Below are 144,179 nucleotides of genomic sequence, written 5' to 3'. Positions count from 1 at the left end.
AGATGGAGTGACTGGGGTTTATTAATTTCTGGATTCCCAACAGTTTGCTTTGCTAGCTTCTTTGGAAACCTTGCTGCTAATTGTTGTCTGAGAGATAGTAAAGCTCATGGTGACTTTTATCCACTTGGAACCTCGTTGTAGCCAGGTCAGTCTCCCATAAGTCCTATGTCTAGTACAGGAAGCTCAGTCAGGACCTGATTCCGCTTACTCTTCCTCAGACACAAATGATCATAGAAAAGACCTAACCCAAGGTTTAATACCATTCCTGTTTACAAAATATTTATTCTCACCACATTTTATCATATTTTTTAAAGCCTTAGCTGTAACATGGCATTGATAATTATTTTTTTTTCTGTTGGGAAAAAAAATCAAAGCATTAAAAAAACAAATGAGTGACAGCAAGTCAGTAGCTAAATAAGAAAAGAGAATATCATTCCAAATGGATTCTCTTCAACTGTAAATGTGGGCTTTTCTTATAATTTATGAAATAGCAGCTTCCTAAATTGGTAGATGGTAAAAATAAACATGAAGTAGTTCTTTAGTGTTATTATTGCTTTTTTTTTTTTAAGTCTTTTAATGTTTTTGTTACACCTGCGCTAAGTGCCAGATTCTCAGACTGTCAACAATTTTATAAGAACTGGGAAACTATCTTTCGAAAAGAAAAAAATATTATGCCAAAGACAATTGGTATGTTTACTTGGGAGAGCAAAAGCATGTCTGTAATCCAAAAAGGATGCTCTCAGCTAATTAGTTTTATTAAAAATGCTTCTGTAGTGTTTCTTTCAACATTGTACTCATTTTCATTATATCTTTACGTTTTATCTATGCATAGCAACATTTATTGCTAATTATAACCACCTTCATTATGTATGATTCTGTACTTTCCCCTAGAGCTGCATCTTGGCACGCTGAGAACCTCTGTTGTTTGAAATTATTATAAAAAATATATGTGTTTCTTATAGCCATGTTACATCTTATTAATTATTCCAGTTCAGGGATGATCCCTGATCATCTTTAAATCTGCAGACTCTAGCACAGAGCACAGACCTAGGTGGACAGTCTTCATGTATCTATCAAGTTCAGTTGAATCATTTAATATCTAATTGCCATTCATTTCAGAATCACTACTCCCCATAGTTACTGTCTTCATACCCCATACTTTCATCTGCCCAGAAAAGATTTGTAAAGAATATCTTCATTTAAAATTTCAAACTGGTGGGACTTCCCTGGTGGTGCAGTGGTTAAGAAGCAGCCTGCCAATGCAGGGGACATGGGTTCAAGCCTTGGTCCGGGAAGATCCCATATGCCGTAGAGCAACTAAGCCCCGGCACCGCAACTACTGAGCCTGTGCTCTAGAGCCCGTGAGCCACAACTACTGAAGCCTGCGCTCTAGAGCCCGTGCTCCACAACAAGAGAAGCCACCACAATGAGAAGCCTGCGCACCGCAACGAAGAGTAGCCCCCGCTCGCCTCAACTAGAGAAAGCCTGCGTGCAGCAATGAAGACCCAACGGAGGCAAAAATAAATAATTAATTTAAAAAATTTTCCAACTGATTAAACATTTGAGAATTTTCCGTTTCAGTATCTTGGTTAGAGTGATTCTGGTTTGCCCAAGACCGCCCTGGTTTTAAAACTAAAAGTCCCACACTCACGAACCCATTCAGTCCTGGGCAAATTGGTAGACTGATCATCCTAATCTTGGAAATCCTAATATTTTAAAAAAATGTTGAAAATCCATGTTGCATGTATTTATTTCATATGTACTTGTGGAAACTGTAAGATTTGGGGAAAACTAGACTGAATATTTTTATCCACCATACTTGACTATTCTCACTTATCATAAAACAATTCAGTAAAATCTCATAAAATGTTAAATAGTTCAGAAAACTGGCTTCCTATTGATGATGCCTTGGTTTTCCCCTAAATCAAGATATTTTGAACTGTCTTAGCCTTGGTTAACTCTAACACATATGTGATGAGTAGCACTCCCAGTATCATTGAAATAATGAAATATTCTCTGCTTGTTTTTGTGAGTCAGGAAGAAATATGGCATAATTATAGTGATCTAATTTACATCTAGTTTCGTATTCTTGCTAACCTTCATTTTTCTCTAGGTAGACTAATGTTCATATTAGTGCCTTTGTGGTAAAAATGGCCTGTCTGTACTCTTGTAAACAAGGCAGATATTAGGATTGTTGAACTAGAGCAGTCTGTTTTTTTTTTTTTTTAACATCTTTATTGGAGTATAATTGCTTTACAATGGTGTGTTAGTTTCTGCTTTATAACAAAGTGAATCAGTTATACATATACATATGTCCCCATATCTCTTCCCTCTTGCATCTCCCTCCCTCCCACCCTCCCTATCCCACCCCTCTAGGTGGTCACAAAGCACTGAGCTGATCTCCCTGTGCTATGCGGCTGCTTCCCACTAGCTATCTATTTTACGTTTGGTAGTGTATATATGTCCATGCCACTGTCTCACTTTGTCCCAGCTTACCCTTCCCCCTCCCCGTATCCTCAAGTCCATTCTCTAGTAGGTCAAGCAGTCTGGTTTTTAAATAAGAGTTCTGAGAGTAAGGAGATCAATGTGTACCAGTTAATCCAAGAAGACTACAATAATAAGATTTTTTATTTGGATCCTGAAGTAGAAGGTAGGAAAAAAAAAACGGGGAAATGGAAATTAGCATCTACTAAGGTAGAGTGTTAAGTTGCTTTCTTTGTACACATTATTCCATTTAGTCCTTGCAGTTACTCTGTGTTTGCTATTAGATATAAATTTTTTATATGAACTATATAAATGTTTTTTTTTTTTTTTTACTAATGGTCAAAATGGGCAATTTTGTATGGTCTAAACAAATATTGTTATCCTTATTAAACAGAGAATTTTAGTCTCAGAAAAGTTAAAGAGTTTTTACAGGGTCGTATAATGATGTCTGACTCCGAAGTCCTTACTGATTAATATCTGTTTTTCCTGTTTTGTCACCCACCAGCCAGGTCTTGTAAATTCTACTCTTAATATAGCCAGAATCTGCTGACTTCTCTCAATCTCCACTGCTATCATCTTAGTCCACGTCATAATAATTTCTCCCAAGTAATATAATAGCCACCCTGCCTCTCTGTGGCTTCCTGAGAATCCATTTTCTATACAGTGTCCAGAGTGACCCTTTAAAGATTCAAAGCAGAAGCAGGTTGTGTCAGTCTTTATTTTAAAATACAATTAAATAAAATTTTAAAAACAAAAAATAACCCCCCCCCCAAACTGCTGATGGCTTCCCACCATGCTTTGAAAAAAGTTCAATTATTTTTACCATTTTTTAAACATGGCTCCTGCCTATAACTTAAATAGTGCTTGAGACATAGGTGTTCAGATTGTTTGTTGAATGAATAAAAAGTGGGATATCTGTTAAAGAGAGTTTGGACGATGAAGTAGGAGTGATAAGGTGGGAACCAACTGTAAAGCTTTTTGAATAGCAAGCATTTTAACTTTATTCTCTTGGTCACTGGAACCCACTGCAAGTCTATAACAATGGAGGTTTAGGAAAAAAAAAAGTAGTGTCATAGATTAGTTTGAAAGCAGAGAATAAAAAGGGAGAGAAAGAAGTGAGAAAGGGCAAGAAAACCAGTTGAAAAGTTGTCTCAGTTGACTCCACTGGTTAAAGATGGCTTGGGCAAAAGGGTATGCTGCTTGGAAAGAACAAGGAAAATATGAATTTGAGTTTCTGGGCAACTAATAAAGGAGAAAGAACAAAGGACACTGTGGACTCAGATTGTAGTTTTTTTATGAAATAATGACATTTGCAGCAACATGGACACAACTAGAGATTATTATACTAAGTGAAGTAAGTCAGGAGAAAGACAAATGCCATATGATATCACTTATATGTGGAATCTAAAATATGGCACAAAAGAACCTATCTACAAAACAGAAACAGACTCACAGACATAGAGAACAGACTTGTGATTGCCAAGGGGGAGGTGGGTAGGGAGAGGGATGGATTGGGAGTTTGGGGTTAGATGATTGCAAATGATTACATATAGAATGGATAAACAGCAAGGTCCTACTGTATGGCACAGGGAATTATATTCAGTCTCCTGGGATAAACCATAATGGAAAAGAATATATGTGTATAACTGAGTCACTTTGCTGTAAAGCAGAAATTACATGGCATTGTAAATCAAGTATACTTCAATTAAAAAAAAAGATTATAGTTCTTTTTTTCCTCTGAGTGACCAGATGACGCTCCTATGAGTGATGACTCCAGTCACAAATGGAAAATATTTTTCTAGAAAAAATATTTTATTTTTAGATGCTTTGAATATGTGTTAAAATGTGAAAGTGAAAAAATACATTGGGGACATGGGACCCAATCCTTTGTTTTTTAAAAATGCCTTGAATATACCCCATCTTCCCCTCCATCTCCCTGCTGGTGTCCTTCTCCACACTTTCATTCCTCTCATTCTCTTGCCTGGGCTAAGAAATCATCTCCTTTGTTGTCTCTGGGTCTTTACATCCTCCAGAGTACTTCCTTAAATGCAAATGTGTTTCTGCACCTCCTGACTTAAAACTGGCAGAGGTCTCTCTTGTGACTCCCACCCCTTTGTCCTCATTTCCCAAAGCATCATGTCCAAAATCCTTAGCATGACACACAGGGAACTTTTCTCTCTGTCTCTACCTTAATTCTCTAGCCTTCTCCATCTTTTACTTCCCCATGCCCCACCCCTCCCATGCCCAAGAAAGTTATCAGTAATTGGTGTCAATAGGTTCTTCGCGTTTCACCCTCCATTCCTGACTCTAAGAGACAGTGGACAATACCTTCCCCAACAAAGCAAAAGAAGTCATGGCCACTCTTTCCATGTCAACCACATAGTCAGAAACTTTAAATTATCCAAATAAAAAGAAAGATTCTGACAGAGCCTCCAGAAAAGAGCACAAATACAAGAGTCAAGAAGTGGTGCTTCAAGGAAGTGAGAGTATTCTGTAACACAACTGCTTCATCTCTACTACATGTTCAACTTTTATCCAGAAAGCTGCACTATGTCAGTGGTCTTCTTGTCCAACAGGAGTAGGTGAGAGTGAGGAGAAGACTTGAGCTGCCCTAGAGCACTGGCTATCATTTTTCTTTTTTTTTAACCTTGATTTAGAGTAGATTGCTAACTGACCTAAGCCAATATGGTTATGTATGCTATTTTGGGGAAGGTTGAGCTGGGTAAAGAGTTTAGGTCTCTTCTGTCACATTCTCCCTACTAAATTATAAGAAAGTAAACCTCAAACCAAGTTCTTTCACAACTCAAGGACTCATTAGAAAATAACACAGAATAATCTTGCAACCTGTTCTGTAATCTCTGTGTCTCTTAGGAAACTCATCACTACTGTGCATGGATGGGCTTTTCAGGAAATCACTGTTTTAGAGACAGGATTCAGTTAGATTACAGTCTTCATCAGGCAACCAGAATCTTCTTAATGCAAGATATTTCTGAATCAAGCTCTATTCCAAGGAGGAATAGCAAAAATCTCAAGCAATATTATACTCTGTTCACTCAAGGCCAGGAAGCATTTGTACAAATTTAAGCTTGAACGCTAGTAATTTCTCCAATGATTATGCACTTCTAAAAATCAAGAAAATGACTTTCTTATGGCTCCAGATCTAACAACTTTTCTCTGTCAAAATTAGCCCTTCATTAAAAAAAAAAAAAAAAAAGATATCTGAGTGCGGAGAGGGGTCTCATCCAAAGATTGATAGAAAAAGTCTTTCTATAAGCATAGACATATTGTGACAATAGATTTAGAATTAGAATGTAAAAGCAATTGTTAATGATAATGGCTTCTCCATTTTCCTGACAGTCACCTACACACTTTAACACATTGATTTTTCAATGTAATTTTATAGGCCATCAATATTGAAGGCATTAAACCAAACCTAAGTGTATTCTCTTCTGATAGAGTTAATGCCAAACATATAATTGATAATGTAAAATGTATAAATCATCACTTTTGGCATCTCATCGCTTTTTCCTTTAGCGTGTTTCCAGAAGGAATGTCTGGAGAGAACAAATCCATGGTTCACTTAGAAAATGACTCTTTAAATCAATACTACCTGTGGATGCACTTAGCTGTATTTATTTATTTACTTTATTTATTGATGTGTAACTTAGAATGTTATGTCAGTTTCATGTGTACAATACAGTTATTCAATATTTGTACACATTATAAAATCACCACTGTAAATCTAGTTACCATCTATCATATACAAAGTTATTACAGTATTATTGACTATATTATATGTGCTGTACATTATATCACTGTAACTTATTTATTTTATTAATGGAAGTTTGTACCTCTTAATTTTCCTTACCTAGTTAACTCATCTTCCCACTCCTCTCCTCTCTGGAAATCACCAATTGTTCTCTGTATCTATGACTCTGTTTCTATTTTGATGTGTTTGTTCATTTGTTTTGTTTTTTAGATTGTACGTATAAGTGAAATCATACAATATGTACATACATATCATACAATATGTATCTCTCTATGACTTATTTCATTTAGCATAATATCCTCTAGATCCATCCATGTTGTTGCAAATGTCAAGATTTCATTATGTTTTATATCTGAGTAATATTTTAATGTGTATATGTATATATATGTACATACATATGTATATGCATGTGTATATATATATATATATATATATATATATATATATATCTCACATATTCTTTATCCATTCATCTATCAGCGTTCTTCCACATCTTTGCTATTGTAAATACTGCATTGAACATAGGGTACATATATCTTTTTGAGTTAGTGTTTTTTTTCCTTTGGAAAAATACCCAGACATGAAATTGCTGGATTGTATGGTAGTTCTATTTTTAATTTTTTGAAAAACTTTTATACTCTTCTACATAGCAGCTGTACAATTTACATCCCCATTGACAGTGCATAAGGGCCCCTTTTCTCCATATCCTCATCAACACTTGTTGTTTCTTTTCTTTTTGATAATATCCCTTCTGACAGGTGTGAAGTGATCTCATGGTTTTGATTTGAATTTCCCTGATGATTAGTGTTGAGCATCTTTTCATATGCCTGTTGACCCCCTGTATGTCTTTTTTTGAAAAATATCTATGTAGTTCCTCTGCCATTTATTTATTTATTGATTGATTCATGTTGAGTTGTATGGGTTCTCTGAATATTTTGGATATTAAACCCTTATTGGATATACCATTTGCAAATATCTTCTCTCATTCAGTGCGCTGCCTTTCCATTTTGTTGAAAGTTTCCTTTGCTGTGCAAAAGCTTTTTAGTTTGTTGTAGTCCCATTTGTTTATTTTTGCTTTTGTTTCCCTTACCTAAATTTCTTTTCCTCTCCTTGCTTATACTTAAATTGTTTTTTTAAACATCTAGTTTCCTGAGGTGGAAGCTAGATTGATTTTAAATATTTCTTCTTTTTGAATATATGCATTTAGTGCTCTACACTTTCCCTAATTATAGCTTTTATTGCATCCCACAAAGTTTGATAACATGTATTTCCATTTCATTTAATTCAAAACATTTTAAAATTTATTTTGTGACTTCCTTTTTGGTCTATGTGTTATGTAGAAGTATGTTGTTTACTTTACAAACAACTGGGGATTTTCTAGCTATTTTTCTGTTATTGATTTTATTTTAAATCCATTACTATCTGCAAACATAATTTGTATAATATATATTGTTTTACATTTGTTAAAGTGTATTTTGTGATCCAACATGTGTTCTATCTTGGTAAATGTTCTATGTGAGCTTGAAAAGAATGTCTATTCTGTAGTTATTGAGTGGAGTATTCAAAAACTAACAGCCAGTTTGTCTGACTGTTTAGATAAGTTGATTGATAGTGCTGTTCAGGTCAATTATAACCTTACTGATTTTCTGCCTGCTTGATCTATTAATTACTAATGGGAATAGGGTGTTAAAGTCTCCATCTATAACAGTGTATTTATCTATTTCTTTCTGTTTTTAAGTCATGTATTTTGGTGCTCTATTGTTAGATACATACAACTTCAGGATTCTTGGAGAATTGTTTTATTGAAAAATCGACCCCTTTACCATTATGTAATGTCCTTTTTATCAGTGATAATTTTCCTTGCTCTAAACTCTACTTTGTCTAAAATTAATGTAACTACTTCAGTTTTCTTTTGATTAATGTTAGCAAGATATATCTTTTCCACTTCTTTACTTTTAACCTATCAGAATTTTTATACTTAAGGTGGATTTCCTGTAGGCAAAGTAGTCAGACTTTGTTTTTTTCTTTTTAATCCATTCTGATAATCTCTATTTTGATTGATGTGTTTAACTTTGACCATATTTAAAGTGATTATTGAAATAGTTAGATTAACCATCATGTTTGCAGTATTTTTTATTCATTGTGTTTGTTCTGTTTATTTTTTTCCTTTTTTTGGCTTCTCCAATTTTAATTGAGCCTTTAATATAGTTTCATTTTATCTACTCTCTTTTAAAAAATAGTTGTCCTAGAGCTTGCAATATTCTTAAGCTAACTGAAGTCCACCTTCAAATAACACTATAACACTTTATCTGAAATGCATGTATTTTATAACAGAGTCGAGTCATCTCTTAGTATCCATGCAGGCTTGGTTGCAGGATGCCCCGCAGATATGAAAATCCATGGATTCTCAAGGTTCTTATATAAAATTACATAGTGTTTGAATATAACCTATGCATATCCTCCCATATACTTCAAATCATCTCCAGATTACTTATAATACCTAATACAATGTAAATGCTATGTAAATAATTGTAAATTCAATGTAAATTATATGTAAGTAGTTACTAGCATGTGGCAAATTCAAGTTTTGATTTTTGAACTTCCTGGAACTTTTTTTCAAAAATTTTTAATCTGTGGTTCATTGAATCCATACATATGGAACTCACAGATATGGACCACGAGCTGTATTCCTAATTCCTCTCTTTCATATTTTTTGGTATTGCTCTTATCCATTTAATTTATCCATGTGCTATCATCACCCAATACTTTTGCTATCATTGATTTAAATAGAATTATATTTAAGATTAGTTAAGAATAAAAAAATTATAAGTTTTAATTTACTTTCACCTATTCTTTCTCTGATGTTCTTCATTTCTTTATGTATATCAAAGTTTCTGACCTATATCCTTTTTCTTCTCACTGAAGCCTTTGTAGGGCAGTTCATCTGGCTGTAAATTCTGTCCATTTTTATTTGACTGAGAAAGTATATTTGTCCTTTGCCTTTTAAGAATAATGCCACTGAGGGACTTCCCTGGCGGTTCTGTGGTTGACTCCACACTTCCAACGCACGGGGCACGGGTGCCATCCCTAGTCGGGGAACTAAGATCCATATGCTGCATGGTGTGGCCAAAAAAAAAGACTGCTAAGAACAAATAAATGAAAGGATAAATGAGGATTATGGCTTAAAAAAAAAAAAAAAAAGAATAATGCCACTGAAGTAGAATTCTAAGTTGGTGTTTTTTTTCTTTTACCACTTTAAATATATTATTATTAACGATATGACTATAGTTATGTGTGTGTATATATGTATATATAATATATGCTGTACATTAGGTCTCCAGAACTGATTTATCTAATGACTGAAAGTTTGTACTCAGGACCAATAGCTCCACATTTCCCCCCACCAGCTCTAGGTAATCATCATTCTAGTCTCTGTTTCTACAACTTTGACTTTTTCAGATTCCACATATAACTGAGATTATGCAGTATTTATCTTTCTGTGTCTAGCTTATTTGACATAACATGCTCTCCTGATGTTGTTGCAAGTGGCAGAATTTTCTTTTTTCCTTAAGGCTGAATAATATCCATATATATGTATATATATCTTGTTGTTGTTTCCATATCTTGACTATAGTGAATAATGCTGCATTGAACATGGAAGTGCAAATATCTCTTTGAGATCCAGATTTTCACTCCTTTGGATATATACACGGAAATGGAATTGCGGGATCATATGGTAGTTCTATACGTAATTTTTCGAGAAACCTCTATATTGTTTTCTGTAATGGATGTACCAATTTTCATTCCCATCAATAATGCACAAGGGTTCTCCTTTCTCGACATCCTCTCCAACACTTTAACTTTTTGTTGATAGCCATCCTAACTGGTGTAAGGCGACATCTCACTATGGTTTGCTTTTTTCTTTTTTTTTTAATAGATCTTTATTGGAGTATAATTGTTTCACAATACCATGTTAGTTTCTGTTGCACAACACATCAGCCATATGCATACACACGTCCTCATATACCCTCCCTCTTGAGCCTCCCTCCCATCCTCCTTATCCCGCCCCTCTAAGGTCATCGCAAAGCACCAAGCCGATCTCCCTGTGCTACGCTGCTGCTTCCCACCAGCCAACTATTTTACATTCGGTAGTGTATATATGTCAATGCTACTTTCACTTCGCCCCAGCTTCACCCTCCCACCCCATGTCATCAAGTCAATTCTCTATGTCTGCCTCTTTATTCCTGCCCTGCAACTAGGTTCATCAGTAACTTTTTTTTTTTTTTTTTAGATTCCATATATATGCGTTAGCATACGGTATTTGTTTTTCTCTTTCTGACTTATTTCACTCTGTATGACAGACTCTAGGTCCATACACATCACTACAAAAAACTCAATTTCATTTCTTTTTATGGTGAGTAATATTCCAATGTATATATATGCCACATCTTCTTTATCCATTCATCTGTCGATGGGCACTTAGGTTGCTTCCATGTCCTGGCTATTGTAAATAGTGCTGCAATGAACATTGTGGTGCATGTGTCTTTCTGAATTATGGTTTTCTCAGGGTATATGCCCGGTAGTGGGACTGCTGGGTCATATGGTAGTTCTATTTTTAGTTTTTTAAGGAACCTCCATACTGTTTTCCATAGTGGTTGTATCAATTTATATTCCCACCAACAGTGTAGGAGGGTTCCCTTTTCACCACACCCTTTCCAGCATTTACTGTTTCTAGCTTTTTTGATAATGGCCATTCTGACTGGCATGAGGTGATACCACATTGTAGTTTTGATTTGCATTTCTCTAATAATTAGTGATGTTGAGCATCTTTTCATGTGCCTCTTGGCCATCTCTATGTCTTCCTTGGTGAAATGTCTATTTAGATCTTCTGCCCATTTTTTAACTGGATTGTTTGTTTTTTTGATATTGAGCTCCGTGAAATTAAAAAATACATAGAAACAAATGATAATGAAAACACAATGACCCAAAATCTATGGGATGCAGCAAAATCAGTTCTAAGAGGGAAGTTTACAGCAATTCAATCTCACCTCAAGAAACAAAAATCTCAAATAAACAATCTAACCCTACACTTAAAACAACTAGAGAAAGAAGAACAAAGAAAACTCAAAGTCAGTAGAAGGAAAGAAATCATAAAGAAGATCAGAGCAGGAATAAATGAAATAGAAATGAAGAAAACAATAGCAAAGATCGATAAAACTAAAAGCTGGTTCTTTGAGAAGATAAACAAAATTGATAAACTCTTAACCAGACTCATCCAGAAAGAAAGGGAGAGGATGCAAATCAATAAAATTAGAAATGAAAAAGGAGAAATCACAACTGACACCACAGAAATACAAAGGATTATAAGAGACTACTACAAACAACTATATGCCAATAAAATGGACAACCACAAAGAAATGGACAAATTCTTGGAAAGGTACAATTTTCCAAAACTGAACCAGGAAGAATTAGAAAATATAAACAGGCCTACCACGATTTATGAAATTGAAACAATAATTAAAAATCTTCCAACAAACAAAAGTCTAGGACCAGATGGCTTCGCAGGTGAATTCTATCAAACATTTAGAGAAGAGCTAACACTGATCCTTCTCAAACTCTTCCAAAAAATTGCAGAGGGAGAAACACTCCCAAATTCATCCTACAAAGCCACCGTCACCCTGATACCAAAACCAGAAAAAGATATCACAATAAAAGAAAATTATAGACCAATATCACTGATGAACATAGATGCAAAAATCCTCAACAAAATACTAAGAAACAGAATCCAACAACACATTAAAAGGATCATACACCATGAACAAGTGAGATTTATCCCAGGGATGCAAGGATTCTTCAGTATATGCAAAGGAATCAAAGATGACATAAACAGATGGAGAAATATACCATGTTCTTGGATTGGAAGAATCAATATTGTGAAAATGACTATACTACCCAAAGCAATCTACAGATTCAATGCAATCCCTATCAAACTACCAATGGCATTCTTCACAGAATTAGAACAAAAAATCTTACAATTCGTATGGAAACACAAAAGACCCCGAATAGCCAAAGCAATCTTGAGAAAGAAAAACAGAGCTGGAGGAATCAGGCTCCCCAACTTCAAACTATACCACAAAGCTACAGTAATCAAGACAGAATGCCACTGGCACAAAAACAGAAATATAGATCAATGGTACAGGATAGAAAGCCCAGAGACAAACCCACACACGTATGGACACCTAATTTACGACAAAGTAGCAAGAACATACAATGGAGAAAAGACAGCCTCTTCAATAAGTGATGCTGGGAAAACTGGACAGCTACATGTAAAAGAATGAAATTAGAACACTACCTAACACCATACACAAAAATAAACTCTAAATGGATTAAAGACTTAAATGTAAGACCAGACATTATAAAACTTTTAGAGGAAAACATAGCAAAAACACTCTTTGACATAAACCACAGCAAGATCTTTTTTGACCCACCTCCTAGAGTAACAGAAATAAAAACAAATAAAATAAATGGGACTTAATTAAACTTAAAGGCTTTTGCACAGTAAAGGAAACCATAAACAAGACAAAAAGACAACCCTCAGAATGGGAGAAAATATTTGCAAATGAAACAACAGACAAAGGATTAATCTCATTATGGTTTTGAGATGTCATCTTTGCATTTCCCTGATGATTAGTGATGTTGAACATCTTTTCATGTTCCTGTTGGCCATTTGTATGTCTTCTTTTGAAAAATATCAATTCAGACCCTTTGCCCATTTTTTAAATCAGTTTTTTGTTTTGTTTTGTTTTGTTTTTGCTTTGTTTTGCTTTTGAGTTGTATAAGTTCCTTATGTATTTTGGATATTAACCCCTTATCATATATATGGTTTGCAAATATTTTCTCCCATTCTGTAGGTTGCCTTTACACTTTTTTTTAACTCCTTCCTTTGCTGTGAAGAAACTTTTTAGTTTGACATAATTCCACTTATTTATTTTTGCTTTTGTTGCCTTTGCTTTTGGTGTCACATCCAAAAAGTTACCACCAAGGCCAATGTCAATGAGATTTTCCCCTATGTTTTCTTCTAGGTGTTTTATGGCTTCATATCTTACATGTAAGTCTTTAATCAATTTTGAGTTAATTTTTGTTCATGGTGTAAAATAAGCATCCAATATAATTCTTCTTCATGTAGATGTGCAATTTTCCCAAAAACATTTATTGAAGAGGCTATCTTTTACCCATTGTGTATTCTTGGCAACTTTGTTGAAGATTCATTGATCATACATATATGGGTTAATTTTTGCATTCTGTATTTTGTTCCATTGGTCTGTTTTTATTATTACATCAGTACCATACTCTTTTCATTACTATAACTTTGTAATATAGTCTGAAAAAAGAAAGTGTGTTGCCTCCAGCTTTGTTCTTGCTCAAGACTGGCTTAGCTATTTGGGGTCTTTTTGGTTCTATATAAATTTTATAATTTTTTTTTTCTGTTTTTGTGCAATATGCTATTGGAATTTTCATAGAAATTGCATTGAACCATTTGAGTATTATGGACATTTAAAGGATATTAATTCTTCTAATCCATTAACATGGGATATCTTTCCATTTATGTCTTTTTGTTATCTATTTTCTGTCTGAATGGTCTATCCATTATTGAAAGTAGGATATTGAAGTCTCTTACTATTATTATATTGATGTCTATTTCTCCCTTGAGATCTGTTAATGCTGCTTTCTATATTTAGGTGCTCTGACATTAGGGGCATGTATATTTATAGTTGTTATAGCCTTTTATGAATTGACTCCTTTGCCTAAAATTACCTTCTTTGTCTCTCATTACAGTGTCTGACTTAAAGTCTATTTTGTCTGATATAAATGTAGCTATTCTCATTCTCTTCTTATTTCCATTTACGTGGAATATCTTTTTCCCTCCCTTCACTTTCAGCCTATGTACACTCTCAAATCTGCAGTAAGTCCCTTATAGGTAACATGTAGTTGAGTGCTTTTTTTTTTTTAATCCTTTTTTTCCTTTTTTAATCATTTCAGTCACTCTATGTCTTAATTAGAGAGTTTAATCCATTTACAATTAATTATTGATAGGTAAAAATTACTATTGACATTTTTTGGCTGTTTTGTAGTTCTTTGAGTCTGGGTACATGACGGGTTATATTGACATGTTTGTTCACAGTTTGTGCAACATAAAGGAGAACCTGGCTTAGGAGCCAGGCATTAAAGAGATTGAATATTGGTTCTAATACTTAATAACTGAGCCATTTGGCAAATTTCTTTGCAAACAATTTTGTAAGTTACCTCTCTGGACCATATTTTCCTTCCTAGAAGATGCATGTAGCAGTTATCTTTGTCATAATGATGTCACATAGCTAACCATCACAAACCACATTGGCTTAAAATATGTTTATTATTGTTCGTGAATATAGGTGAAGTTGGCTGTTAGTCTAGGCTCAGTGAGGCTCTCCCATATGTCTGTGGTCAGCTATAGTTCAGCTAGTCTAATGCACATCTTAGCTGGGCTTTCTCACAGTTCTGAGAGATTGAAACTACCATGAGGGCACACTCTCTCTGAGCCTGCCCACATGTCTTTGCTGGGCAACTGACTCAGCTCTGTTTCATGGGGCCCCTCGCCCTCTAGAAGGTAGGCTTAATCTTGTTCTGTTGGGGAAGGCAGAGGACCAAGAGAAAAAGTGGAAGTGTACAAGGTCTCTTGGGGTCTAATTTTGGAACTGGCTCAGCCAAAAGAATGTATGTATGTAATGTAGGGACATAAAAGTAAAGGTTATTTGATGTTGTGAAAAGAATTCCAGATCTTCAGACTGTGCTTATCTGCAGATACAACCTTTGTGTCACTTTCAGTCATGTGAGACTATATGGGAAGTATCTATGGGATTTTGTAAGTTGGTAAGTCTCCCTCCCCTAGGATTCCTTATTTCCACACTCCTATTGATTCTATCTCAGATCTGTGATAACTCTCCATCCTCATTATCATCATCATATTGGTGGGATGTGTAAAATAATTAGTAAACAGAAACCTGAATTAAATAGAGGTGAGAGGCCAGAGGGGGAGCTCTCAGGTCCTATGATGGTAGCAGAGCCCAGAAGGAAGCAGAAAGACTACTTCTTTTCTAGCAACAACTCAGCCAATGAAAAGCCATGGACTCTGTTTATGATAGCCCTCCCAACTTCCCTTTCCCCTCTATAAAAGAGTTCTCCTTCCTTTGCTTTGCAGGGACTTGCATGTGGCTTGCCATTGTTGCACACCCTGAATTGCAATTCTCTCCTGATCCTGAATAAATTTGTTTTTGCTGGAGAAATAACTGACAGTCTATATGTTTTAGGTCAACAGATGGTTGTGATAGCCTCCTAACTGGCCTCCCTGCTTTCATTACAATTCATTTATTTATAAGCATCCAGAGTCATTATATAAAAATTATAAATAAGATTGTCACTTCTCTGTGTGAAACAATAGTTAATTAGAAATCTGAAGGCATTCAAATCCCAAATATTCTTCATGTGATTTTCTTTCACTTGGAAACTTTTGAAATTTTCTTCATGTATTGTTTTGTAACTCAGTTGTTCTTTTAAATCTGGAGACATTTCTTCAGCTCTGGAAATTTTATTGTATTATTGCTTTAATAAGATTCTCCCTTTTTTCTTTGTTCTTAAATTCTTCTAGATTTATCCTCTGGTTTTCTTATATTTTAATCTTAATTTCCATTTTGCAATATCTTCACTGGGAGATAGAAATGATTTACCAGAATGTTGTTCCCCAAACTTGCTTGTGAAGATTATGGTTTTAATGAGCTTGACCCCAAGCTATATCTATTTTGATATACTTAACCTTTCAGTTAAGTGACAAACTAGGATAAGTTTTAATTTTTTTCCTCTTGCTCTTCAGTAGTTTTACACATCTCATCTTGAACTGATGGGCTTGCTAAGAGTTTAAGTTAAAAATTCACCGAAATGGAAAAAGTCACAGTTCTTCTCCTGTGTAAGGAAAAACCCAGTTCTTCACTATTATATGTTTCTCTTCCTTGTGTGTCTCCATTACTTTCTCAGGAACACTTCAATTCTGGTCCCCAAATATATGAAGGTTTCTCCGCCCCCACTCCCACCAAGAAATTCTCTGGCTGTCCTAAATTTAATTCAATTCTGACATTCTTTACCCAGAGATAGCATCAGATTCCACATGTTGAGGGCTCAGTCCTACAAGACTGCACCCTCCCCCTCAACTTCAGATGTCAATCACAAGCCCAGGTTGTTACCTGTACTTCTGACCAAAAGGCTTTAAATAAGAGGTTGCCACAACTCCCTCCTCCAGTTCGCTTAATTGGCTAGAGTGGCTCACAGAATTCAGAGAAACATTTTATTTATCGGTCACTGGTTTATTATAAAAGAATATAACTCAGGAACAGCCAGATGGAGGAGAAGCATAGAGCAAGCATGGCAAAAGGCTGGAGCTTCCATCCCCTCTGGGAGTGCACCATTATCACCACATCTCCAGGTGTTCACCAACCCAGAAGCTCTCTGAACCTTGTCTGTTTGGGTTTCTATAGAGGCTTCGTTACAGAAGCATGATTAATGATATTATTGGCCATTAGCAGTTGACCCAGTCCCTAGCCCCTTGCCCTGCCCCAGAGGTCAGGGGGTGGGACTGAAATTTCCAATCACCTGGTTGACTCCATTGGCAACCAGCCGCCATCCATAGGTGCTTTACAAAAGTCACCTCATTAGCATAATAGAAGACACTTTTATCGCTTTCAAGACTGAAGAAATTCTAAGGGTTTTGGGAACTCTGAGACAGGAGCTGTGGACAAATACCAAATGTATATGAGAGATATATTTCATCCGAATGGACAAATATATATTTCTTATAAACCACAATATCACATTCACCAAGAAGTGTGCGCACATCAATTTTTTTCTTCAAAGCAGTGAGATAAATTGGGTTGCTCAAAGTGAGGGTAAAGTGCGATGTAATATAAATTTAGAAAGTAGGTCAAGTCCTACATCTGTGTCAGAAATAAAAAATGAATCTAAGATTCTGAAAGGGAATATTCAGTAATTGACACAAAGAGAGAGCTACCTAATGTCAAAGTTATTTGTCATTTGGTTATGGGATTCAGGAACTCTAATCAAAAGCATAAACTCCAGGGAAGGAAACGCCAGTCTGTTCACTATAGAATTTACAAGGTATAATAAGATTTTAGAAGAACAGGCTGTAAGAGAAAAAAAGAGAGAGGAAGACAGGGAGACTAGTGGTCAGGCAGCATGGAGTAATGGGAAAATCACTGGATTTGAAAACGAGTTTAACTCAGGTTCAGCGCTTGTGACCAAGGGTCAGGCAGACATAATGTCTGCTTGTGGCTCATAATGTCATAAAATGTGAGGATGAAATAAAATATGTGACATCTTTGAGAAGTATACTTTTTATAAAAATTTAACAATTCTTATGACTGATAAACTATTTTAATTTACAGTAGGATCAGTGATACATTTAATTGCATTTTATTATAATAAAAATTACATTATTTTCTCTATCATCTTTTTTAGATTAGAAAATTGTCACTAAGTGAAAGTAAAGGATCTTGAAGTTGATATAATAAAAAATTGTAAATTTTGGTCCATTAAACGTAACAAAAGTTAGCTGAGTTTTTGATGACCTGCTCCACGTGGAAGGAAATTGATGTCCTCAAAGGCTGTGGTGACATTTTCAATAATAGTTGGTAAAATAGATGGTGAGTTTAACAGATTGAAATATTTGTTATTGTTTGTGCTCTCACTTGTCTATCATCATTTAATCTTACCCAAGGCAGAAACAGGTAGTATATGAGCTCTGAAGATTATTTATTGAAATAATTCTGAAATAAAAGAAGTGTTATTAGCAAATGGAAAATATTATTAGAAAGAGTATAAAGGTTTTGTTTTTTTTTTTTTTTTATGGACTAATGCCCACTTGGCTGGTATCATTAAGATGCTATGTGGCTACTAACAAGTAGAAAGTAGACTGGCTGGGCAGACTCTGGGGAACAATTCTAGCTCTAAGAATCTTTAATAGAGTATAAGTTAATCACTGCCTCTGAACCATTCCCCAGGTGGAATATTGTACTTAGAACATTAGAGCATGTGTCTTTCCATTTACTTTTGCCTCTGGAAAATGTTCTTCCTTTATTCTTAGCCCAACCCTTGCACCTTGAAAACTCAGCACGTGTCATTCCTCAGATAAACCTTTACTAATCTTGAAGCAGGAGATAGATGGGCCCCAGGCTGAACAGCTGGAGTTTGTCCCCTGTGGACAAATACTCCAAGATGAAGAGGAGGAGGAGCTAAGCCCTGCCCAGATAAGAGACCACATATTTCTCATTTTCAAGGTCAAGGAGACCTTCCTGACTGCACATGCACAGAAAGGCTCCTTGAAGGTCAGAAAGGGAGGGGTCGCCATCCCATAGTAGGTGATGTCAACCTACCCATTGGCCTCTTTGCTAGAATCCGCCTTGGCTAAGAGATGCACATGCACACATGGGAGGACCCTGAGATAAACCAAATGCAGACTCAGAACCAGGCAAAGCAAGAGACTGGCGAAAGGAAACACGGAAAAAATGCCCCATATAAGTGATTGAAACTACCATGAGGGCACACTCTCTCTGAGCCTGCCCACATGTCTATCCACACGTACCTTTTTTCCTCCTAATAAACACTTTACTTGTTTCACTACTTTCCATCTCTCTGTGGAAATTCAGTTCTACACAGCTGACAGGTCAAGGCCTTGTCACTGGACACTGGTTTAGTGGCTAGGATTCAGCGCTCTCACTGCTGTAGTCCGACTTCTATCTCTGGCCAGGAACCAAAACCTTGCTTCAAGCCGCTGCAGGCCGAGGCCACCTGAGATCAATCCATTGTTTTTAATTTAAATATTAAGTCTCTATGTTCCCATATCATCATCTGCATAGTATGATATTTATTACACTGTCTGAAAATTGTGTGTCATTAGCCTGTGTCTTCTCATGGTCTACGTAGACATAAGGGCAGGACCTAATATGATTACATTTTCCCAGTTTCTAGCACAATACTTGCTATGCTAGTTATCCTCACTAAAGCAATGAAGTAAAAGGAAACAGCATGGAATTTATAAAAAGACCTGAATTTGAGCCCCAGTTCAATTTACTTCTAGCCACTTTACTTTGGGGAAATCAATAAATCTCTCCAATGGAGATAATAATAACTTGGTTATATGATTTTTGACATGTAAATGTGAGATTATGTAAAGCTACTTTGTAAGCAAAAAAACTCTACACTAATATTACCATTGTTATTGTTCTACCAAAGGAAAGAGGTGTCAGAACTTCTCAATCTCATTATACCAGACAAATGCTGATATCAAATGCCTTTATATTTAGAAAGTCTCAAATCCCTCTACAGACATGTTTGTCAACTAAAATTATATTATGAAACTCAGAAGTATCAAATCTCCTGGTGAACAACACTGAGGGAGAAGGTCATGTTTGGATGCTTGAAGTCGAGGTGTGGGGCAAGAGTGGAGTTAATCTGCAAACAGTGACACTGAAGGGGGGACAGGGGACAAAAAAGACATGAGTGAAGAGCTTGATTTTTCCAATCCTTAAATGAATAATTAGAAAACACTCTGCTATAAAATTTATTAGTAAAGAAATTCTTATTCAGAAATCATAAGTCTAGATGTTATCTAAAAGCTAACATTTACAGAAAAACTGGTTTTGATGGTTTCTCTTATCAGTGATTGTAGATTAAAAAACACCCAGCAACTTTTGGAAAAGATGAAATAAATTATGATTATGGATTTTCCTTTCCTTTGAAATAAAATTATTTTGTCAGTTTTCATTTATATGCTGAGAAGCCCCAAGTAAAGCTATTGGGTATACATTCAGAAGATCTGAACGTAACTTCCATGTAGAAGTAAAAAAATGAGGAATGACACCTATTTAATTTATATAAAAAGCCAAGTCAGGACTTCTGCTTTGGGGTAGGATAGAGAATTTCATAGCAGACCAATACTCCTGCTGAAACCAACCGGACAAGTCAGATAAAATAACAATTTTTAAAGATTTAATGTGTCAGAGAACCACAGAACTATGAGGACGACAGAGAAAGCCTGGACTCAGCCTGGTTGTGGACTACTTCTGGGGTATAAAATAAGCACTAGAGATTGGTGCAGTCAGGAAATGTTTGAGTGACGGGTTTAGAGATATGAAAGTCCTCAAACAGATGGCCAATTTCCTCTTTAATACCTGTACTGAACGACAAATCTACATAGAATAGGAGACTAAAGAACTAAGCCCAAGTCTCGGAAAAGCTGAGTGGAATTTTCCACAGCCTCCTGCTACTTAGAAAACAAATACTTACAAGGGACAGGAAACCTGAAAGCAAGGGATGAGAACTGAAAACCCCCTTAGGAGTGGTGAGCTGACACAGATGCAAAGCTCTAACTTCTTTTTTCCTGGAGGCACTTGCAGATCTGGTACAGCTATAATCTAAGGATCTAGGCTTGACCTCTGAAAGAGGACCATTCCTGTAGACAGAGAAACCAGCGGAGCTTTTGTCATTTATTCAGAATTGGAGTGATAAAATTGGAAATTTGAGGGACTTTAAACACAGCTGGTCTCCTCCTCAAGACAGTTGTCAAACTGTGATGTTGTGTGGGATGGAAGGCTGAAGAGCTAAACTGAAACCCCCCAGAAATTAGAGCAGAAATTCCTGCAGTTTTTTATTGCTGAGGAGACAAAGATTTACAAAGATCTCAATTGAAAGCCCTGAGGGGCCATGCCCTAGGAACAGGTACAAAAAAGAAGTTGACCAAACCTTAACACAACTGCACCTCAGTGTTGGCCCAGAGCAGTTTGTAATTAGATTAACACAATCGTCTCCTAACTATTTAGCAAAGGAAAGGGGAAACCTCTCTTATGGTAGATAAAATAATTTGAAGCATCTACAGATTTTTTACCCAAATATGTGGCATTCAATAAAAAATTACTAAACATGTGAAGAGATAGGATATAGGGCCAAACCCTAAGACACAAAATAGACACTAGAGGGTAAACCAGCAAGTAGTCCAGATACTGGAGTTGGCGGACAAGCTCTTTAAAATAAATTTGATTAGAATGTTCCAGAAAATAGAGGAAAAGAGGGAAAGTAGTAATAATGTACAATTTTAACATGTAATTGGAACATATATAGAAAATCAAATGGACATTATTGAGTAGAAAAATAACAGTCTCTGAATTGGTGATTTTAACTGCAAATTGAACATAACAGAAGACAGAGCAGTGACTACGGAGACCAGTTAGTAGAAAATACCCAAAATGAAGCACAGAGAGAAAAATGAGTTAAAAAATTCACTGAAATTATCATATGCTAGACTGTGAAGGAAGCTTTAATGAACTGAAAGGATTAATAATGTTCAGAGTATGATGTCCAATCCTCAGTGGAATTAAGCTAGAAATAAATAATAACAACATACCTTGAGCATCTCCAACCTTTTAGAAATTAGACAATGCTCTCCTAAGTAATTTGTGGGTCAAAGAAGAAATTACAACTGAAATTAGAGAATATTTTGAATGGAATTACTGCAAAGATACAACCCTTAGCAACTTGTGAGATTCAGCTAAAGTAGGGCTCAGAGGCAAATTTTTAATTTTACATACATATATTAAAAGAGAAAGAAGCCAGTAAAAAAAAAACAAAAACCCAGGAAAACTAAATTAAATAAAAGAGAAGGAAAATAATAAAGTCAACAGTAGATATTAATAAAATACAAAAGAGTACAAAGACAAAAGTTGATTCTTTTTAAAAACTTAACATTGATAAAAACCTAGAAGGAGTAATCAATGACAAAAGGAAGAAAGGAAGAAGAAGGATGGAAGGAAGAAAAGAAGAAAGGAAGCAAGGGAGAGGAAACACAAATAACCAACAGAAAGAATGAACATCAGTACATATCCCCTACATGCATTAAAGTGATGAGGATGTTAGAAACAACTTTTTGCCAATAAGTTTGACAATTGGGATGAAATAAATAAATTACTTAATAAAAAACTACTCAAACTGAAAGTAATGGGAACAAAAATCTCTAGCCTAATATTTAGCAAAGAAATTGAACCCATTGTTAAATACCTTCCACACACAAAAAACAAAAACTTGTTTTTGTTGTTACAAAACCTAAAAAACATCCTCATATAACTTCACCAATGAATATTTCCAAATATTTAAGGAAAAAAAAATAACACCAATCTTAAAAAATTATTTCAAGGAATAGAAACAAAGGGAACACTTCCCTATTGTTTTTGAGGCCAATATAACCTGGAATTCAAAACTTGATAGTGACATTGCACAGCAATCTTTCTCATGGACGTAGATGCAAATATTCTTACCAAAATTTTGGCACAGTGAATCCATCAATATGTATATCATATTCATATCTATATATCATATATATATATGATATATATTTGATATATATATATGATAATACATCTTGGCTAAACTGATCTTTCTCCACCAATATAAGAGTAAGCTAATATTTGAAAATCAACTAATGAAGCAATTCTCCATATTAGCAGGAAGATGATGTGTGTGGGGAAATCACATTATCTCTCCTCTTGATGCAGAAAAATATTTGAGAAAATTCAACACCGTTCAGAGTTAAAAAAAAAAAAAAAGAAACAAAAGGAAACCTTTCAGTAAACTAAAAGTACCAAAAGCATTTCCTTATTCTGGGAAATATGGATGAATTTCTCATTATACCAAGGTAAAAAAGCTAAACATGAAGAATGCATACAGTGTAATTCTAGATATATAAAATTCAAAACCAAGGAAGAATAATTTATGCTGCTAGAAGTCAGAACAGTGGTTACAATTTGTCTCAGCCTGCTTGGGCTGCCATAACAAAATACTGTAAATTGGGTGGCTTAAACAGCAGTAATTTATTCTGTTGTGGAGGCTGGGGAGTCGAAGATCCAGGTGTCAGAAAGACAGGTTTCATCTTGAGGCCTCTCCTCTTGGCTTGTAGGTGGCTACCATCTTGCTATCTGCCCACATGACTTCTGTTTTGTGCATCTATGGGGGGAGATCAAGGTCTCTGGTATATCTTCTTGTAAGGGAACTAATCCCATCATGGGGGCCCCACCCTGATGGTCTCATCTAACCCTAAATATCTCCCTAAACCCCATCTCCAAATACCATCACATTAAAGGTTAGGGCTTCAACCAATGAATTTTGAAAGGATACAAACATTGTCCGTAACTTCATCGTTCAAGAGGAAGCGGTGATTGAAGTGATGACCAGGTTCTGATTCTTGAATTGGTCACTGTTTCCATGGATGGGATCACTGTAAAAATACAACAGCTTATACACTTAAAGTCTGTGCACATTTTGGTGTATATGTTATATCTAAAAAAAAAACAACAACAAATTGCTCAGAAAACTTTACATGATGTCCTTCTTGTATATATTATCATTTCATGGCTTCTCACCTCTTTTAAGATTTAGGGATTGTGCCAAGATAATCTATATCAACTTTGATCACTTTTTCCATTCTGAGGTTTAATTTTCATTTCTCAAAAAGTTATCCAGCCTTCTAAATATGAAGGCTTTTTTGAACATGATTTATGAAAATTCAACACAAACAACAAACTATTTACAGATTACACTTTTTAAGATGTAAAATATAGGACTTAGCAGGAACTTAACCTCCCATTGGCCTTTCTGAAAAATTCTGAATCATGCTATTTCATGCCCTGAATCCCCAGGGTGCTCATATTATTATGGGGAAAGGTCCCCTGAAACCAGGTAAACTGGACTCGAGTTCTGGTAGTTCTCTTGTCTGGCTTTTTCTGGAAAATCATAAGTAGCTACTGCTTTTACTTTTCTTCTAGGGGGAAAACCATGACTAGTGCAAATTTGACCTTGACCAGTTTTCATGAAGATATGAGAGAGAAATTAAGGGAATCTGTTTCTGGGGCTGCTAACCAAGTGATTTTTTTTTTTTTTTTTTTTTAATTGCAGTTCCCTTAGAGACCTGTAACTTTATTTTTCCTCTCAAGGGCATGAGTTAAGAGGTGGTGTTAGGGAATGAGCCTTCACTCCTTATAAACAGACTACTGGTCTGGGGCTGAGGAAATTTGTCCTGTTTTGTAGAGGCTGACTCATGCAGTGTCAGGATGATACCGTGTTTATGTTGTCTCACTTTTTAAAACTGTTGTTTATAAGCTCTGTGACAAAGGCTGCTAAATAAGTCTTCCTGCCTGGAATTAAAATATAATGCAACAAGAGAGGCAATTTTCTTTTCCTTAATGACCATGGCCCATGAGTTTAAAACAACTCTATTAATCACTAATCAGATTTTCCAAATTGCCAAGTAAATATTTACCATGGTGAGAATCCTGTATAATTGTGCAGATTCCCATCATCCTTTGGGAAATATAAAATAATAAAATGTCGTTAATATCTGCTTGAGAACATTGCTTTAACTCTTGAATTGCTGATGATGGTCCACTATAGTTTGTTTACATCTTTCAAAGCTATTCCCTTCTCACCAGCTGCCCAGTTTCTGCCTCATCATTTACCTCCAGATATTGGCTAAGGCTTTCTAATTGGTCCTGATTTGCTTTCCTCTGCCCCCTGGCTCCCCCTTTCCTCCTCCATCCCCACCTCCAAGTCTATCTTTACAAAATACAGGTCTGAGCATGCCACTCTTTTAGTTGAAATCCTTCCACGTCTCCCCATTGCTTTCAGAGGTAAACTCCAAGTCTGGCTTGGAATATAAGAACTTTTATCACCTGGCCTTTGCCTAGCTACAGAGCTGAATGACCTTGACCAGTACATCACAATCTCTGCATTTCAGTTCACTCCTTTGCAAAACTGGGATAATGATGTTCCTACCTCACAGGGCCCTGGTGAGGATTGAATGAGATAAGGCATTTAACAGACTTAGCTCAGTGCCCTACATGGAGTAAGTGAGCAAGACGTTGGCCATATAATTATAATTGTATAACAATAATTAGTTATGCTTATCTCCAGCCACTCCCACCACCCACTCTCCTTCCAGTCTTACCAAACATTACTGGTTGCCACATCCAAAGTGCCTCTTTCATTCTCCCATGCCCACCTCCCAATAGCCTGTATACTTGGTACAATTCAGACACTAATTCCAATGTGTGTGTTTCGTTCTTTTTACACATCAATTTTCTGGGGACATTAGCCAGGTGTCCCATAAATTTAACTCGATTCTGACACTGTCTACCTGGAGATAGCATCAGATTTCACAGGTTAAGCAGGGCTCAGTCCCACAAGTCCGCCTCCACTTCCAATGCCAATCTTAGGTCCAAGTTGATACTTGTTCCTCTGACTATCTATACATTAGCGGTTCCCATGACCCCCCCCTCCTTGGTCAATTAATCTGCAAGAAAGGCTCACAGAACTCAGGAAATCAGTTTACTCACTAGATTACAGATTTATTACAAAGGATACTAAAGGTAACAGCCAAATGAAGACGTACATGGGGTGAGGTCTGGGAGGGTCCTGAGCCTGGGAGCTTCTGTCCCTATGGAGTTGGGGTGCGTCACCTTCCAGGTACTTGGATGTGTTCACCAACCTGGAGGCTCTCCGAACCCTGTCCTTTTGGGGTTTTAATGGAGGCTTCATTGCACAGGCACCATTGATTAAATCATTGGCCGTTGGTGATTGTAGCCACCCTCCACTCCCTGGAGGTCAAGAGGGTGGGACTGAAAGTTCCAACCCTCTAATCACATGTTTGGCTCCCCTGGCATCAGTCCCCATCCTTAGGTGTTTTCCAAAAGTCACCTCATTAACATAAAGAAAGATCTTTATCATGTTCATTATAGGAAATATCAAGGGCTTTACAGGCTGTGTGCCAGGAACAACAGTGACCTGAGATCAAATATATATTTCTTATTATAAATCACAATATTATACCTGGCTATCTCCTTTGAGTTTTATCTGAAGAATGATCTGATCCAGCAACGTTGTGCAAAGAGTGTTTCTACTGCATGTGCCTTTCACTTGGCTTCCTTTGTTTTTCTGCACCGTTCCTGATATGCCTGCAGATTCTTCAATGAGACAGTCAAAGCATGTTATTGAAGGCTGGGGATTAGAAACTTAGTTTAAATGTCTGTGGATTTCTGAAGTGGAATTCTGGCACTAATTGCATTCTTTTTTGTGCTTAAGAAGCTTATTTATTTATTTTTTTTGTTTGAAGTCTCTACATTTTGCATCCTTTAAGGTGCATACAATATTCCAAAATGGTTCTTTTCTCTATAGCTTGACAGAGCCCTGTTCCCCTGTTACTGTCCTGGGGAGCCCTGACAAGCACACCCTAGGATAGAGTCATCATTCTGTTGGGATACAAAGAAAGAGATGAGAGCGTTATTAGTCTTTGGTTCTAATGGATGGAAAGGCTGTGAGCTGCACCTCAGTATGATAGCTGAGGACCTTGTTCCTAGAGTTTGCAGGTGAAAATCTGAAATGGCCACAGCAAGAGTTGAGATGCATCTGAAGTTGTCCCTGGGTAACTCAACAGTGACAACGACAAACTTCTTCAATGAGGCCCAGAGCGCCTGGCATTTTTAAGTCATTGCTGCAAGGAAAGGCAAGTTTAATTACTGCAGATGAAATAAATCAGAAGGATCTCATTGGAAATGCAGACACGCCAGACATCTTTAACTGCAGTAGTCTCAGCCATCTGCCAATAAGGGTAATTTGTTTTAGTTTCTGAAGGAACATACTGCACATTCTAAAGGGAAAGCTTAAAGACAGAGAGTCCAAATGCCTCTACAATCTCTGCCTTTAGGAAAGCAACTGAGGAAACACTGGTGACATTGTGGGGAAAAGGATTCAGTTCCAGTACCTGGGTGCCCTCTCTGACCCTCCTTATCTCCACCCACACAGCCTAGTTTCCAGCTTCTGGAAACTTTAATTTTCACTGTCTCTTAAATATACTCATCACACCTTTGCACAAACTATGACTGACTCTACCCTCTACCTGAAATGCCCTTCCCCAACTCACTTGCCTCTGCTGCATTGTATCTTTATGCATGTTGGTCTCCTTACTGAACCATAAGCATCTAGAGGCACATCTGTTTTCATTCTTATGTACATACGTTTAACCATATCTTAATATTTGTTAAATCCTCGAATCCCTACGCTTGTGCCTGACACAAAGCACATGGTACCTACTCAGAACAGATATTAAAAAAAAAAACATATGTTTGTAGTATCTACTCCTGGGGCTAACTCTGACCATCTTCCATGCATTTTCTCATTTAATCCTCCAAAAATGCAAATGACCTTGATGTTTTCATCACTGGAATTCTGTAGAGGTAGATAGTGTCTAGGAACTTAAGTGACAAGCACCATGTCACAGAGCTTACAAGTGACAGGGGTGGTCACCTCCATCAAATCAAATGATTCAAGGACCCTAGAGTTTCACCTTGCATATTCTGCTTAGCTGGCACTGAATCGTGGAATGTAATTTGTTATAAAACAGTATGATTATAAATAACAAAATCATAAAATCATTAATATCTTTTACAGCAGGAATCTCACCCTGGCAATATGGCTGATGAGAATAATTCCTTAGGAGAAGGAAGCCAGAATATGAGTATACAAAGGACAAATCCTGAATGTGAATATTCAGAAGAAAGACAAACAGGTATGGCTTGTGGGATAAAGACTTATACCTCTATATTAATATTGTTGATGCTTGCTTCTTAAAATTTTCTATGATTTTGTATATTTCTTTTTTTTTTTAATTAATTAATTAATTTATTTATTTATTTATTTTTGGCTGTGTTGGGTCTTCGTTTCTGTGCGAGGGCTTTCTCTAGTTGCAGCGAGCAGGGGCCACTCTTCATCGCGGTGCGCGGGCCTCTCACTATCACGGCCTCTTTTGTTGCGGAGCACAGGCTCCAGACGCACAGGCTCAGTAGCTGTGGCTCACGGGCCTAGTTGCTCCGTGGCATGTGGGATCTTCCCAGACCAGGGCTCGAACCTGTGTCCCCTGCATTGGCAGGCAGATTCTCAACCACTGCGCCACCAGGGAAGCCCTGTATATTTCTTTAGAAATATATAATGTGAGAGTTGGAAGCACAGAAAGGTTAACTAACTTACACTTTTCATCAGAGTTAGGAGGTAGTAAGTGTAAACCCAAATACCTGGCTCAAAACTGTATCCTTACTTCTAGCCTTGAGCATGAGACTGGACCCCTCTGACCTCTCTGAATTTCCCTGGTTTACTCCACAGCTGGGCCAGGTCTGTTCCTTGGGTATAATGCTTTCGGCATGAAGCTTCACTCTAAGTATAGAGTGATACACATGAAATCCAGAATTCAAGCTCCAGCTCCAGCTGTAGCTCAGATTTCCTTGGTAGCCATTTCCAAACTGAAGTTTCAGTAACTCTTGTGACACTTAGCAAGCACTTACTGAAGATTTTTAGTTTTCTCAGCAACTGTGTCAAGGATTCCAAGACCACCTTCAGGTTCAGTGATTTACTAGAAGGACTCACAGAGCTCAGTAAAGCTGTCATCCTCACGGTTAAAATTCATTACAAATTGAAATCATATGGATTAAAATAAACAAAGGAAAAGGGTCCATAGTGCAGTGTCCAGGAGAAACCAGGCCTCAGTTTCCAACTGTGCTCTCCCAGTGGAGTCATATGGACAGCACCTAACTCTCACAGCAATGATATGGGACAATACATCTGAAGTGTTGCCAATGGGGAAGTTCAGCTGTGCTTTGGAGTCTAGTGTTTTTATTTTAGGTCGGTCCCATAGGCATAGAGTGCCTGCAAGACTGACCTTAACTACTCAGCCTTAACCTTCCTCTTGCTCCCCAGAGGTCAAACTGATAAAGTGTGGCCCAAGACCCCAAGCAAATAAAAATATGTTTTCATCATAAATCACATTGTTGGAGTAAATCTGGTTTGTCTCAAGTACCCAGGTATACAAAGATACTCTTATCAAGTAGAGTATTACAGGGACTTAGAGGTTATCTCTCAGAAGCTGGCAAGGACCAGTCCTTTCTTTGAAATGTGCAGGGTTTGGGTATCCCAAGCCCACTAAATTAACCCTTTACTACATAGCAATAAAATTGCATCTACCTCAAACAATAGAAAAATCTCATGGTCTATCTTCTTCTAAATGTGTTCCACAAAAGCACATGTTGGGGTGCTAAAGCATAATGCTTTAGCATTCATATATATTTTATTTGTCAGTTTACAGAAAGCTTTAAAAGATGAATTATCTGATTTTTGCCACTTTTAGCTGAATATCATGTAAAAATTTATTGTTTACTTATGACTCATTATTAATGGCATGAGAATCAATTTTTATAACATTTTGGAGTGAGTAAATTATTTGTCACTCTATTAAATGACCTTCAACCATTGTGTTATTTATTCCTCCTGCCTGTATTTTGCTCTGCATCTCCCTTTTCCATTATTGTCAAGATTTAACATAATTTCTCACTGCTCTTTATAAGCCTTCTTTTAGATTTAATGCCTTTCATACTTTCTAATCTTAGTGAATCAGGAATGCTACAATCAAGGTCACTTGACTAGACTCTAGACTGACAATGTGTAGATTCTGTGTAAGAGGCTGAGATTTAATGCCTGCTGTTTGTCCTGTGGAATGTAGATGCTTACAGGCCTCTTTTCCTCCAGCAGGTTCTTGGCTGCATTCTAGAGATCTGAGATTATTAGATAGATGCCATTAAATACTCTAAAATATTGGGGAAGATGTAACTTTTTCTGTACTCTTTTTTTTTTTTAAATTTATTTATTTATTTATTTTTGGCTGTGTTGGGTCTTCATTTCTGTGCGAGGGCTTTCTCTAGTTGCGGCAAGTGGGGGCCACTCTTCATCGCGGTGCGCGGGCCTCTCATTAGCGGCCTCTGTTGTTGCGGAGCACAGGCTCCAGACGCGCAGGCTCAGTAGTTGTGGCTCACGGGCCTAGTTGCTCCGCGGCATGTGGGATCTTCCCAGACAAGGGCTCGAACCCGTGTCCCCTGCATTGGCAGGCGGATTCTCAACCACTGCGCCACCAGGGAAGCCCTTGCTGTACTCTTAACTATGTTTTTTTTAAATCTCTGAAAGATGTATAAACGCACTATAAAATTCATTTTATAAAACATTATGATTGCAGATATCTCTTGTACAAGTACCTTTTGGGATGGCTTTCCAAATCAGTAAGCAAAGGATTGCTTAATCAATGTGGGTAAAAGGCTAGGAATTTCAACAAAATAAAGTTGGTTCCTTCCTTCTCAACTATCATAATAAAGTTAAAAATAAAACTGACAATATCATAAACTGGAGAAATCATTTTCAAATTATATGATAGGGAAAGATTCAATATTCTTAATATATGAAATCTCTTACACATTAAAAAAAATGAGTATTTTAATGGTAGAGTAAATGTATTACTGTGTTTTAAGCACCAAGAACAGTGTCTGGCACATACTAGGTGCTACATTTTATTTTTTAAATGAATAAATAGTGCAGAGAAGTTTTGAGTATATAAGTTAAGAAATTCAAATAGAAAATTACTATATGAAAATATGTTCAGTCATCTAATTAAGAAAAACATAAATTAGAGTGAACATTGGTTTTTGTCTCTCAGAGTTCCAGTGATTAAAAGAATTAATAACAGTCAATAGAGCAACTGTACCACTGTTGTCAGGATTCTGAATTCATACAGTCTTTTAGAAGGAACTTTGTTAATATTTATCAAATCATGTCTGGGTAATTGAACAAAGATGTTCACGGTGGCATTGTGCATAAAGTACAAAATTGGAAATAAAAAAAAAACTAAATATCTAAAACTTTCACAATTAAAAGCAAAAACATTAAGATGGCTAAAAGGCAAAAGTTTTCATCCAAAGACTGAAGATGCAATTTATAGATATTAGCATTCAAAACAAAGAATTTTTAAAAACTCTAGCAGTAATAATAGATAAATAGATAGATACCATAGAAACACTCTTGAATTGAACAAAATGGATGTTTGCAGAAAAAATATCCATTGAATACAAAGGTTGAAAATAAACTCTTATCTTCTTAAAGCACACCTTGAGTACATGTTGAAAATACTAATGCCCATGCCCACTCCTGAAGAGTATGAGTCAGTGGGTTTGGATGGAACCAAACAAGCTGGGTTTGCAGACGAAGTCCGATGTGATTTCTATCATCACGTAAGTTTGGAAAACACTAATCTGGTGACAAAGAGAAATCCAAGCAAACAGTAGGTCTAAAATCCAAGAAAATAGCACCAAAAGCATAGAATATAGAAAATAATTTATTCCCCTTTCACATGAAAGACAGTTAATGTTTTCCCATTCCTGACTCTAATTATTACAGAAATAAATTTCTTGGATAGTTTTAAAAGTTTGAGTTAACCAGACATAAAATGCAAAAATAGGTATAAGTTTCCCAAATTATTGGAGAAAGCCAAACCAAATAAGAAAGCTTAGCTAAAGAAATAGAAAATATGAACAGACCAATCACAAGCACTGAAATTGAAACTGTGATTAAAAATCTTCCAACAAACAAAAGCCCAGGACCAGATGGCTTCACAGGCGAATTCTATCAAACATTTAGAGAAGAGATAACACCTATCCTGCTCAAACTCTTCCAAAATATAGCAGAGGGAGGAACACTCCCAAACTCATGCTACGAGGCCACCATCACCCTGATACCAAAACCAGACAAAGATGTCACAAAGAAAGAAAACCACAGGCCAATATCACTGATGAACATAGATGCAAAAATCCTCAACAAAATACTAGCAAACAGAATCCAAGAGCACATTAAAAGGATCATACACCGTGATCAAGTGAGGTTTATTGCAGGAATGCAAGGATTCTTCAATATACGCAAATCAATCAATGTGATACACCATATTAACAAATTGAAGGAGAAAAACCATATGCTCATAGATGCAGAGAAAGCTTTCGACAAAATTCAACACCCATTTATGATAAAAACCCGCCAGAAAGTAGGCATAGAGGGAACTTTCCTCACCATAATAAAGGCCATATATGACAAACCCACAGCCAACATCGTCCTCAATGGTGAAAAACTGAAACCATTTCCACTAAGATCAGGAACAAGACAAGGTTGCCCACTCTCACCACTATTATTCAACATAGTTTTGGAAGTCCTAGCCACAGAAATCAGAGAAGAAAAATAAACAAAAGGAATCCAAATTGGAAAAGAAAAGTAAAGCTGTCACTGTTTGCAGATGACATGATACTATACATAGAGAATCCTAAAGATGATACCAGAAACCTACTAGAGCTAATCAATGAATTTGGTAAAGTAGCAGGATACAAAATTAATGCACAGAAATCTATTGCATTCCTATACACTAATGATGAAAAATCTGAAGGTGAAGTTAAGAAAACACTCCTATTTACCATTGCAACAAAAAGAATAAAATATCTAGGAATAAACCTACCTAAGGAGACAAAAGACCTGTATGCAGAAAACTATAAGACACTGATGAAAGAAATTAAAGATGATACAAATAGATGGAGAGATATACCATGTTCTTGGATTGGAAGAATCAACATTGTGAAAATGACTCTACTACCCAAAGCAATCTACAGATTCAATGCAATCCCTATCAAACTACCACTGGCATTTTTCACAGAACTAGAACAAAAAATTTCACAATTTTTATGGAAATACAAAAGACTCCGAATAGCCAAAGCAATCTTGAGAAAGAAAAACAGAGCTGGAGGAGTCATGCTCCCTGACTTCAGACTATACTACAAAGCTACAGTAAGCAAGACAGTATGGTACTGGCAGAAAAACAGAAATATAGATCAATGGAACAGGATAGAAAGCCCAGAGATAAACCCACGCACATATGGTCACCTTATCTTTGATAAAGGAGGCAAGAATATACAGTGGAGAAAAGACAGCCTCTTCAATAAGTGGTGCTGGGAAAACTGGACTGCTACATGTAAAAGAATGAAATTAGAACACTCCCTAATACCATACACAAAAATAAACTCAAAATGGATTAAAGACCTAAATGTAAGGCCAGACACTATCAAACTCTTAGAGGAAAACATAGGCAGAACACTCTATGACATAAATCACAGCAAGATCCTTTTTGACCCACCTCCTAGAGAAATGGAAATAAAAATCAAAATAAGCAAATGGGACCTAATTAAACTTAAGAGCTTTTGCACAGCAAAGGAAACCATAAACAAGACAAAAAGACAACCCTCAGAATGGGAGAAAATGTTTGCAAATGAAGCAACTGACAAAGGATTAATCTCCAAAATTTGCAAGCAGCTCATGCAGCTCAATATCAAAAAAACAAACAACCCAATCCAAAAATGGGCAGAAGACCTAAATAGACATTTCTCCAAAGAAGATATACAGATTGCCAACAAACACATGAAAGAATGCTCAACATCATTAATCATTAGAGAAATGCAAATCAAAACTACAATGAGATATCATCTCACACCGGTCAGAATGGCCATCATCAGAAAATCTACAAACAATAAATGCTGAAGAGGGTGTGGAGAAAAGGGAACCGTCTTGCACTGTTGGTGGAAATGTAAATTGATACAGCCACTATGGAGAACAGTGTGGAGGTTCCTTAAAAAACTAAAAATAGAACTACCATATGACCCCGCAATCCCACTACTGGGCATCTACCCTGAGAAAACCATAATTCAGAAAGAGTCATGTACCAAAATGTTCATTGCAGCTCTATTTACAATAGTCAGGACATGGAAACAACCTACGTGTCCATCGACAGATGAGTGGATAAAGAAGATGTGGCACATATATACAATGGAATATTACTCAGCCATAAAAGGAAACGAAATGGAGTTATTTGTAGTGAGGTGGATGGACCTAGAGTCTGTCATACAGAGTGAAGTAAGGCAGAAAGAGAAAAACAAATACCGTATGCTAACACATATATATGGAATAAAAAAAAAATAAAAAGGTCATGAAGAGCCTAGGGGCAAGACGGGAATAAAGACACAGACCTACTAGAGAATGGACTTGAGGATACAGGGAGGGGTAGGGGTAGGCTGGGACAAAGTGAGAGAGTGGCATGGACACATATACACTACCAAACGTGGAATGGATAGCTGGTGGGAGGCAGCCGCGTAGCACAGGGAGATCAGCTCAGTGCTTTGTGACCACCTGGAGGGGTGGGATGGTGAGGGTGAGAGGGAGTGAGACGCAAGATGGAAGAGATATGGGGACATATGTATATGTATAGCTGATTCACTTTGTTATAAAGCAGAAACTAACACACCATTGTAAAGCAATTATACTCCAATAAAGATGTTAAAAAAAAAAAGCTTAGCTAAAAGAGCAAAAGAGACAAAAGACAAAATGGAAAAAGAAAGACCAAACATGAGTTTTGGTAAAATATTCAATCAAGATACTCTGATTATCCCTATAGAGTGGATAACAAAAACAAAGAACAGCCCTGTTATCCAATACATACTCTTGTAAAATAAGGTTAGATGGTATTATCATCAGTAAAATGAAGAGAATATTTTAGACCAAGAATAATTTATAAAATACTAAAGCAAAGTACACACAGTATCAGTTTACAGATAAATAATTCCACAACAAAAGCCTTAAATGGGAAAAAGAAGACCATTTATAGATTAAAGAATTGATAACGCCCCAAGAAATGAAGTACTGGTCTTTACTAATTAACTGGAGTATAAAAATTTTTGTAATCCATTTTAAGAAGAGGTATAGAAAAAACTTCACAAAGTTAAGAGTATAAAAAGAGTATATAACTAATGAAACAAAAGGAGTTTTTAATAAATAATCAAATATATAAAACTCTGACACATCTGTCTTGAAAGAGAAATGTACAGTTGTCTCATAAAATTTTATGACTTCCATGGGCTTAAAAAATAGAAAAAATGAGTTGACCATGGATATGACAAAAGGGGATTTTTTTTTTTTTTTTTGGTTAGAAAAATTACATCTCAAAAATACTATAGTCCCAACAGATAATTCCAGGTCCACTTTTACTTTGAACTTCCAAGAAGATTTAATGTCCATGACAAATAAATCATGTGAGAGAAGAAGAAAAAAAATGAAAAATTTTTCCAATTCATTTAACAAAGAAATACATATTCCTAAAAACTATACCTGATAATGATAGAAAGAGAGAGGATATAATACGACCATTACTAAAATATAGAAAAAGAAATAGAAGGAAAGAAGAGAGGAAGAAAAGGAGGAGGAAGGAAAGAGGGAGGGAGAGAAGAAATAATCATAAAGGATGTTTGGCTTCCCTAGCAATCAAAGAATGCAGATTAAAGTTTCTTGCTATCATGACCATGACCATAATCATCATTATTATTAACGGTGGTGAATATGTGGGGAAAGAAGAAATGTTCATTTATGAGTAAAAATTCTGATAAATTTTCCAAAATTTTGGGAAGTTTCTCCTGGCTAATTCTAATCAAGAACTTTATTCATAGGAAATCATCAAAGAGGTCCACAAAGACTTACATACAAGAATATTTATATTCTTATTTATGATAGCAAAAATTGGAAAGTACTTAATATCTAACAATTAAAGGTTGTTTAAATATATGATAGTATATCCATAATGTGGAATTTTGAGATCATTGCTAAAGATTTGGGAGAATGACCTTCATATAATGTGAAAAGAGATATCAACAGTATATAGTAAGATACTAATCTATTTAGATATATAAAATATACATTTAAATATATTGTGCCAGAATAGCCAACACAATATTGAAAGAGAAGAACAAAGTTGGAGGACTGACACTGACACTGCCCAAATTCAAGACTTACTGTAAACCTACAGTAATCAAGAGAGTGTGGTATTGGCAAAAGAATAGACAAATAGATCATTGAAAGAGAATAGAGAGCCCAGAAATAGATCCACATGAATATAGTCAACTGATATTTGACAAAGGAGCAAAGGCAATACGACAGAACAAAGATAATCTGTTCAACAAATGGTACTGAAAAAACTGGACATCCACCTGCAAAAGAATGAAATCTAGGTATAGAACTTCTACTCTTCATAGAAATTAACTCAAAATAATGTTATTTCAGGGAATAGATGTGATAGTCATTCTGTAATGCATTTAGAGAAGTACTTGAAAGAAGCACATGTAATAAAGAAGGTTATGAGTACAAAAAAATTAATTTAAAATGGATAACAAATCGAACTGTAAAATGTAAAACTACGAAACTTCTAAAAGATAACATAAGCCAAAATATAGATGACCTTGAGTATGATGATGACTTTTAGATATAACAACAAAGGCACAACCCATGAAAGAAATAATTGATAAGCTGAACTTGATTAAAATAAAAACTTCTGCTATGGGAAAGACAAAGTCAAGAGAATAATAAGACAAGACACAGACTAGGAGAAAATATTGATATTTGCAAAAGACATATCTGATAAAAGACTGTTATCCAAAAATATACAAAAAACTCCTAAAAGTCAACAATAAGAAAACAAACAACCCAATTAAAAATGAGCCAAAGATCTAAACAGACACTTCACAAAAGAAGAGGTACAGATGGAAAATAAGCATATGAAAAGATACTCCACATCATATCTCATGAGAGAAATGCAAATTAAAAAAAAAATACCATTACCCATCTATCAGGATGGCCAAAGTCTGGAACACTGACCATCCCTAATGCTGGTGAGGAATGTGAAGTGGTGGGAACTCTCATTCATTGCTAGTGGGAATGTAAAATGTCACAGCCACTTTGGAAAACAGTTTGGTGGGTTTTTTGTTTGTTTGTTTACAAAACTAAATATCCTCTTAGCGTAGGATTCAGCAACTGCACTCCTTGGTATCTGCCCAGAGTTGAAACTTATGTTTATGCAAGAACCTGCACACAGACAGATGTTTATAGCAGCTTTATTCATCATTGCTAAAATTTGGAAGCACCCAAGATGTTCTTCAGTAGATAAATAGATAAATGTATAGGGGTACATCCAGACAATGGAATATTACTCAGTACTAAAAGGTAATGAGGGGCTTCCCTGGTGGCGCAGTGGTTGGGAATCTGCCTGCCAATGCAGGGGACACGAGTTCGAGCCCTGGTCCGGGAAGATCCCACATGCCGCGGAGCAACTGGGCCCGTGAGCCACAACTACTGAGCCTGCGCGTCTGGAGCCTGTGCTCCGCAACGAGAGAGGCCGCGATAGTGAGAGGCCCGCGCACCGCGATGAAGAGTGGCCCCCGCTCGCCGCAACTAGAGAAAGCCCTCGCACAGAAACGAAGACCCAACACAGCCAAAAATAAATAAATAAATAAATAAATTAAAAAAAAAAAAAAAAAAAAAGGTAATGAGTTATCAAGCATGAAATGACATGGAAGAAACTTAAACGCATATTACTGAGTGAAAGAAGCCAATCTGAAAAGGCTTCATACTGTATGATTCCAACTACATGACATTCTGGACAAGGCAAAACTATGTGGATGGTAAAAGGATCAGTGGTTGCCAGGGGTTGTGAGTGTGGAGAGATGAATAGGTGAAGCACAGAGGATTCTTAGGCCAGTGAAAATATTCTGTATGATACTGTAATGAAGGATACATGCTATTATGCAGTTGACCAAACCCATAAAATGTACAACACCAAAGAGTGAACTCCAATGTAAGCTATGGACTTTGGATGATTATGATATGTCACCATAGGTTCATCAGTTTAAACAAATGTACCACTCTGGTGGGGATGTTGATAGTGGGGGAGACTATGCATGTGTGGAGGCAGGATGTATGTGGGAACTCTCTGTACCTTCCCCTCAATTTTGCTGTGAACCTAACACTGCTCTTCAAAAAGTCTTAGAAAAGATTGTGTATATGTGTATACAGGTAGATTAGATAGATAAGTAGACAGGTTAAAAATTTGCATAAAGGAATTTATATATGATAAATAAATAATAGTCTATTGTGTTAACGGTGTTCATAATTTTAATTTTGTGTAGGGGATTAAAAGCATTTGGGCTTTCTTTGTACAGCTTTGTATCTTTCCCAATTTGTACAAAGATCAGCTCATGATTAGGGGAAAAACGATACCTTTAGGTGCACAATTTTGCCAAAATAAATAAGTTTGAGGCTATCTGAATTTTGAAACCCTTCCTGGGGATCCAGAAATATCCAATTATAGACACCATCTTAAGAAAGAATGGGATACTATTGCTTTGTAGCTGTCTGAATTGTGCTTCTTGTTTCTTACCAATTCATTTCAAGTCACATGCCCCCCATAACTCAGGGGAGGCTGATTCAGAGGAGATTTGCTCTTTGGAGTGGGGTGCTGTATACTTTCATTTCCCAAGAACTCAGCATCCTTCCTTAACTAACTGTATCTGGTTAGCTGTAGAAAATTTACTGTTTCTATTTTAACTGTTCCCAGAAAACCATCAGAGGGTTTTAGCTAGAGTGTGTCTATGAATATTCATAGACAGTCAGCTTCTGTATTAGAAACCACACCCACATCTCTGCAGTATCTGCAGCATGAATAAGGGCGTCCTCTGGGACTCATAGGGCAGCATGAAAACTTGACAGGAGTCTGTCTGAAGAATACATTTAAGGTTTGCTTTGCTGTGTTGACCTGTATAGAAAAGCCTTTCTGATTAAGTTTTTGGTATCCTGGAAATGTTTTTAAGCTTCTTTTTTCTGTTTTGCATGATTTGCCTAATCACAAAACTCTCATAAAATTAAAATTGTCATTTTCTAAAATCAGAGATTGATATGTAGCTTTAAGAAGAGTGTATATATATATATATTTTTTTTTTTTTTTTCTTTCTGTATTATTTTGGGATGTACAATGAAGCAACATTTTGCATGTATACATAGTAATGAATGTAGAAAGGTGGTGAAATATATAGACAAATATGATGGTTCATGCTAAGCATCTCAATGAGAGTATCATTTTGAATTTGAATTTGATATGTGAGTATGGGAACATGTATAAGAGAGTTGATATATGGGTAAATATTGGCAACTTGGCAAAGATTACATAGCTGGCCAGCTGAATCCAGTGTATATTTTATTCATATGTATCACTTATATATGTCTATACTATGTAACACAGAGGTCAACTGGAACATTCCTTTCCCTGTGAGAAACGGGGAACCCTCCACGCAGTATTTTTTGATCAGTTCTCGAGGCCTAGTCTCTCATGGCCTCCTCTGTTTTATGTATCATCTTTTAATTGTGCTAAGGAGGCAAAAGTGGAAATCAATAGATCTTTGAGAACTGACTACCACCCCCCATACCCCCTGCCAGTGAATCCACAGGCATAAAGACATCAGTGGACTGCGGACTTACTGAAGTTTTCATTTGGGGACGAGAACTTAAAGCTGAACATAGAACTTCAGTCTCTTTACAGCATATTTTTTTCCTAAAGTTCCTGCCAAGGTATAGCCCTCTGATCTCTCTAAGCATCCTGCCTTTCCTTTTTGTTCTCTTTTCCCCAATTTTTCTCTAAAGAATTTCAGTTCTTTTCTTTTTAACGTGCAGAGTAATTCAGCAGACTTGCATAGCCCAAATTTGTTTACCCAAACCTATCAATGTGCTCTCAAAACAAGGCTTTTCTCATTAATGTATTATGCCTTCTTTAAGAACAGTTGAGTTTATATAACATAAAACATGCTTTTTTTATTGGACACACCAGGCTTTTCTCTTAAGCATTAGTGCGTCATGGTTCCATTTTCCACTTGCCTCCTTACCTGGTGTTCTTCCTGTATCCCCTTTCCTTCTCCAGTGTTTCAAACTTCCGTTTCTATTACAGTGATTTGCAAATTCCTTTCTCAACTTCCACCTCCTCCTGTGCTGCAAACCCACACACAGATCTGCATACTGGACATCTAGATTTGGACTCTCAAGCACCTTAAATTGAACGTTTTCAAAGCAAATCTCTCTGTATCCCACAGACAACTTGCTCTTGCTTTTTGTACTCCTTACATTTGTTAATACCACCACTATCTTCACAAACACCCAACCCAGAAATCTGGGAGCCATTATTAAGTTCTAACTTTTCCTTATACTTTATATTAGATTACTAATAGAAATCTGTCTTCTCTAAAATCTGTAGTTTCCTTTCCAGACCCATTATCTCTCCTTGAGATCTTCAGTATTTTCTCTCCTAGGATCTGAACTACTAAGTTAGTTGACTTCTATTTGGCCTGTTCCTATTCCAATCTATCCTCTTCCACTCGTGCCAGAGAAATCTTTCTAAATTACAAATTTGACTGTCTCTCCCCTCCCATCATCAAAGGTCAAGCCCAAGTCCATGAAGTATTCAAGGACAATGTCTTTCACAGTCTGGGTCCAGGTGACTACCAGCCTTATCTATTTCTGTTTCTCTCCGGCCTCCCAATGCTGCTTCTAGCCTCTTCCTCCATTTATCAGTGAGCTGTTACTTTTTTTTTTTTTTTTTTTTGAGCTGTTACTTTTGATATTGTATGTTTCTGTATGTACCTGTGTAAGTGTTGTTGCTTTTGCCTTGAAAAGCCAATCTTTTTTTTCTAACTGGTCAGTGCCTCCACTTCCTTCTGGATCTAATCCAAAAGAATCTTCTTCTGAGAAGACTTTCTTGATCCGTGTTCTTTTCTCTCTTACTTAGCATTAATTCCCTTCCCACCCCTGTGTTTCCATAGCAGGAATGCTTTACCCCTTTAATAAAGCATGTGCTCTATTACATTGTAATTATTAACTTAGCACCTTGATTTCCCCACTAGAGTGGCAGCTCCCAGGTCAGGATTGCATCATATTCAAATTTATTCCCTCCTTATTTAGCACAGTGCCTAGAGCAAGCTCAGTGGATGAATACTGTTGAATTAAACAATGGGTGATTCTTACTTAATTATTGATATTTGGAGGCAAAGGGACTTCAAATGGGCTCTTGAGAAAACCTTTTATGTGAGAAAGACTCTCTCCCCAAACTTTAGTCAGGCTCCTCTGAGCTCTTTTTGCGACTAGGCATTGTCCTTGGGTCCTGACTTTGGTCTGCCTAGTTCAGTTTTAGCAAGAATCCTGCTAAGTTTAGCTAAAATCTCCCTACCCTTTATGTCTTCTCTTAGCAATTTTCTACCCACTGACCCCTAGGTCTGCTCTTTGGCTATAAATCCCCAGCTGTCTTTTTGTATTCAGGATTGAGCCTTATCTATTTCCTCTATTGGGATAGTCTTGAAATCTATTGCAATAGTCCTGAATAAAATCTTCCTTAACATTTTAACTAGGGTCAGAATAAATTTTTCTTTAACATATGCCATATTGTTCCCTATGAGATTGCTATGCTCTGCACATAAATGAGGATCTCTGAGAGGTATGCTGATTCTTCCAGACCCTTTTCTAAAGTCTACAGAACTGATTAAATATGTTCTTCCCAACCTACATGATGGTTAATTCTTGTCTAGAGAGTAACTTACTTGTATGTCAGAATTTGTCTCTCTATATCCAGGATAATACCATTTTTAATATCTCAGCATATGTGAACATATGTTCACACTTAAACATATGAAAGACTGGTTTTATAAAGAATGCAAAAGAATATGTACATCTAAATAATTATTGACCACTGAAATTCTCTAAATGAGATAAAAATGCTAACAAAAGAAAATTACCCAGTGTCTAAGGCATTCTAAGCATTCGTTGTATGCTACTTTTCCATATTTGCCAAATCAATATAATATCCTTAAGCAGCTGTACACTATTCCAATGGTATTGACACTGATTAAATGCTGGAAGTCTCTTCCAGGAACATATAAATTGCAATATTTTTAGGAACAATCTTAATACTTCATAGTTGCACTTCAGTGTTTCTTAAATATTAAAATATTTCATGCCTACCTCAAATCACATATTAAACAGTACCTTTGCCGAGTACTTTGTTAAATATGTTTTTTAGCACTTACTGCTAGTGGCTGAATATGGGAGAATATGGGAGAAAAATCCAGACCAAGCTCTTGTCCTCATGGAGTTTATTTTGTAGTGCAAGAGAATGGCAATAAACAAGAAAATATAAAGTCTACCAGATGGTGATAAGAAACATGGAGAAAAATATAGCAATGTAAAAAAACATAGCAATGTAAAAAAGATAGGGTTTATGGAGAAGATGTTATTTTATATGGAGTGGTCTGAAAAAGACCTCTGAAAAGGAATAGAGGAAAAATCTGGAGAGAGAGAGAGAGAGAGAGAGATCATCCTGTACAAACCCTGTACAAATACCCCGTGCAAAAGTGAGGTGGAAGGGTTGAATTATTCAAGGAGCTGAAGGGGTCAGTGATAAGAGAGAGGAGGCAGACAGGAGGTGGTAGGGCCAGATCATTGTAAAGCCTCTGCCTTTTATTTTTGAGTAAGATGGGACCATTGGAGGGTTTGGAGGAGAGGAGTGACATAGCTGTCTTCTTTTTAAAAACAATCACTCAAATAGTTGTGTGAACAATAGACTTTATGAGGACAAAGCCATAAGCAAAGAAAAGAGGAGGTGACTGCAATAATCCAGAGGAAAAATGACAGCAATTTTGACCGGCAGTGTAGTCAAACACTGGGCTGGATTGTGGATATATTTTGAAGATAGGCCTGCAGGATTTGCTGATAGATTCACAGTTGGATGAAGGGGAAAAAAAAGGAAAGAAGAATGCTTCCATGGTGTTTTGTCATAACAACATGAAGACTAAGATTACCACTTACTAAGATAGGAGGAGTGGTGATTTTGGAAGGTGGGAGTTGGGTAGTAAGGATATCAGGAGTTTGCTTTTGAATGTGTTAAAAATCTATAACCAGCACTGTCTCTTCAAAAAGGAATCTGTTGCATTTTTTCTTGCCAAGATAGCAAGAGACTTAAAGCTGTAGATGTACCTATGCAGTGGGTCGTGCACCTAGATGGTTAGACATTGTAACATGAAGGTGGGCTACTTGCCTCAAACCCTAGTGGATTTGAAGATGGAAGTTAAGTGTCCCAGTGTCCCAGACAACTTTTCTGTATTTCACAAAGGTAAAAGTGGTTTCTAATTAGATAATTAAGCCTCAAAGCAGCTTGGATAGAACTCTGTCCAAAGAAAGCCTGCATCTTTCTCTCTAGCATTAAAGCGCAGACAGCTTTCTCAGCTCCGGGGATTCTTCAACATATGAAAGTACCACTTCTAGCCAAGAGGCTTTCTGTGCTTGCTTATAAAGGGTGCTAATATTGCCTCAAAAATGAGAAATCATCAATATTGTCTTCCTTAAAATGATAGGCAAGTCTGGAAGTTGAGGTAGACATTTATGTCTTTTAGAACTCTTGCACATACAGTATTTAATTAGATGTCCTTGCATGCAAAAATTCTATGAAGTAGGCTGGACTAGCACAGTTATTACCATTGTGAGCTAAGAGATCCAAAGTTCCCCTCCCCAAAAAAGAAAAGAATAGAAGAAACTACATTCTAGAGGTAGTAAGTAGCAGCACAAGGTTGCAAAGGTGAGAGGAATGTTGCAGTATTCTTTGCACCATAGCACACAAATATAATCAATGAGCATTTAACTGCATTTCTCAATATCTTATGTAGGTTTTCTTTTGGACCCAGCAAAAGTCCCTGCAGTTGACTTTATGTGCAAGTGTTGTTGGGAAATAATTCACAGGAAGCTATTGGCAAGTTGAGGAGGGACTTGCTTTTATTGAGTGATCATAAAATATCTTATATAAGCAATTGGAGACTCTCCAGTTCTTTCTGGTTGCAGAGAAACTTATCCTTCAACTCCTGGAAACAGGAATTTTAGACTCAACCAATGAAGTACAAGCAAACAGCATTACCTCATCCAAAGAGTGTTTCATTGGCTGTTCACTTTCCAAGTTGCTTAAAGATAGTTTCTAATACTTTAACCCTTGTGTTTATAAATCCTACATGATGCAGTGTTGGAGCTAACTCTTGATACTAAAGACATTCTGTGTGATATAACATATGGTTAAAGAAGCAAATGCCACTTATCTCCATTAAAAACATATCACAATGCTAATGGTCAATTTGATTTAAAAAAAGGAACCTTAATTTCCTTTTTTGCTGAATCATAATATCTCTATTTGCACGCTAGAAAAAAAGAGCAAAGAGAATCACAAACGGATGGTCTTCTATGTGTATCAAACCCCGTGGCTTCCAAAATATCCAATATTTTCCATGGATTATACTTTCTTATACATTTATCTTTGGCAAGTTGGGGATTACTCTTGGTTTAGTTGCTGGAGAGGGGCGTAGAAATCTATGTATGTGGAAAAAGAATGTTGAATGCAGCTAAGGTATAGGAGCAGCTTTAAAGAGATCCAGGGGTAAGAGGCTCATGTCATGTTTATCATGAGCAGATACTTGCTCTTCTCTGTTATAGGAAAGCCTTTCCCATCATCTCTCTTCCTAATCCCACTGATCCTTTAGGCAAAAGTAAAATCCCATTTCTTCTATTTAAAGCAGTTCTAACTATTCTTACCCCATATCTTGACCCCTCACATAGTGCTTCTGTCCTGTTTCATGACAGTTCTATACTAGTATTGTGACCTAGCACATTATTATCTAACCATTTTTATCTCCTGTTGTCAATTAGATTGTAAATTCTATGAGGTCAAGATGTAGGAGTTACAATTTTTTATGTCCCACTCAGAACCTAGCACAATAAACATTTGAAGACTGGTTAATATTGTGATGGTCTGAGTCAGAACTTGGGAGTAAGTACCTGAAAATGACCATAATTCTTAATAGCTAATAGGATTAAGAAAGTTCACTCCAGAAGAGAAGACCTGAGTCTTTTGTCTCTTTTACAGGTCACAGACTTAGTTCCTCTGAGTTTTAAGATGGCTGAAGGTATAACGATTTTGGAAAAGATATAGATTTGACCCCTAGCTCTATCACTTTCTGTATTATAATTTCAGATAAGCTCTTTAAATTATATGAGCTTCAGATTCCTTGTCTGTAAAACTAGGAGAAATGGAACCTAGTTCACAAATAGTTATAGGGATTTCAAGAAGTTGCATAGATCCTTCCACCTTGCCATCTTCTTTACCACCTCCCCTTTACTCTGGGTGAAACTTATTCATTCTGGATGATAACTAAGAAAATTTTGCTCTTAGCAGGAATTTTCTGGTATCACCTCCTACTTTACTCATTCCTGCTCTGTCATGAGATGCTGAAACATTTTACTCGTGGCTTAACTACGCTCTAAGTCTCTAACCAATCCTCATCAAGACAGAAAGAAGTATATTGACAGCCTCCAACTTCTGAATTAATGGATATTGAATTAATTTTCTTGTCATTTATCTGTTTCACCTCTGATGAACCTTGAACCTCTGAATGTCACAGGGATACAGCCTTCAGCTTTACCTCTTAGGTGTACCTCTTTGTTCTAAATGGCTATGTCTTGTCTTCCTGTTCAACTATTGCAGTTCCATGATAAAATTAGCCTTAACCTTTAACCTAGCTATTGTTGCTGGTACCTGCCTTTCCTCAAGAATGAGCTGTGCTACCCTCTCAAAGTATGGGGACTCTTGTGAACCGTGGGCTTGACCTGATTCCATGTTATCATGGCTAATAGTAACCTATTTGTCTTGCTCTCTTTGGGCCTTATTTTGGACCGCTGGGCAGCTAATTTGCATACATATCCTTCAAGATTAGTTAGTTCATTTACTCTTTCATTTTTTCATTCATTCTTTCATCCAGTTTCTGAGCATGTAAACTCCACTTCAGACCCTTCCCTAAGTTCTAGGATGCAGAGTTAAGTATACCAGAGTTAGTACCATTGGTCTTGATCTGACCATGTCTCAGCTTCACCTCATACTGCACTTATCCCAACGCAACTCATAGCTGAGCCTGAATTATCCTTAAATGCTACATTTTACTATTTATAGAAAAAGATGTTCAAATGGGAAATGAAGAAAATGTTGTTAACAGATCCAAATGCATATTGAATAGTTTAGATATTTCCTGAAGTCTTTAATTCACCTCAGAACAAATAATCAAATGGTCTTTTCTAAGTAGAATTATTTACATTAAAACAAAATAACAAGTTAGAAACAGAAACATCTTTAAAATTTATTTATTTATTTATGGCTGTGTTGGGTCTTCGTTTCTGTGCGAGGGCTTTCCCTAGTTGCAGCAAGGGGGGCCACTCTCCACCGCGGTGCGCGGGCCTCTCACTGTCGCGGCCTCTCCCGTTGCGGAGCACAGGCTCCAGACGCGCAAGCTCAGTAGTTGTGGCTCACGGGCCTAGTTGCTCCGCGGCATGTGGGATCTTCCCAGACCAGGGCTCGAACCCGTGTCCCCTGCATTGGCAGGCAGATTCTCAACCACTGCGCCGCCAGGGAAGCCCCAGAAACATCTTTAGAAGTACTTTTAGGTAACATACTATGCTTGCCTAGTGAGAGGCAGAACATGGGACAAAACAAATTTAATGCAGGACTCTGTCTTCTCTACACAAATGCTCTAATCTTGAGTGAGATGATTTGTTATAGTCCTAATAAAGTTAATGGAAATGATCAAAATCTTTCCAAGTATTTCTTGCTTTTATTTAAAAAATCAATACCCAGCTTTCCATCAAATTGCAATAAACAATGAAGCCAATATGTAGACTTTACAGAGTCTGCCAGAAATGTCTATTTTAAATGACCTAATGCAAGGACAAATACCCTAATGCCTTTGTGACTCTCCAGTGCTTGATCCATTGGCAGCCAGCCTTGTGTTCTCTTAGCCAGCCCTAATAAGAAGAGAGGTTGTCAATGGCAGTTGCTCCTCTCTGGTTAGATTTGGGATTAAGTCATATACTTCAGTCTGAATTTCAGTTGTCCCATGGAGTCTCTTTTTCTGCCAAGTTGACCTTGGACTTTGTATGTGTAGGTAAGTGCACACCACTACCAGAATTTCAGGCTGGCCCCTAGGACCCCAACTTGATTTCCATGTTAGAGTTTTCTCTCCCTGAATTGTTAGTTTCTATCTGAAGTGTGGTTTTTTTTTTTTTTTTAATTCTATTCTATCTAGTCTCCATAATTAAGATTCTCTTGTTCTATGTAGCTTTTCAATTCATGTATTTTTGCAACAAATATTTATTGAATAATTACAATGTGCCAGCTAGGTACTGGATTACAGCAGGAACAAGGTGAGATTTCCCCTACCTTCACAGAGTTTACAGTCTATTGAGGAGATAGGTATTTAACAAGACCTTACTATAAAATGTAATGAGTGCTAATAAGAGAAGCAGAATTCCTATCTCCTCTAGGGGCTCAATCTTGAATTCTGCTCAATGAGGAAATTTCCTAGAACCACAACAACAGTTTACCTGATTTCCAAGAGTCCTGCCCCTCTCCCTTTTGATTTCCCCATACTATGTCCTCCCTACCTGATTCTATTCCTCAACACTGATCACTTAGATACTCATAATTGAGTCTTGTTTCACTATTTCACTATGCTTGGAGCTGCCTGATTACCTCTTCAGTGGACCTCAGTTGCAAGGTCAGCTCCTTCTAGTAAGACTTTGGCATTTTGTCTCAAGCTAGCCACTGTGTCTTACTCTCCCTCCCAGCCCTACAGTCAAAAGTCCCAGAATTCTGTGCATATCGGCTTATTAAGATCTCTGCAAATATATATTTATGCAAACTTTGATTTGGAACTGACTTTCTCTGTAGTTAAACCATGTCAGTGCCTTAAGATACAATGCAATGTTTCTTTAAGGAACTTATCTCTAACAGAGAGCCTGATTCATTTTAAGACCATGCTATACTTTATACTTCCTTAACGAGGTATGTACTGTTTTCTCATGTGCAAAATGGAAATAATGAGTGTTGAGTTGGGGATCAAAAAGAGATAATACATGGGAAAAGACTTCAATGCATCCCACTCTTGTAAAATGTTTTTACTGTTGCTTGCTAAGGGATACCCTAGTAAGATGAAAGAAGTGTTATAACTGTCAAAATTGTTTTGCTTATGCCCAAGAGGGTAAAATTTGTTCTTCTTTGGGTGTCAGTTTTCTCTTCTATTAAATGAATGACTTTCTGGTATCAATATCGATTCCATGATACTATTGTATCTTATTGATGTTTAAATATTTCAGTAAGATCAATTAATAGACAAATCCACTATCAACAAACATTTATTACACAAAGAGAATGTACACAGACACGTATTGAATGCTTGGGACATTCAACGTTTTAACATCTTATTATATCTACTGAGGAACTTCTCTAATTTGGAAGAGAAGAAGCATATATGGGAAGATATAATGGTCAGTATGCAGTTAAGTGTTAAATATGAATAAGATACCAGAAGTGAAGAATGGGAACAAACTTCTACTGGCAGCCAGTGATTTTCCATTACTTAATCCTCATAATAACTGTGCAAGATTTATATTGGTATCCCTATTTTGCAAATGAAAGATATGAGACTGAAATAACATCCTTAATTTCATCAAACTAAAACAGCTAGTAACTAGAAACCACACTTGTCAATTTTATAACAAAATGTAGGTTTTTCCACTAATTCAAAGTCTTTGGTAGCTCAGAAACTACAGGTTTCTTACCACGTAATGTACTACCCAAATTGGGAAGCTTTTGAGAGTGAAAGGCGTACTGTTAATAGTTTCTCTGAAACAAAAGGCATAAAACAGAAATGACCTGGGCAAACTGGGATGTATGATCATCCTAACTACCATGTTTTATTCAAACTATGTCACTGGGAAAAAAAAAAAAGATGTAGGAATATTTTAGAGCAGGATTGTGCTCTAAAATACACAAGTGTCCCAATCAACACTTGGTGGAAGGGCCATTCCTCTACTCTACCCCCATCTTCAGCTGTGTTCTCAGACCTCCAGTGCTTGAATTTAATATTCTTTAGCTGCATAGTCTTGATAGCTTACAATGCCTCTTCCTTCATAAACCTAGCACCGTATTTGCTTGAAGCTTTCAGGGATTTAATACTAGCATAATGACCTTGGGGTGGCAGGAAGGGTCCCCAAATGAACCCGTGAGCTTGCATAGTCCTCACTGCCCCTTATTTCTAGCTAGCTGCCTTATACGTGTTACATCAAACCAGGGGTGTTTAGGAGTCACCAACTGGCCTAGGTCTGAATCTTCACTTTCCCTCTTAAGTATGTGAAATTTGGCAAGTTACTTCACTTGTCTTTGCCTGAGTTTTCTCATCAGTAAAAAGAGGATAATCATAGGGCCTATGTGACAGGCTTCCAAAAGTATTAGCTACTTTTAGTATTAGTATTAGATAATTAGAATTATCACTGCTTTCTAACAAGCAGAGGATGGGATAAACAGCTCAATAAGTATAGTTTACTGACTCTTGACAAAGAGAAGCATTATTAGTACAGTAGTGGATTTGAAGTTATAAGTCTTGGTTTCAGGTCCCAGCATTTCCATGGAATGCTTTTGGGCAAGTCATGTTACCTCTCCGAGTCTCAGTTCTCTCATCTGTATAAACTGCAGCTGATGCTTACCTTTACAGAGCTGTCTACCTCCCAGGGTCATTATGAACTTCAAAAATAAAATACTTTATATTCTGAAAAGTGCTACATAAAACTAAATGATTATAAGTTGTAATTCTAACATGTTTTATTACAAATGATTCAAGAATTCAATAAAATGTATATGTCACTTGGACACTTTCAAATACTTTTAAGTATAAAAATAGCCTTAGCTCTTTTATCACCTGTAACTTAATAGGTGACTAATCATTGGCAGGGTTAGATTAAGATCTTTAAAAAAACCCACAATTATCAGTTTTTGTTAAAAGTACGTATGTCCAGAGTTTGCCTCTTGGGCAAAAGAGTTGTCAGGAGAGTAGTAATTGGATACAATCTGTTCATCATTTCCAAGGCTCTGAAGAACAACAGACTGCATCCTCTTAAATACGTGGCCCACATGTCAAAATGGAAGTATATTATACATTAAAAAAATACAGGAATGAAAACATTACCAGAATTAAGGCTAGCTCTGCTTGGAAGAGATTTTTGTGGTGCATTTCAGACAAATAAGAGCAGCAGTGCTGAATCCAGTTATAGAATCAGCTTCAATTTCCCCTTGCTGCCTTGGTCAAGCAGCCAAGGAAACTAAGAGAACCAGAGTTCAGCAGTGGGCCAGAAGGGATCCCAGGGCAATTTTCCAGGGAAAGTTGAAAATAATCGGGTGAGAGAGAAAGGTCTCTGTACTGCTTTGAGTTGCTATAAAAATCAGATTAAATACAGAACATCCCAAGTGAAAATCCTCTTAAAGAAAATAATTTAAAAATGTAATTTTACATAAAATCTGTATTCTAGAAGGACATACTGAGATTAATATTCACTGCCCTTGAAAGAGATGTGAGTGCTTCAGTCAGCTTTCCCAGGGCATGTGTGGATGCTGAGTGCTTGATGTTGTAATGCCATTACCCTGCTCATTATTCCCAACAGGCAGGACAGTCCCACTTTCTAGTTGGGGAAATGGATTGGGTTTAGCTGCCATAAGCTCACAAACTGGCCATTTCCAGGCTCTTTCTTTTTCCCTACTAAACTCCACCATCATTCAGACCTGTCAAGCAGAGAGATTTTATAAAATGCACTTAAAACTTAAGTGGCTGAAAGAGCTCACAGTTGCCTAACAACAGAACTTCCAGAGGAAAGCAATGTGAAACGCTTAAGAAATCTCTAGAGAAGAGAGAAAACCTTGCTTCTAGCTGTAGCTTTCTTGTTACATTAAGTGGGAAAAGCATTTCAGCACTTGAGGGAACTCATGTATAAAATGACATGCTTGAATTAGATGATCGCTAGAGTTCCTTTCACTATTTTATCTGTGATTGGATGAACTATCAAGTTATTATCATCTCGGACTCTGAGACATGACACTTAGGTTTAGATTGTGATGTTATCATTGATTACAGCATCTTTGACCATTCCGAATCAAATTCCTTAGTTACCTAACTCTCTATGTAAGATACCATCCTGTCAATATATGGTTCTTTTTCATGATTTACTCAAATATTTCTTGAGCATGTATAGTATATAAGGTACTATACTTGGGCTAAGGGAGTAAAAATGAGTAAATCACAAACACCATCTTCTAGGAGCTTGCAGCGCTGCAGAGGGTAGGAAAATGTACACAAGTATCTGTAAAACATAGAGAGGTTCATGAAACTTGGAGAGACCCTAGAGGTCGCCTAACAAAGTGTCTTTTATTTGACTCCCAAGACTCCCTAGAGATGTGAAAGGCTTTTATTTGATGATAAGGGTTATATTGTGATGGGTCTTGGAAAGTCTTATGCATCTCTCACATCTTGACAAAAAAAGACATGGAGGCTCAAGTTAAATGACTTGCCCCAAATCACACAGCTAGTAAGTGGCAAAGGTAGCATTCAAACTCATGCTTTCCAATTACGCATTTAGTATTTTTATGCAAATTCGGCCCTTTATGTAAGGTGAAAATTGATAGATGCACACCAGAGCTATAGAAGTAAAGTGATGATCTTGGAAAGGAGGGAGAAGTTGAATCAGGAAGGAATTAAGGAACAAATTTCATGGAAGAGGTGGCATTTGAATTGGACATTGTAGAACATTTTAACTTAGGTCTCTGCAGTTGGTAAGAAAGACGTTCTTGGCAGAGGAAATATTATGAACAAAGGAAACAAAAATAGATAGTAACACCATGTGGTTCAGAGGCCTTGGTTTCAATCAGTAAGCAATTGAAGAATGTTGACATTTTTGAACCAAAGAATGGCATCATCATATTTATAGTCTTGAAGGAATTATATTTACAATACGTATAAAATGCCTTTGTGAAGGTCAATTAGGTGGTCACTACAATTGTCCAGGAAAAGGCAGGAGGGTGTCAAGCAGAATTGTCAGACACGGGAGGAGAAAATGGACTCAGTGATTTTAGAAAGAACAGAATTGTGGGATGAGATGAGGAAGTGCTCAAGGGATCACATTGCATCAAGTCTGGTTGACAGCAGGGTAGCAGTGTCAGGGCTACAGCTACAGATTTTGGCATTAGTGACCCACAGGAAAATATTACTAGAATGAAGGTGGATAAATGAGCAAGAGAAAGATCATGTATTATTTGTGAATCTTTAGTCCCCACATTAAGTTCGCAAGGATCTTAGCTGCAGGGACCATATTTTAATGTTTTAATAACAGGTAATTACAGCATAACGTACATTCAAATAAGTGCACAGATATTAAATATGAAAATGTCTTTTCACAGAGCAATTGCAATAGAACATTATCTGCATCCCAGATGGCACTCTTACTACTATTCCCACTTAGTTTTTCCTGGTTTTTCCCTTTACATAAACACAATCATCTAGCATACGCTCTTCTGTGTTTGGCTTCTTTTACTCAAAATTATGCCTGTGAATTCATCTATAATACTGCATATAGCAGTAAACCATATTTTTCATTCCTCTGTAGTATTCTATTGTATGACTACACCACAATATATTTAATATATTCTGTTATTCAATCACTTGAAATTAAAAATAATACTGCTATGACATCCTTGTACATGTTTTCAGATGCATGTATGCATGTATTTCTTTTGGACATAAACTAGGGAGTGTTATTTCTGGATCTTAAAATGCACACACACACACACACACACACACACACACACTGATATATCTTTAGCAGACTGCTGAAGGGTTTTCCAAAATAATTATACCAATTTACATTCTCACCAGCAGTGTATATGAGAGTTTCGGTTGTTCTGTCTCTTCGCCAACATTTTTTTATCAGTCTTTTCATATTAGTCATTCTGGAGAGCAAGTGGTATTTCGTTGCAATTTGTATTTCTTTGATGACTAATGAGGTTGAGCACCTTTGCATGTGTCTGTTGCTGTTTGGTGATTTGGTTATCCTCATTGGTGAATGCCTCTAGCATTCTTGCCTGATATTCTATCCAATTATCTGTCTATATGCTAATTGATAAGCAGGAGTCATGTATTAATTTGTGCTGCAAATGCTCTTAAACTTTATGTTTTTCAAGTATCTTCTCCCATTTTGTGGCTTGTATTTTGACATTTCTAATGGTATATTTTGATGACCAGAAATTGCTAATTTTATTCCATTCATCCGTCTTTTCCTTTACCATTAATGATGTTTGTGTGTGTGTGTGTGTGTGTGTGTGCGCGCGCGCGCACACGTGCGTGTGTGTCTCCTGCATAAGGGCAACTTTCTCTTCCTCAATATTATAAAGACATTCTTGTACATTATCTTCTCTATTATTTCAAAATTAGGTCACCGTCCACCAACAACTGATTTTTGTATATGGAGTGAGATAGAGGTAGATGTTCACCTTTTCCCAGAAGGCTATCAAAAGACACAGCAGCATTCAGAGAAAGACTACCCTTTGCCACTGCTCTGACACGTGTCAGTATATGTGTGGGTCTGCTTTTGAACACTTCATTTTTTGTATTACTGTTTTTTCCTGTTTATCTATATTTACAGACTGTCTTAATTTTTGTAGCTTTATAAAAAATCTTGATGTCTGCTAACACTGCCTTAATTACTGTGGCTTTATAAAATTCTTAATACCTGGAAGTATAAGTTCTCCAATTTCGCTCTTCTTCAAGTTGATCTGAGCCATTTCCAATCCTTTGCATTTCCAGATGCAAAACACTACTTAAAATCAGCTTGCTATTTTCCATATACTTCCACACACACACACACACACACTCACTCAAGGATCTGGGATTCTATCAGATCTCTAGATCAGTTTAGAAAGAATGTATATCTTAAAATATGCATTCTTCTTTTTGAAGACTATGAACATGATATGTCTCTCTCTCCATTTATTAAACTTTTCTTAATTTCTCTCAAGAATGTTTTATCATTTTTTTGTGTAGAGGTTTTTGCACATATTTTGTTAGATTTATTCCTAAGTTTACAATTTTTGATGGTATGGTAAATGGTATGGTTTTTCAAAATTTCATTTTCTAATTGTTTTTAGATAGTATAATGAAATACAATTTACATTTGCACTGTGATCTTGTATCTCGTGACCTTGTTAAATCCACTTAGTAATTGGAACACTTAGTCTGTAGATTTTGTTGTTTATTCAACAATAAAAAGCCACATTACCAATGAATAATATTGCTTCCTCTCTATCTTCATATATTTTTTTTTTTACTTGCCTTAATGTGCTAGCCACATCTAATACCATGTTAAATAAAATTAATGATAAGATGTGTTCTTGCCTCATTCCTGATTTCAGAGGTAAAGCTTCATATTTCTCACCATTAAGGATACATTTTGCTGCAGGTTTTTTGTAGATGCCTTAAATCAGATTAATAAATATCCTTCTATTGCTACTTTACTAAGAATTTTTGCCATAAATGGATGCTAAATTTTATCAGATGATGTTCTGTATAAATCAAGATGATAGTGTAATTTTTCTTCTTTAGTCTGTTAATATGATGATTTATATTAAGTTTTAATGTTAAATCAAACTTTTCTTTCTAGAATAAACCCAACTTTATTGTGATGTATTATCCTTTTTATATACGGATTAATTTTATTTGAATCTATTTTGCTTTTGAATTTTGCAACTCTATTCATGATTGATCTGTCATTTTTAAAAAATTTATTTATTTAGTTATTTATTTTTGGCTGTGTTGGGTCTTCGTTTCTGTGCAAGGGCTTTCTCCATTTGCGGCGAGCGGGGGCCACTCTTCATCGCGGTGCGCGGGCCTCTCACTATCGCGGCCTCTCTTGTTGTGGAGCACAGGCTCCAGACGCGCAGGCTCAATAGTTGTGGCTCACGGGCCCAGTTGCTCCGCGGCATGTGGGATCCTCCCAGACCAGGGCTCGAACCCGTGTCCCCTGCGTTGGCAGGCAGATTCTCAACCACTGCGCCACCAGGGAAGCCCCTGATCTGTCATTTTTTTAATATACTTTTCAAGTTTTGGCATCAGGGTTATCCTCCTCTCATAAAATAAACTGGGGAAAAGTTTTCATTTTGCTATTCAGTGGAAGAATTTTGGTATTCACTGGAAGAATTTGTATAGAATTAACACAATTAATTACCAAATATTTGATAGAACTCATTGGTATAGCTTCTAGACCTGAGGTTTGCTTTGTGGGAAGATTCGTTTGTTTTTTTTTAACTATGGTTTTAATATTTTAAGATACATAAGATTATCCAGATTTTCTATTTCTTCTTGTGTTGGACCATATCTCCTTAATCTTTAGTTCTTCCTCTATTTTCCAGTACCTGGCATGATGCAGTTGCTCAAATAATATTTATTGAATGAGTAAAGGACTTAAAAGTGGATTTGGCATATGAATTCATGAGAAAATAGTGACCCAGACTGCATATGTGTATACATACTTATATGTGTAAACATACACACACATAGACACATATATACATATACATGTGTTTATATCTAATTCTAATGTTTAATGAAGCATGGCTACAAGAGGCTCTGCCGTGGGGCATGATAAATCACCTACAGCTGCTCAGTGAGGAGCAGAGTAAGTAGGCACACACTGGGCCAAAACTAAGAGACCCAAATGTAGTACTAATCTCTGCGAGCATACATAAATCTGGATGAGTTTATCTACAAGCAGCATTAATTATCTTTTGATCTGGGTTGTCATTTAAACACGAGAGAATCTGATCTGATGGATGGTGCAAAATAAGGAGAGCTTCTAAATAGTGGGGATGCACCTAGTCAAGTGAAATCGACCTTATGACTGCAGGTGGTCCATTTGCCTTAGAACAAAATAGAAACCAACAAAGGAGGTAGAGAAAGCAAATCTAATCCCCAAAGTAAATGCCAGTGAGGCTTCAGTTGTGTGTCAGAGTCCTACGTACTTCAGTTGGGCTCCAGCTTCAATTTTCCAATGCCATCAGGAACTGGAGTGAAAATCAGGAAACAGAGACAGAAGCCCAGGCCCGTAGTCTGCAAACTGATAGTAGAGGTTAATGCAAGACTGCAGCACAATTTACAAGCAACTGCTTGTGAATAACTAAAGAAAAAACAGACCCTGGGCTTGATGAAGGAAGACCAATACTTGAGCCCCAAAGTGGCAGCCAGTTTCCTTGTAGATCTCTCTGGTTTCGTCTAACTTGGCCCAGAGTCTTCACATGATAGGCCCACGAGCTATAGTTAGGACTGCATGACTAGGGCAGAAGGGGCTCAGGATCATGATCTTGTAAAGGGTTTCAACCCTGTTCATTCAAGGAGGTCTCATTTTAAATAGATTACTTATGTGTTTTAAAGACAAAATTAGAAATTTTATTGTCTTATTCCTTTGGAAATAATTCAGTGGAACGTGTAAACCTCTAAGTCATGCATAAGATGTAGAATCTGAAACAGTGCTTCCCCAGTGGGACTGTTATGAGTATATACATGTGGAGCAAGAGCCAGCAAATTAACGGCCTCAAAGACAAAGTTTATGATAAACATCTTATGCCCAGAGAAAGAATACAAACAGTAATACTGAATTCAAACAAGGGAATTAGATAGCAAACCTGCCCTCTAGTCCTCTTTCCCAGTTGTAAGAAGATGCCTTTCATTTTCACATTCCTGAGTTAATGAGTAAACGCATTGTATTTTATGAAAGCGCATTGTTAAAATGCTTTGATTTGTTTGTACTCTAGGACATGACAGCAACCTGGGGAATCTGGGATGTGTAAGATGTTTATTCTTGCTCTTTGATTATTCATCGTTGCCTTCACTTTCCCTTGCTCTTCACTGGGCATTTTGGTATTCATAAATACCTTTCATAGAAATTATAAATAGACTAAAGGACTCATAGAGCTAATGAAGCTATTTTTTACACAGTAATATTGCTGACATGTACTAACATTTTCTATGTGCAGGATATGTCCTAATTTCTTTACATGTATTAGCTCCTTTCCTCATGAGAAGGGTACTGTTATATTTTACACTTGAGGAAAATCAGACCCAGAAAGGTTTCCGAACTCGACCAGGTTTACATGTGTTAAGCAGTGTAGTTAAGATTCAAACACAGGATTTATGAGTCCCATCTATATATACACTTAACCACCAAACTATGCTGTCTCTTAACGATGTCGCATGCTATAGGCAATCGGAAGACCAAATCCTAAGTTATTCAATAAACCTAACTTTAGTGTCATCTATGAATTAAATGCTGCTGTGCTCTACATGAATAAGACATGCCAGTAGGTCAAAAAGATATATGCCCCAAACTACAGATGTGGAAATAGGTACCCAAATTCAGATTTTGTGTCTAATATTAACTCCAAAACAATCAGTGCAGAACGAGGAGCAAGTCCAGATTTTTGTAGCACCTGCCTTAGACTTGAGTTGCAGCCCCGTAGAGTTTTTTGAAATTTTATTTATTTATTTTTTGGCTCCATTGGGTCTTCGTTGCTGCACACTCTTTAGTTGCGGTGAGCGGGGCCAGACTTCATTGCGGTGCACGGGCTTCTCCTTGCAGTGGTTTCTCTTGCTGCGGAGCACAGGCTCTAGAGCGCAGGCTCAGTAGTGGTCGCGCACCGGCTTCGTTGCTCCGCGGTATGCGGGATCCTCCCGGTCCAGGGCTCGAACCCACGTCCCCTGCATTGGCAGGCGGATTCTCAACCATTGCGCCACCAGGGAAGTGCCAGCCCCATAGATTTTAGGCACAGAAGAATTTGTTGCTGCACCTTTTTCATGCCTGCTGGTAAGGTCCCTGTATCAGTACTCCATTTCTTGTTTTTCTTTTCGCTTATGATCTAAATCATCTTGCGTAGTCTATTTCTGTAGCTGGAGGTAGGTGGGAAGACTAACTCCCACATCTTAGTTCAACCTTGCAGCACCTCGATTGTGTTTAAATATGCTATTCTCAAGTTTTCAGTTCTGGGAACCATGAGGCTAGAGTCTCTGGAGAATTGATGTTTCTAAGTAGAGGTCACTGCAGTATAAACCAGACTACTATCTCTGCTGTGTTTATGTGAATTCATGCAGCCTAATCAATAGCGCCAAAGGAAATGGGTGGGAAAGCAGTCACTGTATTGGCCACTGCATAGAAGTGCTGTGACACAGTGACACTGTCTCCTGCTCACCCACCCCAGTGGATTTGTAATGTTAGGTGATTTAAGGCTTATGATGGCTCATTAGATTACATGGAGTCATTGATATATCAGTGGTGGTAACAAGACTTCCACAACTCACAACCATGAGTTCTCTGTGACTCCCAAATCTATCTTTGTAATGTTTTTCATTTTGCTTTTTAATAGAGAGACCTGGTATTTTAGTCCTCAGTGGCCCTGGCAATCAATCCTATACCAATTCCGGACTGGAAACTGATGGGCTTATCAATCTAGGACATTAACAAAACCCAGGGAACTTTAAAAGTTGTAATCCTTCCTTGGGTCTGACGGCATAGAATGCCAGAACCATCACTACTCAGGGCACTTACTCCTTGCTTTTTTTTTTTAACCACCATGACTTGCAAAAATCACTTATAAACATTTTCCCCATAGAGCAAGCGATAAAAAAGGATGCCAAACCTTTGGGGAATGCAAAATGCTATATAAATTCGAGTGCAGTTCTGTTCATTGTGAACCTTGCATGGAAGCAAATATTACTTTTACTTAATTTAGGGGCAGAATGGATGCATTCAGTGAGGATACTGGTGCAGTGAAAAGAGCATGGATTTGGGTTTGGAGAGACCAGAGTTTACTTCCAGCTTTGCCACTCACTAGGTATTGGACCTGGACAGATTAATGTCTCGGAGCTTCAGTTTTGTAATCTACATAATAAAGGTAATCACGCACACCCACGCGCGCACACACACACACACACACACACACACACACGCACGTACGTACACACAACCCCTCAGAGATATGAGATATGAGAACTGAATGAGATAACAGGCAAAGTGTCTAGCAGAATGTCTATCTTACAGATTTTCCTAATGTTTTCAATGCTAAATCACTAGAGCAAACAGCGTTCAATAGAAGACAGGCTAGCAAGTGTGGTGCATTCAATAAAGTTGCCACAAAAGAAGAGGAAACCCTGATGGAGTCTCATTCTTTCTCATCCGAGCTGCTCTGCTTGGAATAAAAATCCGTGTGGACCCAGAATGACATTGAATGAGTAGGTGGAACTCTTCCTGAAACTGCTCCATAATGGGTCATTGCAAGTTCATTAACGATGGTGGAATTACGTTGGAGACGGTATTAAAGAAACATGGTACAGTGGAAGCAGTCCTGGACATGTGCTAGGTGTGGAGGGATCTAGTTCCACCTGGTTGCTAGCTAGCCAGTCCCCCAGGCTCCGTGGGTGTCACTTTCCTCACCTGAAGAAGAATGAGGAGAATGGCCCAATGACCTTTGATAGCCTTGGACTGCTGTTTGAATCTGTGAAATGAAGTTCCTTCGTGAAAGAGAGATTGTTCTGTAGCCCAACAAATAGGCCAGCTGCTAAAGAAGAGTTACAAGCTTTTAGAGCAGGAAAGAAAACTACCTCTATCATTTCCAGGATGGGAATGTCGTTTCAGCCGTCTCTGGAGCACTGGCTGTTGGCAAAGCCGTGGGCTCGGTCACTGAAGAGTAAAGCACAAACGACCTTATTCCAAATGGGAAATGTCACCTGTAGATGCAGCAACATCTTTCTAACCAGTATCATTTATAAAGTTATTCCAGACCTTGAGGATTTTACAACAAAGTGAAAAATTTTAAAAAAAGAAAAGAAAAGAAAAACCTCTCTTGGCTTGAACATCTTCTTTGACAAATGAGAGAGTGGAACAGAGTAATTTTAAAAGCATCTTCCATTTCTAAATTCTATATTTTTATTCTACATACATCATGGATTCTTGATAATCTCACAGTTGTATTTGGAAATGACACGGATTTAAGGGATACTAAAATGACTTTTCTCCTCAAAAATATAAAATGACTCTTCAGTGCCTAGATTTCAAGTTCCTGAAACCTGGCATTCAGATCCTTCACAACATACAAGTTATCAATTCAACATGATATGTTTTCCAGGGTCACTTTCAACATACATTACTCAATATACATGTACAATTTTAGAGGATCAATAATACTTCTTGCCACAATTGTCCATTCCTTAAGTCTTTGTAAAAACTCCTTGAATAAGGATTGAAGTTTTATTTTTCTTTTAGTTCTTGGGAATGTTTTGCATATAGCTGGTGCTAAAATATATGAAAATATAAATGAATAAATGGCATCAAATCTTTTTTTTCAAACACAAAATGAAGGAGCAAAAAAAATAAGGAAACCCAATGAAAGTGTCAGGAAAGGAATAGAGAGTGGATCTTCTTTAACTAGAGGTTTAATTCAGATCAGAGAGATATAGGAGTGATTGCAAGCAGGCAGGGTCTTAGCTCTGCAACACACCTGTTGAAAATACTTGGAAGAAAAATATCAGATCTATTGGGTTGAGCATATATAGATTCAAACAAACTACTTCTGCTCAGTTACACCAGGTGAGAAGCACATGGAAATCATTGATTGTTGAAGATGGTGCATCCTAATTTACAACCTGGTGCTGTGTGATCCTGAACAAACCACTTAACACCCCTGGGCTTAATAAAACTGACAGTAAATGAGGAAATGCAAAGAACATAGCACAGAGCTCGACCCTTCTTAAATGTTCAGAAACATGTTAGTTTTATTCCCCTCCACTAATTTTGTATTTCTTGTTCTTCTCTATGAGATTATAAAGAAAAAGTCATGTGCAGCCATTTAGATGATCAAAAAGCATAGGCCATTTTATGACCTGTAATCTTACTGGAGTCCATCCATGATAAATTGACTTTGCTTGCAGCCAATTCTGGTCATTTTCATCTCTTTGCCCATTTCTACACTATTGCTTCTTTTAGACTGCAAATCAAACAATGTGTCATAATAGATGTAGCATAAACCTAAAGAATTATTGACTCATTTTTTTAAGAAAAGGAAATTAGGGAAACTTTCCTGTGTGGCAATCACTTTTGGGTGAGTTTCTGGACACTTTGACAGCTTTGCAGTTTCCAAACTCAGAATTGTGTCCTAGGCCTATTTATCTGTCACCTCTCCTCCTTGCAGAGATTTAGCAAAGCGCCATAACTCTCTTAACTAAAGATTTCAGGATTTCCAAATGGGCCATTATAGAAGAATTGGCTTGGCTCTATTGGTTCCTGCATCTTCCTGAAGGTCTAACGTGGTGATTCTGAGGAGAGCACCTTCACAACTCCAAAATCCTATTAAATTAACCCAAATTGCTGAAACAATTCCTCCCAGTGATCTGGTCATGTTTAGCTTATAACTTTAATGTTTTCCTATTGCTGACTACATCTAATTTAAATATTTCTTTTTTAAAAAAATTTTTATTGGAGTCTAGTTGATTTACAGTGTTGTGGTAGTTTCCTGTGTATACAAAGTGAATCAGTTATACCTATACATATATCCACTCTTTTTTAGATTCCTTTCCCTTATAGGCAATTACAGAGTATTGCATAGAGTGCCCTGTGCTATAATACGGTAGGTCCTTTTTAGTTATCTATTTTATATCTCATAGTGTGTATGTGTCAATCCCAGTCTCCCAATTCATCCCTCCCCCCCCCCCCTTACCCACTGATAGCCATAAGTTTGTTTTCTACATCTGTGACTCTATTTCTGTTTTGTAGGTAAGTTCCTTTGTACCCTTTTTGTGGAGTCTTAATTTAAATATTTCTACCTAGCTTTCAAGCTCTTCTATTGAATGACTTTGTCGACCCATTCAACCCCATCTCCCCTTACTCCCCAGCACCTGCTGCCCACAGTCTTTTAATGTTCTACCTCGTTATCTTTACATAAATGTTACCCACCCCTGAAATGCACTCCAAGCTCTCTAGTCCCAAGTCCTTCGTCTCTATCAAGGTCAAGTTGGTTTTATCTTCTCCATAAAAGCTTTCCTGATTAGTCCAACCTTTGTAATTATGAATTTCGTACCTCTGCCGCTAACACCCTCCCCTACCCCCTCAGCGTGCACGCTTCTATGTTGGAACTCAGAATGACTTGCTTAGATAAGTTAATCCCTCTAGGCCAAGCCTTCCTTCCTCATGCCCCTATCAGCCATGTCTCTTCGTATCCATATTTTATGCCTGAAAGGGGTGCTGTGAATAGGAGCAGGGCCTAATGAGAAGGATGGAGAGAATTATTAAATTTTTTTCTTTTTGCCTGTTTCCTAAGATCGTAGGAAACTGAGTTTCATGAAATTTTCATGACTTAACTATATAGAAACTGATCTGTTTTAGGGCTCATGTAATTGCATGTGGCACCAAACCAGGAAAAAGGGTGAATATTCTCCCCACCTCTGCATGAAACTAAGCAGAATTTTGCTGTTGTAGCCAACAGGGTCTAGGCAGATCACAGATGCCACACTCAAATGTGGGTAATTGATGAATGTCAATGAAAAGAGTAGCAAGAAGAGTAGCAAGTCACATTGAAGTAAAGAATGACCAAATATCTTCATCCTAACTGCTTCTCCCCCAGTAGCACACAGGGTAGATGGGGAACTCTGAGTGGCTTTTTACTTAGGAGAGGGGTGGGCAGTGGGGCTGAAAATGCACTTAACAATCCGCCTTCTGTGGTAGCAGAGGCCGAGGATGCGATGCCCTTATTACAGAAGATTATTTGTTCTGGTTCTGACTCTGTTTAGGACATCGACAAGCCATTTTCTATGCTGAGAATGGAGGTGGGAAATCAGGCGTGACTCATTTATCTATCTTAAAAAACACATTATTTCTTTTTAAATTACAAAAAGTAATCTCTTTTGCTTTTAACTAGTAAATTATGCAAACGTATAAAGAGAAATTTAATCATCTCCTTGCCTCCTTTACTTTCTCTTCCCTGCAATGGCCAAAGTTTGGAGCCTGAAAGACAGTCTTTCGCAAGGTCTTTGGGGTTCAAACCCATACACGTTCACACGTGAGGTAGTTCACACTGTGTTTCTCTTCTGTCTGAGGTGAGTGCTTGACACTTAACGCGGGATTTTTTTCTCGACAAATTAGCCTTTATTCCCAAGCTGATATAAGTGACTTGATAACAAGGATGATTTAAATTATCTTTTTGTTTCCTATCAGATACATCCTTACCTCCCAAACCAATGAAAACCCACACAGCACCAGGGTGTACTGCAGACCATATCTTGAGCTTCCTACCCTACTCTGGTTGCCATTAGAAATACAAAAATTTCCTTGGTTATCGTTGGCTTTATAAGAAACTAACTAAAACAAAACTTGTAGTTCTTCTATTTCTGATATCTTGCCCAAATGCAACTGTCTTAAGGAGCAACTTTGTACCTCCTGTAATTAAGAGAAAAATTATATACTGAACAATATGCATAGCTGAAAATTTTGGTATGAAAAAGAGAAGGATTTTAACCACAAGAATGCAAGTATTAGCATCATTAGCTTAGTGGATTTTTAATATTTTTCTTGTGACATAGCTGTTCCTCTTTTAAAAACCATCTCTACTTATACATGCCTGCGTCCTCTGAATCTGCTAATAAAAATTATTCTCAGTAATAAGAAGAAAACTGCACTGTCATCTTCTACGTACTGTAGTGTAATGCAAGATAGTTTAATCACCACCACATCTAATTAAAATAGTAAATCACTTAAAAAAATCCTTGTGTATTATTGAAGACTTGATTATAACAGGCCTATGTTAGCAGTGCCCCTTAAAGCAAAGAGGTAAGTAAACCCATTACCCAGAAGAAACAAGCCCTCAATGCTAGACTTCTTAGTCAAAAGCAGGATGCTTTGTCAAGTCAATCAGATTTCTAGTGACACTGTCATCCAATGATGCTGTTTCAGTATTGCAGCAAAGCAGGGCTCTGACTTGATCACTTGAAGACTGGTAATCTCATCTATTTCGTTAATTTAGGGTGGTTTACAGATGTCATGCATCGAATTTCACAATAAGAGAACAATTTACCCTTTGTGTATTTGTTCAATTTTTGAGTCTTCCTTTCATGAGATAGTCTGACATTCTTTTCTGCTCCATCCTCTTTACTGGGTGAACTCACAGATGCTGATGTATATGGAGAATTTACACAACCTTAGTGGTGGTCATGGGCTCCCACCTCTCTGGTTATTCCAGGACACCTCCTAGTCTTGTCATTCCAGCCAATTCTCTCCAAATGGCCAAGCTCTCCAATTCCAGTTGATTTTCAATATGTGGGCTCTTGATGCTTCCTGTATTGCAGTTTAAGGACCCACTCTGCACACGTCTCTTTGGATCAGGCTCAATTATGTCTCTTAATCGCAATTTTACATTGTCCCTCTGGCAGGATGTTGATGGAACCGTCTTGGTGCTTGCTGAATCAACCCCTCCATACACTCCCTTTAGTCTGCCCAGCCTGAATTCTCCACTAGGGGAAACCAACTTGAAATATAAAGGACAATTTATTGTGAAGATCAGAAAAATTGCATCTTTTGGTGTCTCAATCAGAAAATTAAAATATTACATTTTCATCGAAATTGTCTAAGTTATTTACTCATTTACATGAACCAGAAGTCTAATTTCTTAATTAGATTACTGGGTCTCAGGATGAACAGAGACCTTATGTCCATTAAAGGTATTTTTTTTCATGAAACATACATATAGTTTAAAATATCAAATAATATTCAAGATTTATAATGAAAGACAGGAGCTTCTGCCCCATACTTTCCCATTCACTCTACACTAAACAACCCGTACTGTAAGTTATTTCCACTACCAGATACCTCCATATTTCTAAATAAGTCACTTATGTTTCCATTGGTACATTTGTCAATTTTAGGAATTTTCTACCATCTTCCATCTAAGAACGATAAAGACTCACCACTCTTTTACCTCCTTCTTCTTACCACTTGTTTCCTAATCTTTCCAAAATAGGTATAGCACAGTTGTTTTAAATATCGCTCATAGTTGAACAGCACAGTATATGTGATTACATTTCTTTCCTTGTACATTTTCTTCCTTGGATTTCAAATAGCCCCATTAAAATTTTTTTGTATTAAACTCTCCAGGACAGGGTTTTTTTTTTTTTTTTTTTTTACCTTGGATCTATTGATAATTTGGTCTGATAATTCTTGGATGGGATGGTAAAGGGCAGGAGGCTGTCTTGTGCATTGTAGGATATTTAGATGCATCACTGGTCTCATTCTACTAGATGCCAGTAACACCTCCAGCTAGTTGGAACAACCAAAAATGTCTCCAGACGTTGTCATATGTCTCCGGAAGAACAAAATCACCCTCACTGAGAACCACTGCTCCAGAAGAACTGGAAACCACATCTCAGGATGGTAAAGACACTGTGTTCTCAGCCAGGTCCACTATTGTGTTTTTGTTTATCTCCTCTTGGGGACATCTCTTCTGGAGCTTTCTATCCTTTCTGCAATCTGACCAGCGACTTTCTGGGACTCCCTAGGACAGCAGTCATCCTGGGACCTCCCTCCACCCACATCTGGGAAATTTCCTTTGCTTTTCTACTATGTTGAATCATCTGTTCCTCAAATCTCTTGTCTTCTTTATTCTTTTATTCTCTTACATTTTGGAGCACCTCCTCTACCAACTTCCAGTAGGTGAATAATAGCTAAAATTTTGAAAGCTTGCATGGTGAAAATGTTTATTCTACCTTCATACTTGATTATGAAGTTTAGCTGAGTTTAGACTTCTGGTTTGAAAAACATTTTTCCTCAGTATTTGAAGGCATTGATCTATTTTCTCCTAACCTCCTATACAGTATTGAGAAATATAATGACATCCCTGATTTTGATTCCCCTCTTTATAACCTATAACTTGCCTCTGAGGGTTTGAGTTCTTCTCTTGAAAACTGGTGATTTGACATTTCACTACACTATAACTTTTTTTAAAATTAATTCATTAATTTATTTTTGGCTGCATTGGGTCTTCGTTGCTGCACACGGGCTTCTCATTGCTGTGGCTTGTCTTGTTGCGGAGCACGGGCTCTGAGCACGCGGGCTTCAATCATCATGGCTCGTGGGCTCTAGAGCGCAGGCTCAGTAGTTGTGGTGCACGGGCTTCGTTGGTCTGTGGCATGTGGGATCTTCCCAGATCAGGGCTCGAACCCGCGTCCCCTGCATTGGCAGGCGGATTCTTAACCACTGCGTCAACAGGGAAGTCCTTTTTAACATCTTTATTGGAGTATAATTGCTTTACAATGTTGTGTTGATTTCTGCTGTATAACAAAGTGAATCAGCTATATTACACTGTAACTTTTAAGGTGGGTACTTTCTATCTGGAAACTCACATGCCTTTTTGAAGGCTTCTCCACTCTGCCAAATAGTACACACCTCCTCTTCTTTCCCCTGGGCAACCCCATCTACTGCCTTCCTCCTTTGTGCCTTTCATCACACTATTTTATGACCATCCATTTAGAGGCCTGTTTGTTTTGCTTTCCCATGAGGGTTGGGTTTCTTAGGGCAGAGCTTTATCCACCTGTATATCTTCATGTCCCTAGAACAATACCTCCAACACAGCAAGTGTGCAATGAATCCTTATTGAATGATGAAGTAAATGGATAATGAAACAAGAAGAACCTAAATGCTATCAATCCATATTTGTGATTCATTTTGTTACTTTTATGCCATTTTTTTTCCCCCTCTGAAATTTACAAGGATTATTGGTCTCTGTTTCTAGTTTTTGCTTGTTTGCTTTTAGAAGTGTCACTGAGTGGGGGAGTTCCTAGTGAAGAAGGTCATATTTTGGCTGTTCTGTGATCCTGAAATGATGTTCATTGTATCACTCGTCTTTCCTTTTTTTAAAATTAATTTGTATTGGAGTATAGTTGCTTTACAATATTTTGTTAGTTTCTGCTGTACAACAAAGTGAGTCAGTTATACATGTACATATATCCACTCTTTTTTAGATTTCTCACTCTTCTTTCTATATCCACTCTTTTTTAGATTTCTCACTCTTCTTTCTATATCCACTCTTTTTTAGATTTCTCACTCTTCTTTCTATATCCACTCTTTTTTAGATTTCTCACTCTTCTTTCTGAGCATTCTCTCAGTTGAAGATCCAAGTGAACCCAGGCAGGAGTATGACATTACATTGGCCTTGTGTCTGATAATTCAGTTCTGAAGGTGGGATGTTGAGTGGCAGAGGGTTCAGCTGGTGAGATTTTCAGCATAGAAACCTGTTAAACCACCAAAGCATCATTAATGAGATGGGGTGAATTGATTTCTATTCTGAATTGCTTGGCAGTGCCTCAGTACTGAGACATCAAATGTGCTCAGTGTGCTACGTGGAAGACCATTTCTTTTTTTTGAATTTTATTTTATTGATTTTTTTATACAGCAGGTTCTTATTAGTTATCCGTTTTATACATATTAGTGGATACATGTCAATCCCAATCTCCCAATTCACCCCACCACCACCACCCCCGCCACTTTCCCCCCTTTGTATCCATACATTTGTTCTCTACATCTGTGTCTCAATTTCTGCCCTGCAAACCGGTTCATCTGTACCATTTTTTTAGGTTCCACATATATGCGTTAATATACAATATTTGTTTTACCCTTTCTGACTTACTTCACTCTATATGACAGTCCCTAGATCCATCCACGTCTCTACAAATGACCCAATTTCGTTCCTTTTTTTGGCTGAGTAATATTCCATTGTGTATATGTACCACATCTTCTTTATGCATTCATCTGTCGATGGGCACTTAGGTTGCTTCCATGTCCTGGCTATTGTAAATAGTGCTGCAATGAGCATTGGGGTACATGACTCTTTTTGAGTTATGGTTTTCTCAGGGTATATGCCCAATAGTGGGATTGCTGGGCCATATGGTAGTTCTATTTTTAGCTTTTTTTTTTTTATTTTTTATAAAGTTGTTTTTGGTTTTGTTTTTTTACTTATTTATTTTTGGCTGTGTTGGGTCTTCGTTTCTGTGCGAGGGCTTTCTCTACTTGTGGCAAGCGGGGGCCACTCTTCATCGCGGTGCGCGGGCCTCTCACTGTCGCGGCCTCTCTTGTTGCGGAGCACAGGCTCCAGACGCGCAGGCTCAGTAGTCGTGGCTCACAGGCCCAGTTGCTCCGCGGCACGTGGGATCTTCCCGGACCAGGGCTTGAACCCGTGTCCCCTGCATTGGCAGGTGGATTCTTAACCATGGCGCCACCAGGGAAGCCCCTATTTTTAGCTTTTTAAGGAACCTCCATACTGTTCTCCATAGTGGCTGCATCAATTTACATTCCCACCAACAGTGCAAGAGGGTACCCTTTTCTGCACACCCTCTCCAGCATTTGTTGCTTGTAGATTTTCTGATGATGCCCATTCAAACTGGTGTGAGGTGATATCTCATTGTAGTTTTGATTTGCATTTCTCTAATAATGAGTGATGTTGAGCAGCTTTTCATGTGCTTCTTGGCCATCTGTATGTCTTCTTTGGAGAAATGTCTATTTAGGTCTTCTGCCCATTTTTGGATTGGGTTGTTTGTTTTTTTAAAATTGAGCTGCATGAGCTGTTTATATATTTTGGATATTAATCCTTTGTCCATTGATTCATTTGCAAATATTTTCTCCCAGTCTGAGGGTTGTCTTTTCATCTTGTTTGTAGTTTCCTTTGCTGTGCAAAAGCTTTTAAGTTTCATTAGGTCCCATCTGTTTATTTTTGTTTTTGTTTCCATTACTCTAGGAGGTGGATCGAAAAAAATCTTGCTGTGATTTATGTCAAAGAGTGCTCTTCCTATGTTTTCCTCTGAGTTTTATAGTGTCCCATCTTACATTTAGGTCTCTAATCCATTTTGAATTTATTTTGTGTATGGTGTTAGGGAGTGTCCTAATTTCATTCTTTTACATGTAGCTGTCCAGTTTTCCCAGCACCACTTATTGAAGAGACTGTCTTTTCTCCACTGTATATCTTTGCCTCCTTTGTCATAGATTAGTTGACCATAGGTACGTGGGTTTATCTATGGGCTTTCTATCCTGTTCCATTGATCTATATTTCTGTTTTTGTGCCAGTACCATTTGTCTTGATTACTGTAGCTTTATAGTATAGTCTGAAGTCAGGGAGTCTGATTCCTCCAGCTCTTTTTTTTCCCCTCAAGACTGCTTTGGCTATTCGGGATCTTTTGTGTCTCCATACAAATTTTAAGATTTTTTGTTCTAGTTCTCTAAAAAAATGCCATTGCTAATTTGATAGGGATTGCATTGAATCTGTAGATTGCTTTGGGTAGTATAGTCATTTTCACAATGTTGATTCTTCCAATCCAAGAACATGGTATATCTCTCCATCTGTTGGTATCATCTTTAATTTCTTTCATCAGTGTCTTATAGTTTTCTGCATACAGGTCTTTTGTCTCCCTAGGTAGGTTTATTCCTAGGTATTTTATTCTTTTTGTTGCAGTGGTAAATGGGACTGTCTCCTTAACTTCTCTTTCAGATTTTTCATAACTAGTGTATAGGAAAGCAAGAGATTTCTGTGCATTAATTTTGTATCCTGCAACATTACCAAATTCGTTGATTAGTTCTAGTAGTTTTCTGGTGGCATCTTTAGGATTCTCTATGTATAGTGCCATGTCATGTGCAAACAGTGACAGTTTTACTTCTTCTTTTCCAATTTGTGTTCCTTTTATTTTTTTTTCTTCTCTGATTGCCATGGCTAGGACTTCCAAAACCATGTTGAATAATAGTGTGAGAGGGGACATCCTTGTCTTGTTCCTGATCTTAGAGGAAATGCTTTCAGTTTTTCACCATTGAGAATGATGTTTGCTGTGGGTTTGTTGTATATGGCCTTTATTATGTTGAGGTAGGTTCCATCTATGCCCAGTTTCTGGAGAGTTTTTATCATAAATGGGTGTTGAACTTTGTCAAAAGCTTTTTCTGCACCTATTGAGATGATCATATGGTTTTTATTCTTCAATTTGTTAATATGGTGTATCACATTGATTGATTTCCATATATTGAAGAATCCTTGCATCCCTGGGATAAATCCCACTTGATCGTGGTGTATGATCCTTTTAATGTGTTGTTGGATTCTGGTTGCTAGTATTTTGTTGAGGATTTTTCCTCTATATTCATCAGTGATATTGGTCTGTAATTTTCTTTTTTTATAGTATCTTTGCCTAGTTTTGGTATCAGGGTGATGGTGGCCGCATAGAATGAGTTTGGGAGTGTTCCTTCCTCTGCAATTTTTTGGAAGAGTTTGAGAAGGATGGGTGTTAGCTCTTCCCTAAATGTTTGATAGAATTCGCCTGTGAAGCCATCTGGTCCTGGACTTTTGTTTGTTGGAAGATTTTTAATCACAGTTTCAATTTCATTACTTGTGATTGGTCTGTTCATATTTTCTATTTCTTCCTGGTTCAGTCTTAGAAAGCTATAGCTTTCTAAGAATTTGTGCATTTCTTCCAGGTTGTCCATTTTATTGGCATAGAGTTGCTTGTAGTAGTCGTTTAGGATGCTTTGTATTTCTGCAGTGTCTGTTGTAACTTCTTTTTCATTTCTAATTTTGTTGATTTGAGTCCTCTGCTTCTTGTTCTTGATGAGCCTGGCTAATGGTTTATCAATTTTATCTTCTCAAAGAACCAGCTTTTAGTTTTATTGATCTTTGCTTTTGTTTTCTTTATTTCTATTTCATTTATTTCTGCTCTGATCGGTATGATTTCTTTCCTTCTGCTAACTCTGGGTTTTGTTTGTTCTTCTTTCTCTAGTTCCTTTAGGTGTAAGGTTAGATTGTTTGTTTGAGATTTTTCTTGTTTCTTGAGGTAGGCTTGTATTGCTATAAACTTCCCTCTTAGAACTGCTTTTGCTGCATCCCATAGATTTTGGATTGTCATGTTTCATTGTCATTTGTCTCTAGGTATTTTTGATTTCCTCTTTGATTTCTTCAGTGATCTCTTGGTTATTTAGTAACGTATTGTTTAGCCTCCATGTGTTTGTGTTTTTTACGTTTTTTTCCCTGTAATTCATTTCTAATCTCATAGCGTTGTGGTCAGAAAAGGTGCTTGATATGATTTCAATTTTCTTAAATTTACTGAGGCTTGATTTGTGACCCAAGATGTGACCTATCTTGGAGAATGTTTCATGCACACTTGAGAAGAAAGTATAATCTGCTGTTTTTGGATGGAATGTCCTATAAATATCAATTAAATCTATCTGGTCTATTGTGTCATTTAAAGCTTGTGTTTCCTTATTAATTTTCTGTTGGATGATCTGTCCATTGGTGTAAGTGAGGTGTTAATGTCCCCCACTATTATTGTGTTACTGTCGATTTCCTCTTTTATAGCTGTTAGCAGTTGCCTTATGTATTGAGGTGCTCCTATGTTGGGTGCATATATATTTATAATTGCTCTATCTTCTTCTTGGATTGATCCCTTGATCATTGTGTAGTGTCTGTCCTTCCTTGTCTCTTGTAACATTCTTTATTTTAAAGTCTGTTTTATCTGATATGAGTATTGCTATTTTGGCTTTCTTTTGATTTCCATTTGCATGGAATATCTTTTTCCATCCCCTCACTTTCAGTCTGTATGTGTCCCTAGGTCTGAAGTGGGCCTCTTGTAGACAGCATATATATGGGTCTTGTTTTTGTATCCATTCATCTAGCCTGTGTCTTTTGTTGGAGCATTTAATCCTTTCCCCTTTAAGGTAATTATCGATATGTATGTTCCATTTTCTTAATTGTTTTGGGTTTGTTTTCGTAGGTACTTTTCTTCTCTTGTGTTTCCCACTTAGAGAAGTTCCTTTAGCATTTGTTGTAGAGCTGGTTTGGTGGTGCTGAATTCTCTTAGCTTTTGCTTGTCTGTAAAGCTTTTGATTTCTCCATCGAATCTGAATGAGATCCTTGCCGGGTAGAGTAATCTTGGTTGTAGGTTCTTCCCTTTCATCACTTTAAGTATATCATGCCACTCCCTTCTGGCTTGTAGAGTTTCTGCTGAGAAATCAGCTGTTAACCTTATGGGCGTTCCCTTGTATGTTATTTGTCGTTTTTCCCTTGCTGCTTTCAATAATTTTTCTTTGTCTTTAATTTTTGCCTATTTGATTACTATGTGTCTTGGTGTGTTTCTCCTTGGGTTTATCCTGTATTGGACTCTCTGTGCTTCCTGGACTTGTGTGGCTATTTCCTTTACCATGTTAGGGAATTTTTCGACTATAATCTCTTCAGATATTTTCTTGGGTCCTTTCTCTTTCTCTTCTTCTTCTGGGACCCCTATAATGCAAATTTTGTCGCATTTAATGTTGTCCCAGAAGTCTTTTAGGCTGTCTTCATTTCTTTTCATTCTTTTTTCTTTATTCTGTTCCACAGCATTGAACTCCACCATTCTGTCTTCCAGGTCACTTATCCGTTCTTCTGCCTCAGTTATTCTGCTATTGATTCCTTCTAGTGTATGTTTTCATTTGTTACTGTATTGATCCTCTCTGTTTGTTTGTTCTTTAATTCTTTTAGGTCTTTGTTAAACATTTCTTGCATCTCGATCTTTGCCTCCATTCCTTTTCTGAGGTCCTGGATCATCTTCACTATCATTATTCTGAATTCTTTTTCTGGAAGGTTGCCTATCTCTACTTCATTTAGTTGTTTTTCTGGGGTTTTATCTTGTTCCTTCATCTGGTACATAGCCCTCTGCCCTTTCATCTTGTCTATCTTTCTGTGAATGTGGTTTTTGTTCCACAGGCTGCAGGGTTATAGTTCTTCTTGCTTTTGCTGTCTGCCCTCTGGTGGATGAGGCTATCTAAGAGGCTTGTGCAAGTTTCCTGACGGGAGGGACTGGTGGTGGGTAGAGCTGGGTTTTGCTCTGGTGGGCAGAGCTCAGTAAAACTGTAATCCACTTGTCTGCTGATGGGTGGGGCTGGGTTCCCTCCCTGTTGGTTGTTTCGCCTGAGGTGACCCAACACTGGAGCCTCCGCAGGATCTTTGGTGGGGCTAATGGCAGACTCTGGGAGGGCTCACACCAAGGAGTTCTTCCCAGAACTTCTGCTGCCAGTGTCCTTGTCCCCATGGTGAGACACAGCCACCCCCTGCCTCTGCAGGAGACCCTCCAACTCTAGCAGGTAGGTTTAGGTCAGTGTCCTATGGGGTCACTGCTCCTTCCCCTGGACCCGATGCACACACTACTTTGTGTGTGCCCTCCAAGAGTGGAGTCTCTGTTTCCCTCAGTCCTGTCAAAGTCCTGCAATCAAATCCCACTAGCCTTCAAAGTCTAATTCTCTAGGAATTCCTCCTCCAGTTGCTGGACCCCCAGGTTGGGAAGCCTGACGTGGGGCTCAGAACCTTCACTCCAGTGGGTGGACTTCTACAGTATAAGTGTTCTCCAGTTTGTGAGTCACCCACCCTGTGGTTATGGGCTTTGATTTTATTGTGATTGCGCCCCTCCTACCGTCTCATTGTGGCTTCTCCTTTGCCTTTGGATGTGGGGTATCTTTTCTGGTGAGTTCCAGTGTCTTCCTGTCGATGATTGTTCAGCAGTTAATTGTGATTCCAGTGCTCTCGCAAGAGGAAGTGAGAGCACGTCCTTCTTCTCCGCCATCTTGAACCAATCTCGGAAGATCATTTCTTTTCCTTCCCTCAGCAGCCTAAAGACTGCAGTAGATAATGACATCTTATTCTAAGTCCCTCTTCAGAGAGAACATCACACACATTTCTGAGATAAAACTAATCTCCAGCTACTTTGCCGGGTGGACCTGAAGAAGCATGTTCCAGAGTCAGGACCTCAAATTTCTTCTTTTTTTTTAAAATGTCATCTTTCCCGGGTCATCATCATAAACTTTTATATCAAGAGGCTGATCCTGATAAAGTGAGGGAATGGAAAAGTTTAAATATGGGATGAGAATGATTTTTAAATGCTGGAGGATTTGCCTAAAATCATTCATGTTTTTCTATCCAGCGAGTCCTTTTTTTGAGTCCTGTTGGAATGACGACAGACCTTTGAATATTTTCTTCCCTCTAATCATGACTTTGAAGAACCTGGAGAAGATATGAAAACTGAAATTGATATCTGTTGCTTTATGGCCAAAACCCAGGCCCACCCACTGCACTTCGTTGGGCAACCCCTTTCTAGATCAAAGTCGTGTTCCCCAGGAATAAACTCTTAGGTCATTCACCGGCGACCTGTTATGTTGTTGTCACATTGGTGCCTGACTGTTACCCACTCCAGCCTCAAAACTGGAATGGGTAACAGTTCAAATCATGGTTTTATTCTGAGGCCCATTTACAGCTGTATGTCTGGGGGTCATTAGTCTGGGTTATCATTAGTTTCCTTGTCTATAAAATAATAGTTGTCACAGAACTTTGCAGTGGACATCCCAGGAGAAGTGTGTAAAGGTCTAGCAGGTGCCTGGAGTCTGAAAGGGTGCAGTACAGATACCCTCTCTTTCCTTACCTGTGAAAGGTGACCATCTGGGGCATTTTTTTTTTAATTAAAGCAAGGAAGAAGGCTTCATCAGAGGGTTCTGCCTCTTTATTGATGCCTGCCACCCCCTGGCCCATCAGCTGCTAAGTGTCAATAATTCTGCTGGTTTTCCTTCCCTGAGCACAGATGGTGGAGGCAGCATCAGATAGTTTCCCAGGCATGCTAAACTGAACTAAAACATCAGCCAGGGAGAGTCCCGTTCTGTTGAGAAAGCATCGTCCGGAACCTGAAGTAGTTGTAAAACACAGAAAAGATTCCAGGATCACAAGCACCCCCTAGGGAGTGGCCAGGAGAACGGTAAAAGGTATTAAAGCCTCAGCTGTATCCCCAAACACAGCTGTCTGTGGACAACAGCTTCTCAACTAGGGTGAATCGGCTAAATCGGGTGGTCACTGCTGCCTGGCTTCCCTTTTCTTTCCTTGCTGTGTTAACCCATGAAACACTGTCTCTGTGGCTGCAAAGGTTGGGAAGTTTGGTGGATGGAAAATGAGAATGGGTGTGAGATATATTAATTTCCTTTCCAGGAGTCTGAATTTGGAGGAGGCCTCTGCTTTTTCCCTGTCAGAATTATATTTACAGCAGCAGCGTGGGAGTGATTGAAAGCATACTCTTTGGAGTTAGACTTCCTGGGTTGATGCCCTGACTATGTAATTTAATCAGCCATCTCTCTTTCGGTGGATTATTTGACTTTTGACCTTGATTTTCTCAAACTGTAAAATGAGAATAATAATATTAGTTCGCTCAGAACTGTTTTAATTTTAAAATGAAATTATACATATGAAGTGCTTAGAATAATGCTTAACAAATAGCGTGCACTCAGTAAATGCTGTATTTGCTCTCCTTGAAGCAAATTGCTGGTATCCATGGCAAGAACACTGGGTTTTACATTCCGTTATCTAAGATTTTCTAAGACAGCTCTGGCATAATTTCTTCTGAGCTAGCACTCGGGTGACGCTGAAGACATCTTTTTCTATGTCTTTCATTCCTGGAGACCCCTGAGGTTTAAAGTTATATGTATCTTCTTTCCTTAGCAATCAATATCCATTACGTGTGGCTCACGGTTACCGCTTTTCCTGGAGAAAGATGTTAATGGATTCTGTCAAGGCCACGAGGCAGCCACTTCCTTACAGAATGGCTTTTGAGTTTCTTAAAAGCCTGACCTTCAGTTAGAAAGTGATCAGGAAGCTTCCAATAAGCTCAGGAGTCTAATCAATATTTCTGTCTTTGGTGATGATCAGTTGTCATCAAGGGTCCACCAAAAAGTCATGTAAGTCACACAGGCTGTGGCTTTTCCTGACATTTTCTATCCATTAGGTGTCCCTGGAAAAGGGGGAGCTCTTCAAGTTTCCACGGCAGAAGTGGCTAATCTGCTGGCCTTCTAAAAAATAAGTATACAGATAATACAAAATTTAAAAACAAAAGCAAAGTCTCACAGGAGTCTTCAGGAGACTGGGTTATTTGGGACTATTGACAGGTCAGCTTCAAGAAGACTGGATTGCAGAACTGAAAGTAAATAGTATTTGTCTTTCCAATTTAAAATCTCCAATCATAGCTTTCAGGCTGCCAGCCCAGCTCCCCTTTCGTTCAGTGATGTGATCCCTATTTTTCTAACTCAACCCACGACCCTGGCAGACAGGAAGTTGTGTCTGGCTAAATTCACAGAGTTACCTCCTTAATAATCAAGAACAAGACTTTAACACATTTCTTAGTAAATTTATTTAAAGTCATGATTTTGACAGCCTGGTGTTGTCTGACAAAGGGATGAAATCGTCCAGCAAGCTGCCCGCTCACAGGAGATTTAGTTTCCTATGTCGCCACCTAGTGACCATTGTAGGAACTTCATTGATGGATTGTCGGGTACAGACAGACCTGCCACATATGTGCACGTTTATAAGGAGGTTATTAGCTTTCTTTAGAATATATTTCCCAGTTTTAGCACATGTGTGTGCTAAAATGTATGGTTTTTTTTAATTCCACAATCTCTTGTCAGTACAGATGCTTTGAGAAAAAGGCAAATTGGGTATATGGAGCTGGTTGGTATTTGAGAATACAGTCATCCCTCTGTAATCATGAGTTCTGCATGCAGGGATTCAACGAACTGAGGATGAAAAAATAGTTTTTAAAAAATTCAGAACGTTCCAAAAGGCAAAACTTGAACGTGCCACATCCCGGCCACTATTTACATAGCATTTACATTTTATTTACAACTATTTACAAAGCTACTATTTTCATTGTATTAGGTATTATAAGTAATCTAGAAATGACTTAAAGTATGCTGGGAGGATATGCTTAGGTTATATGCAAATACTTTGCCGTTTTATGTTAGCGACTTGAGCTTGGGAGGAGTTTTGTTTGGGGGGTCCTGGAGCCAATCTTCCACAGATACCGAGGCAGGACTGTAATGGATGCTATTGGGAATGCTGGTTTTGTTTTGTTTTCGTTTGGGTCACCATCACTGCATTCCTGGCAGAACTGATGTAAAAATATACTTGAGATTCCTTGGCACTGTAGCATTTAGGCAATATATTATAACAAATACGGATTCTGATTTATTTTTTTGGAGAATTTTTTAAAGTGATTTGTGGGAAGTTAAACTGCAGAATCTGTCCCCCACCTGCCCTCCACCCCCTGAAATGTACAGCCACTAATGTCTCTGCTCAGTTTGACTTCTTTTTATATTTTACTGATTTCTATGGGTTTCCCTGGTTCTATATCACTCGCTGGTCAGAGGTTTGGGCAGTGGTTTTGCTCAAATTCTGGGAGCCAATATACCTTTGGCCCTCTGCCCGGGCTGGGGAGCATAGTCAAAGTTCAGCTGGGTTTCACTCATGCCTTGGATTTTCCTCTGTGGCGCTCTCTCAGGTACTCACCCCCCAGGTGGGGGTGGGATGGTGTGGGGGGCTTGTCAAACCTGCCATGCTTCTCTCATGCCCATACCCCCCTCTTCCCATTTCAGGTCGGTCCACTCTCGCCCTCCCTATGACTAAACCTCAGCCTAACTAAGATGCGTCTTTGTCCTATTTGTTTTCTGTCGGCACTTTTGCTCATCAATCGTTTTGAGTTCCTGCTCCCCAACCCAAACCAGCCCACTGAATGTCCTTAAAAAATGTAAATACAAAGTTAGATAAAAGGTCTTGGAAGGAGCAGTGCATGTGATGGGCCCTGAAGCCCCAGCTTCATGAGCTTGCCGATAAATCTGCCTCTGTCCAGGGCAGAGGGCACATGACCCAGCTGTAAGCATAGCCCAGCATCCCACGACACAACATCCCAGACCCGTAGCAAGCTCTGTCTAAGTTTAGGCAAGTACTAGCATCAGGAAGGGTTATTTATTCGTGGCAGGGCAGCAAGGCACTCACGGGGCTGAGGTGGGAGGCAGAGGTGCTCGGACAGTAGGTCTAGCAGGTGTGTCCATTCCCACCAGGAGCGGGCCTAGCAGGTACGTCCATTCCCACCAGGAGTAGGTCTAGCAGGTGCGTCCATTCCCACCAGGAGTTCTGTCAGTGCTTGTGGGTTCAAGGGAAAGGATTCAAACCCTGGGAGGTGACAAGAGCTAGAAATATCAAGGCTATGAAATCATAACTGGCTCCATAACCAGGGACAGAACTGGGCCTACAAGGGGCCCACTAGTAGGGGATAGCTGTGAAAATACTTCCTAATCTGTAGACAATATTGGAAGAAGAAGATCCCTAAGAAATAGAGCAGAGAGAGGCAGCATTTGAAAGGACTGTAGGTAAAGTCTCTAAGGTCCAGATTGAGTAGTATGGGCAAGCATGATGAATACCACCTGAAATTAAAAAGAGGCTCAATTGTCAGAAGGCCCCTGGGGTTATTTGAAAAATAAGGAAGCAGATTAGAAGACTAGAGTGATTATCTAGGCAGGAAGCAATGAAGCAGGAGGACTTAGGGAATTCCAGACATATTTATAATTGGAGAGAAGAAATTTGAAAAAAAGAAAAATCACTAGAAATTGGTAGTGGAGCCCAAGACAAAGGACATGAGTGGTGTCCTCGGAAAGGACACCATGAGGGGAGTTTTCTGAAAGAGATATGGGAACAATAAAAAAAACCCAGCAAATCAAGAAAATGATTCTTTTAAAGGGGGAATATCACCAAAATGTATATTGTTCATCAACACGTATTGTTCAGGCAAATATGGATATGTGGACATCCCTTCATTTTGTCTTTTTTAAAAAAATTGTTTATAGTTGATTTACAGTGTTGTGTTAGTTTCAGGTGTACAGCAAAGTGAGTCAGTTATACATATACATATATCCATTCTTTTTTAGATTCTTTTCCCATATAGGTCATTACAGAGTATTGAGTAGAGTTCCCTGTGCTGTATAATAGGTCCTTATTAGTTATCTATTCTATATATAGTAGTATGTATATCTCAATCCCAGTCTCCCAATTTAACCCTCCCCCTGCCCCCGCTTCCCCCCGCTTCCCCTCCCAACCGTAAGTTTGTTTTCTACATCTGTGACTGTTTGTTTTGTAAATAAGTTCATTTGTACCATTTTTTTTTTTTAGATTCCACATATAAGCAATATCATATGATATTTGTCTTGGACATGAGGATTATTGTTTGCTTTAATGAGGCTAGTGTATATGATATGGAATTTCTCTTCTCTCAAAAATTTACATAAAATATTTCAATTAGTATATTTTGCATTAAGCATGCCTTTATCGGTATTGTTTCTTTCTTTCTTTTTTTTTTTTTTTTACAGATAAAGATTTATTTTAATCGGGTATGTATTCATCATCCCTTTTAAGTGTCCAACTTATCCTGTGGAGGACACACAGGAGACAGGCACTTTTGTGGAGGCCGGAGCACGGAGGCAGACTCTGTATCTCCTACCAAGACCAGACTCATGTCACTCTGGAAAATGGGACAAATTAAATCTATAACACCTATCAATATATACTGTGAAACCTTATTTCATTACCACAGGCTGGTAAATGCCCTTGGTGCATGAATGCATTGCCCATCCAAGGTGCCAGTTTTGTTTCTTAAAGGAATAGCTTTGATTAGAAAAACAGATGCTTTTTGAAATCACACTAGGTACAAAGTGCTGAGTCACTGCCGTCCTTTGCTGATTTCACTCACTCTTCCCATCTACCAGTCAGTAGAGCAACAGAAATTCACCAAGAGCCACCAGCTTTCTTCTTTGATTCGCAGCCTTTATTTCATAGAATCAGAAAATTTGCAGTTAGCCCTTGAAAACTTTATTTCAGTAAGTGAAAGAATAATTGCAGATAGCTTTAGCAGTTAACAAAAAAGAAAATAGAGAACACATGAGAACACTTTGAGGAGCCCCCGTATAAGAAGGAGCTGACATCATTCCCAGGACAATCCCGCAGGTCACCACTGACCAACAGAAGTGAAGGAAACAGTGCAGAAAATGCACAGGAAGTGCTCAAACACGTATATTGTAAGGATCTCAAAAGCCCTTCGTGGGAATTGTCTTTCTTCTCTGCTGGAGTCAATTTTCTGAAATTTTTGTAATGCTCTGACTTTTCTGTCAAGTTCTTAAGGAATTCTAAAAAATAAGGAATTTTGAATTAACTTCTAGGCATTTAGAATTACCAGGAGCATTTCATGTCCTCTTTGGCTGCCACCACAAGTTTAAGAAGGATTTTTGTAGTTAAAGTGACTATTCTTTTCCCTCTTTCACTGTTAGGACTGAGTGGGACAACTGTCTACCTTTTAATTAACTAGTGGAATCTGATGTTTCCTGCACCGATTTCCTTGGCATCTCTGCAGGAGAGAAGTTTATTTAAACCATAATTAATGGTAATTATGTCAGGTTCAAATTAAGATAAGTACTTTTATGTTCCCAAAGAAATAACCTGTTATAAGAGATGTTTTACTTCTTAGACTCAGCATTGTAATTTACTATCCTCTAAGTTTTGACTCTTTTTTTTTTTTTTAAGTAATTAGATTAATATTTTGTAAGAAAATACTAGAGCAAGAAGACTATTTTTGTATTAAACTAAGGAGCGTTTGAAAAATGGTAGATTTTTTTGGTAGCATATGTCTATGCCATTCTACAGGTAAATATTACAGAAGATGTTGTTTCTCTTCACCGTTTTCTGTCTGGATAAAAAACATTTGAAAAACTACCAGAAATATGTGTAGCAAACATCTAGGGAAGGTTAAGAAGATCTCGCATCCAGAATCCTCAGCCTAGCCTTGCACAGCCATTCTGGATATCCAATTTCAAGCTCTAAATAAAAAGGGATGGTTAAGAGTAAATTGTTTTTTGCAAAATCTATAAGCATGTTATATTTCATTTATAGCTACTAATTACAGTAACCTTTCTGGATTCTGTTGTACTTCATTTATTCACATTTTCCCAGATTGCCTTAGCCATGGCTAATTAAACAGTTATTATAAAATCGACAAACCTATCACAAAAGAAAGAAAATCATTTTATTTTTCAATACAAGAAGCCAGTTTGCTTGCACTAAGGAGCATGTCTTTCTACTCCCCAGTATGAGACAGGTTCATCCTTGAGGAGTGGAAGGGCCATTAGAAAAGTCTTTCCTTCTCCATCCCAACAGGGAAAGTGTATTGGGCAGTATTTCTAGTGAGAATGCTTTCTGGGGGAAAGCTTCACATTAACCCAGTACATTGTAGGGACTCAGCAAAAGTCACTGAACGGATGAATGAAGGAATGAAAACTAAAACTCTGAAATGTAGTCTCCCTTTGTCAAAAATCACAATTTTTTGATAACTTTTCTGACATTAGACATAATAATTCAAAAGTGAAATCATCCCTCGGGCATAGTCAGTTATTGATTTGTAAGTGAAAACTTTGGCAAAGTAATCATGAAAAAAACTGTTCCATTAGAAAGGATACCTTTTATATGATTACCAGTACTGTTGTGTCCTTTAAAATACCTCATGAGAACCCATGGGTATGTATACTCTAGCCAAGAAAAGTTTGAGAAAGAAATTTTGTTTTGTTGTTATTTCCAAAATGTATTCAGACTCTGACACTGTTGAATTCTAGCTTGCTCCTTGAGTCAGGTTGAAAACTCTTGGACTAAAACATGCACTGCGGAATTATCAGAAATTTAAGCATATCAGGGGAAACAATTTCAACCCTCCTAATCTTTTGATAAGAACAGAGGATCTCTCCAATCAATGAGTAGACAAAGAACACAAAAGGAGGCTAGCATTTGAAAAAATTTAAAAAGGAGGGAACCGTCTGTCACAGGAACCTACCACTTTGGCACTCGGATTGGGATCTGCGATTCCTCTTGGCTCTTTATTTGCAGGTTTCTATAATAAACACATTTTGTTGTGTCAGGAACCAAACCAGATTTCACACACAGGCACACATACACATGAGCACATATACACACAGACCACCTCTTTTTGATCCATGAAAAATCTAAGACTGTAAATCGCTAGGGAATGGAGGAGATGGGCTGGGGTGAGGCAATGATAGTTCAGGATAAGTGAAGTTTTATCAGAGACCATGTTTCCTTGTTATCCTGGTTGTAACTCTCTCCAACAATATATTTGGTAAGAAGATTGCCAAACATTTTTCAAGTACTAGAGCTTTCATTCAAAAAAAATCTCAGTTGAAATCCCAGTAAAACCAATTTATAAAAAGGGACTGCGCTGGTGGAGCAGGGCATGGGGAGATATGCTCATTCCGTGCCACCCTGACTATGCATCACGTTCTGAGACCCTTTTGTGTGACAGGCAGATTCTGTGGAGCCACAGACTGAACACTACCTTAATCACATCCTTCTAGCCATTAAACAATGCGTAATGAGATTTGCTGAGTTTACAAAGATGTAGTTGAGAATCTCGGTGATTTCGGCGCCCAGTTCTGAATAAGAAGTGTTCTGTGTGACCTTGAGGATACAGGTGTAGATAAAGATTCCAGTGGTTCAGGTGCTCTTAGAAACCTGGTAATATCTCTTTTTTGGCTCCATGTCTCTCGTGCACGTGTGGGCTGATTTAGCTAATTTGTTTCTCTCTCATCAATATTTATTCAGGGAAGACATCTCCTCAGTTAGTGCAAAGCCCTCTGCTGATCAAGGCCTCTCTGGAAGCTGTCATTGGGTTTGACCCCTGAGAACCAGGGCTGGGACCAGGGCGAAGTGAGCAAGGCATTTGTCCCAGGGGCAACATTTAAGGGGTACAAACAAACTCTGTGATCACAATAAATAATACATTAATGTGTTGTTTAAAAAAAAAATCAGAACTAATTCCCAAGAATTCATGATGAGCACAGTCAGTATTTTAAATAATGACCGTATCTGACTGTGTACTTACAAGGGTCACTGTGCTCTTAATCACCGTAATCCCAGCCCTGCTGCGAAGTAGGAAGTCCCTGTTTCTGCCTCAAGTCAGAGAGCCATGTTATATTGTTGGAAATTTTCAAGGAACCAATGAGTGGTTAAGTGGCACCAAGATTATCAGTGAAAAGGACACAGACTAGCACAACCAACAGAAAAGAGCCAGGGGACCGACCATACCAGCGTGATGCAGTGCGGGCTCGAGCAACTGGCTGGAAGTCTCTCCAAGGACTCTGCCGTTCTTGGCTGATGAAGAGAGATACTCTTAACCTGCAGTTAGGGCTCAAACAAGTATGACTATTTTCCAAGCCTGCAAAATACATTTGCTAGTCGTCTCTAGAATACAGTCCTAGTAAATGTACAAATATTGAAACACACAGAGACAATGTTCTTGCCTCGGTTGTTCTCTTGTGATGGATGAGTCTAACAACTTATCTGTAAGTCAAGCATACATATAAGAGTGGGAGTTTCTTTACATGTTATGATATGAGTAGTTCAAGGTCAGTCTATTAGTTTCCAAATCTTAGAGTCTCTAATGGTCTCCATGCCTGAAATTCCACAACCAGGCACATCCCTTTGGACCTTGGAGGTCTTTGAGGATTTCCAGAACTTACTATTGTAATGCAGATGTGCCTGGCCAAAGTTACCCTTTTTTTTTTTTTTTTTCTTAACATCTTTATTGGAGTATAATTGCTTTACAATGGTGTGTTAGTTTCTGCTTTATAACAAAGTGAATCAGTTATACATATACTTATATCCCCATATCTCTTCCCTCTTGCGTCTCCCTCCCTTCCACCCTCCCTTCCACCCTCCCTATCCCAACCCCTCTAGGTGGTCACAAAGAACCGAGCTGATCTCCCTGTGCTAATGCAGCTGCTTCCCACTAGCTATCTATTTTAGGTTTGGTAGTGTATATATGTCCATGCCACTCTCTCACTTTGTCCCAGCTTACCCTTCCCCCTTCGCGTATCCTCAAGTCCATTCTGCAGTAAGTCTGTGTCTTTATTCCCGTCTTGCCCCTAAGTTCTTCATGACCTTTTTTTTTTTTCTTAGATTCCGTATATATGTGTTACCCTTTTTGAAGTGCTTTCTTTTAACCCCCAGTGGACATTAATACAACCAGGCAGCGTGGTTCAGTGGAAACAGGACCTAGGAGAGGCACTGGGTACCAGACAGAAAAGCTAACCAAATATCATTAATGTGACTGGGAAAGGACACCAAACACAGATCTTTTCCAAACCACAATTTTGCTGAGAACTGGCCTTTGATGGGTAACTAATGTATCAAACAGGAGTCAGCTAAATCATTATTATTCATATAATTTTACAACAAATAATACAAAAAACCTAAACAAGAGATTCAAGGACCCAAACTGTCCTATACAATCTACATTTATAATATATTATGCTATATGGTTAATTAAATTCATTCATATATTTAACAAATATTTATTAAGCTCTTCTTCTAAGTTCCCCCATTTAACTAAAAATCCAAAAAGCCCTTAAGGATTTTGTATTCAATACAAATATGCCCCAGGCTCTATTTGAACCTCTGGTGACTATCTATCATTGATCCCATGCTCAGGCTAACTTCACCTGAATCCTTTCTCTGGGAGTGCAACTGTTTTGCACGTTAATTTAAAGAAAATGTAATTAGGAAAGTCACTGAGACAGTGCATGAGGCATAGTAGATATTTAACACATATTAAGTGCTAAATATATACCAAACACAGTGCTAAGTATATTTACATTCAGTTTCTTATTTAAACCTGATATTAGCATCCTGCGTTTTCATATCAGAAAATCTCAGTGTAAACTTAAAAAATTATTACACGAGATTTTCCTGTCACTTGTGTGGACAATGAAGACTTGTTTATTTGGGTCACCACTGGCATAATAAAATGTATGAATGGATAAAAATGATAAACCATCATATTACCAGAGAAAGGGTAACTATGCAGACATAAGTAAGAGAAGTTCAGTAAAAGCCTTTCTACGATAATGTCATATATGTGTTCCTGGGGGTAAGGTGGGAGCTTGTTCTGTAATATTGTGCAGTAAAAAGCACAGGGCTTACGGGACATGGAGAGTTGGGGCAAAGCATTCAAAATCTCTGGAGCCATGGAGCAAGATTACTGCTAACCAAAAAAAAAAAAAAAATCCTAATTTAAAAATACTAACACCATTATACTTTCATTGGCGTTTGCGTCTAACAATGATCAGTTCATACTTCCTTCAAGACTTCGGTCCTAGTGGGCAGTTTCATCGGTATAATCTTATTGCAAATTCTTTCTTCACTGGTTAACTTTTTTAAAAGGAATGCTTTTGTAGCTTCCTAACCAGCACTCATTTTTTTTTTTTTTTTTTTCCTACTGAGTCAAATGCATTGGAAATCATAGCTGTTGTTAAAGGTGCTGAACAAGCCACTGCTTGCAGGGACTTTTACAGGATTGTCAGCTTTTTTATTAGGTTTTCGTATATTGCTCTGGGTGTTGTTTTAATAAACTTTTCTTTTAATGTAAAAGATACACAAAGAAACGTACTAACAGAAAGTATGAGGTGGGTGAATTTTTAAAAATGAGCACCTATGGGTAACCGAACCCCACCCAGATCGAAACATAAAACTTTACTGTGCCCTCTGAAAATCTTCCCTGTGGTATGACTACCCTGACTTCTAATACCATAGAGTAGTTTTGTCAGTTTGGATTTATATAAGTTGAATCATACAGTTTGCTTTTGGGTTTGGTGTGTTGTCTAAGAGTATGTGATAGTAAGATATCACATACAATAGTATGTTGTAAATGTCAGTAGTTTGTTCATTTTTCCTTCTCTGTAGTGTTATTGGACATTCGTATTATTTTCACTTTTTGCAAATAATGCTGTTGGAACATTATTGTTGATGTCTTCCGATATACACATGTACACATTTCTGTTTGGTGTGTTCATAATGACAGGAATTGCTGGATTACAGGGAATGTGTATGATCAGGTTTAGGGTATAGTATGAATTTTACCTATTGGTTGTGCCATTTAAAGTTTCATTAGCTTTTATGAGAGTTTTTACTCTCTATATCCCCACTAATAATTGGCATTGTTGCCCTTATTCATTTTTAGTCATTTCTTGGGAAAATACAATAGAGATAAAAAACACACACAAAACAGATTCATGGCTTAATGAACCATTTAAGGTAAATATCCTTGCAATCACTGCACTGATTAAGGAATAAAACTTTGCCATTTCAAGTTTCCTATCATTACTGTCACCCACTTCCTCCCCCCAAATTAGCCACTTTCCCAACTTAAAAATAATGACCTCCACCTTGCATGTGATTATACTTTTACCCCCGAATATTTATCTCTTAACACTATCATTTAGTCTTGTACATTTTAAATTTTTTACGAGAAAAAGATTTTTCCCAGTATTTTTCTGATACTGATTTCTAATAGAATTTTATTTTGAGAACATATTTTGTATGACCCCAATTCTTCTAAATTTATTAAGACTTGTTTTATATCCCAGAATATGGTTTACGCTTGTACATTTTTCCAGTCATGCACACATTAGTATTTTATTTAACCAATATATTCTGCTCTGAAATAGTGTCTTGGTGTGTTTGAGTCCTGCCATCCTCTCCTTCCCCACCTGTCAACTGAAGGTTATTGGTGTGGAATCGTGTTAGACTATTCTGCATTTCCCACCTCACTTAGCTTAGGGATAGTTCCACTTCAAACATACATACAACTACTTTTTAAATTGATTAACTAGTGCAAATGGTATTTTCTTACATGTAGGGGGTGAATATCAGGTAAGATGGGCTCAGTCCTTGTCTGCTGCTCATCACCGAAGTATCCTTTATTCTCCACTCCTGGGGTTTCTCTCGGTGGGCTGCCAAGAAGGGAATTGAATGTTGATACCAGCTAAAGTATGAGGTAAGCCTGTGGTTAATATTAAATCATCTAGGAGATTTTTTAAAGACTGATACTCATGTTACACTCTATAACAATTAAATCTGATGGAGGAATCAAATTTAGTATTTTTTTAAAATCCCTTTTTTTTAAAAAATTGGAGTATAGTTGCTTCACAATGTTGTGTTAGTTTCTGCTGTATAGCAAGGTGAATCAGCCACGCGTATACAGATATCCCCTCTTCCTTGGATTTCCTTCCCCTTTGGGTCACCACAGAGCATTGAGTAGAGTTCCCTGTGCTATACAGTCTGTTCTCATTAGTTATCTGTTTTATACATAGTAGTATATGTCTGTCAATCCTAAATCCCTTTTGATTCCAGTGTGCAGCAAAGTTTGGGAGTCACTGGGATAAACATTTCAATGAGAGCAAAGTGTGTAAAAGCTTGACTTATTACTACTCTTACTTGGTCTTCAGTAAGAGGCTTATACTTTTCTCCCATCTCTATGGCCATAAAGCTTACATAATCTCAGTCATGGGCCACTTCAACACACAGAGAATACAGACATACCTTTGAACTTGCTTCAACTTAATACATTTTTTGTAACGAATTAATACTATGACAACCACGACACCAATAATAACCAGGATGAGAACAACCACCAGGATGGAGATATCTGTAACATTAAAACACATGAACTTCAGCCAGGACATCAACTTTAGGACAATGGAATATTCACATTTAACTGAGCTGTTGCCATTCTGCTTCTTCCTTCTTTAAAGGGCTTTAATTCTCCCTCCTCTGGTTATTTTTTTAAATAAAGTAAAAGGCCAAAACATTGCACAAATTATTATCTGTATTAACAATTAGCACTCCACCCAAGATTCCATTGTGTTTAAGGGAATCACAGTCAGCAGGAAAAGTTGGATTGTCAGTTATTGACTATAGAAAAGGCCTTACTGTGTTATGGGTTCTTAGAAGAACTCATCCAAATTTAACTAGAAGGAGATACGTTCATTCTAAAAAGAAATTTTAGTAAATTCAAACTTGGGTATTTAAATATCCAAAGTAACAAGAAGACCATACAAATCCATACAGAAATACAACATATGTGTAGTAGACTTAGCATATAAGCAAAAAGCATTCTCACTGGTGAGGCTTTTGATATATGCAAGATATTATATTAATCTAGGATGCTCACTGGTAACATTTAAGGTTTCCTCCCATTCCGCAGATGCCTGTACTGCCTCGCACTGGCACTCAAGTTCACCGTCATCCACCTGGAAGAGCCATAAATCATAATTCATCAAATGACTGACGTAAGTTGTGTTTTGCAGCTCATTTAGCTTAGTGCCAGCTCTACATCAAACACACACACCCAAAAATACGCACACCCACACACTCATGAACTTTTTATTGATTGATTAACTAAACTGCATACCAAAATCAGCGCTGGGAAAAATAAGCAAACAAAATACAAGGAGCAGCTATCTTTGAAGATGACCTTGGAACAAGAGAATGATCCTGACAAATTCAAAACCAGGTGAGCCAGATAGTTTGACTTATTTTTGCAGAAGCCATAAATCTTATTAAATGAACAGCCCCGGCTAGAGCTGGACATGTCAGAGCCAAAGAGGAGACTCTTAACTAGGCTTAGTAACAGTGAGATAATATTAACGTGGGAAAAAAGTGATGGCATAATGTTTAGTTCATCAAAGAGCATTGTGTAATGGTTAAGAACACACACTCTTTCTGTATCGAATTCTCAGCTTTTCCTTGCACATACCATCAGTGTGACTGGTTCGCCATGTCTAAAAGTGGGCATAGGAATAGTACTTATCTTTTAATGTTGTTATGAAGCTTTTAAAATTTAATATATATGTAAAATAATTGAAAGAGTACAACTCTATATACGTGTTACTGATTAATTTGGCTTAGGAAAGATGTTACCCACACATGCAAACTGCTAGGTACTGCTAGTATTGAACAGTGTTAAATGAGTGAAAAAAATTGCTTCTATTGTTTTTCTCAAAAGCTTTAGGCTAATGTTGATATTGGTGTAATTTAACTGTAAGTGAAATTATGATCGATCCAGTGTTAAACTTCAGGTTTAAACTTCATTCATACGTAAGCTCCTGGGTTTCTGGATTACCAGTCCAATGATAAGACATATACTTGCAACACTGGCATTATCTATGTATAATACTTGGTTTGGCTTTTGGATCAATATTATTGATGATACATGAAAAAAATGGATCCCAAATGCATATTTGATTTAAAAATCACTATACATACGTATATACATACATACATACACGTGCATGCGCACACCTGCACTTATACATGGGCTCAGGAATGAAGTCTTGTGTAAATAAATGACTGGCAAGATACTAATTTTAAAAGGAGTCAAACCTTACAGAATTTTCATTGCACTGAGAGGAGCAATTGGTTGAATTGTAGGCCTTTGCAGTAGTCACACATTCACCATTGCTGCACACCTAGAAATGAAGTCACCAAGATGAATTAGAATTACTTGCTCTTAGAATTTGCATCATTTGTTCTATTGTGAAAAACCACATGTAGAATCTTCTGTGGAAGAAGAAATCGTCTATAAATATGCGATGGTTATTTGAAATGTGTACTGCACATTCAAATACTGTTGTATACAAACATTAATTATTATAATGTCTATGTCCTTATTAATTCTTCAAATGTTAATCTATCAAAGATTCCACCATTGTAATTGCAGCAATTTCTTCTATTAGTTCTATAAGGTTTTCTTCTGATTTGATAAGGATCCATGATTGTTTATTTCACAGTTGCTGGTTGAGCGTTTTGTCAAAATCAATTAATCTTCTTATTTATATTTATTACTTTTGTTTTAAATTATGCTTGTCTTTTGGGGTAAGTTTTATGACCAAATTACTGCTGTTTTGTTGCTTGTGGTTATTGCCTGGCTTATCTTAGCTCATTTATTTGTCGACTGTTATTTTTATTTTTACCTGTTTCTTTAGAAAAAAAGCTGACATCTGGAAATGTTTTTCCAACTCTATTGAGGTATAATTAACAATTAAAAATTGTATATATTTAAAGTGTATATCGTGATGACTTTAGGTACTCTTATACATTGTGAGATGACCACAAACAACCTAATTAACACATCTGTCACCTCAAATAGTTACTTTTTTTGTGATAACACCTAAGATCTACTTCTCAGAAAATTTCAAGTACACATTATGGTATTATTAACTATAGTCACCATGCTTTACATTAGATCTCCAGAATTTACTCATTTTATAACAGAGAGTTTGTACCCTTTAACCAATGTCTCTCTGTTTTCCCTACCCCTCATCCTCAGCAACCATCATTCTCCTTCCTGCTTCTGTGACTTTAATTTTTTTAGATTCCACATATAAGTGAGATCATACAGTATTTGTCTTTCTGTGTCTGGCTTATTTTGCTTAGCATAAGTGAAATCTCCAAGTTCATCCATGTTGTTAAAAACGATTTCTATTTTTTAAGGCTAAATAATATTCATATATATATATATATATATATATATATACACACACATATATAAAGTCACGTATATGTGTATATATATATTTACATATATAATCACATTTTCATTATCAATTCACCGGTCCAAGGACATTAAATTGTTTCCATTGGCTATTGTGAATAATGTTGCAGTGAATACGAAAGTGCAGATATCACTTCAATTTAAATTCATTTTCCAGTTGGCTGGAGTACTTGACTATTTTTCTTTTCAGAAAATAAATGCTGTCTAATTTTACTGTATATTGTCTTAATCATAAGGTTGTGAGGGTGTTGTTCTATTACTTTACACTCTGAATAATAGCTTGGTTATATATATGGTTTTAGGGTCACCATATTTCTGTTTCCCAAAACTCTGTGGACTTTGCTGCGTTATCTTCCGGCATTTTTTGTTGGAGATAAATATGATGGTAACGTGGTAATTTTTCCTATTGAAACATAATACTTGCCTTCTTTTGTGCTCATAGAACATTTTCTTTATTGTTGACTTCATGATATGAAGGTAAGTCTAAATGCTCATTTATTTTTGTGATTTTTTCCTGGTACTGAGTTTTTACTTTATGCATTCCTAAGCTCAGAGACATTTTTGAGTATTATTTCCTTAATTACATTTTTTTACCTCTATTCTGTTTCCTTTATCTAGAATTCCTATTAACACTGTATCAGGTTTCTTAGCACTGTTTCTCTTGCTTTTATTCATTTTCTTTTATTTTTTAAAATTTCCTTATCTTATTTTTCTGTGTTAAGAAGTTTAGCTTCCAATTTCCTTTTTTTTTTCCTGGAGTTTCTATTCCGTGGCTTACTGCATAAATTGCATATAAACAGGCAATCATGATTCATTTTGCAATTTGAAGGCAGTGCTTCTTGATTTCAAATTATATCATTTTTATAGATTTAATATCCTTCTAAATAGTATAAAATATAAATTTAACTTATTTCTAAAGGATTTTCCTCTTTTTAAAAATGTTTCTGTTTCATAGGAGACTATCATCTTTGATATCTCAGACTGGTCTCCTTTGTTCACCATACTGAATTCTCTTATGTCTGTTGTTTATCTTCTTTCCTTATGCTTATAGAATGGGTTTTCTATATACATGATTAAACACTGAGAAACATTGTTTTAAAACCCATGTAGACCTCACTTCAGGTATTTCAGGCTCAACTAAAGGAAAATACTGAGATGTATTTTATTTTGATTTTGCTGTTCTGTATGTTTAATAAAGAGATAACTGCAGAGACAGTTTTTGAGCAATTCTTCTGTGGTAGAGAATGAAAGAATTAACTAATTTCCTCTCTTCTCTCCTCTACTCTCATCCTCTCTGCAGTCTACTATCTTTCTCTCTTACCGTCTCTCGTCTTTTATTTTTCATCTTTTTTTCTTATCTACGTTGTAAGTTCTATAGTATAACTAAGGAAAAGGGCGCCCAGGGGTAATGGGATATGTTTGTCCTCTTTTCCCATGCCAAATTAAAATTTACCCAGAAAGAATAACTACTAAGAGAAACTAGAATGTTTTTAGGCATTTAAAGTTCCTCAAGTCTAAAAAATAGTATCTCAGAATAAATATGAAAATGACAAATTCTGTCAGTAGTGTCTTTGTGATACCTCTACAGACTAGCGTTTGCTATGCATAGATTCCCTCAATAGGAATTGGTTCAAGAATTGGTACCATTGTGAGTGGTGCACTTCTGTACTAAGATTTCTCTAGAAGGAATTAGGCACTCTATGTGGTGGCACATGGTCGTGATGTGTTTGCACAATCGCGAAGTGTTCCTTAACAACTGCTCCCCTATCAATTTCTTGGCTGAATCCCTGCCATTCTATGAAAGGGATGTCATACGTTTGCTTTGTACCTCTGGCTGATTTTCCTTACCTGAAGTGAGTAAAAAATTATTCGGTATTTTCTTCAAACCAATGCCGCGTATACTCTATCTTACTGAACGTCCTTGAACTTTCTAGTTTGTGGTTGGTACACATACCCAAATTTTCACAGCTGTTAACTCTTTGCCATTTTTATGTTTATTTAGTCCTTTTAATGGGAAACTGTATAATTAAATCTATGGGCTTGAAATAGAGGTCCTTGAATAGAGGTCTCTATGAAATTATTAAATTCTGATTCTGCTTTTACATGCTGAATTTTTACTTTCCAATTCATTTATCTATCTCATTATATGAATGATACTGTAATGCTTGTGGATGGCAGTGTCGGGGGGTGGTGCGTATCACAGAAACTGCTCAACTTCAAAATTGCTGATTTTCTCTACAGCGTTATATTTTTTCAAATATTCTTGTATTTATAAACCTTGATGAGTTGGCTACTTTTTTTAGTTTACATTCTCAGGTTTTCATCTTGGAGTGATAAAGCCTTTCCAGTCAGGCTTCACTCTACCTGTTCAATTTAATTTTTTGCCATTTCACTTGGAGCGCCAGTCACTCTGAAATTGTCAGCTACCTGTCTGTGCCATACACTTGTACCTTTGCGTATTATGTAGGTATATTTCTTTTTAAAAAGTCTTTTCTCATCTTCTGTGTGTTGAAAAATGTTGTTCATAAAGTCAAAGCTGAAATGTCGCTCATTTAATGGCATCAGAAGATGCCACTCTGTGTTCTACAAGTAAAGTCAGTCACTTCCTTTGGACTTGTGCACATTGATCACATCACCATGAAAACAGTTGAGTTGGATTGTAGTGATACACTTAATTTAATCCACGAAATTCTCAAGTACACTCATCTTTACATCAAGTGTGTCCTGCACAGACACGGGCACCTTAGTATGTGCCCAGTAAATATGTCTGAATGAATAAAATAAATGAAGATTCTATGGCTACTTCATAGTCAAATAAATTTTAAAAATTCAGTCTATAATTTTATTGAGCATCTACTGTAAGACACTAATTAAGCACGTTTATAATATTTTCATAATTTGTATAACAAATATTAAGCAAAATGAATATTTACTATAGTGTTATTGCTACTCTGCTCAATTAAAAAAATACTGCAGAGTTTTTTTCTGTGTTCCCGTATATAAGCCCTCTGGAACCATTTATAGGATCCAATGAAGTTTTAAGTGACTGGACAAGCAGTTTTAAAAAAACAAAGGGCGTTCACCTTACCAGTCCATCTCCACATTTTGTTCCAGGAGCAACCAGGCCAAAATCCTTAGAATCATGGTATAAAAAAAAAGTTTTGCATTCAGTGGCATTCTGCTTCAGAGGCTTCTTAAGGTGATAGATCTTTTCTTCTCCAAGGACAGAAGAATGCTGCCCACCTGTGCAGAATATCTTTCCACATCTGATATCTCTGAAGGAAAGGAAGAGTATTCTCACACTTGGGACCAGAAATACAATAGAACTTTAGAGACTAGGTTGGAAGTGAAGTGGCCTGGTCACTTTGTTCTAAACCAGGCTTGTCAGAGCCCAGGAGAGGCTGGGTAAACTGTTGGACCCTGTTTCCTGAACCTGGAAACTGAGATGAGTAGACAAAGATGTAAAATGATTGTATTTCTTTATGATATCTATGTAATTCTCATAAAGCAATATTAGCTAAGTTTACAGGAGAATATTTCTTATTAGTAATTTGAATTAGCATAACTTTAATCAGGATATTAAGATTTCCTTCTTACTCTTTCTTGCGTGGAGCACATCAGTTGATTCTCACAACAAATCTATGAAGTTGCTATTATTATAACCTCCTCTTTACAGATTAGGCAGCAATTGGAAGTGAGAGAAGTTAAGCTACTGCCCATTCTTAGGATTATATTTAGAAGCAAAGTTGAACTTGATTCTAGGTTTTTATTATTGTTGTTTTCAGTCCAAATCCTGTTTTGGGGCACACAGAAAGCCTTGCCAAATGTCAGAAACAAACCCAGAAGTGGGAGTCAGCACATGCTTTTTAAAAATCAGATCTAACATCCAATTCTCCCATTCTGTCTTCAACTTCAGCATCTACCTTTCTTTCTTCTGATGGCTTTCCTTCTTTTTTCCTCTTCTTCCCTTTTCTACTTATTTTCGCCCTCCTTCTGTTTGCTTCTTTCTCTCTTTTTTTGTACCTTCTTTTCCTCCCTTTCTTCCTAAGAATTTTAAATCTTTCCCATCTTTCCTCCTTGTATTCCATGACTTTCAGTTACAAAATACAGAACATAAATGCCAGTTAAATCCATCAGGGATGTGTGCTCTCTCTCTTCTTGCTTCCCTTTCTTCCTAATCTCCTCAGTAAAAACAGGCTGGCAGCTGTCAGAACAAGAGCTGTTCTGATTTTGCAAAACACTCTGAGAGGGCACGTACTTTTCTTTACAAGGCACTTACTTTTCTTCACAAGGAATTAGTATGTGTTTCTTGTTTTTGCAGTATCCAAATTTATTTCCAATTTTATTCATCTTGTAGCAGATATCAGAACTGTCTTTTGCCTCTGGGACCCAAAAACGGTATGATAAAAGTAAAACAATGAAAGCATGAATATGACAAATCATAAAATGCCTTACTTTTCTAATATAATTGAAATTTCAGTGTCAGGTAGCACTGAAGCAGAATGGGACAAATAAATTACTTAAAAACTATCCTATTGCCTCAGGAGGATATTTTAGGAAGGACTATGGATATAAAAAAGAAACAAACATACCTTAACCCACATACTGAGCTAGTCAATTAATGTTAGAGGTAAAGTCAATGAATATGAAAGGTATTATTCAGAAAGGTGCCAGGTAATATCTGCCACAAATGGCATTATCTCCAATCTTGTCCCCAGATTCCTAAAGGACAATAACAGAAATAACGGCTATTATCTTTATCAATCATTCACTGTAATTGTCTCTCACCTTTATCAAACAATTCAGAGCACTGATCATCCCGGGTGGGACAGTTCCCCATGAAACAGTAGCCTTTTGCATTCTTGCAAGGAAATCCATTTATTTGGAATTGGTCCTTAGGACACCCGGAAGAGTGGCCAGTACACATCTCAGGAAAATCACACTCATCTTTTGCTGGTCTGCATATAGACGCTGCTTTTTTCAACTGTTGAGGAAAAACGAAGAGATTGAATCTTGGACACCCATAGGTTAGGAAAGTTTCAATACGTAGGAGGAAGTAAGGAGGTTGATCCATTTAATTTATCTAAAAAAGTTTTAAGGATGGATCATGACTTCCCTCTCAATTCCACTGAGAATTATTAGCATTCTTGGGGTTTTTTAATTAATTAATTAATTAATTAATTAATTAATTTTTGGCTGTGTTGGATCTTCGTTTCTGTGCGAGGGCTTTCCCTAGTTGCGGCAAGCGGGGGCCACTCTTCATCGCGGTGCGCGGGCCTCTCACTATCGCGGCCTCTCTTGTTGCGGAGCACAGGCTCAGTAGTTGTGGCTCACGGGCCTAGTTGCTCCGTGGCATGTGGGATCTTCCCAGACCAGGGCTCGAACCTGTGTCCCCTGCATTAGCAGGCAGATTCTCAACCACTGCACCACCAGGGAAGCCCGCATTCTTGGTTTTTATGTAATTTTAGGAATGACAAGTTGGTGTTTTTGAAATTTGGTATTAGAGCAGCACTGGGAAGAGTTGGAATGGACATAAAATGGAGACATGAAGCATATGTTCTGTTCATCTTTCCTTCTTCATCCCTTTAGTACATCCCTTTCTCACACCCCACCCCACCGTACACGCACAACTGGGAACGCCTGACTCTAATGAGGAATCACTACTCCCAATAAGTCAGATCTTTTCAGATGAACTAAAAAAATACCCAGCCTCTCACTGCTGGAGGGCACAACATGGAAATATTCTCTCTCATTCAGCCATTCAATATGCATTTAATTTGTGCTGGGTTTTGGAAAGATTTGAAGACGAATAAAACACACTTCCTTTCCTTTGTCAGTTCACAATCCAGTGGCGTGAAAGAAGTGTCAGTAAACCCTTGCACAGAGGCATTTGAACTTCTGGTCATCTTTCCTAGGAATACATCTCCAGCTGCTGGTCACTATCACTTTCCAACTCCAGGATAACCCTTTTCCCTTTCAGTTCACTGTCGTTGGGATGCCATTTTCCCCCTCAGCTGAGGTGAAATAGGTTGGTAATGATCGACAAAAAAAGCAAGGATAATGTTAGTCGTATAACTCCACTCCTAAAAGTCCAAGCACTGCTTACCTGCTTCTCCACTCCCCAGACCATAACACTGCTTAGTATTTAGAAGTCTGAGCATCTCAGAAGAGGCTGTATTGGGTATGAGCTATAAGATTTTGGGTATGAGTATAAGATTTTAGCTCCAATCTGGGATTAGTGGTGGAAGGTCATTCAGTGGCCAGACGACTCTTTGGTTCTATGTATACTTAATAAACTGAAAACAGAGAAACCCGGTCCTAGCAAAGGATCTTACCTGACAAGATTCACAGCATTCTCCTTCTGCACAACTAAATCCTGGCTTCAACATACATTTGTGTGCATCACAGCAAGGATTAGTGCACTCCTGGCAATAATCAAAAATGAAAAATTAGAAGCGGTTTGTAGTTTGGCTCCTGTTTGAAGAGTTAATTTGTGGTGCTTCTATGTAATTTAGCCATAATTGGTTTTCAGAGTTAAATCCAAATGCATGGTCCTTGGCTATGATATGTATACAAAGACTACTGCTTGCAACTGGTGTTTGGGACTTTTACTTTGTTTCCTTCCCTTGTGCTGTTCAGTACTCCACAGCTAATGATTCTCACTGGTAGCATACAAAGCCCAAAGTTTGTGACCTTCCATTCTCCTGATGACTTCTGTTCTCTGGAAGAGTCCTGCTGCTTCTCATGCTAAATGTTGGGTGTGAGATAATACAACTTCTGATTTTATTTTTTTCTCAAGATGCTAAATATTCCGGGCTGAACTTTTAACAAAATGCATCATTAGATAATAATAACAGGATGGACACTTAGACCCTATCTGCTGAAACAAAGTTAAAACTGCAAAATATTGTCTGCATCTTGTCATGTAAGGTACTTCAGGTGTTGGAATGAAACTGTAAAACCATTTCAAAAAATGCACATAGGCAAAAGCATTGCTTTCCAAAGTTAGGATTCTCTTTCCATTTAATCTGAGACATTTGAAAAATAGAAGCCGTAACCTCTGGACATTCGCTGCCTCTGCTCTGATCTTGGAGTCTCTTCATGGCCAGAATGAATTTTGAATTGTGCAGTGTCTAGAGCATAGCTACTTAAAATGTGCTCCTTGGACCAGCAGCCTTAGACAACCTTGCAGGTTGGTAGGAATAGGATCTCAGTTCCACTCCAGACCTACTGAATCAGAATCCACGTTTTAACAGCATGCCCAGGTGATTTATGAGCACTTGATAATGTGAGAAGTCATTATCTAGGACACATACCTATATGATGAGCTCTTGAAAGAAAAAGCTCCTATGTTAGAGAAAAGCAGAATAAGAATTAATTTAAAATATGCCTCCAAGGCTTATTCTAAACGTATCAGAGACTGCAATAAATATGTGTAAGTTTAGAAGGTTTCTGCTCAATTAAGTTTTCTAATAATGTGAACTGGTCAACAGGGATATAGACTAGCCTCATAAGACCCTGAGTAAAACTCGATTGACTGACTGTGAGGGATTTTGTAGAACAGATTCCTACTGTGCATGAGAGATCAGACTTAACGACACCTATGAGCCCTTCTCACAAGAAGAGCCCATTAATGTATAAACCAGGCTAATGTGATGCTTTGAATCTCCGGCAAGATCATTACATGACTTGGTAAAAAGCCTTGCATTGAGGCTGCACCAACAACTTGTTTCCATTTTTTTTTTAAAGCACAGTTTTTAAAGCTTTACAAGAATTACCATGGTTGATTAATGGCTACATCCCTGTCTGGGTTCTAGCGGAGGTTACACTTTGTAAATGTAAAGGCAACATCATTTGCAAATACCTGAACAGGGCCACAATCACACTCTTCTCCATCATCCAACCTCTTGTTTCCACAATATGGATAATCACTTAACTTATCAGAAAATGGAATATTGAACATGCACGTTGGCTTGTAATCCTTGAGATATTGCTGGTACTGGGTTTTGCTGCATTTACTGAATTTTAGTGCAGGAGTGCTAGAAATAGGATGAGTTAAAAATAAAGATTAATCATATCAATGCATAGTGGTAGAACAGCTATGAGAGTTCTATGAAGAATTTAGAACAAAAAAACATGTAAATGATGGACTCAAGGTCCATTTACCTTTTTTACTCGTCTTACTGTTACAGCAGAGTAGTAGCTGGGCTCTTTATTATAGAAAATGTCTTATTGAAACACAGCCAACACATACTATTTTAGTGAAAATACTCAGACTATATATCCTCCAGAATATCCTTCCTGAAGCCCACGGTTTAGACCAATTGTGCCTGCTGCTCCCATATCACTTTTTATTTGTCCCACTTGAAATAATCTATATATTTGCCTACCATCCATGCGAGAATACAAGCTTCTCAATACAGGGACTGACTCGTGTTCAAAGTTTTTAAAAATAAGCACTAGTTAACACAGTGCCTGGCACAAAGTAGTCCTCTATAAACATTTTCTGAAACAAACTATTAATATTTAGTATGCTCTTACACATCTTAGGAATGTGATATATTTCTTTTTAAGCTGAAACTTGCCTCCCTTCCATCTTCCTTTTGTTTTGACTCCCTTGTCATTATTATTGATACAATGATTGGATATAGATGGACTTTTAAAGTCTTGGAGACGTTTGAGTGGGATGTTGTGGTCCCCCCAAAATATTACTAATTATGTAGATAATGATGTAAAATTAGATATCAGTTACTGAGTTCTTACCCAGGAGATATTAGGAAAATTCCAGAGAATAACAATATGTCCCTACAATATTGAGTTTTACTCAAAGCCACTCCCACAATATTGAAATATATTCTCTATGTTCTTTAAGCCTCACCTTCCATCACTATCCATCACGCATTTTCCCAAAGTACAGGTACATGGGTAATCATCATGCCGCATCCCAAGGTTATGCCCCAACTGATGTGCCATTCTGCTTGCAATTGCATTTAGGTCAGGTAAAAGATCCTGATGCCAAAAAGGATGTGCATTAGAAATTTCTATAAGATAGTACACTACAGTACATAAAGCTTTGAACTAGTGGTTGAGAGCTGGTTTCTAGCTTCTGGTTAACTAGTATTTTATCTAAGAGGTCGTGGACTTAGTTATCTCCCGTTCTTGCACCTTAGTTTCTTCAGTTATATAATGAGGTTGGACAAGTAACCTTTTGGATGTCTCTAACACTAACACTTTGAAATTTTTTTTTTTTTTTGGTGCAGTAATAGTCATTGTTGGTTTTATATAGACTCATTTTTACAAATAGCTCAAATTTATTAATTAAAGTCCTACACAATAAAATAAACATTATTGATTGTCTTCTATTACTAGATATTCAAAGGGAGTAAAAATAAAAATATGTGAGTTTCGGGTTTCCAATTTATAGTCTCACATTAGGCAATAATGTTATACAATCATGAAGAGGCAGTTACTACTATGAAAAAAGTCAGAGGATCAGTAATGTAAAATCCAACACAGAGTTGATAGTTATCTCTGTTCTTAGTTCTATTTCATGTTTTAATCTCTATATTAATGAAAAAATTAAATTTCCAAAGAGGGGTGGGATATCAGGTTACTGTAAAAGTAAAACACCCCTAATTTGGTGATTTCATCTTACTCATATGACATTTAAAATGTTTCCTGGATGGGTTATAATGTCATAATTGGAGTGGACAGCCTATATTAGATTAATTTGACTCTATTATGCAAAATTTTGTTTCTAAAATACCGTGGGCAAAGGCATAATCATAAAAAGAAGCATAGGAATAATAAATCATGTAGTCATTTTAATAAGTACTGGCTTTTAAGTTCAAGGTCTTACAAGACTCGCTTAAGCATAACAACAATTAGGCAGAGACACTACAGGAAATCAACCCAAACCTTGATATCTTAAAGAATATCTTAGATAGTGTTATTTGGGCAGCATTTACTAGAAGTGTAGTGACTTGGGAAGAGATCAGATAAACAAGGGGAGTCAGCCGTATGTAGGTCTTAGGCTTTCTGAAAGTGAATGGTAAAGCCATCTAGATATGATATTTTCCACATAAGAACAACTATCCTTACTTGCTAAACCAGCCATCAAGTTTTATGTACATCACATGTCCTTATAAATAACTATATTTAATATGCAAAAGAGCTTTCCTAATCTTTGTAGGTTAATTCATGTATGACGTTCATATAAACTCTGGAAAACACTGGTTTATCTTCATTATTTATCTATAGTTTTTAATAAAACATTTCCCATTTAATAACGGAAACATGACAGTTTCATCGTGACATATTTTGGTGGGAATGTATGACAGGATGCATACATGGTCCCTTTCAATAGGACACAGAAGATTACAGAAATCTAAGATAAGCATTTTGATTAAGTAATATAAATAAAACACAACCCACCTTAACGACACTGGAGGAATAATAGGGCAGGCATATACCCCCTGGATAGGAAGTTCCTTGTGCATGTGCGTAGAGCCATTTTCCACTATAAATGAGATATAAATAAACTCGTAGTTCAGTTAACACAAACACTGAAGTGCAGTGAACCCCTCCCCCCCCCAATGCTAGTGCCTTGGCACTGGAGTTCTGGAATTGAGGATGACCTTGGTTGATATGAAGCTCATTTTAAACCTGTGGTATTTTAGAGGCATTGAGAAAGTCAGTGTAATCTTGAGTTGAAATCATAAAAGAGTACTTTCCCCCCCAAAATAATAATAAAGTCAGAGTCCATTTGACTTGACTTTAGTTTGCCCTACACTCAACTTTGGATAAAACCACTTAAAAGACCAAAAAAGTTTAAAGTGTTCAGAGGGGAAAATGCAACATAGTGAACGGACTCAACACCACGATTAATTTGCCGTGGTTGAAAATTAAAACAAAAAACCATAGAAACTCATAGAGGATTTGATAACTATAATCAAACATTTAAAACATTTGTCATGTGAAAACATGTCTATTCCTGGATTATCTAAAAAGACAGATGTAGATTTGAATATTAAAGGGAGCCAACTTTGATATGCTTTCAAGAAGAACATTTAGAGTTGGACCACTTTAAAAAGAACTATCATAGGCTGAAGGACCATACGTAGAGTATAATAGAGATGGTTCAAATACAAGAAAGCTAGTCAGGCTAGAGGACGCCTTTCCATGTTTAACTTTTTTGATCAAGAAGATATGCTATATTTCTTTCTTCACTGCTGATATGTTTCTGTCCCTACATTTTAAAGTCTTAGTATTTGACTATGCATATTGGAAGAACTTAGAATTCTGGTCTTCCCAGACTCTGGAGGTCTTGGGAGAATATCAGCTATGGAGATGAAGCACCAGAGAAGGCACAATCTGGATTCTGACTTTGCTCATGGTCACTGAAAACCAAAAGTCACACCATGATAATATCATATACGGTATCCAATCACTTCTAGATCTATGTGAATATAGAGGGAAGACATATAAGAAACCAACATGAGAAGTTCTAAATATGATGCCCAGTTAGTCATTTACTAGCACTCCTCCATATCTCTATTTGTAGACATACTATTGGTGTGTGAAACTACTGCTCAGAATAAGAGACACACATGGAAGTAAAAGATTGTCTACTTATATCAAGTTAATTTTCCTAGGCTAATTTATTAAGTATTTTAAGACATACATCCAAGGAATAGGCAAAGGAGCTAATCTTGCCTGCTCTGAAGGTCATGATAATATTTTACTTTACCTCCATAATTTTGGGGCACAGTAGTACATGAATATCTGAACCTAACCACTGTTCCCCTGGAGATATGTGTTATGGACCATCCTGGATATGAAAATCAGAAACGATATTTGGAGGTCTGGTTCACTCATCAGTCTGCCAAAGGGCTGAACCTGACCTCTGGCTATGGGCATTGGAAGCTTCACAGTTCTGAGTTCAGACTGAAAGTTAACATTTAGATAACGATAGAAAGCATATTTGCAGGCTATGTTTGTAGCCCTTAGGAGAAATACTGGTAATATAGGTAGATGAAATAGTTAAAGTGGATACCACTCTTATATAGTAGCTTTAAGGACATCAAAAGAGATGCTAAAAGACTCCACTGCTTCAAAGTTGTTCTTCCCTAATTTAACATTCCTTATGATGACAGGACTATGTGAAACACAGAGGTGAAGTCAGATCAGTTCCACCATAATTTATCATTTTCCTATAGGCTGAGTAGTGTACTAGGTATTTTGAGTGACAAAATGGTAAGATTAGCCCCCCTTTTAAGGAATTAATGACCTAGTATTACAGAAAAATCCAACCCTTTACTTAGGAACATTAAAGCTGTGGCAGGTTTAATTTATCAGATTAATTACTTGTTATCTTAAATATAGATGCTCTTGAAGAGCTGGTCTGGATGCACACACTCTGTTGAGGGAAAATGTCCAGGAAATGAAGTGCTTTCTCAGAAAGGTGGGTTTAAGTGCAGTGTTGAAACGGCATAGCATGGAAGGCTGAAGAGAGTTAAAATTGGCTGCTGATAAGTAAAGTAAATGGATTCTAAGGGTGCTTTGCTTACCTAATGACATTTTCAACTCTGCCCAGCAACATGAATATTTCAAGGTTTTCCTTTCTGATATTAATCATTATTAGGAAGAAAGGTTATTTACAAGTTCATCTGGAAATTTTCTGTATAGCTACACATAACATTTTTATCCCTGTGACTTTTATCCAAAAATCAGCAGCTTTAAAAAGTATTTTGGTTTATTTGTTTTGTTTTATTTTTTAATAATCCACCTAAGATATGCAGGAAAATAGAGCAGCGACATACCTGAGTAACATAACGTGATCAAAATTCTTCCTTTTTTTAAGGATTATTTCTTGCCAAGCCGAAAAACGTAATAAGGTAGTTTCTATTTTAGAATCTATATCTATTTTGTCTCCATTTGTCCATATTTCAAAGCCAACTAATGTCACTTGAATGTCCAAGGTTTTATAAATCTGTTCAAAGGAGAAATAATTTTTCACAATGTCAAGTTGCAGAAGGATCCTTTATCATGACTATATTCCTTTATATTAAAAAAAGAAATTTTAATGTGTGAAGTACATAAGCAAAAGTTCAGACCTCATTTTACAAACAGTTGTATTGAAACAGAATATAGAGTTGAATTGTCCAGAATATTGGGTGAATTGCCATGACCAACAAAGAAACTTGACTAAAAACACCTGATTCTCCTTGAACTATTATAATCCTTACAGACACTGGGCTCAGGATATGTCTAAAATAAATAATTTACTAAAGCTCTGAGATTATACCTGACCTGAAAATATGAATTTATGAACAGTGGCACATAATGGAATGAATGTTCTTTATTCATCTCTCTACTTAGGTCATGAGTTTGTTCTGTAGCAGATTAGAAAGTTGATATTGTTTTCAAAAACCAATAGCTTAGCTTTCATGTTTGTTCCCCATGTTTGATTTTTGGAACTACTTTGTTGTGTAAGAAATCTTATTGGGAATTGCTCAAAGCCTCAAAACAGACAGAAATAGTTGTAGCCCAAGGCTTCTTACACCTATTCCCATCTGCTTTTGTAAACACCTAGTTGATAGGTACTTTGATGCCAGGACAAAAGAGTTTAAGAGTTTAAGGAAATATTATGATGATTTTGAGATGAAGAACTATGTATTATATCAATTTTATATTTCATAACAGCCAGTACAAAGTTGGTTGAAAGGAAGAATGAATGATAAACTATGAACACTAAGTTAGGAACAGAAATAGAGAGGTCAACTCAACAATATTAATAGAGAATGTAACTGATGATTAAGAAGTTTAATATTCACATCATTGCTATAACAATAACCTTGTATTAATTTTTCACTTTTCTTAACCTGCATAATATGAATATATTGAATTTCATGTGCCAACATGATAACCGTGACCCATAGTCATTTCATAACCGTGAGAACTGTGGTTCTCATAAACTCTTATAATGTTAGACCTTTAGTTAAATCATGATCTCAGACCTAACTAGATGTCCATTCCTTTTGGATCTGATCGTATTGTGGAATAAACCTTATGAATTAGGTCCCACCAAGAAAGATAATTTTTTTAACCTTTGGATTCTCTACATTCATGGGTGGGCTTTAGGTCCATAAAACTGGATTCAAGTGCAAATGGGAACAATATTTGTTATTCTATGGATGTATTCTCTTCTAGTGAGAAAATATCCTATAAAATAAAGCCATATTTTATCTACAGCATGCTTGGATGGGTTTGGATATACATATTCGGAAGGTTGTTGAGAGAGTTGGTTCACTCTTCTTAACAGAGAAAGAACTTTGGAATTTCTGAGGCAAAAGAGGTGAAGACATGAAAGTAAAGTGAGGAAGGATGCAGTGAAATAATGAGTGTGGAGGATAAAGGGCCAGTAAGAAGAGATATGACGGGAAGAGTCAAGGACTTTTAGACTATGCTACTTTAAATTATTTGTGGTATGAGCCCCCAGTCTGAACTGAAAATCTTTAGTAAAAGTTCAGCAATGTGTAACAGTTTTGGAGATGGGACCCCAAGGAGAGAGATAGAGTCTTATATTTGGGTCAGTGTTAGAGGAGTAATAAAGACAATTGCAAGATGTAAGAAACAGGAGAAGCAGCACTTGAGATCACCCCCAGAGCAAAGCCAGTAGTGGGTGTGGGAGCTCCCCACTATGCCCAGGAAAGGGATTAATTTATATCCAAGGCTAATGGTAGCTCTCAGCCTCTCCAATCCTGTTTGGGAAATTGAGAGTACCCTGAAGCAACTCCTCCACATCCTGCCCATGCTAGGGGGCTGGGACAGCCCCGCCCACTGTGGAGAGTGTTTTCCAGCCCCATCTGACCCGAAGGGCTGGTGAGAACACCTGAAAGATGTGCATCCCAGTGGTGCTCAAGCTGAGAGAAGGGCAGACAGAGCCAGTAGTTTGCAAGCAAAGCCAGTAATCCTGTTCAGCTGGGAAACTTGGGGTCAGCTTGAGTTAAGGAAACAAACAAGGAGCTTTACCAGTTTCAGGGCTGCTTCTCCTGCTGTGCCCAAGCAGGGAATTTAATTTGCAGCCCCACTCATTGCTGAATATAGACTTCAGCCTGTCTGACCAGGGACCTTCACTGTGAGACGCTACGTAGCCCATTCAACTGTGGAACTTGAACAGAGTTCAGCCCGTGGCTTCCCCCATCTGTGGAGCAAACCTGGTGGCCTCATCTAACCCTGGAATTCAGTGCACTCAGGTCTGATTCAGGCCCCAAACATTCTAGTAAAAAACTAGAAAAAGATCAAATGTCCTTCAACTGGTGAATGCAGAAACCACTGATCTAAAGGAGCGATTTCTTACAATGTCTTTCTTTGGGGCCTCTTTATCCTGGTAATGGAGCTGGTCGGAAGGAGTCAGCTTTAAAAAGATGTGTATAAATCACAGTATTACTTCTTTAACAGGATTCTAGTTCATTTCATGTTAGACGAATTAATCATTTTAGTGAATTTTACAGAAATATTTCCCCTGATTTCTCTGTCTAAACATGGGCAATAAATTATAGCTTGAAAGACTTTTTGCTATGCAAAGGTCATGGAAGAGTGATTTAAAATAGTGGATTTGATTTACTCATGATGGGTATTCAAATCTTTGTACATTGCTTTATAAATTTTGTGATAGTGACCAATATTTGAAACTTATGTAAATATTAAGTGTCATTTACTTAGAAAACCAAAAACTTAGGGCTGTGATGCATTTGTTGCTGTGATTTTTTTTTTTTCATATGGAATTTTGCTAGACTACTTGGTGAACTGTTATGTTTTGGGCTGTCTTAATATCAGTATTACTACAAAAATCCAGCAGAGATCTGTCCTAAAAGTTTCTTTCCATTTGTGTTTTTGGCTTGATTCAGACTGTATCAAATCTTACCATGTTGACAAAATTGACCATTCCCCAAACTCGATTCCTCAGTTTGTTAGGGTGATTATTCCTGCGATACTGGAAATATAGACATCAAATCAATACTCATTAATCATAGGAGTTGAATAAAAATTCAACATCATGAGATATTTCAAAGAAAAAAATTCATTGACTTTCCTTCCAGAGAGCTAAAAAATCTGGGCAACTTATGCAGAAATACATGTTTTATATAAAATAACTAGATATAGCAGTTTCAAAAATCATGCTTCACCTTGGCACTACTTTAAGGTTTTCTTTATAACTCTGCTCCGTCTTCACATTAAATATATTACATTACGTTGATTTATTAAACCAACTGATAAGTGTTCTTTAGAGTCCATATTCATAACAAAACTTATTAAAGCTCCACAGCAACCATTATATTGCAAAAAACAACTTTGTCAGCACTCCTGTATCCATGGCGGCTACAAACTAAGGAGCATATAATCAAGGATCATCCTGGAGCCAGGGATATGATGGAGAGGGGCAAGGAATTGTGGTTTCCCCCTCCTTTCTCTCCAGGAAAAGGCTAAGAAGACAAAGCAGTTTCCTGCTCCAGCTTATTTAGTATGTTGTTCTCTTCTTACAGGTGGATTCCCTATTTGTACTTGTTCTCAACATTATCAATTTAGACCTAATAAAATACACTTAATAATAACATAAGGTATCCCATAGAGATAAATGCAAATGGTCAAGCTTCTTTTATAATAATTTTTAAAAAATGCCTTTTCTGAATGCTGCAATTATCCTATAGTTAACATTCCATTGCTCGCCTGTTATCTTAAATACCTGAATACCCCAAAGATATTACATTAGAATCCCTTTAATTTTCATTTCCTACCCACTCCTCAACCTACTACTCATTGATTTAAATGCCACTATTCTACTGAAACTATTCCTGATAGGCCCATAAATGTCCTCTTAATTATCAAATCCATTGCGTTACTAGAATAAACCTTCATTGTTACGCACACTTTTTCTTTTGATATTTGCTGGGTTGGGTTTGCAAATATTTTTAGGGTATTTGCAGTCATATTTGTAAGTGAAATTGGCTTATAATTTTACTTTTTTTTTTTTTTTATAAATTTATTTATTTATTTAATTATTTTTTGACTGTGTTGGGTTTTCGCTTCTGTGCGAGGGCTTTCTCTAGTTGTGGCAAGCGGGGACCACTCCTCACCGCGGTGTGCGGGCCCCTCACCATCGCGGCCCCGGCCGGCCCCCCACCCCCCCCACGCACCCACCCACCCACCCCCCCCCACGCCCCCCACCCCCCACCCCCCGCTGCGGAGCACAGGCTCCAGACGCGCAGGCTCAGCAGTTGTGGTTCACGGGCCCAGCCGCTCCGCGGCACATGGGATCCTCCCAGGCCAGGGGTCGAACCCGTGTCTCCTGCATTAGCAGGCAGATTCTCAACCACTGCGCCACCAGGGAAGCCCTAATTTTACTTTCTTGTCTGGATTTGTTATCAGTGTCATCATAGGTTGTTATGGTAATGACCCTTAAGGAATCGCTCTTCCGGGTATCTGCACCAATGTGTGGTTCCCTCAACCATTGATTCTAGACTTGGCCGTATGACTTTAGTTAATAAGACATTAATAATTGTCCTATAAGCAGAAGCTTGAAAAGCTCTTGTACATTGAAGCCTGGTCTCTCTCATGATGTTTTGATGCCCAGCTATAATACCAGAAGCACGGGCTTGCCTACTGGGGACACATGGGCCAAACCCAACACTATATACCACACAAGTGGCTAAGGCCAAGTTACACCATCCAGCCAGCCCAGTGGAACCACCAGATTACTGCAACTGTATAAATGACCCACACTAAGTTTTGGGTAGTTTGTTACACAGCAGTAGATAACTAATACGAATGTTATAATAACTATGAAATGTGTGAAGAATTTTTCCTATTCTTGAAAACAGTGTATAAAAGATGGGGTTTTCTGTTACAATAAGTTTCGGTAAAATTTGTCTTTAAACTCATCTGAGCCTAGTTATTTGTCAATAGATTGTGGACTACTTATTTAACTTTAAAACTTTGTTATATTCTTTTTGGAGTTTCCTATTTCTTCTCAAGTCAGCTTCTTAACATTGTACTACATTCTTCTGCTCATAAATTTATTGGCACAAGGTTGTTCATATATTTTTTAATGATATATAACCTTTCCTATATTTATAGTTATGTTTTTCTTTCATTTCTAATTTTATTTGTACTTCTATTTTTGTCTTAGTAAGTATGGTCAGAAGTTCCTCTATTTCATTTATGTTTCCAGGGGACTAGCATTTGACTTTGTTTCTTTTTGTCTTGTGCTTTTTATCAATTTTACTCATTATTAAAATCATTTTTCCTTCTCTTTTTTGGTTTTATTCTGTGTTTATGTTCTAACTTTTCCAGTTAGACTCTTAATTCATTAAATTTCTTTCTTTTTTAATATAAATATTTGTCTACAAATGTCCTTCTAATTACTGTTATGCCACCTGCATCTAGAAAAATTTATCTCAACTAATGTTTTCTTTTTGCTATTATAAATATTTAATACTTTCAGATTTGACTTTTTTAGTCAATTAATATTTGGCAATGTATTTTTCTTTTAGTTTCCAAATCAATTTTCTTTTTGTAGTCTAGTTTAACAATTTTTTTGTTATACCTTCCAATTTGGTTGTGGTTAAAAAAAAGCAGTGATCTTCTCCATATATATCTTTCCTATCTGTTTTACTTCCTTTGTGGCAAAATGTCAGTTTAATTCTTGAAAATGTTTTGTTTGAACTTGAAATGAATACATATTGTCTTTTTTTCTGGTTGCAGTATACATCCATCAATTGATTAGATCAAACCTATATTTATGTGGTTCAAATCTTTTCTATTTTTGTTGAATTTTTTCCCTGCTTAGCCTAAAATTTTCTAATAGAGAAGTAAAAAGACACCCTTCTTACCCTGTAACCATGTTTTTGTTGTTGTTGTTGTTGTATATCTTTTTATACTCTGCTGTAAGGTGTATAATCTGAAATATCATTGGATGATTTGCAGTTCTTGGAGAGCTCATTCTTCTTTTCGTTATGTTGGTTGACTCTTCCTCATGTGATTAGTTTTACCTTGGATTATGATTATAGGGCATTTTTGACTTGGAGTCTAGCAGTTTACCGAATTTATAATCAGTTTTTTTGTTGAAAGCTTGGCGTGGCATTTCTGTATCTATAGAAAAGTATGTCATGCCCCACATCAGTGTAGGACACAGGCTTAGGGTTTTGTTTTCCCATGCATAATATTTTCCCTGCCCATTGCTACAGACAGACAAACAAAACATTTCCTTTCTCTTTGCAGTTTCACTAGAGAGCTTTTCCAGTTCCCTTTCAGAGGTGGGACAGCCCTTTGTGGCTCTGGGCCTTATGCAATATATTCTATATACTGTGTGTTGTGTCACCATGCCTTTGAATTTTAGTTACTGTTTTGATGGAGATTCTCTGCCTCATTTTTAGCGCTTGGAGACTTTCTGTGTTTTTTTAGCTCAACTATAGATTGTGGACATATTTTCAATTTTTTGAAGTTGTTCATCATTTCCATATGTTCATAATGCGGAGGGAGGTTCTATTTTGGCTTAGTCTGCTATACTGCCAAAGGACATTATCATCTCTTATATATGTCTGTTTGGGGAAGCTAAAAACAGAACATTGAACCTGGAATGGAATTCTGATTAAAATACTACTTTCTCTTTGTTAAAAATCACAACTATAGTTTTATAAGAATGAATGGGGAGCAAATGTTTATCTGAAAACTTACCATGTTATCATCAGCAACAATGAACAGTTCAATATACTTTTCTTTTTCCATACTCTGGAAATTTATGGAAAATTGAATGAAGTATGGTTAATGTCTCTTATCTTAACATTTTAAGCTAAAATTTTCAAGGTAAGAAATGTTAGTATTATTGGAAGTTGACATGCAGGAGTATATCTAATAATTCTAGAAATGTAGGTAAATAAAACCCCACTATATTATTAAAATGTGTGCTTCTATGCATCAGATTCTAGTAAACCTGAAACAACATTCCATATTTTATTATCCTTTTTTTTTTTGTTTAGTCTTTCAGGTAAAATAAGGATTATAAATAAAGGATCATGAATCCAGTTTTTAACATTTAGGTTTTTTTTTTAATTTACAAAGTAAAGGCTTACTAAGTAAGCTCATGTAAAAAGGACCATCTACAGTTGAGAGCAAGACGTATAACTGGCCAACAGGAGTGACTGTATTCCTTCTACTCCTCTTCTATCTCCCAGTCTCCCTTTGTGGGAGTGTCAATTCCAAGGAAACATATAAAAGTTGTTAATTATAGATCTTTTATTTTATAAAACACAATACCAAGAAATTCTAAGTTTTCAGCTTTCAGTGTCATGCATTGAGGTACATGCATATGCTCTTGAATATAAACCAGAGGCATATTGTTCAAATATTTGACTGTCATTCTTTTCTGAAGTAAGTAATCATTTATTTATTGATTTATTCAATCAAAAAAACCCATCTATTAGGCATCTAGTAAGTTTCAGACACAGTCTACACCATGGATATGTGAAGAAGATAAACACTCACAGATCTTAAAGGCTAACATGTAGAGGGGATTTAAGTTGATATGAACAAGTATAGAAAAGCCTAAAATATGGAGGACTATCATTGTGCCTTCATTCTACTAGAAATTCCACCTTAACAATTAGAATATTTGGCCTGATGAAAGGGGGATAACCTGGCTTATCATCAACAACTCCTCCAAAAGAAGTGGCAGGAAAGACAAGGAAAGAAAAGACAATATCTAAGAGAGATTTCAAGATGTAAATTTCATTCTTTCCAACCACTTATAGCCCTAATACTATAAATCTATATGTAGGGTTGTAGATATCCCCCTTCTTAGAAATTGATGAGACAAACTGAGATTCGATGTAGGGAATGAGCACTTTCTGTATAGATAACAAAAACAAAAGTTTGACATTTCAGATTTCAAACAATGAAGAGTCAGATTCAGGCAGCCTATACACTTCATTAATTGGGCTCATAATCTCTCTCTTGAGATCAGTAAGAAAGTAGGAGGCATTTGACTTGGGATAAAGGTAATTTAAAAATAAGGCACTCACTTCCATTTTGGAGTCTTCCATGGATTTAGTATTGTCATTTGGAACAGCTGTCCTGGTAAAATTGAGCTCTGTACAAGAATAATTGGCAGGTTGCTGCATCTGGGGTTTATATTTGAACACCAAATGTTCTCCTTCATCTGAATATTTCACTGGTTCAATGTGGTACCTTTGGTCACTCACCCTGAAGAACCCCCTGTGGAAATTGGGAATACAGTGTCTATTTAAGATCGTTTCCATTTTACTACTACATTACTTACACAATATTTATCTGTTCCACTTTATGGAGTTTGCCTTTTTAAGAAAGGGAAACTGCAGAGTCAAGGCCTCATGTAAGCATGTAGCCAGGTATTCTGAGAGACAAAGAGGTGAGATGGCATGTAACCTTTGACTCAATAACTTTTCTAAGAGTCAACTCATCTGGATTTTCAGAAGTTTAACAGCCCAATCTCTCCTTTGAAGCATAGGTAGAGTAACAATTCCCACCCGGGGTTGAGGACCTCTGGCAAGTCTGAGTTCTTGCAAAAATTTTGTGAATTTTCATGTCCATCATTCATTAATTACAGAGTAAATATATGAAGGTACAGACACTATTATGGGTAATTGTATCATTAAAGGGTTTCTCATTCTTGAAAATACTGGGACCTACTCAAGTAAAATCCTCAAAAATGAAGACACAGGTTTCTTGCTCTTCTACTCTTTGCCTCCCCACATCTTCTTCCTTTGTCCTTGAGCCCGAGATCTAGAGACAACTTATATAGGCTTTACTTCTGACATTTTTTACTTTCCAGAGTCTGGAAACACTGCCTAATTTAGTAAAAAGCTGTGAAGCATTGTGGTGTGATGCAGTGGGGATTCACAGGCCTAGAAATTAGTAGGCCTGGTTTTTGGATGGAGTTCAACCACCAGCAAAATGAATGTTCAGGAGCAAGTCTCTGATGTCAGTATCCTGATCTGTAGCATGAGAGGACAGGCTGGATGAGTTCCAGTCACCTTCCAACTCTGAATCCCTTGATCATATACTGAAAAACTTGTCTTGCTTAGGGCTGTGTTTTACATCTTTTTGTCAAAAATGAACGTAAACAATGGGCTGGAGTGGATCCTCATGCTGAAAATATACAGTAGCTTTTTTCCATTAATTTTTCTATTTAAAGGTCTTAAAAAGAAAAGAGAAGTGAATGTCTTTGAAAACTCATAGGAAAACTCATAAAGGTAGAAAGATACGGTGCATACCTCAGACCATTACATGTGCTGATACTGGCAGCAGAATCAAATTCATGTATGATGGATCCTTGGTAAAAACAATGATCCTAAAATAGATGAAGAGGCTATTGATATAAGTACATGTATTGATATTATATAAATATTAATATCTACATATTTTATGTTCAAAATACATCATTATTTCATTTTCACAAACTACACTTATGTTCATTTATGCATTCATTCATGCATTCATTCATTGCATTCTTTCATTGGAAAATTTCGAAGCTACTTTAGAAGCCTTTTCTTTTAATTGCATGATTACTTTGTGTGAAGCAGTGTATGAATTATTCTCTCACAAATTTAAGAGTCTATTAGTTGATGCTAACCTCAGAAATGTGACCCTTTTCCTTTGAAATATTACTCTTTTAATCCATCTTAAAATCCTATCAAACTACCCCTCTTGTGCTATTATTATAAATTTTCCCCAGTTGCCTATGAAATAAAGTCAAAATTTTTGATGATCGCAGAAATTAGGTCTCACTCTCCAACCAGGTCCCCTCGTGCCTTTGTCTCCTGCCTCTCTGCTTCGATCAAGTTGGTACCTTTATTACTCCCTACTGGGTGTTCCATCCTTGGTGATTCCACCAAATTATTTCTCTTTCCATCAGTTCCTTATGTTCAACTCCTGCCTATATGTGACACTTTCCATGGTCCTGGACCTCAGACTCTCACAGACGAACAACCACTCACTGTATAAAAGAATGTTACCCAGTTTTCTTACTGTTCTACTTTACAAAGATTGCATGATGACTGAGATTTCATAGTTGACAGCTCCTTAAACAGAGGCAATGTGGTTTAAAAGTATACATTTAATAGAAGAGAATAAAGTCATCCTTGGCTAGAAGACTGCAGTGGGCATGTTCTGTAAAGGGGAATAAATATAAAAATAGAACTCATATCCACTGGAATAATATTCATGATTAATGAACAAAGATTCATTTGGAGAATGAAGGAGAGGACTCAATGTTGGTGCATCAGAAGGACAGGGCAAGAGGATTTGACTCCCATAAGGGTCAGTTAGATGGAGGTTTTAAACTTGTTTCATGTCTTTAAGTTTTATCCTTTAGCTTAATTACTATTCCATCATGGTACCTTATACTTCTCTGGTGTCCTACTTTACCCTTCCTCCAGACTTTACCCCATTTTGGGTACATAGAAGTTAGTGTGGTAAAGGAAAATACATTAGCAGTCATTGATTTGCTTGTTAGGCAGTGATCAATCTCCTTTAGAGGTCAGAGTGTCATAGTTTCTGTTCTAGAATCATTCAGTGATGGTAGTCAATGCAGGAGTAATTTCTGATGTAACACTTTCTGAAGCTGCTTGTAAAGCTAGGATGGGGTTTAAAAATCATACGAGGAAACAGTAGTTTCAGAGAAGAGACATAGGAAGGTCCCATAAGATACCGTGATCTGAGGATGCTTGGTGATCTGCTCTCCTTTTGTGGAGTAGTATGTCTCACTGTAATCTGAGGCTAGGAACTTCCTGGAAAAGAGGGCAGAGAGGTAGTGAGATTCACTTATTCTAAAAAGTTAGGAGGTAAAACATACTATGTGAGAGTGAAGGCTCTAGGCTGCTTTCACTTCTCAGCAAGATCCTCTTATGCTAAAAGCAAATAAGCAAAATCAATCCCAGTCACATGAAAAGCCTTTCTACCTAGATTTCATGGTTTGGTAAAGATGATAAAAGATTCTGGCAGTTCTAGCAAGGCATCATTTTGAGAAGAACCTAGAGAAAATATTATCTAAGTAAAAATCTTCTTGCTTTAAGCGCCAAAATTAATGCAAAAAAATTGTGATGTCTATGTATCATATATATAAATATATATACTATATATATTTTATCTAAATATACAGCTGTTGGGTTGATATGTATTAAGATATATGTATCATATGTACATAGATATGGATTTAATATGATTGCAAAGTTTTTACATTTTACATAAAATTATACAATATTAACTGTAAATATTGTAACCTCTAAAACAAAAGCTTTAAACTAAAGCAGAGAGATATTGCTATAAAAACAATCAATAAACAAAAAGCCAGTAGATAAGAGTAAAAAAGAAATCAAATAATTCAAAGATCCAAAGAAGGGCAGGAAGAGAAAACCAGAGGAACAAAATCAGAGGCAAACAGAAATTAAACATTAAATATAACCATATCATTCATAACATTAAATGTTAATGGATTAAACTTTCCAATTAGAAATCAGGTTGTCAGAATTCACTAAAAAGGCAGAACCCAACTACTTGCCATCTTACAAGAGACACATTTTAAATGTTAAGACACAGGTAGGTTGGCATGAAAAATAGTATTTTATGGAAACAGTAAATATGTGAATGCAGAGCTAAGCTGTATTAATATCAGGTAGAATACAGTTCCCAAAAAGATGGGCATTCCATAATGACATAATGATAAAAGAGTAAATTCACCATAAAGAAAAAATAGTAGTACATGTGCATAACCTAATAGCTAAGCTTCCAAAACATGAAGAAAATATTTTAAAAATTGAAAAGATAAACAATTCTAAATCATAATTGAATGTTTTGACATTCCTCCCTCAGCAGTTGACAGAACAAATAAACAAGTAATATAAGTAAAAATAGAAGATCTAAATAATCCTGTCAACCACTTTGTCCTAATTGTTGTTTATAGAGCACTTCACCCAGTAACTGCAAAATACATATTCTTTTCAAGGTATGTTTAACAAATTAGAACATAGGTTTGGCCATAAAACAAATTGCAATACATTTTTTAAAAAATGGTATCATACAAAGCTTGAGAAAGGGTATGCAAAAAGTACCAAATGTTGGAAATTAAATAGCCCACTCTTAAATAATCCATGAATCAAAGAAGAAATCTTAAAAGAAATTAGACAATATTTTGAAAGGAATGATAATAAAAATAAAAGACATCAAGGTGTTTGAAATGCATCTAAATTAATGCTTGAAGGAAATGTCATGGTTTTAAATATTTTAAATACTATGACAAAAAGATGAAATGTTTTCATAAAAAAGTAAACACTAAATAAGTAGAACAAATTAAATAATAAAGATAATAGATGGATTCAGTGAAATAAACAGACAATTGCAATAATAAACAAATTCAAATGTTGGTTATTTGAAAAGATCAACAAATTGATAAACCTCTTTAGATTTGTCAAGAAAAAAAAAAGAGGGAGAACTCAGATTACCAATATTAGAAATTATAAAAAGGTTATCATTAAAGGTACCACAGATATTAAAAGAATAATCAGAGAATAATGTGAAACACTTTATACCAAAAATTTGACAACTTACATGAAATGTACATTTTCCTTGTAAATTACAATTTAAAACTGACATAAAATGGAATAGAAAATCTGAATAACCCTCTCAATAAAATTGAATTTGTAATCATAAAACCTCCTCCCCACATATACACACAAAAAAACCCTCAAGGCACAGGTAGTTTCATTCGTGAATTCTATTCAACAATCTAAAAATAACATTCTTCAGAAAATATAGGAAGAGAGAACACTTCCCACTTCACTTTTGAGAACACTTCCCAATTCACCTCTTAATATTAAATATGTGACAAAGACATCACACACAAAAAGCTAAAAATGCAGAATAATATCTATCGTTACCATGGTGTCAAAATCCTTAAGAAAATCTTCGTGAACTGTATACAGCAAAGAGGGTTTTATCACAGGGATGCAAGTATGATTTAACATTCAAATATCAATCAGTGTAAATTACCATATGGACATTTCAATGGATGCAGATATGCTTTCAGTAAACTTCTCAGGGAGCTATCTTAATCTCATAAAGTACACAAATGACAAGTCTACTGGCAATATAATATTAATCATTCAATATTTATCACTTTTCCCTTAAGATCAGGGATACTGTAAGATTGCCAACTCTTCTATTTCTACTCAAATTGTACTGGAGTTCCTAGCCATTACAATAAAGCATAGAAATAAAAGGAATAATGACTAGAAAGAAAGATACACAACTGCCAATACTTGCTGATGAAAATCTCTAAGTAATCTATGAAACAATAGATAAATCCATAGATTAAGACCTCTCAATAGAAAAATGAAATAATAAAAAACAATTCTGCTTACAAGAACATTGCAAGCATTAAATATGTAGAAATACATCTAACCAAAGACATATGAGAGCTGTACACTATAAAATACAAAAAATTGTTGATAGAAATTAAAGAAGATCTAAATTAATATAGAGATGCAACACGAAGACTCAATATTATTGATATCAATTCTTTCAAATTCATGTATAAATTCAGTAAAATCACAACCAAAATTCTAGCAGGCTCTTTAAAAAATAAAAATTAACAAGTGAGTTCTAAATTTTATAGAGAAATGCTAAGGATCTAGAATTTTTTTTAATTCTGCAAAAGAAGAGCAAAATTGGAGAAGTTACCCACACTGGCTTTTAGACTTACTTTAAAGCTGCAGTAATCAAGACAATGTGGTCATAACTTGGAGATTGAAAAGCAGGTGAACAGGATAAAATAAGAGAGCTCAGAAATAGTCATTTGCTTTTGGTCAAAGGTGCAAAAGCTATCCAATCCAAAGAAAGGCAATTCAACAAAAGAGCCTGGCAATGTATATGCAAAACCAAGAACCTTGACCCACCTTCAAATTACACACACAAACACACACACACACACACACAAAACACAAACACAAATTCAAGATGATAATAGACCAAAACTAAAAGCTAAAACCATGAAAACATTAGAAAATTTAGTAAATTGAAATTTCTTCAAAATTATAAATTTTACTTTTTAAAAGAATATTAAGAAAATGAATATAAAAAGTAACAGGATGGAGAAAACAGTTGACAAGAAATATATCTGACAAAGGGCTAATCTCCAAATTATATGAAGATCTTCAACTCTGTAAAGGACAATTAACCCAATTAAAAATGGGTAAATATTTAAACAGACACTTTACAAAAGATATACAAATGGTCAATAATCACATAAAAAAGTTTTCAACAGGGAACTGAAAACTTATCCAAAATGAAATCTCCCCACAAACCCACCAGTATAACTAAAATTAAAAAGGGGTGAGAACATAAAATGACGAAGAGGATTTTGAGCAACTAGAATTCTCATACATTGTTCGCAGTATTTTGGAAAATGATCTGAAAATTTTTTATAAAACTAAACATACACATACCCTATGATCCAGAAACTTCACTCCTTGGCGTTCACTAAGGAGAAATGAAAGCATATATTTATAAAAGGACTATACAAGAATGCTCATTCAAGCTTTACTCATGATAGCCAAACACTGGAAACAGCCAAGGTCTCCATCAATAGAATGGATAAAAAAATGGTAATGTGTATATATGTGTGTGTGTGTGTGTGTGTGTGTGTGTGTGTGTGTATATACATATATATATATATGTATATACACACACACACACACACATATATACACATACACATCATGGAGTAGTACTCAGAAAGTAAAAGAACCACACTTCTGATACATGAACTACATGAATGAATCTCTGTTTATGGAATGCTAAAATAAGAAGCCTTACACAAAGGGTACATGCAGTGTAAATCTACTTATAAAAACTTCCAGAATGGACAGAATAATCTATGATGAGTAAAACCTCTGTGAACAGGTTTTGAGAGAAGTTGACTAGGAAGGAGCAGGAGGAAATTTTCTGAGTGACAGTTCTTTTATAATTCATTTGTATAGAAATTTGGGTAACACAGGTATGTGCATTCGTCAAAATTCAATGCATGTACACTTAAGGTTTGTGCATTTCATTGCATGAAAATTTTACATCAAAAGAAAAACTGTCAACACATATTAAACTCTAATGATATGCTTGCTGAAGTACTTAGGAGGAAGTATACTAATGTCTGCGATATAATTTGGTATGCATAAAAATAAGAAGGAGGATGGATGGATGATAGAGTAATGGATAGACAAAGAAATATGATATAAAGTAAATATAGTGAAATGTTAATGAGCATATTTGTATTTGTGTGTCTTGATGGGATTATGGGTATATGTATATATTAATGGGTATATGAATGGTCAGTATAAGATTCTTTCAACTCTGCTCTCTGTATAAATTTCTTTTCTAATAAACTGTTGGTAAAAATGAAAGATACCACAAATAAGTAGAATGCAATCATTTTTGTGGTTATTTTGAAATAGCATATATAAAAGTTTTAGTTAAGTACTTGGCTGTATAGTATATTCTAAATTAATGGGGTTTTTTTTGCCTCACATACACATACAAATGTAACTTTTCACCTATTAATGGGTTTGTTATAGTGAAAACAAAGTTGACCCAGTCAATGTTTCCACTGGATGAATAAACAATCAGATTTGACATGGTTGACCTATGAAGGTTCACCTCTAATACTCAACATCAGGTTATACAATAATTATTCATTATGATTAAAACCAAGCCAAATGAAACTCATAGGGAAAATATGGGAAAAAAGTGGTGATGGAGAAAAAGAAAAATCAAAATTAATAAGATCAAATTTTTGTTTGCTACCATATTATATGAAAACATCTGAATAAATAATATTCACAGATTTGGGAGGCTCAGTGGTATGCACTAAACTCATTTACTTCATAGAGCTGGGGGAATGAGGGTAATGTTGCCCACTGGAGATATCACATCAGATTTAAGTGCTTTGCATGTCTACAATTCTATAATATACCACTGCAGGCTGATTAACAGAATTAAACAATGGCTAGTCTATTACGATTGGCTACTTGAGGCATAGGCAGCATTGGGTAATTTTGAAAGCAGGAAGGTCTGAGTTAGAGCATCAGCCTCATCACCTGCATTGTGACCTTGGACAAGTTATTATTTCAGTGAATCTATGATTCTTCCTCTGTGAAATGGAAATAAAACAATATCTGCTTCATATGGATATTGTAGGGATTAAAAGAGAAATTTGAGGAAAGCAAACAGAAATTGCTCAATAAATGTTAGCTTTCTTCCATCCTAAGAATGTTAGAATATGCAGATTTTGAACAAATTATCAATATATTATGTTATTAGGTTTATATTTCTGTACATTTGTCCAGTGGGGAACTCAGAGTGGAAGGAGAGGTTTTTTTGTTTATTTATTTGTTTTGTACTTCTGTTTGTTTTTAGCTAATAGGCCAGAGTCTCAATTCTTCAATGGAGTTATCCTTAGATTTTATGTAACGTTTGACAATTCTTTATAATTTCAATGTCTGGGGCTGAGAGGCAGAGCTATTGTGTATGGGAACGGCCCAAAGGAACACAGTGGAAATTCAACAACAACAGCAAAGGCTGTGAAGAGAACTAAAGAAGACAGTTAAAGGTGTTAGAATTATTTAGCTTACAGACAATTAACTTGATAAATTAAATTCTTCCCAGCCCTTAGCTTCCTCTCCAACAGAACCTGGTTTGATATCTATTTTCAATAACTTAGAAGTCACTTTAAAAACTACGGTTTTCCAATTTCTTTTGTTCCACTGGTTTACAAAGAAGCAATGTACGAACTCTCAGAGTGAGCATACTCCAAGTACCCCAAATAGGGAGTAATTTAGGAACTGGAGAACAGGGTATGTAATTGTTATTAAGGTGCTGAAGTGAAATGGGCTTATTTTAGAGGAGTAGGAATTCAGATTAGTATAGATAACAAGTTCTTGAAGAATTCCCTGGAAGTTTTTATGAAAACTAGGATACTATAGACTAATACATCTATAAGGTATTGAATCTTAATAGGACTTACCTTGATTTTAAAAGGTGAATTATCAAGATTTTTCTATTTAGGCTTAGTTCATACAACAATTCTTCTTCATAAGCTTCCTGAAAAACAGTATCCATCATGTGATTTAAATGTGTGCTCATTTATTAGTGTGTGTTGGTGGTGGGTAGAGGGGTGGGTGGAGGGGGAAATTACAGATCTTTCACAGTCTACCCAGTAGTCCTTTCAGGCAAAATAATAAATACTGATAAAGCTGAATTTATATGGAGGGTTTTCTTTTCAAGTTATTTTTTAATTAAAACTTTGGATGGGCTTTTCTTCTAGTTGTAAAATGAAATGAAATGAAAAAAATGCATATTCTCCCCTTATTCAGAGATACACAAGTTACTATATGTCCTTGTAGTTCTACCCACCCTGGATCTTCTGTTTATGTATTTTTAACAGTTTGTGTATACCGTCTTATAGTCTACGTTTTCACATAAAAATAAATGATAACCATGAGCATTTCCTATTCCAATACATGTTGTCTTACAGTATGTATTTTTTGAAAAAGTGAATTTATTTAATTTACATCTATATTAGAAATTTCATTGGGGTATTCACTACAGTTAGAATTTCATTTTCAATAACATGGAAAAAATGTAAAGCTTTTGGTAAATACTGCCAGGTAACCTTGAAGAAAGGAAGTTCAAAATTAGAATTTCACCAGAAATTTATAGTGATTCTTGTTTCCTTGCCTTAGGTATTGTCATTAATAAAAGTCTTTTGAATAATGAAATGATAACTTATTGTGATAAATTATTCTCTTTGATGACCACTGGAATTTATATTTTCCTTTTGTTTAGTTTATTTATATATTTGCATATGAGTTTCTAATTTTTGTCCTTTCACCATTTTCTTTTGTGGTATTTTATTTCTTTATGATTCATAAGGGTTCTTTATAATTTAAGTATTCACAGTTACTAGTCATATATCTTGCACATTTCTTTAGTTTATTGTTTATTCATTTATTCAACAGTGGTGCACAAGATACAGGTCACTGCCCTCAAGGAAGCCACAGCTTGGCAAAGAAAAAATCAAGTAAATGTAATTGGGTATTATAAGCATCATAATATGAGAAATGCAGCGACTGTGTGAGAGATATTGAAAAGAGGGGTCAGGGGCAAGGAACAGCACATGCAAAGGCCCTGAGGTAGGAAGAGGCTTGACACATTTGAAGGACAGAGAAGTTTAATATTTCCAGAAAATCAAGTGTCAGTTGAATAGAAATGAGAAACGAAAAGTTAGGAAAGAGTCAAATCATGTACAGCCCACTAAGTCACTTAAGAGGATTTGGACTTTATCCTAAGAGCAAAGAGAAGCAAAAGGTTTAGGCAGAAAAATGCAGAAGTTGGTCTGGTGTTTTAGATGGCTTGCTTATTATGGATAATGGATCAGCAGAAATCACGACTGTAGGCAGAAAAAGAATTTACAGGTTATTGATGGTGTACAGGTGATTTGAGCAGGGGAGTGGCTGCAGGAATAGTGATGAGTAGATGATTCCAAAGACTATTTACATACTGGAATCTTCAAGGCTTAGTGATTGCTTGATAGAGGAGGCAAAAGAGAAAAGTCAAGGATTGCCCCAGGTTTCTGGTTTGTTTAACTTTGTCACCACTGAAAGGTGGGTCTTTTGAAGAGGGGCAGCTTTGAGGGAGGAAGAGGGGAGGTTTGTGTTTGTTGAATGTGAGGAACGCATTAGTTAGGACTTTTTTGATTTCAAGTTTAATATAAAATTAGAACTTTATTGTAAAGATGCAGAATTCATAGATGGACAGGCAAGAAACTAGGTGCTCAATCAAATAAGAAGGGTTGAATCCCATCTTACAACATAACTATATGTATAGGGGTGTGTGTGTGTGTGTGTGTGTGTGTAACAAGATGTTATAATGGGACTTTTTTGAAATTTCAGTGCTTGAATATGGATTTTATATTAGCTAATATTATGAAACTGTTGTTAATATTGTTAAATGTGATAATATTGCTTTTCATCTTGTCATTCTGTTGTCAATAAACAGAATTTTCACTTTTTTATTTTAGAATTATATTTATTTTTGTTTAATTTTGAATTCATTTTAATTTTAGAAACATTTTAGATTTAGAGAAACATTGGATAGACAATATAGAAAATTCCCATGGACCCCACAACTCAGATTTCCCCGTTGTTAACACCTTATATTACTGTGGTATATTTGTCCCAACTAATGAACCAAGATTGATATTATCAATTAAAGGCTACATTTATCCAGATTTCATAGTTTTTGTCTAATGTCCTTTTACTGTTTTAGGATTCCATCCAGGACACATTATATTTAGTTGTCATTTCTCCTTAGGCTCCTCTAGATTGTGATAGTTTTTCAGACTTCCGTTATTTTTGATGACCTTGACAGTTTTGAAGCATACTGGTCAAATACTGGTCAGGTTGTTTGTAGGCTTTCCCTCAATTTAGGTTTTTCTGATGTTTTTCTCATGTTTAGACTGGAGTTATGGAGACTTGATAGAAAACAACAAAATCAAGTGCCATTTTTCATCACATCATATAAAAAGTATGTGCTGTCAACATATTACTGATGTTAACATGGACCGCTTTGCTGAGGTAGCATTTGTCAGCTTTCTCCACTGTAAAGTTATACTTTTTCCTCCTTACATATTATTCTATCTACTCTTTGGAAGGAAATCACTATGCACAGCCCACGCTCAAAGGGTAGGGCTCTATGCTCCACCTCCTGGGGGGATGAGTTTCTACATCAATTTTTTGATTCTTCCTTATGGGAGATTTGTCTATTCTCCCTCATGAATTTACTTGTTCAATCTTTTATTTATATCAATGTGGGCTCATGGATATTAACTGATACTTTGTGTTATGGTCCAAAACCATGTTATTGACTTTGTTGCTCAAATTGTCCTTTTGGCCACTGAAAGATCTTTCAGCTGTCCTCTGTGTTCTCTTGACATATTCCCATCAATGTGGGTTTGGGTTTGTTTTTTCATTTGTTTGAGAGCTTCCTGACTTTCTAGAACTACAAGATGCTCCCAACTCATTTTGTATATTTCCTGCCCTGTCCAGGCTCATCTTGTAGATTCATATTGGAAATTTTCATATTAGTCTGGATTAAGTCTTAAGACAATAGATGCCAGAAGAACCCATCAGCTTTGGACAATGGGTGATAGAAATTTGGTTTTGACCTCTTAGCTGAGTACCAACGTCCAACCAGTGAAAGGTTTGAGAATGTGAGAAAAGAATTGAAGATCAAGAGACAAACTATTTGCAAGGAGATCATTAGAGAAAAAATGGTCAGACATTATTTCCAAATGGCAGTAGATGGAGACTTGCTTGTTTATCATCACAAGCCATGGGAAAAAGGCCTCAATGGGACCATTTGGAAACTTGAAATGTGTCTTACTTGTGACTGAGAAACCTAAAAAGTGAAAGCCTGGAAGGCTGTCTCCTCTCATGGTAGGGGGAAGACAGGTCATTCCATTGGGAAAGGTCTGCTTTCTCAAGGAGTGCTGGGGCAAAGCGACAGTCAGGATGCTCCGTGGGCCAAATTAAAATCCTAAAGCTCAAAATGGAAATGCCTGATAATAATTGTCTAAAAACAGTCATTGAATGTCTTTTATAATTGTGGGCATTGAAAAGAACCTAATTGTGAAGCTTCCTCCCCATTAGGTGTATTGTATATTTTCTACATAAATATTTATTATTTTTGGAATGAATTTTAAATGTATTTAAATTTTAACACCTGAGTAAACACTCTTCTGAGCAACAGGCTAAGTAGGCCTTTGTGTTCCTGTGAAAGTTGTCCAAGTTTGCTGTAGAATTTGTGAGGTAAATAAATCTGCATATTAGATCACTGGGAAAGCAAAATGCTCAGAGATTACATTCCACTGGCACCAGCTCAGAACAAATGAGGTTGCCTTAGATCAGCCTGGAAAGCTGTTAGTGGAACTCGTCACATCAACTGGAAGAATTTAAATGTCTCTCCCCCACAAAACCTGAGCTTTATTCTTTGTTGTTTCCTAATCTGTCAAGGGATTACTTTCTCCCCCAACCTCTATTTCCCACCCACCAAGCACAGGCAGTAAGCTGAATAAGAGTCCTCAGAAAAATCAAGACACCTCCCTTGTTTGCTTCTGATTGGAGACAGGTTGCGTTCTTTATGCCTGTGAAAGTAATGCATCTTTTTATTAAATCAAAGCCTGTACCTGTATGTCATCCTCATGGGTGTGCCAAATATCTCGCTCCTGTATCAGAGGAAGCCTTTTAGGATAAACCAGTTCTTGACCCTCTACTCCAAGGATGACCTTTTCTAAAAGGAAACATAGTGGCGGAAATATATTTGGTATTAACATTCACCCACAGTAATTGGATAACAGAATTATTCTCATAGAGTTCACTTGCTCCCAATTAGCAGTCATGGACAAGAGCATCCCCACCTTATGGATATGGAAATTGAGACTGATATTTCTAAATTAGGAAAATACAAGCAAAATTGGAAAGTAGGGTCCTTCAGCTTCTTCTGTCTTTTCACCTTGTTCTGCAGGTGTCACCTTTGTCATCTTATTCCTCTCATGCCTGTCTCTGGATTCTGCCACCTATCCAAGCCAGCCACTGGAATGGGCTGTTTCAATGTAAATTAGTGATTTCAACTCCATGGGACATTTGCATTTGAAGTCTTAACTCTCATAGCTAATATATAAGGCTTTCCCCTGTGAAAGGGATTTTAGATACTGAGATAATCTTCTATGCTTTACCTATCAAATTGGTAGTCATCTGTCAGGTGAGCCCTGTCAACCCCACTACAGAGAGGTATAGAGAAAAGAGTATAGGATTTTGGAATCTGCTCTTATTTGAACCAAAGTTTTACTAGTTTATTAGCAATATGACCATAAGTAGCATATCTAATCTTCCTGATCTGTAGATATTAGTCTCAATTTCTTTACCTGTGAAGTGGAGATAATAACATAGCATTTTAAGCATGCTAATATACAAAGTGGCTGATGGCTAACAGTGTCTGCTGCCTTGCAGATATTCAGTAAAATCCACTCCTTCCTCCTTCTCACGGTCCATCAGAGTATTTAAGAGTGATACTGCATTTCATAGACTTGTAGAATCTCAAGATTAGCCATAATCTAGTCCAAATCCTATGCTATATTCTCAGCAAAATCATCAATGGATATTAATGTTTTTATCATTTACAATTTAAACTTAATGATGAGAGAGACATTACCTCATAGCTTAATAAGGAAACCCTCATAAAAAGATTATGACATACCTTTAATCTGAGAAACGAGTAAAATCGTGAAGAATAAACTCCTGGGAAACATTCTGAATGATTCTGGCAAAAGTGGGGCACATGTGCTTGAGAAGAGACATGCACAGTTTTTGGTCCTTGCTTCCGCAGTGAGGATGAAGACCCTAGCAGATAGACAGGCAGTTTTAATCCAGCACAAGGAAGTGTTCCTTGATCATGTTACACAATTTGTGAGGTACTTGAGGCTAAAACTGAGAAAGTGGACGTCATGTACTAATTAAAGGCAACCACTGAGATGGTGGTGGTGGAGGAGGTGGGCTGGGCAGAGATCCCTACTTTATGCCTAATATAAATATGATTCCAGATGTATTAAAAATTCAAAAGTGAAAAAAATCACCTATGACTTGGAAAAAATTATTGAAGAATCTTTATATAAACTGTGGTTGAAGAAGGTCTTTCTATGCTGAAAGCCACTTGTAAGAACTGTTAAGGAAAATTTGATAAAAAAAACTAGACAGAAATATTGAGAACTTTTTTTCCTAGCTAAATAAAGGTCTGGGCCAGGAACATGAGGATAATGGTCTTTTAGAGTACTGAATGAAACACAATCAAAATGAATATTTCACCCCCCATCCTGATAAAAGAACCCAGAGAGTCACTGGGGCAAGAGGAGGAAATGAAGGGAAATAACCTCCTTTTTTTTCTTCCAAGTTTTATTGAGATGTAATTGACTACAGCACTGTGTAAGATTAAGGTGTACATTATAATGATTTGACATCATATGTTATGAAATGATTCATCTCATACAGATACCAAAAAAAATATTTTTCCTTGTGATGAGAGCTCTTAAGATCTGCCGTCTTAACAACTTTCAGATATACCAGACAACCCTGTTCACTACAGTCATCATGTTGTACATTCCGTCCCTAGTACTTATTTATATTATAACTGGGAGTTTGCACCTTTTGACCACTTTCATCCAAACTTATTTATGAAAACGTATATATGCCATAAATCGCAAATTAATTACAATTAAAAGACAAATAAAAACTCCAGAAATGTATGCAACATATATAATAAAATGTAAGGGCACATATCCTTATAATATAGAGCTCTTTCAAATCAATACAAAAAGCAAACATTAATGGGCAAATGTGCAGAAGACCTGTAGAAACCTATCTATATGCATGTGTTCTCTCGTTATATTAGAAGAGAGATCCCTTTGCAATACAATCCCTTATCTGGGATTTTATCCCCTCCCCTATCTCACATTATTGATTATCCCTATAATATTCCCATGAACGGAACCAATCTACCATAGTGGGAAGCTTTCTTTTGATATTTAAATAATCTAAAATCTCTCCCTTTCACAAAATCCTACCCTCAATCCTATATTCCACAGACCGCCACCATCACCCTCTTTCATTCCCTTTTCAGTTAAACTTCTCACAAAGTTGATCTATATTTCTTGTGCCAATCTCCTCACCTCCAACTCATCCTAACACATCCCACTTGCACTGCCTTTATTATTCTACTGATATAGCTAACTAATATCTCTGATGATTTCACAATTTCTATAGCCAATGGATACTTTGGTTCCTCATCTACTTGCCCTCTCGGCATTGTTGACCATACCCTTCCCCTTGAAATATTCTATTGAAGTACCTTGACACATAATCTTCTTAATTTCTTTCTAGCTCTCTGGCAACTTGAGTGCTGTATCTTTTACCCAACCTTTAAATTATGGAGTTCCTCAAGGTATTATCCTATATCTTCTTTTCCCTTAACTGTACACTTGTTCCAAATCCATCTCATCTTCAGTTATGGTTTAATTCTCTATAATATGCCTCACACTTTATATTTCCAGTCATCTGAGCGATAGACCTTTACAGCCAACTCTCTACTCAACACCTGCATTGGAAGTGCTCAAAGGCCCTACAAACTCAATAGATACAAAACTTAAAGTGCTGCTCCCCCAACCTGTTCTCTTAGTTAATGATGTCATCATCCATTCCTCATTGCAAGTCTGAAACCCAGTAGTCATCATGGATATCCCTCATAATCAGTCCATCACTAACTATGTTTATCTTACCTTCTAAAAAATCCCATCCACTTTTCTCCAACTTTTCTGTCTCCATCCTAGTCCAGGATATCATAGACTGTCTTTGGCTATATTCCAACAAGCGTGATCTTTTCAAAATGCATTTTTTTTTATGGGTGCTAGGATTAAGACTCACTTGGCTTTAAAGCCTCAGAAGGTAAATTGCCTGCCACCTTTTGACTCTGTGGCTTTGGGCAAAACATGAAACGTTTCTCTACTTCTGTTTTTTCTCATCTATAAAATAGGTATAATATTATCAATAACATGTACCTCATAGGGATGGTGTGCGTATTAAATGAATCTGTGCTGACAGGCAACCTTACATTCCCTGGTTTATTCACTCTCCAGTTCTTAGCTGACTATTTTATACTCCTTCTTCTCACCTCAAATCTCTAAATCTCCCCTTAGTATCAGCTGATCACCATGGTTTCTTTCTATTTCGCTGAGAAAAAAGAAGCCATCAGACGAAAAAAATCTCGCCTTCTCCAATGATCACATCTACATTACTGTCAAGATGTAGAGAGAAAACAGACTAGTTCTCTCTCGTTTCTATAAATGTACTGCCCATTCCTCTAAGGTCTACCCACCATTAATATATTGGTTTCCATTTCTTCTTGTCCCCTAGCCCCAATATCATCATTCTGGCCAGTTCTTTCTTGAGACTGAATACTCTCAATTAGTATATATACAAATATGCTGCCATTTTTATATCTTTTCAAAAAGCATTTCTTCTTTTACATCACCCTACCTTCCACCCAGCTACTACTCCGTTCCTGACTTCTTTTAATAGCACAGCTTCTTGAAAGATGAATGTACAGTTCCTCTCTCCCCATTTGCTCTTGAAATTACTCCAAACAGACTTTTTATCCTTTACTCAATGAAACACTTCTTGTCGATGTTACCGATGATCTGCACCTCTGCCAAATCCAGTGGTCAATTTTCAATCTTCACTAGCTTGACCTTTTACAACCTTTGACACTGTTGATGACTTTCACCTTTTGAAGGGTTTAGCTCATTTGTGGATCTCCTCCATGCTTATTCACTGCTTCTTCTTAGTCTCATTTGTTGCATCATCCTTCCCTCCCCAGTATCTAAATACCTCAGATCCCCAGGGCTCAATTCTTGGAATGTTATATACAGTCACTAACAAGGTGGTTCTCAACCAAACTAATGGCTTTTTCTTACGCTGGTACCACAAATCTAGCAGTGCCTTGCATATACACACTGTATTCAATATAAATTTGTTGAATGAAATAAACCTAATTTGCAACATGATTATCCACGTGTGTTTCTAAAAATTTTGAACGTAACTGAAACAACTTTGATCCAAATGATCATCTCTACCAGTAGAGTTTCTGATAATCTTTCAGGTCATTACAAGAGATAGTAGAAGACTGATGGGCGTACTCAGTATATCTGACCCGTCACCAAACAAATACTCATCCACGTATCAAATGGAACTTAGCAGCTTCATTCACAGTGACAGTTAAAGAGAGCATTTTAAATTGGGTGATAGGTTGGAACTATATTGAGCTTGCCTTTATTACAGTCTAAATTGTGGAAACTAGAATAAACAATGTTTAAAATACCAATTGTGGAATCCCAATTATTTATGGTGTCATGTTAAATGATAAGGCTTAAAGGCATTTGTCTGATGCCTTTAGTTATGGCTGAGCTAACTTTCTAGCATGTCTATAAGATTAGAGATATGACATTATCCATGGCTAATCCAGGTGAAACAGCCAAGAACTTTCAAAGAAGAAAAATTTTTGGAACTTACTCATGACCCATAATCAATAAGTGAAAAGCAGACATTAAAATAAAATTTCTGCTTGGCTCTCTGTTCTTATTATACACTCTTATTATACACTAGTGCTTTTTTTGAGGGGAAAAGAAACTATTTCTTCTCATAAAACTCTATCAAGTGACTAGTGTGGAATAGTGCAATATTATAATATAACTAGTTTATAATTTATTCTCACTCTCAGGTCACAGCTTTCTGTGTTTAAATTAACATCATCACTAAAGTATATAAAGCTTTAGAAACAAACAAACAAACAAACAATGATCCCTGAAGCAGATTTCAGTCAAAGTGGCTCTGGGAAGTCTGCTTATCAGGCAAAAGCAGATTTTAAAAATTAGACAAATATGAGACTGTTCTGTCCCCTCATATCTTAGCTGCAAATTAGTGAAGCAACCTCTCATAGGAGGTTCTCCAATCTAATGCCATCTTGGTTTCAGGGAGGGGTTTGGAGGTTGTAGATTCTTGTGTCCAATCCTTATCATTACTAGGATCACCCTTTAACAAGTAGTGAAGCAGGAGTATGTGTCTTGGGGGCTTCCCAGCTTTGTGAAGCGCATGTCCACTTTCTCCCTTTGACCTCCCTCACAATCCAGATACCCCTTCAAGCTTGCCCTCCTCAGCTTCCTTCTCTCTTTCTTTCCCTCAGTCCTGTTCCCTCTCTCCTAGCCAGCAACTTAGAGAGCAATCCCTCACCCCTTCTTAAGGACTTAACAGAGTGAATTCACAATAGTGGAGGCCCAGGAAGCATGACAGATGATAAAGAATATATTCTAAGTCAGAAACGAGAGGCAGCCCACTCTGCAGACTCAAAATGCTTATTCTTGTATGTCCTTTGCCAAGAGAAACATGAAGAAAAGGGGCGGTAAATTCAAGTGAATGAAGAGAATGAAGTGAATAAAAAAAAAATCTTATTCAAATTACAATAGAAATGGCAAAAACTTCACACAGAAATACTGGAATAAAGATTAGCATTTTCTGTCTGACTTTAAAAGAAATATCATTCTAAAGTACTCCAAGACCACATTAAGGGGAACTTTCAATTCTTTTTGTAGAAGCTAGTTTCAGCCCATTAATTGTGTTTTAAGTGCATTGAAAAGAACACCAGATTCAAAATCAGGAACTCTATGTTCACCTGTAACGAATTCTGCTATCTCTGACAAATCACTTATTTTCTGGGCCCCAGTGCCTTATTTATAAATTGGGACTATCAGATTATTTGATATTTAAGATTTTTTTTAACATCAGGATGCTACGTTTCCATGCTTTTACTGAATTTTTTTCTCCTTTTCCAAGACCTCTTCACTGTAAGTAGAAATTTTGACTTGATAGAATAACGACAAGTTTGGAGGTTTTTTTTTTAATACTTTCCACAAATTAATATGCATAGTAAATGTCATGTTATAAATACAACAAGGCCATAAAAAATTGACTCACTCTGCTACCCAAAAGGACAAGGTTATTCCTGGGGAATGGCAGACCCAGAGTAAAAAGAGTGCATAGAAATTTCATCTCTTAATTCTGATAATCACATTACTTAACTAGTGACATTGAACAAATTACTTAATATTCCTAGAGTTTTGGTTTCCTCGTGACAAATTAAAGATAATAGTGCTTCCTACACAAGATCACTGTGTAGATTAATAAGATTAATGAATAGTGCATAATACATATACGACTCTCAATTTTGTTGAAGGGTTGACATTATTTCTCACTTTCAATTTAACTGTTTCATAAGAGCTTTAGGGAATACAGTAACTTCGGTAAGGTCAAAATGTTTAAACAACATAGACTTAAAGCCAAGTGATGACAGGGTATGAAATGAAATGCAATTAGATTTTCTCCAGTTGCGTAAGTGGTAGCATTCATGATCCTATCCATAAGTCCAATTCCTACAGAACTATGTCACACCTTCACTTCATTCCTCAACAAGCTGTAATTTTCATTTTTAAACAAATTATAGTAAACTCTCTTGATCTCTCATGCCCTTCCAGCAACCTTGATATTTTTCTGATCCCTTTATAACAAAATCCACTCAAGGAGTTATCTATAATCACCGTTCTCAGTTCTTCATTCTCTCTTTAAGCCACTCCAGTCAGGGACAAGAGACAATCTCTTTTGTACCCACTACTCTACTGAAATTACTCATCAAGGTCACCAATGATCTCCATATTTTAAATTTGTGGTTAATTTTCAGTCCCAATTTCACTTCTTGGTCATATTCGATTTGTCATTTGACCCTCTCTCTCTTTTTTTTTTTTGATACACTATCCTTACTGGAAAGGAAGCCCTGCTTTTTCTCTCTCATTAGATGCTTTTTTTTTTTTCTTTATACTTTGATTCACTCATTTCTCCATATATCCCAGACCTTTAAACATTGAAGGGTCTCAGGTCTCACTCTTTGAACTTATTCTCTTTTCTGTCTATACTTATTCCCTTGGAGACCTCAACAAATCACATGTCTTAAAAACTATTGCGCTGCTGTTGATTGCCAAATTCATAGGTCCCAGAATTATTTCCTTGACTCCAGTTGTCCGTTTGGCATCTCCATTTTGATGTCTAGTGAGCATAGCAAATTTAATATACACAGAAACAAAACTCCTGGTTTTCATCCGCAAAACTGCTCCTCCGCACGTCCCGCTCACCTCAGGAAATGACAATGCTGTCAATCAAAATAGCTACTCAAGCCAAAGACCTTGATGTTGGCCTGGGCACCTCTCTTTCTCTCACATTCCATACACCATCTCTCAGGAAACCCCAGTGGCTTTTCTTTCAGAATATACTCTGCATCTAATCTTTTCTCATCTCCTCCACTGCTACCACTCTGAGCAAATCCACAATCGCCTGTTATTACAATAACCTCCTGACCAGTGGTTTCACCATTTCTATCCTTGCCTCTCCCTCATAGTCTCTTTTCCAAAAGTAGCTAGTGATCATCTTAAAATGGAAGCAATGCCATGTCAATTCCTTTGTTTGGTATTCTCCAGTGGTTTGCCATCTAATGGTGAGTGGAAGCTAAATTCCTTGTGGAGATTTACAAGTCCCTACGTGATCTGGTGCCCTGTTACTCTTGGACCTCATCACTGGCTCTTCTCCTCAACTCTCTTCCGCTACTCTGTCCTTCTCCCTGTACCCAGAATGGACATGCTAGCCCATTGTCACTTCAAGGCAACATCCCTATGGCTCCCTCCCTCACCTCTTTTAGCTCTTTCCTCAGTACCTTTTCACCAAGACGTTCTCTGTTCACTCTAGTTTAGATTGCACCCCTCTTTGAACAAATATCTAAGCACTCCGTATCCCCCTTCCCACTTGGTGACTGAAGGCTTCTTAGTACCTGTAAAATGAAGACTTTTATTCATGTATTTATTTGTCATCCTCTGTCTGTTCTAAAATGTAATGTAGAGTTTTTTTTTCTGTTTGGTACTATACCCCCAATGCTTAGGATTGTTCCTTGCATTTAACAGACTCTCAATAAACTTTTTGTGTAAATTAACCATTTATTTCAGGATATTGTCCATATAGCTTATATTTTCTTTTCAAGAAACTGAATATTACCAATGAATGACTGAGATTCTGGCCTCTTCTGCCTTTCTGAAGAGGATTTCTTAGTAGCATGGATGGTCAAATGTAAGGAGACATAAGTTACCATATCTAGCCACTGTTTGCACAATATTTTAAGATTATCAGCAAAACGGTGTAAGGACTTTACTTTTAGCCAAGTGACCGTTTGGTTGGTTGTCCTGTTCGGTTCTTGGTGCCCCTGCTCCTTTTATCAGCACGCCTGTGGGAGTTCTCCTACACAGTTGGCCCTCCTTTCATCTGCCTACAATTTCAGCTGGAACATCTTTTTTCAAGGTTGATTAAACAGAACTCAGAGTATACTTGTCAGTCTTTTGTGGCTTCATCATATGCTTCATTCCATGCCACCCTTCACCTCCAATTTGACAAATATAATAAATCACTCTCTGGGGTGAAGGGCCATCATCCCCTGTCCACCTTCCCTGAACCCAACACATCTAGTACCACATTCTTCATGATACTTCTGTTACCCCTATTACCCACCATAGCACGCACTACTCCTTCCTTCCCCTGACTCCTAATACTCTGCCTAGCTCTGCTCTACAGTCTGCATGTTGGTATGTGAGTACCTTTGAGTGAGTCTTTCTTCTCTGCTTGTTATGGTAGACTAGATATAGTGAAATCCACAGTATTGAGTAAGTTTATTTGTTTATATCTTAATAAAGTGATATATCTGAAGTTACCCTCTGCCTATCACTGCTCTCAAATATTTGCAGTCATAGAAATTATTAGTATAATTTTCACTTTATCTTCTGAAATATGTGCAAGCTCTTTGAAGACAGAGACCATGGCGAGCATTCACATGTCACCTGCGGAGTCTAACAGTACCAGACCTTGCATGTTGCTGGTACTCAATAAATAGTAATGTAAGAAGTTGATTATAATTTATCATAACATTATTGCTACACTCATTTTATAGAATAGATGATAAATATTGTGGATTCACTGGGACTGAACAAAAATTTCACAATAATTCTCATTTTCCTGAAAAGTTGAGCTTCTTTGGGTCTCTGTATAGCTAACCTAAGGCTGCTTAAAAGCCCCCTAATCACCTGTGACTAAGGGCTATTCATGGACCATCAAGTAGTAGGAGTCAGGGTCATAGTAATATTTTGAATAACTTGGATATCGATCGTGCCTTTCTTCTGAATATGGGAAAGAATGTGATACCATCTCTACAGTTTGCCCATTCAAACTCTGTAGATTGCTTTCACCCACAATAATACCTTCCGGCACAGCTTGATCTTGATGTGCCTGTACCAGCAGCACTTCATTAATCGTGGAGCAGAGGCTGGGAATGGCCCTCAAACCTGTGCCAGAAGCTCCCCATGGGGCCAAAGTTGTCACCTCACAAAGAGAACATTAAGGGAAGGAGGGATATTGGCACCTGGATATTCCTTAACTCAGAATGCACAGTCTTGATTCAGCCTTGAAATTAAAGGCTTGGTGAAGTAAAACTTATACCCTGAGCACTCACTCTGTCAGTCACTTGCTCGTTCAGTGTTAACAATATGTGGTAGTTAAATTAAATAATAATTTAGCCATTTTACAAATGAAAAAATTGAGTCTCAAAAAGGAAATTCACCCATTCAAGGATAATCAGCAAATGGTGGAGCTTTGTGTATGCTCAAGTCCCTTAGACAATGTGTGAGGTTCCCATTATCCTACTCTCTCACTTCTGAGCATAACAGAGAAGTCCTACAGTAGTGATAATCTCAAAAAAAATTCTTTTAATCTTTCAAAGTAACCAGCCCCTGCATAAGGTTTGAAATTCCCTTCCAGTTTCAAACTCCAGCCACGGGCCATGCAAATATGTAGGGAGTATTTTGAGCCTTTGCTTTCCACAGTGCTTTGTTGGTGATGGTCCTGCTGCTTGCTAGTATCCATGGTTAGAAGCAGAAATAGGAAGAGAAAGTTGAGATTGAGAGTTTTAATTTTTTTCATTGGTTTCTTCTTTTAAGAATCATACTAATTTCTCCCTAATTCTTAAGGAGAATTCACCCAAGAAAACTATTTACTCTCATTCTCTTCCTATGAAGTGAGGAAGTATGCTTTTGTTTTGTTTTTGTGTTATGTTTTTCTCTTTTGTTTGTTGTTATGGTTTGAGCCCCTCTAATCTTTGCTTCTGCCATTTCCTTTGTTGAACTTTCTCAGTTGCTTCCACTGAGTAATACATTCTTGTAGAAATTGTAATAGTTTTTTAAGCAGGACAAAAAAAAAAATTAGTTGGATATTAATGGAATGAGACTTGCTCAAAGGTATGAACTCTCTAGGAGAGTATTGCTATGAAATTAAATGAAATTGTTTAAAAACAATCTAGATGAAGTCAACTCATATCTAAAACTCTGACATATCCTTTGATTTGGGTGATCAATGGAGATGTTAACAATGGAACATGTTAAATGAGATTGGGGAGGTGGATTGTGCCATGAAAGAAGGCTTCCCAGGTAGGTTGAAGATGGAATATGAAGAGGTCAGTTTGCCAGAGTAACAGGATGATACTTTATCCTGAAGACAATAGCTGTTAAAATTTTCAACACAGAAAAAATGTTGTCAGACCCGTTTCTCATATGATAAGGATATCTGGCTTGATGAATTGTAGTGGAGAAAGGAGAAAATGGTGTTGATTGTACTAGATCTTCTGACTGACCAGGAAGAGGAATTTTATCAGTTTTATCTTAATTTAGTTTTCAGTCAAATTGGTAAGTTTCAATCCTATCCCTCAGATGGAGGGATTTTATTCCTGGGAGTTTTCCTTGCTAGAGACAGGATATTCCAGCTGTATTTAGTGTGGAAGATTAAATGTAATGATTTGTAACCCACTATTTGGAAGGTTGCTCTGTGATATTCTGCAAAATTAAGAAATAAAATTGCATCCATTGTATTTTATGAGCCAGGGGTTGTGATATGATGGTCTGTGGGCCACCAGTTTTATAAATAAAATTTTATTGAAACTTAGCCACACCCATTTGTTTATGTATTGTCTATGGCTACTGCAGAGAAGTAGTTGTTACATCAGAGACCACATGACCCACAAAGCCTAAAATACTTGCTTACTTTCTAGTCCCTTACAGAAAATATATACCAACTCCTGTCTTAGGCAATGTTGTTTTTGTCAGTGTATTTTTCCTTTGTTTGTTTTTAAAGTTTTGAACCATTGAGGAGATAAATATTCAATAGTACTGAGGTTGCTGCATTACATTTTACTGATCAGAGCTCTTAAGAGGAACTGAAATGGAAATCTGGAGAAAAGAGTTGAATAGAAGTCCTCTCAAATAGCCAAAGTTACAGAGTACTGCACATAATACACACAGACATGTACACACACACATAGTAAAAAACAGAAAAGCAAGAAGAAACAAAAATGGAACAATTTGTTTTGCTCACTGTGTTACATAACACTTTATCTTTTTTGTTGAAAGAAAGCCAAACTTGTCTTTTAGAGTATTTAATCTCATAATGAAGTTTCTAGGCATTCTTTTCCTGGACACCAAGGCACCACTCTTTGTTGAAAGTGTGTAAATGATCATGTCAGTATAAGTGATGCAAAAGAGTGCAGTCCTCAGATGCACAAGAAGTTTTCCAACTGTGTCCTGAGTTACCCTCCTGTTGTTGAAGAAGATAGAGCTATGGAAAGTCAGAGATGTTTAGGTGGTCCATCTGAGATTGAACAAAGAGAACAATGATTTCTATTATAGAAATCTGCTAAAATTATTTTCCATGGGTTGAGTGCTTACTGTGTCTCACACACACAGCTAGCAATTTATATATCTCTGTTAAACTGTCAAAAGTTTGCAGCATGTAACCATACTTCATCCAGTGCCTCTACATCCTGTGTCCTTATCTATTAATGGGGGGTAATTTCATAGGTGAGTAAACCAATCTCACTTTCCAATTTCATACAGGTGGTAAGTGGCAGAGTAAGGATTCCAACCAAGTCTATATTCTAGAAAGCCAGTGCTTTTCAGGATATCACACTGACTCTAATAAAGGTCAATACCTTTTTAAAAAATCCCAAGCATCTACCTCCTGTCAACATTTATGATTTACAAAACAGAAACAGACTCACAGGCTTCAAAAACAAACTTATGGTTACCAAAGGGGAAAGGTGGGGGGAGGGATAATTAGGAGTTTGGGATTAACATATACACACTACTATATATAAAATAGATAATCAACAAGGACCTACTGTATAGCACAGGAAACTGTACTCAATATTCTGTAATAATCTATATGGGAAAAAAATCTGAAAAAGAATGGATATATATATATATATATATGTATGTATAGCTGAATCACTTTGCTGTACACATGAAACTAACACAGTATGGCAAATCAACTATACTCCAATAGAAAATAAATTAAATTTTTAAAAAGATATAATAATTTTAAAAGATTTATGATTTAAAGCGGTTAGAAAGCCCATCTGGGTAATAAGAACATAGAAAGGTAACTGGAAATATATAATTCTGAAGAAACACAAACTTCGTCAGTACTACAAATCAATATGTATCCTAGACATACTTTTTCTAAAATTAGCTCTGATTCCATTAGGGTTGTTAAATATTGAAGGGTTCTTCTAGCTCTAAAATGCTCTGTTCCTAATAAGGAAATCTGACTTCAATAACATGCCCTGGGCAAAAAGCCCTTTATCTGAAAAAGTAAAATCAAAAGAGCATTTAAGTCAACCTAATGAGTTTTTCTCTCTATTTTACAACAAAATATTTTGGTTCTCTAATTTCTGTGAAGCTTATTTTAATTTCCCAAGAGGAAGTAAAACAAAAACAAAACAAAATATAGTCACTTATTTTGAGTGAAAATAATGGATTTTTTCTGCTTGTCTTCTGTGTGTGTATATGCACAGGACTATATGTATATGTATTTTACTCAAAAGAGAGAGTCTCTTAACTAGGAAATTAGTTGATTTCTGGGATTTATTAAAAGAGAAATTTCAAGGACTCAACCTAGAGCTACTTTCTCCTACTTCTGCTGTTCATATAAATTTTATGATCTTGCCATTGTATGACTGAGGAATATAGAGAAAATATTTTTGTGTTTCTGCAGATCAAGGATCTTCTGAATAAATCTTGTAGAAATTTTGTACCCTGACCTAAGAATAAGCCATGAGAAGATAATACACCAGTATAGAGAGTGAGAGAACTCCAGTGACATTTATCTGATTCCATAGGTACAAGTATGAGTTAACATTTCAATGGAAAATGAGACCTGGGACCTTGGAGATATACCTATAGGTCATCGAAGCCTGAAGGTCTGGGGCATCTCTAGCCTTTGGAGTGATATATTTATATTCCAAAAGATTAGAGTAAGAACTTAGAAACTTTTCCATCCTGTCTCTAAGGAACAAAGGTTTTTCTGTGTTCTTCTTGGACTGGAGAGAAAGACAGCCGTGAGACAGCTGAGAAAATCCAATTTTTTCCATTTCTTGCTTAGGGAGTATCTGACCACTCAAATAAGTTTTCCCATCTGGCTTTCTTTGTATTGTCTTGGGGTAAGAGTGGAGCAAAGGAAACTACAGCTATTATTATGGAAATACTAATAACTAATCTCTCTCTGATCCAGAACACCTCTTATTCACATTGAGGACAAAATTAATAAAGATGAATATTTTAAAACCCAGAGGTTTACTTTTTGTTCCTTGCTTCAAACTGATGTTTTCATCTTTGTGTATTATGTATCATTATTAGTTACCTTAACAATTTTTTTAACTACCCAGTGTAGGAATAAGTAGGTTGGTATGGATAGGATGATAGATTAGAAGAGAGAGAGACCAGGCAATAAGCTTTGATATTCATATTTACTAGTTTTTTTTTTTTGGTTTTTTTTTTTTTACTGCGAGTTACCAATTAAGGGAGATATATGATTTTTAAAAATCTAATTTAAATCTGAGGATAATGAATAAATATTTGACTATACTAATTGGAGATCCCATTAATTTTCTTAATGAAATGCATGCAAATGTTCCAATTCTCCATATAGTTAAAATCAAATGCTTTTCAGGAAGAGAGACTCAGGACATATACTATCAAAGTAATTTCTTAGTAAAATAAATATTCTCACATACATTATAATGGCTTATGTCAAGGACATTGGGACTTCACAAACGTGTGTATGACATATCTATAGCTCAATACATCTAAAAATAGGCACCTCATAGATTATCTCATGTGATCCTGGTCATACCTCATAAGTTAGTAAAATAGAAATTATCCTTATGTCTTAAGCTATGAATAGTGAAGTTTAGAAAGAATAAGTGGTCAGGCCAAGGCATGCAGACCAGGCGTGTAGAATTCCCATAAAACAAACAAAAAATATTTACAAGCGTACCTCATTTTATTGTGCTTCATAGATATTGTGTTTTTTTTAGAAATTGAAAGCTTGTGGCAATCCTGCATAAAGCAAGTCTGTGTCAGTGCCATTTCTTCAACAGCATTTGCTCACTTTGTGTCTCTGTGTCACATTTTGTAATTCTCTCAATATTTCAAACTTTTTCATTTTCATCCTATTTGTTATGGTGATCTGTGGTCAGTGATCTTTGATGTTACTGCTATGACTCACTGAAGTCTCAGATGATGGTTAGCATTTTTCAGCAATAAAATATTTTTAATAAGGGTATGTACTTTTTTGGATATAATGCTATTGCACATTTAATAGACTACAGTATAGTGTAAACATAACTTTTATATGCATTGGGAAACCAAAAAATTCATGTGATTTGCTTTATTTTGATATTTGTAGTGGTCTGGAACTGAACTTGCAGTATGCCTGTATTGAATGGAAAAAACACTGTGAATAAAGAGACATATAGTTCTGGTTTGAATAAGAACTTCAAGAACTGGAAATGATTGCATTTCAGTCATGAGATCGATGTACAGTGCTCTAAAATAAGTTTCTTCCTGCCCTTTTATCTAGTGATGAGAAATGGAGTACATGGAATAGTTTCTGTGAGTGGGAGGTACACTTAGGTTTATAAATTCATGGTGCGTTTTATCTTTGAATTTAGCGTTTATTTAAAGGGATTGGATTTTTCTTATATTTTACAATAAGAACAAAGTTTTGTTAGGATAACTGCATCCAAAAACCATATGTTATGGTTAAAATGTTATTCTTCACTGTTTCGAAACTATAGGTGTTAAGGTGACAAATTAAACTTAGGTGTTCCTTTCTCCAAAATCCACAGATAACTGATGAATGGAATAAGAAAAAATAGGTCCAAATATTTCCAATTTCCTCATTAGGGGGTATCGAAATTTGGGTTTATGCTATAGACAACCAGAAAACAGGACAAATTGTATGTAATGATTTTTTTAGAAATTAGACAACAGACTTCCCTGAAATAAGGGAAACAAACAAGGAAGCCCCACAGCAACCTTGATTTCAACCTGAAATGCAGCACAAGAAGAGGAAACACAAACATAGCCTATGGTTCTGCTGAATTGAGGAGAGAGTTCAATGGGGTGGGAGAGTCCTTAGGAAGATAGGATTTGTAGATCAGTGTAGCAGAGAAAGTGCTCCAGAAATCTGCACATTGGGTCCATTGAGTGTATGGATGAACAAAAATTTGTGCATGTGTGTAACAGAAAACTTCGTGATTCAGGAAAATAGCGACTTCTGGAGAAAGAATAATTACAGAGGAGTAATAAACCAAACAATTACAAAAGCTCAGCTAGTAATTCTAAAAGCTAAATTCAGAACCAGGATGGAGAGACTTTGTTCATCACTCAGAACATTCAGTAGAGTAAGAGGGGATCACGTCTTAGTAGTAAGGCTAAGCTAGTGCTAGATTCATGCTCTAAAAGGCTACTCTAGATCCATGCTAAAAGTTCTAGAGTCCATGCTGAAAAGACTATCAGAGGGAAATCCAGTACACTGTATTTATTTATTTATTTTATTGGAGTAAAATTGCTTTACAATGTTGTGTTAGTTTCTGCTGCACAAAGAAGTGAATCAGCCACATGTACACCCACATCTCCTCCCTCTTGGACCTCCCTCCCAACCCCCCATTCCCACCCACCTAGGTCATCACAGAGCACCGAGCTGAGCTCCCTGAGCTATACAGCGGGTTCCCACTAGCTATATATTTTACACATAGTAGTGTATTTATGTCAAACCTAATCTCCCAATTCGTCCCACCCTCCCCTTCCCCCCCATGTCCACATGTCCGTTCTTTATATCTATATCTCTATTCCTGCCCTGCAAATATGTTCATCTGCACCATTTTTCTACACACGTATGCGTTAATATACGATATTTGTTTTTCTCTTTCTGGCTTACTTCACTCTGTATAACAGACTCTAGGTCTATCCATGTCTCTGCAAATGGCACTCTTTCATTCCTTTTTATGGTTGAGTAATATTCCATTGTATATATGTACCACATCTTCTTTATCCATTCATCTATCGTTGGACATTTAGGTTGTTTCCATGTCCTGGCTATTGTAAATAGTGCTGCAATGAACATTGGGGTACATGTGTCCTTTTGAATTATGGTTCTCTCAGGGTATATGCCCAGTAGTGGGATTGCTGGGTCATATGGTAGCTCTATTTTTAGTTTTTTAAGGAACCTCCATACTGTTTTCCATAGTGGCTGTATCAATTTACATTCCCACCAACAGTGCAAAAGGGTTCCCTTTTCTCCACACCCTCTCCAGCATTTATTGCTTGTAGATTTTTTGATGATGGCCGTTCTGACTGGTGTGAGGTGATACCTCATTGTAGTTTTGACTTGCATTTCTCTAATAATGAGTGATGTTGAGCATCTTTTCACGTGCCTCTTGGCCGTCTGTATGTCTTCTTTGGTGAAATGTCTATTTAGGTCTTCCACCATTTTTTAATTGGGTTGTTTGCTTTTTTGATATTGAGCTCCATGAGCTGTTTGTATATTTTGGAGATTAATCCTTTGTCCATTACTTCATTTGCAAATATTTTCTCCCATTCTGAGCATTGTCTTTTCGTCCTGTTTATGGTTTCCTTTGCTGTGCAAAAGCTTTTACATTTCATTAGGTCCCATTTTTGTTTTTACTTTCATTACTCTAAGAGGTGGGTCAAAAAATATCTTGCTGTGGTTTATGTCAAATAGTGTTTTTCCTCTGTTTTCCTCTAAGAGTTTTATAGTGTCCAGTCTTATATTTAGGTCTTTAATCCATTTTGAGTTTATTTTTGTGTATGGTGTTAGGTAGTTTCATTCTTTTACATGTAGCTGTCCAGTTTTCCCAATACCACTTCTTGAAGAGGCTGTCTTTTCTCCATTGTATGTTCTTGCTTCCTTTGTCATAAATTAGGTGACCATATGTGTGTGGATTTATCTCTTGGCTTTCTATCCTGTACCATTGATCTATATTTCTGTTTTTGTGCCAGTACCATACTGTCTTGATTACTGTAGCTTTGTAATACAGTTTGAAGTCAGGGAGCCTGATTCCTCCAGCTCCTTTTTTCTTTCTCAAGATTGCTTTGTCTATTCGGGGTCTTTTGTGTTTCCATACAAATTGTAAATTTTTTTTTCTAATTCTGTGAAAAATGCCATTGGTAGTTTGATAAGGATTGCATTGAATCTGTAGATTGCTCTGGGTAGTATAGTCATTTTCACAATATTGATTCTTCCAATCCAAGAACATGGTATATTTCTCTTTTGTTTATGTCATCTTTGATTTCTTTCATCAGTGTTTTTAGTTTTCTGAGTACAAGTCTTTTGCCTACTTAGGTAGGTTTATTCCTAGGTATTGTATCACTGATGAACATAGATGCAAAAATCCTGAACAAAATACTAGCAAACAGAATCCAACAACACATTAAAAGGATCATACACCATGATCAAGTGGGATTTATTCCAGGAATGCAAGTATTCTTCAATATATGCAGGTCAATTAATGTGATACATCACATTAACCAATTAAGGAATAAAAACCATATGATCATCTGAATAGATGCAGAATAAGCTTTTGATAAAATTCAACACCCATTTATGATAAAAACTCTCCAGAAAATGCGTATAGAGGGAACCTACGTCAACATAATAAAGGCCATATATGACAAACCCACAGCAAACATCATTCTCAATGGTGAAAAACTGAAAGCATTTCCACTAAGATCAGGAAGAAGACAAGGATGTCCACTCTCGTCACTCTTATTCAACATAGTTTTGGAAGTCCTAACCACGGCAATCAGAGAAGAAAAAGGAATAAAAGAAATTGGAAAAGAAGAAGCAAAACTGTCACTGTTTGCTTATGACATGATATTATACATAGAAAATCCTAAAGATGTCACTAGAAAACTACTAGAACTAATCAATGAATTTGGTAAGGTTGCAGGATACAAAATTAATGCACAGAAATCTCTGGCCCTCCTATACACTAATAACAAACAATCAGAAAGAGAAATTAAGGAAAAAATCCCAGTACACTTTAAAGGAACACAACAAAGCCCAGAATTCAACAGTATAAATCGAAAATGCCTGGCATCCAATAAAAATTACTAAACATGATAGAGAAAAATATTACCCAGTATCAGGAGAAGATCAACCAATAAAAAAAGAACTAGAAATCACAGAAATAATGGAATTAGCCCACTAGAACAATAAAACATTGATATGAAATATGTTCAAAGATTTAAAAGAAAATGAAGTTAATGAAGTGATAAATGAATTATATAAAGAGTACAAAAAAGGAATTATTAGAAATTAAAAAATTGGTCTCAAAATTTAAATTTTTGCTTATGATTTACAGTAGATTAGGCATGCAAAGGGAAAGATCAGTGAACCTGAAGATATAACAATAGAAAATGTCTATAATGGAGCATAGAGTGTACAAATACTGAAAAGAATAAACAAAATTTCAACAACTTATGGGAAAAGGTCAAGATTTCTAATATGTATATAATTTTAGTCCCATAAAGA

At 36.7% G+C, this 144,179-nt stretch overlaps 1 protein-coding gene across 1 annotated transcript; it reads right to left on the bottom strand.

Annotated features, from left to right (window-relative positions):
* Positions 1-64,355: 64,355 nt before the first annotated feature.
* ADAM7 (ADAM metallopeptidase domain 7) lies at positions 64,356-125,863 on the bottom strand. The gene is made up of 22 exons (XM_068554033.1): positions 125,812-125,863; positions 124,742-124,845; positions 120,521-120,597; positions 114,161-114,239; positions 112,725-112,801; positions 111,495-111,687; positions 110,152-110,205; positions 106,343-106,411; positions 103,236-103,405; positions 100,849-100,933; positions 99,293-99,423; positions 98,279-98,453; positions 96,750-96,839; positions 95,203-95,398; positions 94,694-94,796; positions 93,503-93,689; positions 89,249-89,329; positions 88,033-88,111; positions 87,402-87,507; positions 86,713-86,812; positions 81,841-81,897; positions 64,356-64,649 (listed from the first exon to the last, which is right to left on the bottom strand). Exons 1-22 carry the CDS (start codon positions 125,861-125,863, stop codon positions 64,356-64,358), a joined length of 2,559 nt encoding a protein of 852 aa, XP_068410134.1.
* Positions 125,864-144,179: the final 18,316 nt, after the last annotated feature.

The sequence above is a fragment of the Eschrichtius robustus genome, chromosome 10 (genome assembly GCF_028021215.1).
Source record: "Eschrichtius robustus isolate mEscRob2 chromosome 10, mEscRob2.pri, whole genome shotgun sequence".
Classification (NCBI taxonomy): Eukaryota; Metazoa; Chordata; class Mammalia; order Artiodactyla; family Eschrichtiidae; genus Eschrichtius; species Eschrichtius robustus.
This window is presented reverse-complemented; position numbering and strand designations above follow the sequence as displayed.

What these genes read in the sequence shown, in the direction of transcription:
- ADAM7 (XM_068554033.1), bottom strand. Translation starts at nt 125,863, where the DNA reads ATGTTTCCCAGGAGTTTATTCTTCACGATTTTACTCGTTTCTCAGATT. An exon ending in AGCACATGTAATGGTCTGAG is followed by an intron (nt 111,688 to 112,724) that starts GTATGCACCGTA and finishes CAATTTCCACAG; the next exon opens with GGGGTTCTTCAGGGTGAGTG. An exon ending in AAGTTGAAGCAAGTTCAAAG is followed by an intron (nt 86,813 to 87,401) that starts GTATGTCTGTAT and finishes CCTTCTTGGCAG; the next exon opens with CCCACCGAGAGAAACCCCAG.